The sequence below is a fragment of the Nuphar pumila genome, chromosome 5 (assembly GCF_984573655.1).
Source record: "Nuphar pumila chromosome 5, dmNupPumi1.hap1.1, whole genome shotgun sequence".
NCBI lineage: Eukaryota > Viridiplantae > Streptophyta > Magnoliopsida > Nymphaeales > Nymphaeaceae > Nuphar > Nuphar pumila.
In genome coordinates, this window is record NC_143253.1 from 44,957,276 (window position 1) to 45,101,454 (window position 144,179).

General features: G+C 37.2%; 1 protein-coding gene and 1 pseudogene across 3 annotated transcripts; one reads left to right on the forward strand and one right to left on the reverse strand.

Annotated features, from left to right (window-relative positions):
* The first annotated feature begins 7,125 nt into the window (after positions 1 to 7,125).
* Positions 7,126 to 95,636, forward strand: LOC149837485 (pyruvate dehydrogenase E1 component subunit alpha-1, mitochondrial-like). 2 transcript variants are annotated; one of them, XM_090006072.1, is made up of 8 exons: positions 7,126 to 8,013; positions 8,609 to 8,688; positions 79,254 to 79,331; positions 80,176 to 80,271; positions 80,368 to 80,439; positions 80,599 to 80,652; positions 80,771 to 80,836; positions 80,915 to 81,432. In XM_090006072.1, exons 1-8 carry the CDS (start codon positions 7,311 to 7,313, stop codon positions 80,957 to 80,959), a joined length of 1,194 nt encoding a protein of 397 aa, XP_089862198.1. In that variant the 5' UTR covers positions 7,126 to 7,310; the 3' UTR covers positions 80,960 to 81,432. The 2 variants fall into 2 exon arrangements, with proteins under 2 accessions (XP_089862198.1, XP_089862197.1); XM_090006071.1 differs by lacking the exon at positions 80,915 to 81,432 and adding an exon at positions 95,457 to 95,636 and having other exon boundaries at positions 7,188 to 8,013.
* On the reverse strand, positions 88,906 to 90,534 carry LOC149837486 (putative galacturonosyltransferase-like 7 pseudogene; annotated as a pseudogene). The gene has a single exon (XR_016432114.1). The product of XR_016432114.1 is annotated as a putative galacturonosyltransferase-like 7 pseudogene (transcript).
* Positions 95,637 to 144,179: the final 48,543 nt, after the last annotated feature.

The following is a 144,179-nucleotide window of genomic DNA, read 5'->3' on the forward strand; positions in this document are numbered from 1 at the left end:
AGATCATAATAAATGAGTAAAGAATGAAATTAGAGCATAAGCCTTATACTAAAGTAATAAAATGAAACTTTATTTTATTGCAGAACATTCAAATACAAACTTTTACTAAACCAGCATATCATTAAATAATATAACACTAATTCGAGCAGTATGCTTGTGAAAGACCTTGAGTGGTAAACCATTGGTAAGTGGATCCATAATTATAGAGCTTGTGTCAATATGTTCAATAGATATCTAACCATTTTGCACTCTTTCTTTAACAACAAGAAACTTGATGTCTATATATTTTGACTTTGACGAGCTCTTGTTATTGTTGAAAAATAGTACTACTGAATTATTGTCATAAAACAAATTTAACGATCTTTCAATATTATTTAAAATCTGTACCCAATGACAAAATTGTGTAACCATATTTTATAATGAATGCCTCATAACAGACTACAAACTATGCCGCCATAGTGGAAGATGCAATGAGTCCCTCCTTAGCACTCCTCCAAGAAATAGCTCATCTGGCTAACAGATAGACATAACTCGACGTAGATCTACGATTGTCTTGGCACCCGACAAAGTCAGAATCAGAATACCCAAGGATTTTTAACTGATTTGACTTCTTGTATATGAGCATATAATCTTTTGTTCTTTGTAAGTACTGCATAACTCATTTGGCTGTATTCGAATGATACATTCCTAGGTTACTCAGATATGTGCCTAACATCCCAATAATGTATGCTATATCTGGATGTGTACACACTTGAGCATGCATATAACTCTCTACAGTTGTTGCATAGAGAATCTTTTTCATATCCTTAAGTCTAAACTGGTGTTTAGGGCACTGAACGAGACTAAACTTGTCTCCCTTAGCAACAGAGATGTCACCTGATTTGCAATCCTTTATGCCAAATCTGTAAATAATTTGTTTGATATAGCACTTTTGTGATAATTCAAAAATACCTCAAGAACGATCTTGATGTATTTGAATTCCTAATATAAAAGAGGTGTCACCAAGATCTTTTATTTCAAAAATTTTTGTCAGAAATTTATTAGTTTCATGTAATATGCCTATATCATTACTGACAAGTAGTATGCCATCAACATATAAAACTAGGAAAATGTATTTACCCATACTGAATTTATGGTATATGTATTTATCAATCACATTCATCTCAAAACCAAATGAGAGGATAACTTGATGAAATTTATGATACCATTGACAAGAAGCCTACTTAAGTCTATTGATAGATATATTTAATTTGCAAACCATTTTCTTTACATTGCATGAGACAAAACATTCTGATTACACTATATATATTGTCTCATCAATGTCATCATTAAGGAATGCAGTCTTTATATCCATTTGATGTAGCTCTAAATCAAAATGAGCTACAAGTGCTATCATTATTATAAAACTATAAAACTAGGAAAATGTATTTACCCATACTGAATTTATGGTATATGTATTTATCAATCACATTCATCTCAAAACCAAATGAGAGGATAACTTGATGAAATTTATGATACCATTGACAAGAAGCCTACTTAAGTCTATTGATAGATATATTTAATTTGCAAACCATTTTCTTTACATTGCATGAGACAAAACATTCTGATTACACTATATATATTGTCTCATCAATGTCATCATTAAGGAATGCAGTCTTTATATCCATTTGATGTAGCTCTAAATCAAAATGAGCTACAAGTGCTATCATTATTATAAAAGAGTCTTTCATAGAAACTGGAGAGAAAGTCTTTGTATAGTCAATGCCTTCCCTTTGAGTAAACTCTTTTGCAACAATACGTGTTTTATATCTTTTCACATCACCATTTGAATCTCTCTTGGTTTTAAATATTCACTTGCAACTAATAGGTTTTACACCTTTAAGTAATGAGACAAGATCTCATCATTATCTTTCATGGATTTAAACTCTTAATGATTGACATCTACCCACATATGAGAGTTAGAACTCTATATAGCTTGATAAAAGTTGATTGAATCATCTTTCTTTAAGCCAATATCGGCCTCATGTTCCTTGAGAAAAATAATATAATCATATGGAATTGCTCTTCTCCTCTCTCTAGTGGATTTCCTTAATGGCATTTGTTCTTGAGTTACTTGAGGTTGTTGAGTTTGTACTCAAAGAGTAAAAACTTGATTTTGTACTCAAGGAGTAAAAACTTTATTTTGAATAGGGAGATCTTGAATATTGCCTTGTTTTGGATTTGTTTGAGCAATGTCAAAAATTGAAATCTGATTATTGTCAACAACTGTAGGAAGAGAAATAAATTATTCTTCAAAAGCAATATTTTTTTGCCTTATTACATCCTTCAAACTTAGCATCTTTAAAGAAATAAATGTTTGCTCTCTCAAAAAGACTTATTCACAGTGTCATAAAATTTATAACCCCTTGATTTTTTAGAATATCTAACAAAATTGCAGCTAAGCATTCTTGAGTCCAGTTTCCTTTCATATGGCCTAGCCTAAGTTGGACATCCCTAAATATGAAAATACTTCATACTAGGCTTATTGTTTGTCCATATTTCATATGGCTTTTTTATTACTACTTTAGTTGATACTCTATTCAGTACATAAGTTGCAGTCTTTAGATCATTTCCTAGAGGGATTCTAGTAAAGTAGAATGATAAATCATACTTCTTACCATATTCTTTAAGGTTATGCTTCGTCTCTCTGCAATACCATTCATACTAGAAGTGTCTGGCATAATGTACTATGGGACGATACCGTATTCCTCTAAGAATTTAGCAAATGATTCTAGACGTTGTTCACCTAATCCATCATATCTACCATAGTATTCACCACCACGGTCAGATCTGATAGTTTTAATCCTTTTGCCAAGTTGAGTTTCAATATCGACCTTAAATAATTTAAACACATCTAGTGACTGAAACTTTTCATGAATCAAATATAGGTATCCATAACGTGAATAATCGTCTATGAATGTAATAAAATATTATTGACCATTTCAATAAGTTACAAGGAATGCCCACAAATATCTGTATGAATAAGTTCTAAGACGTCTATTCTTCTGTTGACACTTATTTTCTTTATGTTTGTTTGTTTCTCTTTTATGCACCCAACACAAACCTGAAAGTCAGCGAAATCAAGAAAATCAAGAATTTCACTTGTCATAAGCTTTTCAATTCTTTGTTTAGAAATGTGACCTAAGCGCATGTGTTATAATAAAGCAGAATTCTTATTGGCTAATTTTTATTTTGTACCACCTGAACTTGAATGCAAGGTTTCATGATATGAGGCAACAATATTAAGTAAATATAGGTTATTAATTATAGCTAAAGAACCAGTTCCAATAAGATTTGAATTAAGAAACAACTTAAACTAACTATTTTCAAATAAACAAGAATAACCAAATTTGTCTAATGTATAAATAAAAACCAAATTTCGTCTAAATGACAGTATAATACATGTTTCTTTTAAATCTAAATAATAATCAATCTTTAATAATAACCTAAAAGTCCTTATTACCTCAACTTGAACTGATTTGTCATAGCCCACATAGATGAATCTTTCAATATCAATTGGCATTAGGCAACTTAGGCAACCTTGCATAGACACACTTATGCGAGTAGTAATACAAGAATTCATCCACTAAGTGTGTTTGGCTATAAAAATTAAATTAACCTTAGAACAAACCAAAGTAAGGAGGATACCTTTCTTTTCATGCCAAGCATGATATTTAGTACAATCATTCTTCATGTGACACTCACTCTTGCAAAAGAAATAACTAAACTTTGTATCCTAATATTTCTTTTGTTTTTTCTGCAATAGAAGGTTCACTACAATTTCCTTATCCTTTTTTATTTTCTTATATTTGTCTTTAGAAGTAACTGTCAAGTGAGCAATTTTTGTCTTTTCTTGTTTTATCATTTTTTCTTCTTGCACAAAATGTGAAATAAGCTCAATTAGAGTCAATTTATCCTTTTGACATTTATAACTGACCTTAAATTTACTGTATTATTCAGGAAGAGATATCAAAACTAAATGCATAAGTAAGTCCTCAGACAACTTTAACTTTAGTGTCTTTAGTTTTAAAGCAAGATGAAATATTTCTATAATGTACTTCCTTATAACCTCTTTACCCTTATACCTCATTGAAACAAGACTCAAAAGGAGAGTGCTTATCTCAATATTTTCATTTTTAGCAAAATATTTTTTGATTTCTTCAAGGAACTTCTTGTCATTAACCTCTTAAGACATAGCGCCCCTAAAGGTTTTCAAAATTGCACGTTTTATGATCATAAAACTCATGTGATTGGATTGATCCCACTTCTCATGGTTCTTTTTATCTTCAGTAGAACTCTTATTTGTGAGAGTAATGGGTTGATCCTCTCGAAATACAAGATTCAAATTCATACTCTTGAGAACAATCATAACATTCTCTTTTAAGTTTTTGAAGTTTGTGTCATTCAAAATAAGGATTAAATTGATATTTGCAGATATTGTACAAGCATAAAAATTTACCAAATCAAGAACAAAACAAAAAACAACAACCTCACAATTAATATACATATTCATATGCATTAATATTATTTGCTATATTTAAACTACGGTAAACACCATCACAAGATACTCAATACAACATTGACATTTAATCTTTTGGTAAAAATGTCAACTTGTAAGTGATACACTTATTATAGTAATCAAACATGGACAATTAATCATTTCAAACAACAACCCTTTCTTTGAACCATCTCATTGTTTATATAGAAAACTTGATAATCATTTCATATTTATTACTGAAAGTATATTTGAGCTCGGCCAAATAGTAATCTTCCTTTAGGCCGATCACTATTCACATGAATCTCAAATATATAAACATCTTAATATTCCAAACAAGTCAATCTTTACAAAAGAGGTTACTTTGATAACATGTTTTAATCAACTCATTTTAGAATATCATACCCTTATGCCAAAGAAGAATACCCAAGTTTGAATATAATATGTGATTACATGCATATGAATAAAAAAAATAAAGCCATAATCCAAATTGGGTCGAAGATATTTGAAGTTAACCCACTACAGAGACCCAAATGTCATACCTGATGGCATGTACTCAATAATAAAAAAATCTTAAGAAATTTTTTTATGAGTTCCAAAGCACATGCGAAGGGGTTTAGGGCCGGTAGGTCGGGTTAGACCAGACCCAACCCACAGGTCAGGTTAGACCTGACCCAGCCAGGGTCGGTCCTTGCAAAGACTGATGGCTTCGAACCCGTCCCCACCCACTGTCGGATACGGGTCACCCGATGGTGGCTGGGGTGCACAATTGGCCCTAGACCATCATCGTCGGACGCTGGTCACCCGACGGTGGATGGGGGTGAACAGATGGCCCCAGACTACCATCGCCGGCCATTGGCACGACGTTCGACAAGGGTGACTAGCTGAGGGCCAATTGATACCTTCAGGCGATCGAAAACCAAAGGGAAGGGCTAGATTGGCCCTTTCTCTGGTTGTCATAATCCTAACGAAAGGGCCAGATCGGCCCCTCCTTTCTCTGGTGTCGCCTGACGACAGGGGGAGGGCTGTTCGACCCTCCTCTCCCTGCGCCCTATCGCTGGATGAAGGAGGGAGCTATCCGGCTCCCTTTCATATTTGACGGGAAATCGGGGAGGCCCATCCATTCCTCCCTGTCTTCTTCTTTCCTGTGCAGGCACCCTACGATGTTTGCACAAAATCAGATGGCGTTTGGCAAGCCGTGCAACATTGTTCGGTGGCATGCGACCATCAAAAAAGGGCGAGCCACCCTTTATGATAGGTCATCGGTCCCATCAACCCTCCAACCATGTCGTCGATTACGATAATAATAATTTATTTTTTATTAACGACCCCTAATGCTAGTGATTAAAGGGAGAAACCGAATACGATGAAATTTCGATGACCCGATAAAAAATATAGAATGATAAAATCAAATATTTCAACGATTTAACAAGAACAAAATGCTCTGATACCAATTGTTGAGATTAATTTAGGAAAAACATATTTCTTGATCCCTAAATTGGTTCATGCTAAATCATTGAAAAGATAAGAAATAAATAAAGCATAATGCAGAAGCATACCCGAATCTATTATTGTACCGATAGATCTTGATGGGGTCTAATCTTCAAAAACCTTTATAAGTAACCTTTTATTTTTCTCTAAATCTAATGAGAGAGATAATTTTTTTCTTAATAAGAAGGCAAAATAGAACAACTACTATATATGGTCTTGAGGATCGTCACTTAATTGTAACCACCATATAGTCTTTTTTTCAATTTAATCTATCATAAAATAAAAAATTAACATATGAAAGCATATGTACACATTATTATAATCATACTTTATAAAAATGCCATGTGACTCAACAATCTAAAATCACTTTATATGAGCCTCCACCTTAAATAATTTACAATGAGTAATTAATTACACTAAGCCCCCATAAAATATCTAACAAAAACATCTCATAATTTCAACCCATCTTCCCCTATTCAATTCAACGGGCTTTGCCCAACAACCCCGGGTCACAATCAATGGGTATAAAATAAAAAACAAAAAGAAGAAAACAATGTTAATTTTCTGATTTACCTTGAATCTTACTGATAGAGGTGCCCCTCAATCTTGTAGTTGCTCTTTCAAATCAGTTGAGCTAGAGCCTAGGGTTGACTGACCAGGATATGCTCAGAAGACGTCTGAATTTACCCAGCCAAGGGTGACGCACCAGAATACATACGCATCGATCATCAGAATTTTCTCAGCCAGAGATCTCATTTGGGTTGAAGGACCAACGAAAGATCAAAAGTGAGAAAACGAGTGAACTAATGGTAAAACTGACTTTCTATGTTGTTAACGGCTATTTAACTACAGTTAATTTAACAAAGCTAGTGTGAGGTGCATGTTTGATATACAAAACTTAAAGTGAGGCGGTTAAATATAATTTAATAAAGGTTAATCATGTACTTATAAATATGCCAAAAGGTAGCATGTTTTTGTGAATTATTAAAAAAATAAATGTAGACCTTGTTTGGAAGTTTTCAGAAAAAATAGTGAAAATATTTAAACTTTCAGAAATGTGAGACAGATTTTAAAATTATGAACATACGGTTGGCCTAAATGAAATATTCGGAAAAAAACATTTCTTCATAATTTATTCCCGGCAACTCATTTGGTGTGCTTCGACTTTCTCCTTCGCGGAGATCTCTCCATACTCTCTGCAACTCCCACCCCCAAGATCCCAAACGAAGACGAAATCCAAACAGGAACTCTCAAGTAAAATCAGGACCAAAACCCACCCGAAAACATGAACTCCTTAGCCCGCGCCCGGTCCAAGCTCCTGAACCTCTCGCCGATCACCGCCACCGCCTCCCTCCTCCACCACCACCGCCGTGGGTTCTCCACCGACGGCGACTCCACGACGCTGACTATCGAGACGAGCGTTCCCTTCGTCGGGCACAAGATCGAGCCGCCCTCGCGCTCTGTGGAGACGACGCCAAAGGAGCTCCTTGGCTTCTTCCGCGACATGGCGGTGATGCGCCGGATGGAGATCGCCGCCGACTCGCTCTACAAGGCCAAGATGATCAGGGGGTTCTGCCACCTCTACGACGGACAGGAGGCGGTCGCCGTCGGCATGGAGGCCGCCACCACCCGCCGCGACTGCATCATCACCGCCTACCGCGACCACTGCATCTTCCTCGCCCGCGGTGGAACCCTCTTCGAGGCCTTTGCCGAGCTCATGGGCCGTCAAGCCGGCTGCTCCAGGGGCAAGGGCGGCTCGATGCACTTCTACAAGAAGGAGAACGGGTTCTATGGCGGGCACGGAATCGTCGGCGCCCAGGTTCCCCTCGGCTGCGGCCTCGCCTTCGCGCAGAGGTACGTGAAGGAGGAGGCGGTCACGTTCGCGCTCTACGGCGACGGGGCGGCGAACCAGGGGCAGCTGTTCGAGGCCCTCAACATCGCCGCTCTCTGGGACCTGCCCGCCATCCTTGTCTGCGAGAACAACCGCTGTGAGCGTCTCCCCACCCTCTCTCTCCCAATTGTTACAATTTCCCCTCTTTTCCTGTTATTTTTTTTTCATTTTCTTTCTTTCTTTCTTCATTTGGTATTTGAATCTTGGGGTGACTGTGGGGCTTGGTACTGAATGGTGCTTCATTGGTTGTTTGCGAATTGTTACTCGTTTTCGTGACTTGGGAGAATTGAACTCGTGGAGTGATGATTCTAAGGTTTTATATTGGTTTCTTTGGTGATTCTCGAAGGTGGAATTTTGAAGTATCTAGTGTTTTCAGGATTGTTCTAATACTTCGATTGATTAGTTTACGAATTGGTTTTTGTTTGGCCATCAAGAGTGACGGATTTGATTCGGTTGCATGAAATTCTTAGGTTTTTTGCGTTGGTTCTATTAATGTCTATTGATGGTTTCTGTTGGGAAGTCAATATCTCTAAGCCCTAAAGTGATCCTAAAAATTCATTTTGGCTTTTTTAGGATTTCTCTTTTTGTGTATTTCAGGTGAATATTGTCCAACTTTTGATAATGTAGGAGAATTATAGATAGGGTCTCTATTTGTTCCAGAGGTTTTGATTGCTGGATTTCTTTGGTTGTAGATGGAATGGGGACATCAGCTTCGAGGGCAGCAAAGAGTCCGGCTTACCACAAGCGTGGGGATTATGTTCCAGGGTTAAAGGTTAACTATATTCTTTATAAACTCGCCTCTCTCTTTTTTTTTTTTGGTGTAGACTGAAGTTACAGTCAACTAGTTGGTAACTACTACATCCTTGCCCTCTATGGTGTCATCTAACTTGTTAGATCTCAACATGTTTGTATGGCACTTCATGATAACTGATGTGCACATATAGTTTCCACTCATTTACGAGATACCAATATATGACACAGATTTGAGACATGTTTAATTAGTTAGAATGTTAATAATTGTAGATATCTCATATGATGAACTATTTGAATTGCAATACATGAACTATTTGAATACTGGTGCAATATTTGTGGTGGGAAATTTTCAAAGAATTTTCATATGAAACGTCCATGGAAGCGCCACGTGAGGTTTTGTGATGTTGGAAGAATTTAGTAGGTATTTCTCTGAACAAGTCATTATTTCTGGCGTTACATCAGGTTTTCAAATTTTGGTCATTGTGACGATGTTAGGTGCTAATGCTCTCTACTTGTTGTCATCAACAGAATTAAGGTTTTGAAAATAAAATTTGTTGTTCCGAATGTGACTGACTGTATATGCTTATTTTATAAATAAGGGATGTTACCCTGTCTTTTTCTTTCCTGTTTTGCAAGAGTGGCAAATCAATTAGCAACTTTGATACTTATCTTCTTTTATGTAGTCTATTGTGCGTGCTATCAGTCAGCTCAGCCATTTGCATTTGGGGCTTTAACCATCTTCATCTAGTTCGTTAACCACTTCTGGAAAATGGAGTCATTGAATCTAATTTTAGACTTTGTCTTTGTCGAGTTTCTTCCATTCCTAACTTATACATTTGCAGTACATAAATGGAAAATATTAGTCTTTGGGAGCAATATGGTTATCAAGCTTGGAGGAGCTGGCTGCTTCTCAATGAATCTAATGGGCTCAATGATAGTTGTAGTATTCAAGCCTTTGTTTTCAAATGAGCATGTTAATAGTGAGATCTCTAATGTTTTAGAAATGTGGTTTTGCCTATCGAATTCTTAATAATACTTTTCATTTTGGGCGCAAATGCTTAGCTCATTGATGGAAGGGAACTACAGATAAACAAAAGCATTGCTTTATCTCCCTTATTTACTAGTGACACATTCTCTTTATTTAGCAGTTATATTTGTTGTCCTACACAAATACACGTGGACATGATATAAATGCACTAATACACGTGGACATGATATAGGTTGACACTTCCTTTTCCTGTCAAAGGATACAAAAGGAGTTACATTGAGAATTTCATCCCTTTGTGAGTTTGAAACTTAACATGTACCCAACCAATGCAGTTAGCCAGGGTCACTAGTTATTGTAGGAATTGATTTAATGGATGAAGTTTTACTTGTGAAAATGTTGGATATTACAAGGTTGGATGATATAGCTGGAGCTGGATGTTTAGGTCACACTATTATCATAACTGAGTGCTCTTAGGTTCAAATCCCATAGGGGTTATTCCCCAGCTTGCCTATCACAAAAGAAAAATAAAGGTTGGTTGCTGCCCAATAAGTATAGCAACTGATGGGTGAGAATAATAAGGGCAGCATCTGGGATCTTATCCATTCTTTTGACATAGTTCAACTGCTTTAACAATGACAGTATAAGACTTATGAAAAGATGATAGAGCATCTAGAAATCTTTCTTGAGAATACTTTTGTTGGGTAATTACTGGAGATGATAGTAGATTTTTGAATAACATTGACCCTGTCAACTCTAGTTATGGAACTCATGGGGTTGGATTTTTTTTTAAATGGTGAAATATCTTTCACATGAACAGCGTTGATGTTAATGGATGCTATTTTGTCAAGGCTTCAAGAATAATTCATAGATTGAAATGAGTTTGTGAAATTTGTGGAGCACAAAAAACCATTTGTTGTTCGATGAAATTATCCTATGAGGAATTGAAGTATCTTTTGAGAAAGAACTTCACAGAGAAAGATGGACTATAGGGGACTTTTTGAGGTTATGAACCTTGTATGGTGATGTTCAAGAATCCTCTTAATACTGACAACTTCTAAGTAGGCTGTTAAATTGACAGACAAACTGCTATTTGTGGGCATCATTTGGGAGTTCATCCTTTATCTCAAAGAATTGTTAGTCTGTCCCTCTTGTTGTTTTAGCTGCCTTCTACTAATGAGCTGGGTATGGCAACAATTAGAAAAGGTGAATTGCACCATTTTGCAATGAGGAAGTACTTGGATGGAAATTCAATCACATGACACACCAATTGATATCTGTACCTGAACTGTCATTCACACAGTTCTGCCAACTAAATGTTGCGTTAGGTAAATCTTAAATCATGTTCCCTACATTAGTCCTTGCTGAAAAGATGTTATTGCTCGTTGCACTTTTCATATTTTGCCTTTTTTGATTTAACATGGAGAAACCACACTATGGTTCGGACAACCCGTTATGGGATGAGAGGTGTCACGGTGACTGTGGACCTGTATCATATCACGAAATGGTGCAGAACCCAAGACATTCTAAATCGTAATCCAAATGTCAAATCAAAATACATTTGAATACTAACAAGATACAAACTAATACAAATTTTGTGAATAAATGATTTCATTTATAATGATCATAAAAAATAAATACATAACTTCACTACAAAATGCACTCAAGAACACTAAAAAATATCTAGAACTACCCATCCTTCTCTCAAAAGTTACTCATGCACACACCCACTTATTTATAGAGAAGAAGGTAGAGAAGAGAGAAAAGGGAAGTACCTTTCTAGTTGTTGGAGAGGGTCCAACGGCTAGAAATTTAGCGGTTGGACCCTTTCCAAGATCTAGTTCTAGCCGTTGGACCCTTCCCAACATCTAGAAACAGTCAACCGCAGTTGACTTAGTCAACTTAAGTTGACTATAATATATATATATATGTATATATATATATACATACAAAAATACATCCATCTTAACACCTCCCTCAAACTTACATTGACTCATTGTAAGTTTGAAATTACAAAAGAAGAAACCCGTTACACAAAATGTCTTCGAAGACTTCATCAAGTTCTTTCATTTGGTGCCTCTTCAAGGATGCTCAATCATATGCTCCATTACATAAAAGATCTTCAATATCATCAATTCTTGATATTCTCGAAATGTCTTTAGAATCATTCATACCGCCATTATTTGGAGAACCTATAAAGAGGGCAAAACAAGAGCAATTTAATAAGAAATAACTATACTTATATACTAAGCATATAAATATAAAATATGAATAAAATATTTAATAAGTCAATTTAACATTTTCAAAATCATAAGAATTGATTTTGAACAGTCGTTAACTTCATACATGATAGTCATTGACAAACTCGACCATAATAGAATAATATTAAGGGATGCAAATAATTATAAAGTTATTTTATGAAAATCATGCACATATATATCTATCATAAAAAGGACATGATTATTAAAGAAAAACCTCACAAAAGAGTTAAAATCACAAGACAATTTTACATAGTAGAAGACATAAAAGACGAGTGTTAAAGAAATATTATTTTTTCAAAAGATAATACCAAATGTCAAATACACACAATAGCCACTATGGGCATACACATAAGAGATTTCACTAATAAAATGCTTAGAAAAACATGTAATGAAATATGCAGAATTGCAAAAACAAAGTGCAAAAGCACATTCAAGTCTAAGCATGGACAACATAAAGACACAATACAAAGACAAAAGTGCATAAGCATAAGTCTACTATGGGACAATACAAAGAGCCAACAAAGTGCAACACCAATAAATAAAAGAATATATATTTGTTTATGGAATATATGGTTGAAAAAACATAACCTTATGCAAATTATGCAAAACAATTAATCATGGAATAACTCATTCAACTAAAGCATATACAATGCAAAATGCATGAAAATATTTCAATCATTTCTCATAAAAGAGTAAATGAATTTAGAAAAATTATGAAGAGATTTTAAAAATCTCATACATCATAATGAATGAATTTTGCAAATTAAAATACTAGTTTGACCACCACAAACAATCACCTCGTAGGCATCCAAACCGCAAACATCAAGTGTATTACCGAATAGAGTAAGGACATAATCGTCATGCCACTAAAGGGCCAAAGACACACATGAAGATGTGTTTAAACATCTCTTGTCTACATATAATGATACTTAAAAACAAGTGTATCAACGACTAGAACAAGTGCATAATGCCAACGATGGGCTAAAATCACATACGAAGGAGTGCATAATGCCAACGATGGGCTAAAATCACATATGAAGGTGTGAATAAACATCTATTGTCTATATATAATGACACTAAAAAAATAAGTGTATTAGTGACTAGATCAAGAGTATAATGCCAACAATGGAATAAAATTACACACAAAGGTATAAATAAACATCTCTTGTCTACGTATAACGACACTAAAACAATCAAGTGTATCAGTGACTAGATCAAGAGTATAATCGTAACAATGAGCTAAAATCACACACGAAGGTGTGAATAAACATCTCTTGTTTACATATAATGACACTTAAAAAAGGAACTTAACAGGAGGAAACACAAAAGGTAAGAGAGCTTGTAATAAAAACACACTAATGTTATCAATAAAATTATCAATTTTAACCATCTTTCAAAACACTATGGTTTAAAAAATAGATAACCATCACAGATAAACAGAGTTATGATCATCTATAATAACAATAGCCCTACAACAAATTAGTGATACAACACACTCAGATGAAGAGATCAAACAATTGTCAGTTAGAGTCAAACCATAAGTTGACAATCTAAACTGACATAAAACGAAATGCACACAACTCACCCCAGCAACATTTTTGAATAAAAAATAATCAGGCCAAGAGAAATGAAGTATCATATAAAATTTTGTGATGGACACAACAAATGTCATAAGAAAACAATAAATACTCAAAAATTCATTTTTCAAATAGGTGAGTTCATAAAAGGAATCAATTTGAAAAGACTATTTTAAATAAAAAATCTAATAAAGAAGATGAAATCTTAAAATGAATGTAGTGTAATCATATGCCCAACAATATGTCCCATGACAATTTTTACAATCTTTAATAAGCAAACAAAGATCATGCTTAATTCTTTAAAAATGAATTCATAAATCCACCAATCAAGGAATAAGTGCACTAAGGCACATCGGATACAAAGGATCTAGTTACTCTCAAAGAGAAGACAAGAACAATATATATAATCTTAAAAAGAAGCCTTTTAGATTTAAACCATAAGTCTACTATGAAACAACAATGACATGTAACATTAAGGAAATAACACATATAAAGATTCTCGAGGAACTATTTATAAACCCAAAAGCATACATAATTATCACCAATCATGAATACCCAAAGCAATAAGATAATCTAATAACTTATAGCCACATAAGCTATACAAAAGCTATGAATTTTAATACTACATACTAAATATCACTCACAATGCATCAAATATCACCTTCTAAGGGGCATAAGCACAAGAACCCACTAGGAGGCAAAATACAATATATAAGGAGAAAACAAGTTAATATTATGACATACAAAATGCATTCAAGTATATGTTAACAAAGCATCCAATGCAAGTCATTTGTAATACGAATGACAAAGAAAAATGAATACAAGTCATATATAAAAATATATAAGATCATTATAATCAATTGAGGATGTTTTTTAAAGAATTAATTTTGCCCAGTGAGAGCAATATCTTAAAGTCAATCATTGAAGTCACATAAAAATATGGGACATGAGCATGTGGATATGAGAGCATACAAAATATCCATGGTATTACCAAAGAATTAAAATTATAAGACATACATTATATAAGAATTTAAATTTCTTAACACATTTTTAACATAAAATTCACATAATATACATAATAATCATACATTGATACATGCTTAGGGGCACCAATGATCGTTATGATAAAACAAAATACATACAACAAAAAATTAGTATTTTGCAAACAACATGAAAAACATATAAGCATAATATTTAAGATTTTAAAGAAAACCACATACTCTTGTAAGATATAATTTTCATGATGATATTTTTCAAAAAAATATACGTATTAATAATCAAAACATATATTTCATGTAAACATACAAACAACAACAACAACAACTACGCCTTCATCCCAAAACAATTGGGGTCGGCGATATGAACCAAAAAAGAAAATCATTCTGGGTCTTCCACATGAATCCTTCTCCTCTAATCATTTCTATCCAATGCCATGTCCTCGGTGAGGTTTAAAGCATTCATATCCTTTCCTATCACCTCCATCCATGTCATCCTAGGCCTACCTCGATCTCTTTTAACTAATATATTTTCCCATTTCTCCATCCTTCTAACTAGAGCATCATTAGGCCTTCGCCGAATATGTCCAAACCACCGTAAACGATTCTCTCTCATCTTATTTTCAATGGGTGCAATGCCTACCTTCTTACGTATCTCCTCGTTCCGAATCTTATCTTTTATTGTATTTCCACACATCCATCTCAACATACGCATCTCAACTACACTCATTTTTTGAATATGATGTCTCTTGGCAGCCCAACATTCCATACCATATAGTAAAGCGGGCCTAATAGTTGTCCTATAAAACTTTCCCTTCAACCGCAATGGCATTCTACGATCGCACAACACTCCAGTTGCACTTTTCCATTTCATCCACCCAACCTTTATCCTATGATTTACATCTCTATCAATTTCTCCATACTTTTGAATGATAGATCCCAAATATTTGAAAGAATCATCCACCGGTATTTCTTGCTCACCAAGCTTCACTACACTCCCATCACTACTTCGTTGCTTACTAAACCGACATTCCATGTATTCTGTCTTACTCTTACTCAACTTAAAACCTCTTGCTTCTAATGTCTGTCTCCATAATTCTAACTTAGCATTAACCCCAGCTCTAGACTCATCAATCAAAACAATATCATCAACAAACAACATACATCACGACACATTTTCTTGAATTGATCTCGTAAGCTCATCCATTACTATAGCAAATAGGAAAGGGCTTAAAGTAGATCCTTGATGTAACCCAACCGTTATAGGAAAATTGGTTGTCACCCCTCCACAAGTGCGGACATTGGTTACTACTCCTTCATACATATCCTTAATTATACTAATGTACTTGAGAGAAACACCTTTCTTCATCATTGTCCACCAGAGAACATCCCTAGGTACTCTATCGTATGCCTTCTCCAAATCAATAAAAACCATATGCAAATCTTTGTTCCTCTCTCTATTTCTCTCAATAAGTTATCTAAGATGTATAGCTTCCATAGTTGATCTTCCAGGCATAAAACCAAATTGATTCTCCGATATCATGACAACCTTCCTCAACCTAGACTCAATCACCCTCTCCCAAAGTTTCATAGTATGACTCATGAGTTTTATACCACGATAGTTTGTGCGATCTTATATATCACCCTTATTCTTATATAGCGGCACCAAAGTACTCTTCCTCCACTCATTAGGCATCTTATTTGTCAGCCAAATCTTGTTAAAAAGATTTGTCAACCATTCTAAACCTTTCTCTCCCAAGCATTTCCAAGCCTCGATAGGTATACCATCTGGGCCAACTGCCCTTCTTGATTTCATTTTCTTCAAAGCCTCTGCAATTTCTTTCTTTTGAGTTTTGCCCATGAAGTCACGATTCATCTCATGAAAAGGAATGAAGAAGTCTCCAAGATCTTGAGCATGACTTTCATTAAATAGCTTATCAAAATAATCTTTCCATCTCTCCTTAATCTCTTTATCTTTGACTAAAACCCTTTGCATCTCATCTTTGATACATCTAACCATACCCAGATCCTTTAATTTCCTATCTCTCATCTTTGATAAATATCCTTCTTGCCCTCTTTGGTATCCAACTTGTCATAAACCTCCTTATATACCTTATCCCTTGCGTTCCGAACTACTTTTTTAGCTTCCTTCTTTGCTATCATATACTTCTCCAAATTCTCATTATCACGACTCTTACTTATGTAAACATGTTTACACAAAAATATATATTAAAAGTCAATAAATTTTCATAAGTTCTAATTTTAATTAACTTAAAAACATATTCATTTTTAACATATTAATAAATAGCTACTATATTTCAAGTACTTCTTTTTAATATATACTATAAATATTTAAAGTAAAGAATCCAAAGAAAATACATACCAGAATATGAGAGCCTTAACTCTAAGCCGATTATCAATTCAAATCTTTCTTTTAAAGCACACACACTAACAAGATACCGAGACCCGGACACCTTGCTCTGATACCATGTCACGAAATGGCGTTGAACCTAAGTCACAGGGATTCGGCCAACCAAGTGTCACACTCGCGTCGACGCGACGCGGGTGCAGGTGCGGCACCCGGTGCGGTCAACACACCCAAGGTCATTTTTGTCCAGGTTTTAGACTTAAAAAAAATTTGCCTGATGAAAAGGGTTTTGAAGAGGAGGATTAGGGCAATTTTTTTGCCCTAATCCTCCCTTCCTCTCCTTCTGAAGCCGAAGCCGATCGTCCTTCACCGTACCCCACCGCCGTCGCCGACCGCTTCGCCGTACCCCACCGCCGTCGCCGACCGCTTCGCCAGACCTCTCTTACTCAGGTACACTCTCTCACTCGACTCCCTCTGCTCTCCTCCTCTCCTCTTTGACTTCCCCCTGCTCTCCTCCTCTCCTCTCTGACTTCCCTCTGCTCTCCTCCTCTCCTCTCCGTCATTTGCTAATGTTGTGATTTGATTTTTTTATGGCTGATTTATGTGATTTTGTTGTTGGCTATCGGGTTGTTAACATTGATCGTTAAGTAGAAAACAAATTATGTATACACAATCTGTTTAAACGTTTCCTTTGAAATAAAATATTTTTTATTAGATTCCTGTAAATGTTATCGTTTTCCTAGTACTTGGCGTCAAACTGATTCTCTGTGGAGTTCAGTTTTGACGTCCTCTAATGTTTGACATTAATCCTATGTCCTTCCTAGTGAATGGTTTGATTTAAAAAAATAGTTTTTTTTTGCAAATATGATTATTGTTCTTTCAATCCTGTTGAGATAAATATCTAAAATTTTGTTCGTCCATTCTCTGTCATTTGAATGCAATATTGAAAGTTTGTTTATTGTGAATATGCTTAGAAGATACTGCAATAGTGCATGCTTCATTCTATGTTTTTATATTATTGTTGCAGACTTGCAGTCTTGAATGTGCATTGAAAATTCAGAATAAATGTGAATTTGTCCAACTGATTCACATTTTTTGATATTAGCCTGTCTGTCCAACTAAAATTTTGGTAATGCCTATTAAAATTGACTTTTATTGCTTTGAAGTTTGCACTTAATGTGGTTTTTACTCTTTTCTATTTCTCACATATCTTTGTTTTCAGTTGTCGTATATCGATTCCTGCTTTGCACTCAATATTATAAAATCTTGATTGTGTGCATAATTGATTGATTTTAATATACGTTATAACTTTTTTTGTGTTTTTAGGACAAAAATGATGGATAAAGGGAAACGACTTGCATCATCCTCATCCTCACATGTGACTTATGCTGCTAGTGTTGCTAATAGTTGCAGTGAGAGTGATGATGCGGGGCCACTATGGGTACATGTAGATAAGCTTGCAAAAACTGGAGGAGGAGGTTGTGGAAACAAGAGATTTCAATGCAAGCTATGTGAAAGGGATTTTGTTGGGTCTTACACAAGAGTTAAGGCTCATTTATTGAAGATACTAGGACATGACATTTCAGGATACAGAAGAGTTGATGAGGCAATGCGAAAACAATACAAAAAAATACAAGAAAAATATGAGAAGAGGAAGACAATGACTGATTCTTGTGCAATTAGTGTGCCATTTTTAAGCCACCAAGAAGATGCTCAAAACAAAAGAAAAGTGAATGTAGGAGGTAGAGGAAGATGAACGATACAAACATCATTCAATACATATGGAAGGGAGGAGATAAATAAAAAAGTAGCGAGGTATTTTTATTCTAGTTTACTCCCATTTTGCATCTTTGAGATTACATGGACAAACGTTACTCACGAAAGAGGAGGATAATATAGATCCTATTACATGATGGTCAACATTTAGATCAGAAACACTTCTTATCCAACGTCTTGCATTGAGATTGATATCCTAGCCTGGTAGTTCATTATATTATGAAAGAAATTGAAGCACATATTCTCAAATCCACAATATGAAAAGAAACAAATTCACCAGCAAGCGTGCAAAAGATTTAATATATATTCATTCAAATCTTCGACTAATTTCGCGAACCAATGATGAATACAAGTACTAATTTGCTCTGTTAGTTATTTAACTATTTCTTAGCTTTTCATTTAAATATACTTGTATTTAACATTTTCAAATTGGGTTTGTAATGCAGACAAAGATGATCCAAATTTTAGGATGTAAACCCAGAAGTGTGTGTCTTAGAGGGAGAGCATGATTTCAACATTACAAACATGGATTTATCTGAGCTCAGCCTTCCTTCTTACGATGCATTTGATGATGAAGAAAAAAATTATTAGGATCCATTACCTCATCATATATGTTGTGTAGGATATACTTTTGGTATGTAATTATACATTTTTTGTTTCTTTTGTTAGTATACTATATAATTTACTTCTTTTTTGCTTTACTTGTTTGATTGTTTTTATAATTGTGGTGGTTTTTATGTAGAATAAAATTGTAGATTGTTAATTTGATTTATTACATGCATGATGATGAATTGATTTGATGATATTGTGATAATTGCTTTTATTTCATTAGTGTCAATGTTGTTAACTGTTAAAACATAAAAAGTCTATATATATATGCCTCACCCACACCCAAGTTTTTTGAAAGTGCCCCACCCCCGCACCCGCACCTGCACCTGCACCCATGTGACATAGCATGAAACCCAAGACATTCCAAATCGTAATCCAAATGCCAAATCGAAATACATTTGAATATACTAATAAGATACAAACTAATACAAATTTTGTGAATAAATGATTTCATTCTTAATGAACAATAAAATACATAAAATATAAATACTTAAAAATCTCATTACAAAATGCACTCAAGAACATTAAAAAATATCTAGAATTACCCATCACTCTTTCAAAGCTCACTCATGCACACACTCACTTATTTATAGAGAAGGTAGAGAAGAGAGAACTGTTTTTAGCTGTTGAAGAGGGTCCGACGGCTAGAAATCTAGCTGTTGGACCCTTTCCAACAGCTAGAAACAGTCAACCTCAGTTGACTTAGTCAACCTAAGTTGACTATAGTATATATTTTATATATACAACTATATATATATATTATATATTATATTAAACAAGGGAATTGTTTCCCGTTTGGCTTTCACCTTGCGGCAAAGGACACACCCTGGGTATATATATTTCCCGTCTGTTCCTCTTGTTAATTTGTATTAGTCCTTGTCACAATTCCTAATGGAGAAATGGACTTCAGAAAATATCTCAGCCTGTATCATAAGTTGGGCAAGTGTGACAATAAACTTGCAAAGTACAAGTGGGCATATAAAACTGTGATTCTGATAGTTCTGGCTGGTGAGAACCTTTTGGATGCAACATGTCAATGCTTTCTATCTATGTCACATGGGTGCGGGGATTCGGCACTTCCAAAAAACCCGGGTGCGGGGGTGCGGCAGGGGAAAAAATGTGTATATATATATATATATATATATATATATATATATATATATATATATATATATATATATATATATAAGGGGGTCCGGGGGTTCCCGCGGCGCGGGTCGGGGGTCCAGTTTTTTTTGCTGGTGTGTTTGTTTGAAGACTTGTTACCCACGTTCTGCTTGTTGTGTACATTGGCGCAACGGGACAAAATTGATGAACCGAAAGGATTGGCAATCTGATCGGCCCAACCTGCTGCGTTCTGCTGACTGTCATGATTCAATCATGTCTGAAACTCCCTGGTCTTCACGAAAAAAAATATAAGCGAAAGGTTTGATGTGGTTTGTTGGAGAGAGAGTCTTCACAAGGCCTACGACTCCACCGCCACTGCCACGCCACTGCCTAGGGTTCTTCAAATTTCATTTTATATACAATTGCACACAGATGACAACTAAAAGAAATTTATTGGATTTGACATGTGGAAAAGAGAGGTCTACACAAGGCTACGGCTAGTGCACCCGCACCTGCACCCATGTGACATAGCATGAAACCCAAGACATTCCAAATCGTAATCCAAATGCCAAATCGAAATACATTTGAATATACTAATAAGATACAAACTAATACAAATTTTATGAATAAATGATTTCATTCTTAATGAACAATAAAATACATAAAATATAAATACTTAAAAATCTCATTACAAAATGCACTCAAGAACATTAAAAAATATCTAGAATTACCCATCACTCTTTCAAAACTCACTCATGCACACACTCACTTATTTATAGAGAAGGTAGAGAAGAGAGAACTGTTTTTAGCTGTTGAAGAGTGTCCGACGGCTAGAAATCTAGCTGTTGGACCCTTTCCAACAGCTAGAAACAGTCAACCTCAGTTGACTTAGTCAACCTAAGTTGACTATAGTATATATTTTATATATACAACTATATATATATATTATATATTATATTAAACAAGGGAATTGTTTCCCGTTTGGCTTTCACCTTGCGGCAAAGGACACACCCTGGGTATATATATTTCCCGTCTGTTCCTCTTGTTAATTTGTATTAGTCCTTGTCACAATTCCTAATGGAGAAATGGACTTTCAGAAAATATCTCAGCCTGTATCATAAGTTGGGCAAGTGTGACAATAAACTTGCAAAGTACAAGTGGGCATATAAAACTGTGATTCTGATAGTTCTAGCTGGTGAGAACCTTTTGGATGCAACATGTCAATGCTTTCTATCTATGTCATATGGGTGCGGGTGCGGGGATTCGGCACTTCCAAAAAACCCGGGTGCGGGGGTGCGGCAGGGGAAAAAAATGTATATATATATATATATATATATAGAAGGGGGTCCGGGGGTTCCTCCGACACGGGTCGGGGGTCCAGTTTTTTTTGTTGGTGTGTTTGTTTGAAGACTTGTTACCCACGTTCTGCTTGTTGTGTACATTGGCGCAACGGGACAAAATTGATGAACCAAAAGGATTGGCAATCTGATCGACCCAGCCTGCTACGTTCTGCTGACTGTCATGATTCAATCATGTCTGAAACTCCCTGGTCTTCACGAAAAAAAATATAAGCGAAAGGTTTGATGTGGTTTGTTGGAGAGAGAGTCTTCACGAGGCCTACGGCTCCACCGCCATTGCCACTGCCACTGCCACTGCCACTGCCACTGCCACGCCACTGCCACGCCACTGCCTAGGGTTCTTCAAATTTCATTTTATATACAGTTGCACACAGATGACAACTAAAAGAAATTTATTGGATTTGACATGTAGAAAAAAGAGGTCTACACAAGGCTACAACTAGTGCACCCATCTCGTGAGGAGAAAAGTGAATACTAATAGCCACCACGGCTACCACCACCATTATCATTTATTATGGAGAAAGAAAATCCTTGACGAAGAAGGATCTGTATGGTTGAAGGATAAAGACTTCAAAAGGCTCTTGAATTTTGGTTTTAATTTTTGAGGAAGATGGATCATCGTTTCCAAGTTAACATGTTTTCCAACTCTGCGAATTAATTGTTTGGAGGCAGGAATAGCATGGGATGCCAACAAAGCTCGTCAGATATTGTGGACACAAGTGCCCCTTTATTAAACAAGAGCAGCAACAAGCAGCTGTCAACAGATTTTTTTTTTTTTAAATTCCGCAGCCCATTTCATAGGGCAATTTAAAAAAAAAAATCCCAAAAAAATGGACCGAAATGACCCTGGGTGCGGTCAACGAACCCAAGACCGGGTTGACCGCTCTCGGTGCCGCACCCGCATCGAGTCGCGTCGACGCGGGTGCGGCACCCTGCTAGCCGAATCCTTGTGACATAGCTTTTTATCTATGAAAAGGACCAGACCCCAGGAAATGTTGCGTGAGAATAGCTACATATGTAAAGAAAACAGTTGCATATGCAGTTGATTTGGCAAGAAATTAATTTAAATATAGATCACAAATGAGGTAGAAAAGTAAATGCGAGAAATAAGAAGACAAAAGATTTGTTCAAATCTCCATTGAGGAGCAGAAGGCAATGGCACTTTCTTCAGTATATAAAATCGACATAGCAAATCTACAAATGTGCAACTCACCAGCTTTTGACGTCCAATAACCTGCATCTTTGGCAATTTTCACCAGCTCCTCGAACTTCACAAAAATAACCACAAGAGAAACCCCTTTCCTCTCTGTTGCGTGTTTGTTCTCAACCTCACAAGAAGGCCTGATTTGAAATTCCACTAGAGGGGGGGTGAATAGTGAAAAGATCGATAAAATAAAATAATCAGGCAATAAGGCACAACACATAAAACACAAAATTTATACTGGTTCGGTCAGTACCCAGACCTACATCCAGTCCCCAAGCAAACCACTTGAGCTTTCCACTATAACATCCGAGTCACCGGATAAATAGTACAACACCCTCTTCCTCAGAGGTCTTCTTCTCTCAACAGAGAAGGACAACACCCTCTTTCACAGAGGTCTTCTTCTCTCAACAGAGAAGGGCAACACCCTCTTTCACAGAGGTCTACTTCTTTCAACAAAGAAGGAAAACAGTGAATAACAGAGTTACAATACTTCCTATAGAACCTTCAGAATGATATGAATGCACGAATGAAGGATTCTCAGAATGTTCTGTTTGTCACTCAGAGGATGCTCTTTGTCAAAGAGCTGGACTTGACTTTTTCTCTTTTTCTTTCTTTTCTTTTTCTCTTTCTTTTTCAAGGCTCTTTTTTCAAATATCGAATATGAATTTTTCTCGTTGTAAGCTCACACGTCTATTCCATTCCGTTGTTGAATAGTTTATTTGAGTGTGTTTATATAGCTTATGAAAAAGTAGTCGTTACATTTTGAAATCGTAGCCTTTTTGAAATGTGAAATGTTATGTCATTTCAAAAAATATCTTTTAGAGAAATTCGAGAATGCCTTTTTCCATAAAGGTAAAATATAGGGTACACTAGTCGTTGTAATATTTTAGGTAATACATATTTTATGTAAAAAGTCTATTTCTTACAATAGTACATTGAACGTTGGGTTGTAGTTTTGTCTTTATTCTAATTAATGATTTGAGGTACATAAGTACTTCTTTACTTTAAATGAGTGTAAGTACAATGAGTGCTTTGAGATATTTATTTGTACATAGTCATGTCAAGTGTTTTCTTTATGTTGTGTTTTTCAAAGTCTTCAGAGAGAATGAGGACTAAAAGAAGGTCGACATTCTTTGAGAAGGATATTAACAAGGATTTGTTACAGGAGGTATTTAATGCTTTGTACAAAAGAGAATGATGACTTCAAGTAGGTCGACATTCTATGGTTTTGTAAAAAGGTAACTAGAGTCCTTTCAAAAACATATTATATTTGTTTTTCTTTTGTGTAGCCGATTTTATGTTTTTGTAAAAAACATTTCTTTAAAGAAGGTAACTAGAGTCTTTTCAAAAACATATTATATTTGTTTTTCTATGTAGTCGAAAAAATATTTCTTTAAAGAAGGTAACTAGAGTCTTTTCAAAAACATATTATATTTGTTTTTCCCTATGTAGCCGATTTTATGTTTTTGTCTTTTTCCTACATTTCTTTTTCATGTTGTCTTGTATATAGTGTAAGGTACAATTATTACATGACAAAAATATCTTTTTCATAAAGGGTTGTAAGAAGGTACAATTATTGGTTTTCAAAAAGGAGCTTTTTGAAACTATCGTATACTTTTTATGATATAGTTTTTATGAATGAGTATGTAATATGCAATATGCAAGTTCCTGAAGGTTCTGTTACATATGACTCTAAAGAAGAAAAGTCTTCATTTTGAGGTAGCCGATCTCTTCATTTGAACTTTAGGAATGCATGGCTCATCAAGCTTTTTCTTCAAGGAGTATGATTGCACCATAGTTGTACTTGAATCAGGAAGTCTCCATCCTTATTGGGTGAGATATCCTTGCATCAAATACTCGTTAGATTTATGGCAAAACATATTCAGTCATAATATAACATTTTTCAAGAGGACATATTATCATATCATATAAAATCAAATACGACAGTGTATCATATTATGTGACATCAAAACAGAGTTTCTCAACATTCTCCCCCTTTTTGATGATGACAAAATATGCTCCCCCTGTTAAAAAGACATTATGCATAGAAATAATAATATGATAAAATATTGAAAAAAAGTTTAAAGAGAGTATTTCTCCAATAATGGAGACAGTTTTTTTCCCCCTTTGTCATGGAGAAAAAGGAAGGGATCAGAGTAAAAGAGTTATTACAGACCAAAAGGAATTAAAGGTTATTACAGATCGAAAAAAAGAAAAGAAATAAGTTTATCCCGAAGGAGGAGGTTGATGTGTTCGGTCGGTACGATTCCGCTTGTGAGCTTGACGAGTCTGCTGCAACAGGGCTTGATTGCGAAGGATACGATCCTGAGAGCGCTCGATATCCATCAGAGCAGGAAAGTAATTGAAGGTGGATGTTGGATCTTCTTCATCAGAGCCGGGCATGTGCAGGGACCTTAGATTGAAGGTGGTATCATCGAGGACCTGAGAGGGACGGAGGATGACTTCGTTGTGAAGGGGTACTTTGAAGTATTTGAGAATGGGAGTTATGAAACACCAAAAAAGAAGAGGCTCGAATTTTTGATAACGAATAAAAATGTCGAAAAGAATGGAGGACCAGTTTATCGGAGTAGAGGAAAGAATTGCGTAGATAAGAAGAGAGATTTTTCGAGGAACTAATCCCTTGCGGGGAAGCTTGGGATAGATGTTGTGGAGAAGAATCTGGGCAAGTAATTGAGCATGAGGTTGGAGATTCCTTATGTGCCAGGGTAGTTGGTAGCAGTTGGTACAGAGAAGAATTTTTCGAAGTACCGATCGTTCGATTGGTACTATGGTGTTAAGGTCGGTACCGGTGGAAGGTAGGTTTAGAATTCTACCTAGGTCGGAAGCATCGAAAATCATCAGCTTGCCTCGGACTTTGCTGGTGATTGTGGTTTGTTCATGATCAGTAGAGAAGTTGGTATAGAATAGTCGAACTAGTTCGGGATAATAGGCAGCTTGGGATGAAGATCCTAGTAGAGGTTTGAGTGCAGGAAGATAGTTGTCTAAGTCAAATAGCATGAAGTCGTCGAAGTTAACCAATTTACCTTCATGAATGGGGCGAGAGCATAGTAAGTTGTAATTGTGAAACAGATCTGGATACCTTAGATCTTCTGCCGTAATCACATTGTTGGAGGAGGAAGAGGCCATTGCAAGAGTTTGTAAGGAAAAACAAAGGAGGACTAAGAAGGGCGAGTTTGAAGTGGGTAATAGTTTGTAGGATGATAGAGAGATACGAGTGAAATTGGTGTGTGATGAACCAATCCATTAAATAGAGGAATGAAAATAATTTTGATAAGATTTGAATGACATTGGAAGTGAGTGATTTTTAGAATTTAGTCAAATAAGGAAATCCGTGAGTAGTAAGTTAAGAGACTTGTGAATGACAAATCAAATCAATGTTTGAAGATAGTGTATTATATTGGGTTGAGAATGACATAGTTTTGAAATATATAGATTTTACTATGGGTGAGTTTATCGACTAGTGAGAGAAGCCATTAGACTATGGAGTGTCATGTTGAATTATAAAGAGTGAATGATTTTAAAAAAATGGCCTAATAAAACAAACAACTTTTTACTTTATGTGGAAGTATTCTTAATTCGTGAATAGAGAGTTTAGAATAGGACAACCCATGGGGTATGAGTGAGAGGCAATAATTTGCTATATATTTCGATATGTGTGAAAAAAAGAATGAATAGACATAAAGAAGGGTGATACGAATATGTGGTTTGAAAGATATGACATTTTGGAAAGAAAAGAATGCCTTAAAAAAATGTGTCATGATTAATGTGTCTTCACATTTGTGATTTCTATGAGTATACGTAAATATGAGAGGGACATATTTTGACTATGAATAGTGGTGAGAGAGATGATGAGACAAAAAGATATTCATGAGTGAAGAGTAATAATTGCTTACATAAGAATTATTTTTGTGGATATGCGTGGAAGGAGTGTGAGTAGTCATAGAGAGAAGTGAGATGACATATATGGATTTTTGAGTAGGATAAGAAGTAATAAAAAAATTCATGATTGATATGAGATGAAATACATGAGATAAAGTTATGATTGACATGAATCAATGTTTATTTGATAAACATATTTTTAAAGAAACTCGATTTGAGGAAGTTTATAAAGGACGATAATCACTTGATTTAGATATGACATAAAAAGTAGAGTTGGAATAAATAAAGTTTTGCTTGGTAGACAAGACTTTAATGAGTCTCGATTTTAGGGAGATATACAATAAGAGAGAGTCATGGTCACGGATGGAAAGTTACTTCATATGAGATAAAGAGAGAAAGAGGAAATAAAAAGGTGGTACTAGTAGTATTAAAAACAATAGAGGACAAGTTGTTTAGAATATGATTTCATAAAAGATGTGAAGGATGACCGGATGATAATAGATTATACTTAAGCCATGAAATAACCGATGATATAGTAAAAGTTTACGTGAAATATAATCACTTAAGAGGTGATACAAAGATAATAATCACTTTGAATTTTTCATAAGAGGTCTTAAGATTTTAGATACGTACATTGATAAGAGGTCATAAAAAAGAAAATATATCACATGAATATAATTTATTAAGAATAATAATGAGGAGTCATGTTTGGAGGTCGGCTAGCTTTTTGTATGAGAGGTTGTCACAAAAAGACAAAAGATATAAAAGGTGTAATGAAATGAGTGATGTGATCTAAGTCATGATAACTTTTTACTTAAAGTAAATGGTTCTTATGGATATGTGTAAAAGGAGATAGGACAAGAAGACATTATGAGAGTGTACTTGAAAGATGACATGTTGAAAGACATAAAGAATGTGTTATGATGAATGAATTTTTATAAGTATTGTGAGTATACGAAAATATGAAGACATAGTTTGACTTTGAATAGTAAAACAAACACAAAAAAATCGATAATAAGAAACTTTTAAAATAAGATTTTATCAAAAGCAATACTCTTAATAAGTGTGATTAATTTATAAGTCATTTAGTTTGCATATTCCTAGTTCTCTTCTAATACGTGTGAAGTCTTCATGTTTCAATGGTTTAGTGAATATGTCTGCTAACTGTTGATTAGTGGGTATGAATTCTAGTTTATTTATGTTGTTTAAGACTTGTTCTCTTAAGAAGTGGTGTCTTATTTGAATGTGCTTAGTTCGTGAGTGTAAAATAGGATTCTTAGATAAGTTTATAGCACTCGTATTATCACAGAAAATAGTTGTATTTTCAAAATTTAAACCAAAATCTTTTAAGGTTTGTTTCATCCAGATAACTTGTGTACAGGCTAGGCTAGCAGCAATGTATTCGGCTTCAGTAGTTGATAAGGATACACAGTTTTGTTTCTTACTGAACCATGATACTAGTGAGTGCCCTAGCATATGACATGTTCCACTTGTGCTTTTTCTGTCAGATTTACTTCCAGCAAAGTCAGCATCGCTGTATGAGATTAGATCAAATGTAGAGGATTTTGAATAGAATAATCCAAAATCAACTGTCTTTTAAATATCTCATTATTCTTTTTACAGCTTTAAGATGTGATTCTTTTGGATTTGACTGAAATCTAGCACACAAGCAAACACTGAACATAATATCTGGACGGCTAGCAGTTAGATAAAGAAGTGATCCTATCATACCTCGGTATACCTTTGTATCAACAGACTTACCATCTTCATCTTTGTCCAAAACAGTAGTAGTGCTCATAGGAGTAGATTTTGAAGCAGTTGAATTCATGTTGAACCTCTTTAGAAGTTCACGAGCATACTTAGACTGATTGATGAAAACTCCATCCTTGGTTTGCTTGATATGCAATCCAAGAAAGTAGGTGAGTTCTCCCATCATACTCATTTCAAACTCTTTCTGCATGGACTTAGAAAATTCTTCACAAAGAGTGCTGTTAGATGATCCAAAGATGATATCGTCTACATATATCTGAACAATTCACTATTTTTACAAATAATGTAGAGTCTGCTTTGCCTATAGAAAAACCAGTTTTTAACAAGAAGGTTTTAAGTCTATCATACTAAGCACGAGGTGCTTGTTTTAAACCATACAAAGCACGTTTGAGTTTGAAGACATGATCTGGATATTGTTCATTTTCAAATCCTGGAGGTTGTTTTACATAAACTTCTTCATTTATAAAACCATTTAAAAAGGCACTTTTAACATCCATTTGATATAATTTGAAATCCATATAGCTTGCATATGCTAAAAACATTCTAATAGATTCAAGTCTAGCAACAGGAGCAAATGTTTCATCAAAATCAATACCTTCCTCCTGGTTGTATCCTTGAGCTACTAGTCTGGCCTTGTTTCTTATAACATTACCTGTTTCATCTAGCTTGTTTCTGAAGATCCATCTTGTCCCAATGATTGGATGATCCTTTGGTCTAGGTACAAGATCCCAAACTTCATTCCTTTGGAATTGATTCAGTTCTTCAGTCATGGCTAGCATCCAGAACTCATCGATGATGGCTTCATCAATCTTCTTTGGTTCAAGTTGAGAAATGAATGCCATATTTGCAACTCGTTCTAGCTGAGCTCTAGTTTGAACCCCCTTTGTCAGGTCTCCCAAAATCTGCTTTTGAGGATGATCTTTGATATCGACAAATGTTCTTTGATGATCATCTTCATTAGACTTAGCTGTGTTATCTAAAAATAAATCTGTACTTTCAATATCATCATCGTTAGTTTGCTTATGAACAGATTGATCAATAGATTCACAGAAACTAACATGCATAGATTCTTCAATAGACTTAGAATGCTTATTGAAAACCCTGTATGCTTTACTATGACTTGAATATCCTAAAAATATGCCTTCAATAGATTTAGCATCAAATTTATCTAGGCTATCTTTTGTGTTTAAGATAAAGCATTTACAACCAAAGACTTTGAAATAGTCTATTCTTGGAGTTCTGTCATAGAATAGTTCATATAGAGTTTTATTTAATAAAGGTCTAATGAGAACTCTATTTGTTATGTAGCATGCAGTATTAACAGCTTCTGCCCAAAAAGATTTAGCAAGATTATTGTGTTGGAGCATAGTCCTGGCAGATTCCTGAAGGGTTCTATTCTTCCTTTCTACTACACCATTTTGAGGTGCAGCTCTAGGAAAGGCAAAGTTACGAGAAATACCATGCAAGTTACAAAAGTTTTCAAAAAGTTCATTTTCAAATTCTCCTCCATGGTCACTACAGATTTTAACAATAGAACAAGATTTTTCATTTTGTAACTTTTTACATAAGATTTCAAATTGACAAAACGTGTCACTTTTGTTTTTCAAAAATATTACCCAAGTAAATCTTGAGTAGTCATTTACAATGACAAAAGCATATCTGTTATGATTAAGGCTAGCTACCCTAGAAGGACCAAACAAATCCAGGTGGAGAAGCTCTAAAGGTCTTTTACTTGAAATGACATTTTTTGATTTGAAAGATGATTTTGACAATTTTCCTAATTGACATGCATCACAAAAATAATCCTTTTTAAAAGAAATTTTGGGTAACCCACGTACTAACTTATCTTTAGCTAATTTAGACATGTATTTAGAATTGACATGACCCATTCTCATGTGCCATAGATGTTGAGTGTCATTATTAGCTATGAGGCAATGTTCTGTGATGTTTTCTAGGTATAGTTCATATATGTTATTCTTTCTTATACCTTTTAAGATGATGTTTCCATTAGTGTCAGTTATGAGGCATGCATCATGATTAAAGTTAACATTATAACCTGTGTCACACATTTGACTGATACTTAGTAGGTTATGTTTTAATCCTTTAACAAGGAGAACGTCTTTGATAAGAGGTTTATCTATGTTACCAATATTACAAATACCAATTATCAAACCTTTGTTGTTATCTCCAAAGGTGACAGTTCCTCCTTCTTTATGATGAAGAACAGCAAAAAGGTCTGGATGTCCTGTCATGTGCTTTGAACATCCACTATCTAGTATCCATCTGTTCTTCTTCTTTGGAGCCTGCAAAACATTAAGTAAATCTCTTTTTTGGTACCCGATCGGGCCCTTTTTTGTTAGACTTAGGAACCCATATCCATTTGGATTTGGGTTTGTCTATATCTTTAGAGGAGTTAAAAAAATTATCATTAGAATACTCCTTATTTGGTTCAGATGAACCTTTCACAAACATGGTCTTTTGATTGATACAAGAAGGTTTGTTGAAATGAGTATAGCCAATACCATTCTTGTAGAAAGAGACTTTCTGAGAGGATAAGAGTTTATCCAAGTTCTCTTTACCTTTAGTAAACTTGAAAACCGTTTTCATGAGGTTCTCAGTTTTATTTTTTAGTTCTGAAATTTCTACTTGCAGATTTTTAGTTTTGGAGCTAGTAGAAGAGATTTCAGACATAAGCATTAAGTTTTTCTTTTTCAACTCAGAGTTTTCACTACTGAGTTTTTCATTTTTCTGAGAAAGCTCTAGATTTTCAGATTTAAGGGCTTTATTTTTGAAACTTAATTTTCTAGATTCTTCAAATAATTCTTGAAAAGCATCTAGAAGTTCTTCAAAGGAAAAATCAGAAATTTCACTTACAGAGCTTTCGTTTGCCATGAAGCACATGTTTGCAGTTTCTGCTTCATCATCACTTGACTCTTCACTGGTGGATGGTTCTGAATCATCCCATTGAGCATGCAGAGCCTTTTTCTTGAAGAACCTCTTCTTTGGTTCCTCAGTCTTGGATTTTCTTTTGAGAAGGGGACAGTCACGTCTCAAGTGACCTGGCTTATTGCATTGATAGCACATGGGATCTTCTTTAGGATCTTTTCTATCCTTGTGCCTATTTGGAAGCCGGTTCCTTCTCATGAAGCGCTGGAATTTTCTGGTAAGTAGCGCAATTTCGGATTCTTTATCTGAGTCTTCATTCTCAGATAGAGCTGGGAAAGCTAGAGTTTTCTTTACTGGTTGCTCTTCTTCCCTTCTTTCTTTCATGTGGACTTCATAGGCCATGAGATTGCCTATTAAGTCGTCCAAAGTAAGCTTAGATAAATCTTGAGCTTCTTCAATAGCTGTAGTCTTTTTCTCCCAATCAGTTGTGAGAGATCTCAAGATTTTCTTCACCTTTTCTGTCTGGGAATATGTTACACCCAGAGATTTCAGATCGTTGGTGATGTTGGTGAATCTGGTGAACATCTCTGTGATGGGTTCATCTTTGTTCATTTTGAACAACTCATATTTTCTAACAAAAGATGAGATTTTGGCTTCTTTTACTTTGTTGGTTCCTTCATGAATAACCTCCAAAGAATGCCAAATGTCATATGCAGATTCACATATAGATATTCTGTTGAATTCATTCTGATCAATGGCACAATATAAGACATTCATAGCCTTTGCATCTAGGTTTGCCATTTTCTTTTCTTCATCAGACCATAAGTTATAGTCTGCGGATTGTTAAATATGTATATGTAAATGAATATATTTCTGTACTGTATTGTACCACTTGTACAACATACTGTACTGTATTGTACTACTGTACTGTATTGTACAGCATACTGTACTGTATTGTACTATTGTACTGTATTGTACCACTCGTACAACATATAAATATCAATGGAAAGGGGAGAAGACATTATTGCCGCCCAACATTTTTTCCTCTCTTCCCTCTTACCTCTCTCTCTATCTCTTGCTACGATAGTAAGGTGACTCCCACATCTGATTTCTCACATGGTATCAGAGCCAAGGGCGTGGTAATCACGATCATCTGGAAGGCCCCTAAGGACCTTGACGTGCATTTTTGGGCGTTCTCAATGGAAGTGTTTTTTTTCATCTTTTCTCTGTTGTTTCTCCGTTGAATCACTATATTTCGACGTCGTTTCTTCATTTCCTCATATCGTGCATCTTTTCCTTCTTACATATTCTGTTATCCCCAATTTTATCAACCCTAATTTCTGTTTTCCCCAAATTTGGGAACCCTCATTTCTCAAAAGTGCCTCTTTTCTCAAACTTCTTGTGATTTCTTATCCATTTCTTGCAATATAGTTGATAAATCGTACATTCTGCACGATTAACTAAAAAATCGTGATTTCCAAAACTAAAAAATTTCTGTCCGTACGGTTCTGTCCGTACAACCTACGAATTTCTGTCGTGCTGTTTGATTCATCTTTGATCTTCTTCCTTATGGATTCTAAAATCAGCCCCGGATTTCTTTCTCAACTTGTTTCTCACAAATTAACTCATGATAACTACTTACTTTGGAAACGCCAAATTCTGCCGTTTATCCGAAGTCATGGTCTTTCCGGGCATCTGGATGGGGGATCACCCGCCCCACCTATGACTATTACGCAAGAGGTAACTGGTAATGATGGGAAGGTGAGTTGCATTGCTATTCCAAATCCTGCGTATGATGTTTGGTTTCAGAAGGACCAATCTGTGGTTGCCTATTTGACTGCCACGTTATCTGATCGTATATTACAAACTATCTCTGACCATTTTACTGCTGCAGAACTATGGAGACATCTTGCTCACTCTTATTCACAGGTTTCTGAATCACGTGCACTTCAACTGAAATGGCAGTTCCAATCTATGCGAAAGGGAACTAAGACCATTACTGAATTTCTAGGGGATATCAAAATTATCATTGATCAGTTGGCCGCTATTGGATATCCTGTTTCTGACAGAGATGTTGTTCAACGGGTATTGGGAAGCCTTGGGCCCCAATATCGTATGTTTTGCACTGCATTACAGGTTGCCTCTACACTTCCATGCTTTGAGGATTTACAGGCCAAACTCCTACAGTATGAAGTTAGTTTGACTCAAGATCATCTTATTGATGATCCTCATCCTGTCATGTTTACATCTGGGTCTACCTCATTTCGTCCACCTGCTGCTCATATGGGTCGTGGAGGACTCCTTCCTACTCCTACTGCTCCACCTACCACTAGAGGTACCCGTGTCCCTACTTGCTTCCATTGCAACAAGCATGGCCATGTGAAAGCAGATTGTTGGCACAACCCACAGAATCGCAACAAGGCAGGAAGGCCAGGACCAAGAGCTGGACAGATGAATGTTAGACAGTTTCAGGGGCAGCCGCAGGGAAATTTTCGAGCACATCAGGGTACTGATCAGGGACAGAGTGCAGGGTTGCCACATGATGTGCAACAAATTCTGATGACTGCATTTAACAACATGAATTTGCGTCAGAATGATGATGGAGTTTGGTATATTGATTCTGGAGCAGCCGCACATGTTACTTCTGATGCAGGTAAACTTTCCAACATGGTTCCTTATATTGGCACTGGCACTATTGTCACGGGAGATGGTTCCCACCACCCTATTTCTCATACTGGAAATGCATCTCTCTCTTTGTCACAATCTACACTACCATTGAAAAATGTCTTACTCACTCCTGCCATTGAGAAAAACATTTTATCTGTTTCTAAATTGGTTGATGAAACAAATTCATCCATGGAATTTACTCCGTCTTCTGTTTGTCTTAAGGACCTTCGAACCAAGATGATGCTCGCTAAGGGTGAACGACGCGGAAACATGTACGTCTTCGAAGCAGCCCCCGGGACTTTGAAGACGTCATCTACCGTGTCTCCATCTTTTCCTGCTTATTTGAGTCAGTCTTCTTCTGTTATGCAATGTAATAAGCCAGTTTCTTGGCATCGTCGGTTAGGTCATTGTAGTCAAGGGTTCCTTGACAAATTGTCTTCTCAGGGTTTTATTCCCAAAGTCAAATTAGATCATAAGTGTCCTAGTTGTAATGTCTGCAAGAGTCATGTACTTCCCTTTCAAAGTATCAATAAAAGAGCTTCCAAGCCATTTGAAATTATTCACTTTGATGTTTGGGGCCCAGCTCCTGTTTCATCTCTATCTGGCTCTCGTTATTATGTGTTATTTCTTGACTCTTTCACTCGTTACACTTGGATTTACTTTATGAAATCTAAATCTGAAGTGTTCAAACTTTTCAAACAATTCCATGCTCTTGTTCAGAACCTTTTCAATTCAAATATCACTTATTTCCAGTGTGATGGTGGTGGAGAATACATATCTCATGATTTTAGTGAATATTTAAAGGACCATGGCATCACACGTAACTCCTCTTGTCCTTACACTCCACAACAGAATGAAGTAGCAGAACGTAAGCATCGGCATATTGTTGAAACCGCGTTAAGTATGATGCACAATATTGATATTTCTTTCTCTCTTTGGACTGAGGCCTTTCACACTGCAGTGCATATCATTAACAGGTTGCCTATGGAATTATTAGGAGATCAGTCTCCTTATTATTTGCTTCACGGTTCTCACCCTTCTTATGATGATTTGCATGCTTTCGGATGCATTTGTTATGTCCATGTGGATTATTCTTTACGTAACAAGTTTCAGGACAGAGCAGTTCAGTGCAGATTTCTGGGATATGCCGATGGGTATAAAGGATATAGATGTTATGATCCTATTTTGGGTAAGATTAAGGTGTCTAGAAATGTTGTTTTTGATGATGACCATTTCAGCACTTGTGATACTTCTCAGGTATATGAGCAAACTACTTATGATCCATGGCTTTGTGATACTTTGCTATATGACTCTATCAGAGATCCCGTTGTTGATGAACCAATTCAGTTTGAAGCAGACAACTCCATCATCCAGGATGCACCTTCACGGTTTTCAGGTTTGGTTTATGCCCGTCGAGGAGCCCCTTCAACTCCATCTCACGAGGCTCCCCCTCTTCGACGATCCACACGTGAAAGGCATCCTATCCATCGTTGGGTTAGTTACAACAATTTTTCTCTTGACTTTCAGTTGTTTCTAACCAATGTGGCCAAAGAGAAAGAGCCGTCTACTTTCCATCAGGCAGCCCATTCTCGAGCTTGGGTTGAAGCTATGAACGAAGAAATGGCAGCACTTCATGAATGTCATACATGGGATATTGTTCCTCGACCTGTTGATAGAAATGTTGTTGGTTCCAAATGGGTTTACAAGATCAAGCGTAAACCAGATGGTAGCATTGAAAGATATAAAGCTCGCCTTGTTGCACGCGGATTCACACAACAATATGGGCAAGATTATGAGGAAACTTTTAGCCCTGTTGTCAAAATTGGCACCATTCGTGTGATCCTCACTTTGACACTTCAGCATAGTTGGTCTCTTAGCCAGTTGGATGTCAAGAATGCGTTCCTACATGGGGACTTGAAGGAAGAGGTGTATATGGAGCAACCTCCTGGATATAGTGAACATGATGCGGCTACATGAGTTTGTAAATTGAGAAGGTCTCTTTATGGTTTAAAACAAGCATCTCGGTCTTGGTTTGAGAGTTTCTCCATGGAAATTCAGCAGCATGGCTTTTCTAAGAGTATACTTGATCATTCCTTATTTATGTATAAGAATGATCATGTTACTACTTGGGTTCTTATATATGTTGATGACATCATTATCACTGGGAGTGATGATGCACATATTGCCTTGGTCAAGTCTTTACTCATGGCCAAATTCAAGATGAAGGACTTAGGCCCATTGCGATACTTCTTGGGAGTTGAAGTCGATAGACAAGATGATCGACTCACTCTAAGTCAACACAAGTATACTCTTGACATTCTTCACACCACTGGTATGATTAATTGTAAACCTCTCAGCACCCCATCTGTCTTAAATCATAAGTTTAGTGCAAAAGAAGGCCAATTATATCATGATTCCACTTTATATCGCCGCATTGTTGATATGTTGCAATATCTTACATTTACAAGACCTGACATTGCTTATGCTGTAAATCAAGCATCTCAGTATATGCATGCTCCCACTGATTGTCATATGGAATGTATTAAGCGTATTCTCAGATATCTGAAAGGGACTATTGGAGATGGATTGCTCTATCACAAAGATGAAAGCTTCACTACAGGACACCATTTACTTACATATTGTGATGCAGATTGGGGTGGGGACCCTGATGAGCGTAGGTCGGTTTCAGGATATTGTGTTTTTATTGGCCCAAATATTGTCACTTGGAGTAGTAAGAAACAAAAGGCCATTGCTAAATCCAGCACTGAGGCAGAGTACAGGGCAATGGCAGCAGGGACAGCTGATGTCACTTGGGTACGACATCTTCTTCAAGAGTTGAATGAACCTATCTCTTCCTCTCTGCTTTTATGTGATAATCAAAGTGCCATTAATATTTCTTTTAACCCTATTCATCATTGTCGCACGAAGCACATTGAGATTGATCAGCATTTTGTTAGACAAAAGATTGAAACAGAAGAAATTGAGGCTTCGTATGTCAGATCAGAAGACCAAGTAGCAGACATCTTCACCAAAGGATTGGTTAGTCATCAATTTTGGTTACTTAAGGGCAAGTTGAGCATGATTGAAGATCATCCTCAACTTGAGGGAGGCTGTTAAATATGTATATGTAAATGAATATATTTCTGTACTGTATTGTACCACTTGTACAGCATACTGTACTGTATTGTACTACTGTACTGTATTGTACTGTATTGTACAGCATACTGTACTGTATTGTACAACATACTGTACTGTATTGTACTATTGTACTGTATTGTACCACTCGTACAACATATAAATATCAATGGAAAGGGGAGAAGACATTATTGCCGCCCAACATTTTTTCCTCTCTTCCCTCTTACCTCTCTCTCTATCTCTTGCTACGATAGTAAGGTGACTCCCACATCTGATTTCTCACACGGATGGAGATGTGTATGGATGCTCAACAATTTTCCATACAACAAAGTCTATGGATTTGAGAAAGATAGCCATTCTGCACTTCCAATATCCATAGTTGGAGCCATTGAAGAAAGGAGGACGAGATGCGTGTTGACCTTCAATATCACGAGCATAAGAGGTAGATGCCATCTGTGCTGCAAGACTAGTTATGTCGAAACCAGCAAACCTGCTCTGATACCAAATGAAATTCCACTAGAGGGGGGGTGAATAGTGAAAACATCGATAAAATAAAATAATCAGGCAATAAGGCACAACACATAAAACACAAAATTTATACTGGTTCGGTCAGTACCCAGACCTACATCCAGTCCCCAAGCAAACCACTTGAGCTTTCCACTATAACATCCGAGTCACCGGATAAATAGTACAACACCCTCTTCCTCAGAGGTCTTCTTCTCTCAACAGAGAAGGACAACACCCTCTTTCACAGAGGTCTTCTTCTCTCAACAGAGAAGGGCAACACCCTCTTTCACAGAGGTCTACTTCTTTCAACAAAGAAGGAAAACAGTGAATAACAGAGTTACAATACTTCCTATAGAACCTTCAGAATGATATGAATGCACGAATGAAGGATTCTCAGAATGTTCTGTTTGTCACTCAGAGGATGCTCTTTGTCAAAGAGCTGGACTTGACTTTTTCTCTTTTTCTTTCTTTTCTTTTTCTCTTTCTTTTTCAAGGCTCTTTTTTCAAATATCGAATATGAATTTTTCTCGTTGTAAGCTCACACGTCTATTCCATTCCGTTGTTGAATAGTTTATTTGAGTGTGTTTATATAGCTTATGAAAAAGTAGTCGTTACATTTTGAAATCGTAGCCTTTTTGAAATGTGAAATGTTATGTCATTTCAAAAAATATCTTTTAGAGAAATTCGAGAATGCCTTTTTCCATAAAGGTAAAATATAGGGTACACTAGTCGTTGTAATATTTTAGGTAATACATATTTTATGTAAAAAGTCTATTTCTTACAATAGTACATTGAACGTTGGGTTGTAGTTTTGTCTTTATTCTAATTAATGATTTGAGGTACATAAGTACTTCTTTACTTTAAATGAGTGTAAGTACAATGAGTGCTTTGAGATATTTATTTGTACATAGTCATGTCAAGTGTTTTCTTTATGTTGTGTTTTTCAAAGTCTTCAGAGAGAATGAGGACTAAAAGAAGGTCGACATTCTTTGAGAAGGATATTAACAAGGATTTGTTACAGGAGGTATTTAATGCTTTGTACAAAAGAGAATGATGACTTCAAGTAGGTCGACATTCTATGGTTTTGTAAAAAGGTAACTAGAGTCCTTTCAAAAACATATTATATTTGTTTTTCTTTTGTGTAGCCGATTTTATGTTTTTGTAAAAAACATTTCTTTAAAGAAGGTAACTAGAGTCTTTTCAAAAACATATTATATTTGTTTTTCTATGTAGTCGAAAAAATATTTCTTTAAAGAAGGTAACTAGAGTCTTTTCAAAAACATATTATATTTGTTTTTTCCTATGTAGCCGATTTTATGTTTTTGTCTTTTTCCTACATTTCTTTTTCATGTTGTCTTGTATATAGTGTAAGGTACAATTATTACATGACAAAAATATCTTTTTCATAAAGGGTTGTAAGAAGGTACAATTATTGGTTTTCAAAAAAGAGCTTTTTGAAACTATCGTATACTTTTTATGATATAGTTTTTATGAATGAGTATGTAATATGCAATATGCAAGTTCCTGAAGGTTCTGTTACATATGACTCTAAAGAAGAAAAGTCTTCATTTTGAGGTAGCCGATCTCTTCATTTGAACTTTAGGAATGCATGGCTCATCAAGCTTTTTCTTCAAGGAGTATGATTGCACCATAGTTGTACTTGAATCATGAAGTCTCCATCCTTATTGGGTGAGATATCCTTGCATCAAATACTCGTTAGATTTATGACAAAACATATTCAGTCATAATATAACATTTTTCAAGAGGACATATTATCATATCATATAAAATCAAATACGACAGTGTATCATATTATGTGACATCAAAACAGAGTTTCTCAACATGATTCACAGAATATCAATCTTTTGCAAGTATTTTCCTCATTGAACCTCATCCTTCCTGTTTAACCTTTGATCCAAATCTGTTAGTTGTCTTTACGTCTACTTTTTACAAGGTCAAGTTTTTTTTTTGTCTTCTGAAATTTAGGTTCGTTAAGATTGCAAATGCTGGAGGACATCAAAGCATTGCGCATATAGGGTTTTGCTTAGGCCCTACCCAATTGAGAGCGGAGGCACTAAGTGTTGACTTGGAATCAACTTGAATCATCATTATGAACAGAGCTCGTAACATGTTGGTGTCAGAAATCACGCACCGGTGTTTCCGGTTCAAATTGCAGAAAGGGAGAGAAGAAAAGGAAACAACAATGAGTAGCACGATTCTCAATAAGAGATCGTGCCCTATATTCCTTGTTATATACTTAATACATATTGGATCGGGTCTGTGATTCTTCAGTCCAGACCCAATATTATCTATCATGTAAGAGTACAAAGATACAGGCCCAGAGTAAGACCCGTATGTAGGACCCTTATGTATATATACAGTCTCAATAGTCTCCCTCAAGTTGTGCATGGTTTTGTACTATGGACTATGTCACAAGGACTCGGCAAACCGGGTTTCGCACCCGCGTCGACGCGACATGGGTGCGCGTGTGGGTGTGGCACCCAGTGCGGTCAACCTGACCCTGGGTGCGTTGACTGCACCCAAGGTCATTCGTGTCTAATTTTTATATTAATTTTTTTTTCTGCCCGATAAAATATGTTGCAGAGGGGAGGATTAGGGCATTTTTTTTTGCCATAATGCTCCCTTCCTCTCCTCCCGACCTCTCCTTCTGAAGTCGACGCCGATCGACCTCCGCCAGACCGCTCTGTCGTCGCCGACCGCTCCGTCGTCGCCGACCACTCCTCAGGTACACTCTCTCCTCTCCGACTCCTTCTGCTCTCCTCCTCTCCTCTTCGACCCCTCCCCTGCACAAAGAGGGTGCAGGCGGCCCCTCCCCTGCCAACAAAGAGTGCAGGGAGGGGGCTCGGCCCCACCCCTGCACAAAGAGGGAGTGCAAGGAGTGGGCTTGACCCCTCCCATGCACAACACAGAGAGCGCAGGGAGGGGCTCAACCCCTCCCCTGCCAATAGGGAGCGCTGGGAGGGGGCTCGAGCCCTCCCCTGCATAAATTATATATATAAATATATATAATTAATTAATTAAATAAATAATATATATAAATAAATAAATAAATAAATTTTTTTGCCGCACCCCCGCACCGAAGTTTTTTGAAAGTGCCGCACCCGCACCCATGTGACATAGACCATGGACAACTTGTTCTTCAAAAACCAAAAGTGAATGTTGGTAAGGCCCTTAATAAACAAATCTGCCACTTGATCAGTCGTGGGAACATAGGTTGGTTCAACTTCTCTATCTTTGATCTTTTGCCGAATTAAGTGTTGATCAATCTCTATATGCTTGGTACGACTGTGATGAATGGGGTTGAAGGCAATTTGTATGGCACTCTGATTATCACAGAAGAGATTGGTGGGCATAATAGATTCTCTGATCTCAGTCAAAAGATGTCTCAGCCATGTAGCCTCTGTTGTAGCAGCTGCTATAGATCGGTACTCAGCTTCTGTACTGGATCGTGCAATTGCACGTTTCTTGCTACTCCATGCTATCAAGTTTCCGTAAAGAAAAACACAATATCCAGAAACTGATCGTCTGTCATCTGGATCTCCAGCCCAATCTGCATCTATGTATACATCCAATCGATGTCGCTCCCCTTTGGACTTGAACCGATGATAAACTAGACTGTCTCCAAATGTTCCTTTTAAATATCGAAGGATTCTCTTAACATCATTCATATGCTCTGTTCGTGGGTTGTGCATGAATTGTGACACTTGATTCATTGCATACACAATGTCTGGTTTGGTGAAGGTGAGGTATTGAAGCATACCCACGAGACTACAATATTGCCTGGAGTCTTTGTATTATTCTCCATCCTGAGCACTGAGCTTATGATTTAATACACTAGGAGTTGATAGTGGTTTACAATCTATCATGCCTGCCTTATCCAATAAATCTAAGGTATATTTGTGTCAAGTTAATGAAAGAGTTCCATTCTGTCTATCCACTTCAACTCCAAAGAGATAACGCAAAACTCTCAAATCTTTCATCTTAAACTGTCAACTCAGTAAGGCCTTGGTAGCTTCTATGTGTTCATCGGAGTTCCTAGTAATAATAATATCATCCACATATATAAGAATCAAGGTACGTACCTGATAATTGCAGAAAATAAACAATGAATGATCGAGATGAGAACGAATGAAACCATATCACTGAACTTCAAGGGAAAAACTGTCAAACCATGAACGAGAAGCCTGCTTTAACCTATAGATGAATCTTCATAGTGAAAAGACATGTTTGGATCACGGGTCGGGGTCCAGACCCGTGATCATGCATCCTTTCATTAATGGCACATATGTAATTTTTCCTCATTGTAAAAAGGTATTTTAGTACCCTAAATTTGTATTAGTAATAGCATATAATGACAGGATTAGAAGCAGCCGATTCCTGTATTGGGAATCAGGGTTTTCTCTGCAACTCCTCTCTTCCTCTGCTCCTTATCATTCACGCATGGTAAAACTTTGGATTTATAAAATCTAACATGGTATCAGAGCCACACTAGAGCTGGATCTGGGATTGCTTCCAAAGGTATGTCTAGAAAGATTGTTCATTCTTCCAAGTCAGAAAATCGATTTCCAATGTTTTTTTCTATTTCTCAATCTTGATCAGACCTGATCAAAATCAGATTTGATCACGTTTTTCATTAACCTATTCTGTCTCCCTCTTAATTGCCAAAACCTTTTCTGCATTACCTTATTGATCAGATCTTATTCTGATAAGATCTGATCACATTTTTCTGAATACCATCAGGTTCTAAGTCATTTCTGTCTCTCGCTTCTTAAACCTAATTTTTTTCTGCATCGTCTTCTTGATCAGAATCCGATCTGATCACGTTTCTCTGTTATAAATAGACTCTATGTCAATTCTGTCTCGGCTCCTAAACCCTAATTTTTCTTCTACATCATCTTCTTGATAAGATCTGATTAGAATCAGACCTGATCACGTTTCTCTGTTATTATAGATTCTATGCTGCCCTCTTAATTCTTAACCTTGTTCTAAATTCTCTTGTTGATCAGAATTGGTTCTGATCACGTAATCGGTTTCCTATCAGCCATCACATAGCCTGATATTGTCTTTTCTGCAAAAAAAAAAGGGGGAGAGGAGGGAAATAGCGAGTTTCCCATTTTTCTTTTGTCACTTGTATAACTATCCTGCCAGCAAGCAAAAAAAAGAGGATGCAGGAATTTCTTTGAGGTTGAAAGTTGCCTTTCGGTATCCTCATTCTTTTAGTTATTATCGGGCTGTGTGCTGGACATATTATTCTTATTGTGAAACATGGATTCATTTCCTTCTCATTCTGGTCTTTCATCAAGCTTTCTTAGTCAACTCGTATAAGAAAAATTAAACAATTCCGATTTCCTGACTTGAAAGAGGCAGATCATTCCTTTTATTAGGAGTTACGATCTTTCTGAACATCTGGATGGATCTGTTCCAGTCCTTCCAGAGTTTATATCACGTGAAGAAACAACGGACAATAAAGGAGCATCTACCACAATATATGTTAGAAATTCAGAATTCGTAACTTGGATGAAAAGAGACCAGACGCTGGTGGCTTATATTACTTTCACGTTGTCACAAGAGTTGCTTGTGGCAATTCCAGATGACTGTACAACCATGCAACTTTGGGACAGATTAGTTCAGACATATTCACAAGTTTCTCAGGCCAGGGTTATGTTTCTTAAAAGAGAATTTCAGATGTTAAGAAAAGAGTCCATGACTATCATAGAGTACTTGAACAAATTAAAGATCATCACAGATCAACTAGCAGTTGTTGGGTGTGCAGTGAGTGATAAAGATATGGTACAACAAACTCTGAGTGGATTGAGGTCTGAATATGATATGATTGTTACTTATTGTGTTTACCTGATCTGGCCAAATTTGAAGACCTGCGTGCAAAATTACTTCAATATGAGATGAACTTAAAAGGGTTCTCTGAAGAACCATATATTGCATACAGACACACAAGATGTTCTTGCCACAAGGGTAGCTTATGGACGAAGACGAGAAAGTTATGATGTTAAGGGAAGAGGAGGACAAGGAAGAAGTGGACAAGGAAACCGTGGAATATTACCTACACCCAACATAGCTCTCAACTCACAACGACAGAGGCGAATTCCTACTCGTTTTTTGTGTAATAAAAAGGGGCACATTAAGGCTAACTGTTGGTTTAATCCCCTGAATAAAGGAAAATCAACACAGACTGAAGCCAAAAGAGGAACTGATAGCTCAAAAGTCAGTGGAGAAGTAAAAGAGTTGCTATTGTCAGCCTTAACAGGATTAAATCTGAAACAGAATGAGCAGGGTACTTGGTATGTGGACTCTAGAGCAACGACTCATGTTACTGGTGATGCTGGTAAGCTCTTAAACCTTGTTCCTTATATTGGTAGAAATAATATAGTCACTGGGGATGAATCCCACCACTCTATCTCTCATATTAGAAATTCCGTTATACCTATGTCAAAGTCCTCTCTCAGTCTTTCAAAGGTTCTTTATGCTCCTAACATTAAGAAAAACATTGTCTCTGTTTCTAAGCTTGTCGATGATATCAATACTTGAATTTACTCCCTCTTCTGTTCTTGTCAAGGATCTCTGCACGAGGGAGACGTTCGCTAAAGGAAAACGATAAGGCAATATGTATGTTTTCCAAGAAAATCCTGCTACTCGTGTTCGCCCTGTTGATTCCAACTTGAAGCTCTCCTTATCGTCACCTTCAGTGATTCCTTTATGTGTTTTTAGTGTGTCTGAGTCCAATAAGCCAAATCTTTGGCATGGTTGTTTAGGTCACTGCAGTAGTAGTTTCATTTAGAAGCTTGTCTCAAATAACCTCATTCTCAACTCTAGTTTAGGAATGAATGTCAATGACAATAAATGTTCTAGTTGTCTCTTGTGCAAGAGTCATGTTTTACCTTTTCATTCTATCAATAAAAGAGCTTCAAGACCTTTTGAGATTATATGTTCTGACGTTTGGGGGCCAGCCCCAGTTGCCTCTATATCTGAAACTAGATATTACCTTATATTTGTTGACAATTGTTCTCGTTATACTTGGATTTTCTTTATGAAACACAAGTTTGAGACCTTCAAGTTCTAAAATTTTCACTCCTTTGTCAAGAATCAATTTTTTGAAAATATTCTTTGCTTCCAATGTGATGGAGGAGGTGAATTCTCTTCAAGTGACTATTAATTTTCTTCAAAGTAATGGAATAAGGAGAAGGGTATCTTGCCCTCATACACCTCAACATAATAGAATTGCCGAAAGGAAGCATCACCATATTGTTGAGAGTGCAATGAGTATGATGCATGATAGTAATCTTCCGATTACTCTATGGACGAAAACATTTCATTCAGCAGTCCATGTGATAAATCGATTGCCCATGGATATTTTGGAAAACAAGTTTCCTTACTTTTCTCTATTTGAAGTTCATCCCAACTATCATGATTTGCACATGTTTGGTTGTGTAATGTTCATATTGACAGTTCAATGAGACATAAGTTTCAGGACAAGGCTTTGAAGTGCAGGTTTGTGGGTTATGGAGATAAGTATAAAGGATATAGGTGCTATGATCCTATAAGCAAGCACATCAAAATATCAAGAAATGTTATCTTCGACGAATTGAACTTTGATCATCATCACATCAATTCTTCTTAATCAAATTCCAAAGTCGAAGTCTATTATCCTTGGTTGAACTCTGAACTTTTTTCCAGTACTAACGATATCTGTTGTTCTTCAGATTGTGATCAGAAGGATAAAGAAACTATGCCTGCTGATAGGTTGATTGCACAAGAGAGCACAAAGCCATCTTTGAATACAGAAAGGTATAAAGGTTTTGTTTATAACCAACGAGGAAGAGAGGCGCCTATTATTTTTAATCAGGAAATGGATACACCCTCTGCATCTACTTCTACTTTAGATGTTAGAAGATCCACCCACTCTCGTCACCCGATCGAAAGATGAGAATTTTCCACTAGACTTTCAACTGTTTCTAACTGCTTTGGGCAAGGAAGATGAGCCCACAACATTTTCTCAAGCAACAAATTCCAAAAGATGGATTGAAGCAATGAATGAAGAGATGGAGGCTCTACATGAGTGTGGTACCTGGGATGTTGTTCCCAGACCACCTGACAAAAATGTAGTTGGGTCAAAATGGGTGTACAAAATAAAGTACAAACCGGATGACACTATAGAAAGTTACAAGGCGAGACTTGTCGCCAAAGGATTTACACAGGAGCAGGGACAAGATTATGATGAGACCTTTAGTCCAGTTATGAAAATGGGAACAATCAGAGTCATATTATCTTTAGCTATTGAACATCAGTGGACAATCAGTCAGCTTGATGTCAAAAATGCTTTTCTACATGAAAATTTGAAAGAGGAAGTATACATGGAACAATCCATTGGATATGCAGAAGGTAATCCTACAAAATACGTTTGCAAATTAAAAAGGGCAATATATGGGTTGAAGCAGGCTTCTCGTTCTTGGTTTGATAGTTTCTCTCCGGAAATACAAAAATATGGTTTTAGGCGCTCTCATTGACCATTCTTTGTTTATATTCAAGAACCAAGGCACAATTACTCTCCTATTGATATACGTAGACGATATTATCATCACAGGGAACTTTAAAGTTCATATTGAGGAGGTTAAGCATCTCTTGAATCAGAGATTCAAAATGAAGGATCTTGGTAAACTGCGATACTTCCTTGGGGTTGAAGTTGACAGTACTTCTGAAGGAATGACTCTCACCCAACATAAGTACACTATTGATGTTCTCAACAAGGCAGGTATGAAGGATTGCAAACCTTTGAGAACTCTTAGTGTCCATCATAAAAAACTCAGTTCTCAAGATGGAGATTTGTATGGGGATCCTACAAGATACCGCAGCATAATCGACATGTTGCAATATCTCACTTTGACTAGACCTAATATCGTTTACTCAGTAAATCAAGTATCTCAGTTTATGCATGAGCCACGTGAATGGCATATGGTGGCGGTTAGCAGATACTTCGGTACTTGAAAGGAACTGTTGGGGATGGTCTTTTGTATAGAAAAAGGACGAATGGGCAAAATGCACATGAAATTATTGTCTATATCGATGCATACTGGGTGGGAGATTCAGACGAACGCAGATCCCTATCAGGCCATTGTGTGTTTGTTGGGATGAATTTGGTATCCTGGAGCAGTAAGAAACAAAAGGTTGTTGCTGGATCTAGTACAAAAGCTGAATATAGGTCAATGACAGCTGCTACTACTGAAGCTACATGGATTAGGCACTTACTGACAGAAGTGGGAGCATCAATCTCTCGATCCCTTCTTTTATGTGATAATCAAAGTGCCATAAATATATCCTTCAATCCCATTTATCACAGTCGTGCCAAAAACAACGAAATAGATCAACATTTTGTGAGACAAAAGGTAAAAGAAAAGGAGATTAAACCTAAATTTGTACGAACCACCGATCAAGTGACTGATATATTCACAAATGGTTTGACTAAAGACAGGTTTTGGATGTTAAAAGGCAAGTTATTCATGGTTCAAAACTATGCACAACGTGAGGGAGGGTGAAAAGACGTGTTTGGATCACGGGTCGGGGTCCAGACCCGTGATCATGCATCCTTTCATTAATAGCACATATGTAATTTCTCCTTATTGTAAAAGGGTATTTTAGTACCCTAAATTTGTATTAGTAACAACATATAATGACAAGATTAGAAGCAACCGATTCCTGTATTGGGAATTAGGGTTTTCTCTGCAGCTCTTTCTCTCTTCCTCTGCCCCTCATCATTCACGCATGGTAAAACTTTGGATTTATAAAATCTAACACGTAGTTTGCAAACATGTGTGCTGGGGCTATATTTTGCATAACCTATGGGCTGCTACATATACACCTCTTCTTTCATACTACCATGCAAAAAAATATTTTTGACATCAAGCTGACTGAGAGTCCATCCATACTGAACTGACAAAGACAAAATTAATCGAATAGTTTCCATATTGACCACAAGACTAAAGGTTTCATCATAATCTTGCCCATATTCTTGAGTGAAACCTTTTGCCACCAACCTCGCCTTGTAGCGTTCAATAGATCCATTAGGTTTATACTTTTTTTTATAGACCCATTTAGACCCTACAACATTTTTGTATGATGGTCTAGGAAAGTTCTATACTCATGTAAGGCTTTCATTTCCCCATTTATGGCTTCAATTCATTTGAGTGGTACAGATGCTTGTGAAAAACTAATAGGTTCATCATGCTTTTCAATCTGGGAGATGGACAGCTAGAAGTCTGTAGAGAAGTTGTTATAACTAACCCATCTTTCAATAGGATGATGAATCCTCTCAGGCCTTTTGGGCTGCACATCAGTTCGCTGAGCATTGTCTTTATTTTACCGTATATAGACAACCCCTTGGAACTTTGTAATATCTGAAACGGTAGGCATAGTATCATGCGTATTTGGCAACTCTTCCCTTTGTGGGTGCACATCGGGTTTATTTCGTTCAGTCGATAGTGTGTGACATGAGGAAGCATCGTGCGTAGCCATTTGATCGAACACCTCAGCAGCGAGCCACAATTGATATCCTACATCATTCACACTGTGTTCTTCTACCCTTCCTGAGTTCTCAATATGAGTTTCATCAACCACAACATTTCGTGAAACTCTGATGCGATTAGTAGTGGAGTCGTAGCAGCGATAACCTCTGTATTGATCAGCATATCCAACGAACTTACACTTTCATGCCTTGTTTTGGAATTTGTCACATTGAGAACTGTCAATATGAAGATAGCATATATATCCAAACACCCCAATTCATTATAATCAGGGTGAGTCCTTAAAAGTTTAAAATAAGGAGATTGATTTGCAAGCAATTTCATTGGTAGTTGATTTATGACGTACATGGAAGAATGAAAAGCTTTCGTTCACAAGCTTAAAGAAACATGAGTGTCGTGTATCATGCTCAATGCACTTTCTACAATGTGCTAGTGTTTTCTTTCTGCCACACCATTTTGTTGCGGCCTAAGTCATAGGGACTCGGCAAAGCAGGTGCCGCACCTGCGTCGATGCGACACGGGTGCGCGTGCAGCACCGGGTGTTGTCAACACGACCCTGGGTGCAGTCAACGCACCTAGGGTCATTTTCGTCCATGTTTCAGACGTTAAAAAAAACCCCGATGAAAAGGAGGATTAGGGCAAAAATTTTTTTTGCCCTAATCTCTCCTCTCCTCTCCCGCGCAGCTCAACTCGAGCTCTCTCTTCTCGACACCCCGACGCCACCTCTTAGGCTCCTCCTCTCCCTCGTCGCAGGTACGTACCCTCTGGCTCCCTCTCACTCTCTTCTTGTGTCGGCAGGGGAGGGACCGAGCCCCCCCCGCGCCCTCTCGCTCTCTTGTTGGGTCGGCAGGGGAGGGGCCGAGCCCCGCCTCTTGCTCTCTTGTTGGGTCGGCAGGGGAGGGGCCGAGCCCCCCCCTTCCCTTCTCGCTCTCTTGTTGGGTCGACAAGGGAGGGGTTGAGCCCCCCCTGCTCCCTCTGTTTTCGGTAGGGGAGGGGTCGAGCCCCCACCTCTCTCTCTCTTGTTGGGTCGGCAGGGGAGGGGCTGAGCCCCCCACCCTGCTCCCTTTGATTTCAAGGGAGGGGTCGAGCCCCCCCTCTCGCTCTATTGTTGGGTCGACAGGGGAGGGGCTGAGCCCCCCTGCTCCCTCTGTTTTCGGTAGGGGAGGGGCTTGAGCCTCCATCCCTGCTCCTTCTTATTTCAGGGAAGGGGCTGAGTCCCTCCTTGTTTTTGGCAGGGGAGGGGCACATCCCCCCTCCTTGCTCCTGATTTTATATATATTTTTATATCAAGATAATGTCTATACTATGTCACAGGGATTCGGCTAGCAGGGTGCCGGATCCGCGTCAAGGCGACTCGACGCGGGTGCGACACTGGGTGCGGTCAACCCAACCCTAGGTGCCTTGACCGCACCCAGGGCCATTTTTGTCCATTTTTTTTGGATTTTTTTTTGCCCTATGAAATGGGCTGCGGAGTTAAAAAAAAAATCTTTGGTCCTGTTGCCCCCCTATAACCCCCCGCCAGGGGCGGCCCTCCCTGGACCCCCGCCCGCTGACCGCGCAGCTGGACCCGCGCCGGGGGGAGCCCCCGGGCCCCCTTCCTGTAAGGGCAAAAACAATGAATCAGTCTAGAAAGTTAATAAGTGTGTTGACTTCCATAGCCATCTGGAGGTGTTAACACATGACCATAAAATACACCCTTGAAGTTTAAAAATGACTTGGCGGTTCCATGCATTAATGGACACCAGTAGCTATTTTTGCAATTTTGTGTAAAAATAAGTTACACACTTATTAGCTGTGCATTCAAAATGCATAATTATTAATATGTTTTCCTAATAAAAATTACTAAAATGTCCATAATTGTGACAATTAATACACCTAATCACCATATCAATTTTTAAATTTGTTAAGGGCATAAAATTGTGGTGAACGTGCTAACATGCATAAATGTCATGGACGTTAACAACTACCATACATTCATACATATACACTATACATGATATATATATATATATATATATATATATATATATATATATATATATATATATATATATATATATATATATATATATATATATATATATATTACATTTTTGCCCCTGCTGCACCCCTGCACCCGGGTTTTTTGGAAGTGTCGAATCCCCGCACCCGCAACCATGTGACATAGTGTCTATATAATTGATTTGAAATTTTGAATGTAATTTTTTTTGTGTTTTCAGGATAAAAACGACGGATAAAGGAAAAGGACTTGCGTAATCCTCATCCCAACATGTGAGTTTTGCTGCTAGTTTTGGTGATAGTTGTAGTGGGATTGATGATGTGAGGCCATTATGGGTACATGTAGATAAACTTGCAAAAACTAGAGAAGGAGGTGGTAGAAACAAGAGATTTCGATGCAAGCTTTGCGAAAAAGATTTTCTTGGGTCTTACACAAGAGTGAAGACTCATTTGTTGAAGATACCAGGACATGACATTTCAGGATGCAAAAAAGTTGATAAGGCAATGCGAAGACAATACAAGAAGAATATGAAAAGAGAAAGACAATGGCCGATTCTTGTGCAGTTAGCTTGCCATTTGCAAGCCACTAAGAAGATGCTGAAAAAAAAAGAAAAGTCAATGTAGGAGGTAGAGGAAAGATATAAGCAACATTCAATACATATGGAAGAGAAGAATTGGATAGAAAAGTTGAGAGGTATTTTTATTCTAGTTCACTCTCATTTAATGCGGCTAGAAATCCTTATTGGAAGGATTTAGTAACATCCTTGACAAATTGTAATTCGAGCGACTATATGCCTTCCAAGTTAAAAAAAAATATGAACCACACTTCTTGCAGAAGAGAGGGCAAATGTGGAGAGGTTGCTGGAGATTAAAAAATATTCATGGGAGCAAAATTGAGTTTCTATTGTGTCTGATGGATGAACAACTATTCAAATGCGTCCACTGGTCAATTTTATTGTTTGTTCGCTTAGTGATCCAATATTCTTGAAAGCAGTTGATGCATCTGGGAAATATAAAAATGCAGAGTATTTGAAGGGATTATTTATAGAAGTCATAAAAGAAGTGGGTTGTCTGTAATGATACAAATCATTACAGACAATGCTCCAGTTTGTAAAGTGTAACGACCCCAATCCAGACCCTTTAAAAATGCGGAATATATTTTTTTTTCTAAGAGTTGCGGAAAACTTCCCAGAGATCTTGGGTCCATCACAGTTCCACTTTTCATTGGATAGCCCAATCACCACAAACGAAGTTGCAATCATCATCCATATCAACCAACTAAAACTCTTTTATTAATGAGTAAGAAAATTTCAAAGACAAGATTTTCTTTAACTGAAAGTAAAGTAACAATTGCAGAAATCAAAAGAACTAAAAGAAGCAACAATAGAGCCACTCTGTCCTCTGCTGAAGCCGTCAAGCTCAAGTATGACTCTTATTCATCCCCAGATGCATGTCCAACTTCACTGTTCACCATTTCCTGTGAAAAACCAACAAAGTAGGGTGTCAGAACCGAAATTCTGAGCATAGCTACTTCTAAAGAAACCAGGTGAGAGAAAGAACATGGATAAGATTTCATGCAGTGATTTGAGTGAGTGCAGATATAAAGTTTGCAACATTCAAATATCTATAACTACCAACAATTGCATATACTCACCAGTCAATAACAGTAAAGCAGTGTCATATATCAAGAACTAAATAATCAAATCTTGCAGCATGATTTCACAAAGTAAATCATATGCTACTACCAAATCATGTCATGATATCAAGAATGATTCAAACATGCATGATCTAATGCATAACAGAAAAATGCATGATGATGTGCAATGCATGATTTCTTCTGTTATCTTTCATTTATTTTTCATCTTTCCATATGCATGCACTATTAAATGCACACATCCTTAAGTTCCTCTTTTTAATTACCGTGGCCCGCGGATACACCAAACGGGTACAAACCCCGAGGTCAAGTAGGTTCCCACGGTAGCTTAACACACAATTTGTATTTTATTATTGGGTTCCAACTTAGCCCTCGACCGATATCAGAAAACATCACCATCCATCGCAACATTAGACTTTCACATCTAATGTCGGGGACACAAGGGACACCCCAAGCCCACAAGTGCCACTTTCTTGGTACCATAAACTCACAGCTGTGACTAACACACCACTCCCGGGTAAAGTGGCGGGCTCTCCCTAAAACCATGGCCAGGAGAAGAACCTCAATATCGGGTTCAGGGGCAACAACGCACACGGAGTTTTTGTATCCTCACAGTCTCCCCAAGACCGGATATCTAAGATTCTCATACTCCAGATGAGATATCACAGAATGTATATTACACTGTTCTTATTCATTATATTTATTATTAAGTCTATTTCTTTAAGTTTGCAACACATATGCAAAAGTAAAGTGAAAACCCCACATCCTCCCGTGTAGGGACCCATTCGGGACTCCAGCCCGTATAAACCACTAGAACAGTGTAGTAAAGTGCCAAACCATCTTATGTGGTTCAAGTGATGCAATTAAAACATATGTGAAAGCAAACCAAACCCACGGCTCTCCAGGCCGATGATGGTCCAATTAGGCCATCGATGCATCTCATAACAAAACCCAAAATAGTGTTTCATTTATAACACTAAGCCAAAATGCCAAAAGCATATATATTCATGCAAATATAAACCCAAACATATGCATATCATAATTCATTCATATGCATTTTCAATATGTGTGTGTTACCTACATCACATATGGGTATTAACCAATCCATGGTTTCTTTAAGTGTGTGAGTGTACATGTACCATTTCACATATAAATCAAGCATACATGTTCAAGAAGAATTACTAATAACTGGATCATGCTCACACTCCTGATTACCATAATCATAACAGTCAAGTGAAAGCATAAACCTCCACGACAAGTGTTTCCAAATGCACATCCATATATGCCAATATAACCATGGTCATGAAACAACAACACTCACAAGCATGGTTTCAAGGATTCATGCGCAAGGATTCACATATTTATACCAAATGTATGTTGACATTCCTTGATGAATTTTATTATATCATGTGAACACCCATGCATGTAAACTCAAGCAATAAAGCATTAGTTTCATGATTTCTCATGCCCATGAAAACAACTAGACAACGATATCCAAATCAAGCATAACAATTAAGTCTAAGCATATTAGCATTTTCATTCACATGTGTATTTAACTGCAAAGAGCCAGGTCTAACACGATTAGCTAGCATTCTGAAAAATTAAAGTGCTAGGCTAAGCTTCCATATGAGCCATACTATGCATGAACAAGGATTCAATCGACCTGTCATTTGTCCACAAGCATGGACAATATTAATAACCCTCGGGCCTGAGCAGGTAAAGCAAGCATATCAAACATAAAATTTGCATGGTACATAGGACTGACCCTTTTCGAACATAATTAATCTAATGCAGGTATACCAGCAACCATTCAAGCTGTTCATATCCCCATTGCCGCATTCGTACAACTCCCTGTTTTACAACAAAATTTTTATTCCTATATGGCAGTAACACAACCCAAAGATAAGTGGGTTCCTAAGTAGTCCATTCCCAGCAAAATTTTTATTAAAGCTATTCAGTAAGGAAAAATAGTTTTGTTTTTAAAAAGATACACAAGTTCAATCCTAGCCTTAATGTCAATTACTATTAACTTCAAAATCAGTCAAGTTGGATGAGATTTAAAAGCTTTGAGACTACTCATTCATATCGATTATTCTGTCTAAGTTGACAGAAGTATTGGATGCTAATATTAGGCTCAGAAATTTTAGTTCAAAAACAGTAACTATAAGACCACTCCTTCAGGATTCCTTACATATAGATAAACCCTTAACAGGAAAACAAACCCACCTAAAAGATAATGGATCAAAATCTCTGAAATGTATGCAAGGACGCTGTTCCACATGGGTGAAGTATAAAGCACTCTTATTAAAATCAGGGTTGCCGTTCCACCCTAATCAAGCTTCACTCAACCAGAAACTTCATTCCAGCAAAGACACAGACTATAATTATCCGTTCTGTATGCTCTCAACCCGAGATTCAAGCTTAATATAACAGATGATAATTTAACTTCATGTAAAGGTAAACCCTGAATGTAGCTGATGTGGATAAGAAATCACAAAAAGTACTTTGTACACAAGCAACCATCTAAAGTCTGAAATCATTAATTGACTAAAAAGAATATCCAACTCAAGATTAAAGCTATGTACAGTTTTACTCATGATGATTGCTAAAGCAGTTCATGCCTGAAAGAACAAGTAAAGTGCACAGTGCCATACGGACACACTTTAATTAATAGGACAGCCGATGCATTAAATTTTCATATAGTTGGCTCCAAGCCATTATCTAATACAGCAAAAATCCAGGATAATCAAACAAATCACCACATTAATATATGCTAAGTATTACAATTTCAGAACTTACACTAAATCAAGAATCAATTAGGGAAATAAAATTGGGGTCACGGTTATCAGGGTATATGCCTTTAACAGAAAGCTGAAAAACCCCTCTCTATTATTCGAACACCCTTGTAGCATCTAGATTTTTCACGCATCAAAGGTATTCTCCCCAGTAGTAAAAAAAACTGAAAACCCCCAAATCCACTGATTTGGGGTTTCGGATAACCCGCACCCCTCATTAGGAAAAATCCCCAACCCCCAAATCATAGATTTGGGGTTTTAGGTTTATGGTTGATATAAACCCCAAGTCCTACCCTCAAATCCCCACATGGAATCGAACCCATGTTCGATTCCTCACCCCGATTCCAAGGAGCACCGTACCTTTTTGAAGATTTCCCCGACGATCGAAGGCTGGAAACGCGAAGGTCGAGCTGCTGGTGTCGCTCCACGCAGCTGCCGTGACAGAGGTGCTTGCCGTGGTCTGTGGTGGCCAAAACTTGCCGGCGACTTCCAAATCCACCGGCGCGCGCACCGACTGAGAGAGAGAGAGAGACGAGGGACAAGAGAGAGACCCGAGTGAAGAGGGCCCCCTCTCCACTCCCTTTTATTGGCCCAAACCCCCTCCTCTGCCGAGATGGGGGGAGGTCGGTTACGCCCTGCGTAACCCCCCCTTCCCCCCCTTTCCTGTTCTGTTAGCACAATATCGGGCAACCCTTATCGGGTTGCCCTTTCTTTCTTTAAAGAGCATGTTACGCAGGGTGGGGGCTCGGGTCCGGACCCGAGACCCGTAACTAGACTCCAAACCATATGGATCCACAAGTTGGATCCGAATGGATCCAACTGTGGATCCTCGGATAAGTTAAAAAAAAACAAATTTAAATATTATTTATTTATAATTATACATATATATATACAAATATATTAATATATATATATATATATATATATATATATATATATGTATATGGATCCGGTATATGGATCCCATACCCATCTACGCACCCCTATTAAATAATTATTCTCCGAATTATTTAATTAATTAAAAATTTATTGTACTTATATGTACATATCAAATTTACGAGATAAATTTATTCGGAAAACCCCTTTATGGGTCCTGGATCTGCAATTTGGATCTAGGCCCAATTTGCATATTTTAAAATATTTTGTAACAAAAATTTTGGGTTTTACATAAAGTGCATCATTGAGTTTGGAGAGTTAGTACCCTCATATTTTTTGGACTCCCTGTGTAGCACACAGCTTAAATCTGGCTCTAAAGAGCATCTGCAACCCCAAAGAAGAAGAAAATTCACACGCATATGCTTTATGTTCATGGATTGAAGATTTAAAAAGAAATGTCAAAAGCATTAAGAATTTTGTTGTTAACCACCATCGTGCTAATGCTATATTTAATAGGCATTCTGACATGAAATTGTTGAAGGTCGCTGAAACACGTTTTGCGTCCATCATTGTGATGGTGAAGAAGATTAAAAGAGTGAAAAATGCTTTGATTAACATGGTGACCAATGAAAATTGGACATTCTATCGTGCTGATGATGATATCAAGGCTCAAGAAATTAAAAAATTCATTCTTGATGATGAGTTTTGGGATAAAGTGGTATACTTCCTTTAATTTACGCAACCTATTTGGAAAATGTTAAGAGAAGTTGATAAGGATGAGCCCATGCTTCACAGAGTTTATGAAATGTGGGATAATATGATTGAAAAAATACAAGCTATAGTTTTCAAGCATGAAGAAAAAAATCCTGCATTGGATGATTCAAATTTTTTTAATCATATTCATTCAATTTTTAATCATATTCATTCAATTTGTATTGCATAGCACATTCTCTTAATCAAAAATATTATGCAAATAAGTGACGGTTTGGTGGTATTGGTTGTGTTTCTCCAAATTTAGACCTAGAGCTATCAAGACATAAAAATATGTGTATGACAAGACTTTTTTCAGAAGCATATCTTCTATATCAAGTCACACAAGAGTTTAGAAAATTTTCATCTTCAAGATTATATGAACCGTCATTATTCGCGAGAGAAGAGGATAATATAGATCCTATCACATGGTGGTCAACATTTGGATAAAAAACACCTCTTCTCTAACGTCTTGCATTAAGATTGCTATCGCAGCCTGCTAGTTCATCTTGTTGTGAAAGAAATTGGAGCACATATTCTCAAATCCACAACATGAAGAAAAACAAACTCACCAGCAAGCGTGCAGAGGATTTAGTATATGTTCATTCAAATCTTCGATTATTTTTGCGAACCAATGATGAATACAGGTACTAATTTGCTCTCTTAGTTATTTGATTATTTCTTAGTTTTTCAATTAAATATACTTGTATTGTATTTAACATTTTCAAATTGGGTTTGTAACGCAGACAAGGAACATCCAAATTTTGAGATGTAAACCCAGAAGAGTGTGACTTCGAGGGAGAGCATAATTTCAATATAACAAACATGGATTTAGCTGAGCCCAATATTCCTTCTAATGATGCATTTGATGATGAAGAAAAAAATTATTAAGATCCATTACTTCATCAGGATATACTTTGGTATGTAATTTAGTTTTTTTTTGCTTTACTTATTTGATTGATATTTAGGTTGATTTATGTAATTGCTTTACTTATTTGATTGATATTTAGGTTGATATATTGCATGCAAGATGAATGATATTATGACAATGTTAACTGTTAAAACTTTAAAATTATATATATATATATATATATATATATATATATATATATATATATATATATATATATACATTTTTGCCCCTGCCGCACCCCCGCACCCAAGGTTTTTGAAAGTGCCACACCCCCGCATCCGCACCCGCACCCGCACCCATGTGGCATAGGTTGCGGTGTGTGTGAACAAAATATTCAACGAATTATTCCATTATCTTGGAGAAATTCAGTAAATTTCTTTGATAGATCTTCCCCATCGTCATATTAAAAATGTTGAATTTGAGATGAGAATTGATTACAAACTAAGGCACAAAATATGCGAAAAACCTTGAACACTTTAGATTTGTATTTTATAAAGTAGATCAAAGTATATCTGGAATAACTATCGATAAAAGTGACATAATAACGGCTGCCTGATAAAGAAGATTGCGGGGCAGGTCTCCAAACATCAGAATAAACAATTTCAAAAGGCACATAAGCTTTTTGATTTATCGAGTGAAATGGAAGAATATGACTCTTACATAAATGACAACTATGACAAAGAGAAATATCAGACTCAATACTCAAACTAGACTGTGGAACAAGTCCACTAGACACAAGTCTCTCAATGAATAAACGATTACAATGACCCAAACAACGATGTCAGATTTCTGGCTTATTACACTGAGACAGACTAAAACAATATTTGAATAACACTATTTAAACTGACTGTGGATTTATTGGAGCAGCACAAATAGAAGTAAGACTCCTTGAGGACATACATATTTCCTTGTCGTTCTCTTTCAACAAGCATCTTCTTTGTGAGAAAATCCTTGATACATATAGGAGTAAATTCGACGAAAGAATTAGTATCATCGGCAAGTTTAGAAACATAAACAATATTTTTAATAATACTAGGTGAGTGATAAACATCAAATAAATGAAGTGAAGAATTGGGGAGTGAAAGAGAAATATTTTCAACATGAGAGATAAGGTGGAGGGCACCATCTTCAGTTTTAATACTAGATTTACCACGATAAGGGATGGGTTGTGAAATCTTACCATCACCTGTTACATGTGCTGCAACCCCAGAGTCAATGTACCAAGTCCCCTGCGCAGTCTGCAGGAAGCTCAACTCGGAAAGCGCAGAAATCAAGAGATTCTTCACATTCTCCTTTTTATCCCTTGATTGTCTTCTAGTGGAATGCCCATCACCATTAAATTTGTCTTTGTTTTGCCGATTATGACAACAATTTGCCTTAATGTGCCTCTTTTTATTGCACTGAAAACATGTTGGTATATGTCTAGAAGATTGGTTCCCTGAGAATGAGTTTGGTGACTCGTTGGGCGTGGAAAGTAATCCACGATCTTCTTGATTACCTCTTTCTTGTCCACGCCCACCTCGAAAGCCTCTACGTCCTCGTCCTGCCACCATGCCTGTGACAAGAACCTCATGATTGCTGGAATTTAGAGCCAACTCCTCACCTCTAATAGTGACTTCATACTTCAGTAGTTTCACACGCATATCATCAAAGTTAGGCAACGAAAGAAGGCATAGAAGAGAGGTGACCAACATGTGATAGTCAGATCCAAGACCTGTAACGCCCCAAAATTTTAACCCAAATTTAAGATATATATATATATATATATATATATATATATATATATATATATATATATATATATATATATATAACAACGAAAACAAGAAATACTATAGGGTTAAGTATTTCGGAACATTACAGTGGAGATAAAACCCAAAGCATTTGCTTTATTTCAATATAAATGAAAATTAACATTAGAGTTTTAAATGATATGAACAGTTAAAAATTACAATAAACCCAAGCGATCCCTGGAACAATAAATCCAAAAATCTCGATCTGATGCTTCATCCCGCAGCCACTCATAAAGGTTTTTTTTAAAGGCAAGCTGGGTTAGGCAGACCCCTACCAGTTACACAACTATACCATTGGGTTTTGAACCTGCAATTTCCCAACACAAGGTGATGTGCACTAGCTGTTCTTACCAACAGGGGCTCCCCGCTTGTTTGGTAAGAACAACTAGTGCACATCACCTTGTGTTGGGAAATTGCAGGTTCAAAACCCAATGGTATAGTTGTGTAACTGGTAGGGGTCTGCCTAACCCAGCTTGCCTTTAACAACGCCTGTTGAACTTTCTCTTTGTCGGGAATTACACAACCCACCATGGCCAGTTGGTCTATGGTGCACTTGACTTTGTTCATGTATTCTGTAACCGATAAATTCTCTTTCTTCAAGAGCTGAAACTCTCTTTAAATGCAGAATCCTAGTTTTTGATATCTGTGAATAGGTCTGCGCTAGTATCTGCCACGGTTCTTTAACTGAACATTCATCTGGAATGACCACTAATACCTCTTAAGAGAGTGTAGAGGTAATGTAAGCTACACCAACCTGATCTTTTCAATTTTGCCATGTTGTAAACTCTGGATTGCGAACGAGTTTGTTAGAAACTTTCTCTTTATCGTCTCACTTTTCCTGCAGGATGAACTCGGATGGTGCATGAATCGTTTCATCGAGGTGACCAGAGAGGTCCAAACTACGAATAAAAGGCAAAATTTGCCTGTTCCAGGTCAAGTAATTGAAGTTATTCAATTTCTCAGATATGAGTTGACCAATAAAACTGGACGGAAGTGATGGGGAATCCATGAGAAGGATGACTAAAGAGAATGATGAGAAACCTTTGTTCGGTTGTTCAACAATTCAATGACCCAACAACAAAGATTTGTCCGACCTTTTTTTTTGCGCGGACAGTCTTGTTACAGTTAGTCAAAAATACTTTGCAGAAACGTGATTTGGAACGATTGCAGATCTGATCTGAAAACTTGCTGGAAATATCATATATCTAAAACGAGAGCAGAAGAGTGATCAAGATTTAAGAAATGCAAAAACTGATCTGATATGATCAGATTCAATTTTGACGTTAAAAGAATTTCAGGAAATGAGATGGATAAAAATCTGATTTAGAACAAAAATCACGTTGAGAAGGAAATGAGAGGGAAGAGAAACTCGACCTGATCGTTAGACCTCAACCTACTCTGATACCATGTCAGAAATCATGCACCTGTGTGTCCGGTTCAGATTGCAGAAAGGGAGAGAAGAAAAGGAGGCAGCAATGAGTAGCACGATTCTCAATAAGAGATCGTGCCCTATATTCCTTGTTATATACTTAATACAGATTGGATCGGGTCTGTGATTCTTCAGTCCAGACCCGATATTATCTATCATGTAAGAGTACAAAGATACGGGTATCTGGACCCGTATGTACATATACAGTCTCAATAGTTGGAGTCTTGCAAAAGATGCATGTTTAGCTCCAAGGGAGTGGTACTAGAGCATATGGTAAGTGGCCGTAAGTGGGTCTGCAGAGTGCTCAAAATATAGAAAGCTTCAAAGTCCAAGATTGGATTGTGTGAATGGCAGTTAGTCTGAAGTTCACAAAATGCAGAATAGTGGCATTCCGTCAGGCAGATGAGTAGGTTCTATGATGAGTCAGCTGGTGGCTGCAGGAGTCTGCCTTGTGGGCTTTTGGGTGTCATACACAAAAGTAGTTCTTTGTTTAGAGTCTTTTACCTGGCCTCATACATACTGAAGTGCTATTCTTATTAGTAAGAAGTGTTCTAGGGCAAGTCATGTAGGTCATAGTTATGCAACTCCACTCTAACTTATGGCTTCTTAATTCTTATGACCTGGTCCCCTGGCAGCAGTGTCTCTGCCTATTTAAATTTGTTCTGCTTTGTCGCTTTATGAAAGTTTTGGTTGCAAGATGCTGGTAATTGAACAATTTTAAGACTCAGGCCTAGCCTGTGGTTAACCACATAGAAAAGGTGTAGATCTTTGGTGGTCAAGTTTGTGTGTGATCAAGCACGGAGACGGAGCCAAATGGTGGTAATATTTGTAATGCTGCAGAGAACTAATGCACATACTCCCAACTAGAATCTGGTATGGTACTTTAGCTGGATTAACTATGAGCTAACATATGCAGTATCCTTTGTCATTCTATTGTGTAAAATCTCAAGCTAGATGGCCAATCATGTTCTGCTTCTGTCAATTTATTGTTTTGTAACATTTTCTTATTATAAGCAAAAAAATGCTTTGATGATTGAGTGAGCATAATGTTTGTTGGTAAAACTTGAGATGGTGACATTAGTTTGATGGGGATATGGTGCCTGGAAGTGATTTCATAAGAAACTGGGCTTTAACTGATAGTGCAAAATTCAAAGACTGGCTTTTCTTTTCCTCTTTGTGTTGAAATCAGGAATTAGTTTGGGTTAATTGATGAGCCTTGTATGTCTGTCTTAACATGTGCCAGTTTTGCTCTTAAAATTAGATCTTGTTTATGTTAAAATCAGAGTTGTCAGTTGAGGAAGTGAGACACTTCTAAAATTTTAGGAAGTGGAAAGCGCAAAATGACTTGGAAGCAAACAAGAATCGTTTTGGAAGCGAACCAGAAGACTTAGGAATCAAACCGAAAGCGAACCAGGATTCGAAGGGGAAACAAAGAGGGAAGCGACCTAGGATTCGACTGGGAAGCAAATAGAAATCAAAAGGAAAGTGAAAATGTAATTATATATTTTTTTAATTTACCAAAATATAAGATTTATGTTATCATTGACCTAACAAAACATGAGTAGATACCATTATAGTTGATCTATTAATCTCAAAACTGAATCTTATCTGCAAGTACACCCATTTAATAAATAAATCTTGTTGCAAGCATTTAATAAATAATACATTAAGAAAAATTCATAATTCATATTCTTGTTGCAACCATTTAACAAATGTATCCTATTGCAAGCATTTAATAAATAATACATCAAGAAAAAATCATAATTCATATTCCAATTGCAAGTTGCAATCATTTAACAATGACATCATGTTGCAAGCATTTAATAAATAATACATCAAGAAAAGCCCATAATTCATATTCCTGTTGCATCAATTTAACAAATGCATCATGATGCAAACATTTAATAAATAATAAATCTAGAAAACTAATAAATTTGATTAAGAAGCGTACATTTTTCAAGAAATGAATCAAATTGTTATTTGAGGTTGTGATCTCTGCAAGATAGAAAAATCAATAAACCAAAAGATTACATGGAGATATGGTTAAATTTTTAAATGCACAAAACAAATTATGCATTTAAGCGCTAAAAACATAATTTAATTTCAAGCATTTCAAAGTTTAAAGTACAAACTTTAAACTTTTAAATTAACATAATTCACTACTTTACTTCAACATTCAAACTTCAAACCAACCAAATATTACAAGTCCATTTCAGGGATCACTAATAGGGGTTTGCATAGAGTAAACACTATGCCTGGCGAGTCAGTAAATGTTGTCAGGGTTACCCATGGTGCAACCAAAATTAGCATGATCTAAAACTAAGATAAAAGAAGACAAATTAATATACATCCATACACACCAATTGACACCTTTAGCACATGTATCTTCAACATACTTAAAATGCTATCTAATATGCCCATCCTGACAGAGATAGCAAGAGAGACAAAGCGAGCGATAGAGGAAGAGAGTGAGACAAACTCTCAAAGAGAGCAAGAGAGAGTCAAAGCGAGAGAGGGAGAGACAGAGAACGAGAAACAAAGAGAGAGTGAGTGAGTGAGAGCGGAGAGCAGAGTTATCGGAAGCGCCTAGGCATATGGGGAAGCGCGTTTTGGAAGCGTGAAACGTCGTGCTTCCGAAACGGGAAGGGAAGCGTTTCCCTTTTTTGGGAAGTGCGCTTCTCCCACGCTTTCCCCTTTTTTCATTTTTTTATTCTTTTTATTTTCCCCTCTTTTTTCGCTTCCCCCTCGCTTCCTAGGTCGCTTCTGAGACGGTTCGTGAATCGCTTCTAAGTCGTCCCACGCTTCTCGCTTTCTAAAATTTTGAAAGTGCCTCGCTTTCGGCTCCCACTTCCGCTTTCTCGACTGAAAACCATGGAGGAGAGTAAGAGGAGAGAGAGAGAGAGAGTTACAAATGAAACACAACACAAACCGCACTTGATTTGGGGCATTTTTTCATGAAATTTTGAAATGACCATTTTTCCTTTTAAAAAAACACTTTCTTTTTTTGGTAAAAAAAATTATAAGGGATAAACTGTCCAATCCCAAAAATATTAGGAAACATGATTCCCATTTTTGGAAATCGTGATTCCCTTAAACGGGAAGCTCGCTTCCCAACCCATTTTAAAGTTGCGCTTCCCCGAGCATTTCAGAAATGCCGCATTTTGCGCTTCTTAAACATGTTTTGGCCGGGAAGTGCACTTCCCGGACGCTAGTAGTTTTTCCGGTAACCCTGGTTAAAACATGGGCTTATGCTTGAAAGACATGTATTGGACAAGGGTTTGGTGTGTTGTACAATTTTTTCTTGATAGGCCCAGATTTTGCCCATTATGCATTGTTTCAGGTTTATGGTTTTTGCCTTGAACTCAATCATATGTATCTATACTAGAGAATGGCTTAGTATTCAAAATTGGCCTTATGACTGGTCTTCTGTAGGTCATATGCACTCTTGAATTTCCAAGGCATGCCTGAATGTCCATCGATTTATCCCTCACAATCGGTTTGAATCCAAGAGTTGTTTCAGTTACGGGGGCTTGATTTAACATTAGAAATTTCATGGGATTGGCAGAACATCTAATAGAACAATAAAAATGAAAATGAGGAAGGAGATATGGGTGTAAACATCGAGCCCGTTGTTTGCCAACCAAGCTATTTGGACCCTACTAATGTTGGGTGTTTTGAGTGTATTGTTGCATAAACTTGGATATTCAGACTTTTGTGGGGTTTGGCTGAGACGCAACTCATCCTACCAGTCTTTTTCCATGAAAACCATGTAAAAGAAGAGGAAAAAAAAGGAACCCATACAAAACTTATGGCTTGTTTAGCTTTGTTAAATTGGTTCAATTGACAATTTATCTTGGAAAAAATTGCATTTTTTAATATAATAAATAGCAATGAGCAAAGATCTCACGTCAATTTTGTTTTTGTTCAATCTTATAATTGTATGAAAATAATCCAAACATCCTTACAGATGCCATGGTATTCATGACTGTTGAGAATAGGTGGTTTTAAGTAAAGTTATTTTACATTAAGATGCTTTTTGTAATTTAGTTCTTTATAATGGGGCTGTATTGTAATTAGGTCTTTAAGCCTCTCTCTATTTAACATAGAGAGGGGCCCTAATATCGATGAAGGTTCTGAGGTTTTTCTTTGCAGCCGCTCTCTAGGGCCCAGTTCATCTTCTACATGGTATCAGAGCCATACCGACCGTGGGAGCGTGATCGACTGTGACGTGGGAGCGTGATCGACCGTGACGAGGGAGCGTGATCGAGTCTGATCAAGGCTCGATCGATCGTGGAGGCCATCGTGATCGTGATTCAATACCTAATCAGATCGTGATCAAGGCCACCAGATCTGTCAACAGATCCAATGAGTAAAAGAAATAAATACCTAATCAGGTCAGCGATGTAAAATGTTTTTTTTTGGATCTGTTGACAGATCTGATCACGCTGCTGGTCGTGGATGCTTGCTGTGAGTTCGCAGCTTCTTGTTTTTATCGTTTCATGACTACCTACTGTCTCGGTGGTATTTCCTTCCGTCAGTTTCGTGGCTACCTGTTGGGAGTTGATTGCTGTTGGTATAGTTTGCACTGAACATGTCGTGAGATATTGATATAGTTGCTGTTGGGAGTCTGATTACTGTTGGTGATTCTACATATGGTTGGGGCCCTGTTTTGTGTATCTTGATATCGTGGTTGTGGGGAGTTTGATTGGTGTTGGTACTATTTGCACTGAAAATGTCGTGATTTCAGGTCGTGACTTCCTGTTTATTTTTTTTTACAGCAATCCAACACTTAGTGGTGTTGCTCGTGAAAAAAAAAAAATGAATGACTTATTGTCAAACTGTATATGTCTGGGGAGCTTTCCCTGTTATAAAAAAAAAAAAATATTGCTGCATATGCAGAAGTCGTGTTAGTTGTGATTCACTGAAGTGCTGAATTATCTTTCTGTTTGTGGGCTGCTGCTCACTACTGTAGTGGGGTTTTTTGTTGTTCGTGAGTGAACAACTGCTGATTGGAATATCAGTTGGCGTGTGGGTGTTGTAGAATGAGAAGAGATGTACAGCCACCTGTGTGTAGAGAGAGAGAGAGAGAGAGAGAGAGAGAGAGAGAGAGAGAGGAAGAGAAAAACTGCACAATAGAACTCGTTAACCACGATTAGGGCTTCTCTCTATATTAAATAGAGAGAGAGGCAAAAACTGAGAAATTACATCTAAGTCCTTATGAAAAAAGTATTTCAGAAAACCTCTAATAAAGAATAACTTAACCTAAAAAACCACCTATTCTCAACACTCCCCCTCAAGCTGGAGCATAGATATCTATCATGCTCAGCTTGTCACAGCATCTGGAGAAATTAGGCCTAGCAAGAGGCTTTGTAAACATATCTGCAACTTGGTCTTCAGACTTTAGGTATTTTGTAGTGATATGACCAGCTTGAATCATATCTCTTACATAGTGACAATCAACCTCAATGTGTTTTGTTCTCTCATGAAAGACATAATTGTTTGCTATATATGTTGCCGCTTTGTTATCACACATCATGGTCATTGGAGAGGAAACCTTCACCTGGAGATCATTAAGAACAGTGCGAACCCATATCAATTCAGCAGCTGTTTGGGCCATAGCCCGATATTCTGATTCTGCACTCGACCTGGAAACCACATTTTGTTTCTTACTTCTCCATGAAATCAAGTTGTCTCCCAGAAACACACAGAATCCTGTGGTAGACTTTCTATCTACTACAGATCCAGCATAGTCAGCATCAGAATAAGCTACTATCTCCAGTGTTCCACCTTTCTTGAACAGTAACCCCTTTCCAGGAGAGGACTTTAGATATCTGAGAATCATTATGGCTGCATTCCAGTGTACCTCAGTTGGTTTGTCCATGAACTGGCTAACTTTGCTTACTGCTAAAGCAATATCTGGTCTGGTCACAGTTACATATAGTAACTTCCCTACTAGTGAGCGATAGCGTTTGCTATCAACAGGTTTTGACCCTTCTTCAACCAACTGAACTTTATGGTCCATGGGAATATTTGCTGGTTTAGCTTCCAACATGCCTGTTTCCTTTAATAAGTCAAGAACATACTTTCGTTGAGACAAAACCATCCCTTCACGGCTTCTAGCAACTTCTATACCCAGAAAATACTTGAGTGAACCAAGGTCTTTTGTAACAAAGTGTTTGTGAAGATGAGCTTTTGTGGCTTCAATAGCTTTCACATCATCTCCTGTAAGAATGATGTCATCCACATATACTACCATAACAACTATGCCAGAGCTAGTTTTCTTTATAAAAAGAGTATGATCTGCTGCTGATCTGTTAAAACCAAAGCTTGACATCACTTCAAACAACTTTTGAAACCATGCACGAGGACTTTGTTTCAAGCCATAAATCGCCTTTCTCAATTTGCACACCTTATGACACTCCCCCTCAACCTCAAAACCTGGAGGTTGTTGCATGTAAACAGTCTCAGAGAGATCCCCATAAAGAAATGCATTTTTCACATCTAATTGACACAAGTTCCAGCCATGCTGAACAGCTACTGAGAGAACAAGACGGATGATACCCATCCGTGCAACAGGAGAAAACGTTTCAAAGAAGTCAATTCCATATGTCTGGGTATATCCTTTCGCAACTAATCTGGCCTTGTACCTTTCAATAGAACCATCAAATTTGTACTTTATTGTATATACCCATTTACAACCAACAATGTCAGCATCTGCTGGGGAATCAACTAGATCCCAGGTATGCTGAGATACCAAAGCTGTCATTTCTTCTTGCATAGCCATCTTCCAGCGATTATCAAGTGCTGCCTGCTGATAGTTCAGAGGAATGGTTTCAGCAGACAAGGCTGAAATAAAAGACTTCATCTTATGTCCAATTTTGGCATGGGCGACAAAATGAGCTATGGGATATAAGGTGCATTGTCTTGTCCCTTTTCGTAGAGCAATAGGCCTGTTATCATCATCCTGAAGAACACTATTGTCAGTAGAACTTACCTCAGGAGAAGAAGAAGATGAAGGCTCTTGCGGAAGTGGAGCTCTACGCACATATACCAATGGAGATTATTAAATTTTGAAGAGGATGAAGTTTGGTTCGGTAAGGAGGGCACAAATTCCAAAGGAAAAGGAGGTATAGGTAATGGAAAAGACTCAGCTGGATCAACCTGCAGTGGAGAACCGGAACTAGAGTAATATGGAGAGGATTCCAGGAAAGATACGTCCGCACTGACATACTCTCGGCGAGAAATAGGATCATAACATCGATAGCCCTTCTGATTTTTCGGATAACCAATAAATATGCATTTTGTAGCTTGAGCTGCTAATTTATCACGGTCAGGGCCAAGTTTATGAACAAAACAGACACATCCAAATATTTTTGGTGAGAAAGAAAAAAGTGGGGCATTAGGTTTTAGGATATGTAATGGAATTTGATCACCCACAGAAGACGAAGGCATGCGGTTGATCAGATAGCAAGAAGTGGTAATCGCATCACCCCAGTATGATGCAGGAACATTGGATTGAATCATAATGGTCCTTGCAACATCAAGGAGGTGTCGATGTTTTCGCTCAGCCACCCCATTTTGTTGAGATGAATAGGCACAGGAAGTTTGTGGTTGGATGCTATGATCTTGGTAAAATTGTAACAAATCTTTTGATTTAAACTCAAGAGCATTATCAGTGCGAACAATCTTGACAATAGATTCAAACTGAGTTTTTATTTCAAGAATTAGGGATTTGATAAGACTTGAAACTTCAGATCGTTCTTTTATTAAAAATACCCATGATAACTTAGAGAAATCATCAACAATAACAAGATAATACCGACACTGAGTCCTAGTAGGAATCTTACTAGGACCCCATACATCTGCATGAAGAAGTTCAAAAACTTTATTACTAGACTGACTCTGACTCAAAGGGAACGAACTTCGATGATGCTTGCCCAACTGACATGCTTCACACTGAAATGATGTGGTGGAAGAAATCTGAGGAAAGACCGACCGAAGCTTTGACAATGAAGGATGACCAAGACGACGATGCCACTGAACAGGGCTGAATGAATGGTCCACTGCAGCATGAACAGAACCCATTGGATGATGTAGGTAGTAAATTTCATTTTCTTCATAGCCTCCACCAATCTTCTTCCCCGTCAGCAAATCCTGAAAATGACAACCCATTGGATCAAATATTACTCTACAATTTTGTTCTTTTATAAGGCAACTAACAGAAAGTAAACTTTGAGGAAAGTTTGGAGCATGAAGAGCATTTTTCAACTGTAATGAGGAGGATATAGAAATATTTCCCTGACCAACAACCGGGGAGGAGCTCCCATCGGCTAATGAGACTCCAAGTTGAGCCTTAATGACCTTTAGATCTGAAAAAACACGAGAGTTTCCACACAAATGTCTGGATGCACCAGAGTCAATAACCCACTTACTATCATTCGGATGGAGATGATTCCCGGTGGAATAGGCAATACCAGCTATAGGAGAACTGGAACTCAAAGGTCGGAGAGCAATCAACTCATCATATTCCGCACGACTAAGGGTGATACTACTTTCATTTGTAGTGAGATTCTCTTGTGCATTAGTTGCCTCAATAGTAGTAACATGAGCTTTAGGATTATATGACTTTGATGCAGAAGAGATTGGCCGACTATGCTTATCCCAACAACGATCTTCTAAATGTCCAGACTTTCCACAGAACGTACATTGAAGCTTTCCTCTGCCTCCCATACCACGTCCACGTCCTCGTCCTCTGATATTCTGAATATTTCCACGGCCATAACTAGATGGGGCAACAAGAGCAGATGTCTGAGTCACAGGCTGAGATTGTGGCAGAGATATCGCAAGTCTACTCAGACGATTGTAAGCGTCAGCAAGAGTCGGAACATCTGAACCAGTCAACATTTGAACTTTTGCAACAGAAAAATCTGAAGAGAGACCTGTAAGAAAACGAGCAACCATGGTTTGTTCTTGATGATCCTTTTGCTTCGAGCAACATAGAGGCCGGTGAGCATTAAGTCTTTCAAACGCAGCTTTGACAGATGCATAGTACTGGGCCAAGGTCTGATCTCCCTGTTGCAAGTTATATATTTCCTGTTCGACTTGCAAGATACGACTAACATTCGTTTCTTGTGAGTATGTATCACGGAGATTGTCCCACATCAGTTTGGCTGTATTATAGTAGATCAATCCATCTGCAATATGGGGTTCGACACTATTCATGATCCAAGACATAACTATGTCATTATCTTCATCCCAAGTAGCATATTTTCCCAATTTCTCAGTGGGTTCGACTTCCAACAAAATATGTTTTCGACGATGTCCAGATACTGACATCATAAAAGTTCTGGACCACCTGGCATAGTTGGTTTCATTCAACCTTACGGAAGAGCCATACGAGAAGGGGTTGGCAAAAGCCTTATACTCCCCAATGTGTTCCATTTTGGAATCACATTTCGAAGTTTCAGCCATATTGAATATGTGAACCAAAAAAGAATAATTACCTCACTTGAACAACAAGTGTTCAAGAGGAATTTTCCAACTCAGCAGAAAATCACACCTGCTGTTTCCACAACAACCAGCAGCCCACACATAAAACAAAAAATCAACACAGCAGGATATCACACCTGCTATTTTCCATGACAGAAGAGTACCTTAAGCTACCATGCTTCCAAAAAAAAATTCAGTTGTTGTTGATACCACAGGAATCACGAACACTGCTGCACCCAACCACATCACGACAAATGATAGAATGCAGTCGCAAAAAACTAATATTCACTACACCTGTTGTTCTCCAACATGTAAGGCACGACATCCAGTAAATCTTCAGGGCACAGTTAGACAGATCAAGTATATTTCGATCACAAGTAATCAGCACAGGATTCTGATTTCCCGCAATCAGCACAGGGAAGAACTCACCAATCACGGCAACACAGAAAATGAAGATTTTTGTTGTTCCCAAACAGCAGGAACACCCTTCGACCAGAAGAGAACTCAGCAATCACGGATCTGTATTCACGGCAACACAAAAAATGAAGATTTTTTGCTGTTCCCAAACAGCAGGAACACCCTTCGACCAGGAGAGAACTCAGCAATCACGGCAACACAGAAAATGAAGATTTGTGCTGCTCCCAAACAACAGGAACACCCTTCGACCACTCACGAACCCCAAAAAAAAAATTCACGTCATAGCAGGAACTGGACTCGGCAACACTAGGTCGCAGCAGGAGATCCCGACGAGGAGAACAGATCTAGATCTTCTCCTTAGATCTGACGACAGATCTGGGTAACATCCCAGATCTGTTATCAGATCTTCCCCCAATCAACCAGATTCAAACCTGATTTTTAAGAAGTCGTAGGAAGATTTTTCTGTTGATCACGCTCCCACGATCACGATTCCACGATCTCGATCACGATCCACGCGCCCAATCAACCAGTTCCTGTTGATCACGCTCCCACGATCACAATCACGATCCCACGATCGGTAGCTTTGATACCATGTAGAATGAGAAGAGATGTACAGCCACCTGTGTAGAGATAGAGAGAGAGAGAGAGAGAGAGAGAGGAAGAGAAAAACTGCACAATAGAACTCGTTAACCACGATTAGGGCTTCTCTCTATATTAAATAGAGAGAGAGGCAAAAACTGAGAAATTGAGAAATTACATCTAAGTCCTTATGAAAAAAGTATTTCAGAAAACCTCTAATAAAGAATAACTTAACCTAAAAAACCACCTATTCTCAACAGGTGTAACACGCGGGTTTTTTTTTTTTTGGTTAGTGTGGAGACTATCCAGTTTTTTTAACCTGCAGTATGGCTGAAACTTCGAAAGGTGATTCAAAATTGGAACATATTGGAGAATATAAGGCATTTGCCAATCCCTTTTCGTACGGCTCGTCTGTAAGGTTAAATGAAACTAACTATGCCAGGTGGTCCAGAACATTTATGATGTCGGTATCTGGACATCGTAGAAAACATATCTTGTTGGAAGATGAACCCACTGAAAAGGTGGGAAAATATGTTACCTGGGATGAAGATAATGACATAGTCATGTCGTGGATTATGAATAGTGTCGAACCCCATATTGCAGATGGTTTAATTTATTATAATACAACCAAACAGATGTGGGACAATCTTCGAGATACATACTCACAAGAAACTAATGTGAGTCGTATCCTACAAGTCGAACAGGAAATATACAATTTACAGCAGGGAGATCAAACCTTGGCCCAGTACTATGCCTCCGTAAAAGCTGCTTTTGAAAGACTTAATGCTCACAGACCTCTCTGTTGTTCGAAACAAAGGGATCATCAAGAACAAACTATGGTTGCTAGGTTTCTTACAGGTTTATCTTCAGAATTTTCTGTTGCAAAAGTCCAAATGTTGACTGGTTCGGATGTACCTACTCTGGCTGAGGCATATAACCGTCTAAGCAGACTTGCTATATCTCTTCCACATTCTCAGCCTGTGACTCAGTCTTCTGCCTTAGTTGTCTCATCTGGTTATGGACGTGGAAATCTTCAGAACATCAGAGGACGAGGTCGCGGCCGAGGTGTGAGAGGCAGAGGAAAGCTTCAATGTACATTCTGTGGAAAATCTGGACATTTAGAAGATCGTTGTTGGGATAAGCATGGCCGACCAACCTCATCTTCATCAAAGTCATATGCTCCTAGAGCTAATACTACTTCTCTCAAGGCAACAAAGGCACAAGACAATATTTCTGCAAGTGACAGTAGTATAACCCTCAGTCGTGCTGAATATGATGAGCTGATAGCTCTTCGTCCTTTGAGCTCTACCTCTCCTGTTGCTGGTGTTGCCTATTCAACCGAAAATCTTCTTCATCCGACTGACAGTAAGTGGATTATTGATTCTGGTGCATCCAGACATTTGTGTGGAAATTCACTTGTTTTTTCAGATCTAAAGGATATTAAGGCTCAGCTTGGAGTCTCATTAGCCGATGGGAGTACCTCCCCGGTTGTTGGTCAGGGAAATATTTCTATATCCTCCTCATTACAGTTGAAAAATGCTCTTCATGCTCCAAAATTTCCTCAAAGTTTACTTTTTGTGAGTTGTCTTGTAAAAGAACAAAACTGTAGAGTAATATTTGATCCAATGGGTTGTCATTTTCAGGATTTGCTGACGGGAAAGAAGATTGGTGGAGGCTATGAAGAAAATGGAATCTACTACTTACATCATCCAATGGGTACTGTTCATGCTGCAGTGGACCATTCATTTAGTCCTGTTCAGTGGCATCGTCGTCTTGGTCATCCTTCATTGTCAAAGCTTCGTTCGGTCTTTCCTCAGATTCCCTCCACCACATCATTTCAGTGTGAAGCATGTCAGTTGGGCAAGCATCATCGAAGTTCGTTTCCTTCGAGTCAAAGTCAGTCTAGTAATAAAGTCTTTGAACTTCTTCATGCAGATGTATGGGGTCCTAGTAAGATTCCTACTAGGACTCACTGTCGATACTATCTAGTTATTGTTGATGATTTCTCTAAGTTATCATGGGTGTTTTTAATAAAGGAACGATCTGATGTTCCAAATATTATCAAATCTTTAATTCTTGAAATAAAAACTCAGTTTGAATCGAGTGTCAAGATTGTTCGCACTGATAATGCTCTCGAGTTTAAATAAAAAAGTCTCTTGCAATTTTACCATGATAGTGGCATCCAACCCCAAACATCCTGTGCCTATTCATCTCAACAAAATGGGGTGGCTGAGCGAAAACATCGTCACCTACTTGATATTGCCAGGACCATTATGATCCAATCAAATGTTCCTGCGTTATACTGGGGAGATGCAATTACAACTGCTTGCTATCTGATCAACCGCATGCCTTCCTCTTCTATGGGTGATCAAATTCCAATTCATATCCTAAAACCAAATACCCCTCTCTTCTCCCTCTCGCCCAAAGTGTTTGGATGTGTTTGTTTTGTACACAAACTTGGCCCTGACCGTGATAAATTAGCTGCTCAAGCTATAAAGTGCATATTTATAGGTTATCCCAAAAATCAAAAGGGATATCGATGTTATGATCCTACTTCTCGCCGAGAGTATGTCAGTGCGGATGTGTCTTTCTTGGAATCCACTCCATATTACTCTAATACTGGTTCCCCGCTGCAGGCTGATCCAGCTGAGTCTTGTCCATTACCTATACCTCCTTTTCCCTTGGAATCCGTGCCCTCATTCCCGAACCACACTTCATCCTCTTCCAGATTTCATAATCCTCCATTGGTATATGTGCGTAGAGATCCACCTCCGTAAGTGCCTCCATCTTCTTCTTCCCCTGAGGTAAGTTCTACTGACAATAATGATCTTCATGATGATGATAACAGGCCGATTGCTCTACGAAAGGGGACACGACAATGTACTTTATATCCCATGTCTCGTTTTGTCTCCGAAGCCAGAATTGGAAATCAGATGAAATCTTTTATTTCAGCTTTATCTGCTGAAGTTATTCCTCTGAACTATCAGCAGGCCGAGCTTCATACTCGCTGGAAGAGGGCTATGCAAGAAGAAATGGATGCCTTAATATCTCAGCATACTTGGGATCTAGTTGATTCCCCTGCAGATGCTGACATTGTTGGATGCAAATGGGTATATACGATAAAGTACAAATCTGATGGTTCAATTGAACGGTACAAGGCCAGATTAGTAGCCAAAGGGTATACTCAGACATATGGTATTGATTTCTTTGAAACTTTTTCTCCTGTTGCACGAATGGGTACCATTCGTCTTGTTCTCTCAGTAGCTGTGCAGCATGGTTGGAGCCTGTCCCAATTAGATGTGAAAAATGCATTTCTATATGGGGACCTATCTGAAACTGTTTACATGCAACAACCTCCAGGATTCGAGGTTGAGGGGAAGTGTCAGAAGGTGTGTAGATTGAAAAAGGCAATTTATGGCTTGAAACAAAGTCCTCGTGCATGGTTTCAGAAGTTGTTTGAAGTAATGTCAGGTTTTGGCTTTAATAGGTCAGCAGCATATCATACACTATTCATAAAGAAAACTAGCTCTGGCATAGTTGTTATGGTGGTATATGTGGATGACATCATTCTTACAGGTGATGATGTGAAAGCTATTGAAGCCACAAAGGCTCATCTTCAAAAACACTTTGTTACAAAAGACCTTGGTTCACTCAGGTATTTTCTGGGTATAGAAGTTGCCAGGAGCCGTGAAGGGATGGTTTTGTCTCAACGGAAGTATGTTCTTGACTTATTAAAGGAAACAGGAATGTTGGGAGCTAAACCAGCAAATATTCCCATGGACCATAAAGTTCAGTTGTTTGAAGAAGGGTCAAAACTGGTTGATAGCAAAAGCTATCGCTCCCTAGTTGGGAAACTACTGTATGTAACTGTGACCAGGCCGGATATTGCTTTAGCAGTGAGTAAAGTCAGTCAGTTTATGGACAAACCAACTGAGGTACACTGGAATGCAACTATTATGATTCTCAGATATCTAAAATCTTCTCCTGGAAAGGGGTTATTGTTCAAGAAAGGTGGAACTCTGGATATAGTGGCCTATTCTGATGCTGACTATGAAGGATCTGTAGTAGATAGAAAATCTACCACAGGATTTTGTGTGTTCCTGGGAGACAACTTGATCTCTTGGAGAAGTAAGAAGCAAAATGTGGTTTCTAGGTCGAGTGCAAAATCAGAATATCAGGCTATGGCCCAAACAGCTGCTGAATTGATGTGGGTTCGTACTGTTCTTCTTGATCTCCAGGTGAAGGTTTCTTCTCCCATGACCATGATGTGCGATAACAAAGCTGCAACATATATAGCGAACAATCCTATATTTCATGAGAGAACAAAGCACATTGAGGTTGATTGCCACTATGTAAGGGATATGGTTCAAGCGGGTCATATCACTACCCAATATCTAAAGTCGGAAGACCAAGTTGCAGATATGTTCACAAAACCTCTTGCCAGACCAAATTTTTCAAAATGTTGTGACAAGCTGAGCATGATCGATATCTATGCTCCAGCTTGAGGGGGAGTGTTGAGAATAGGTGGTTTTACAACAACAAACAACAACAACTACGCCTTCATCCCAAAACAATTGGGGTCAGCGATATGAACCAAAAAAGAAATTCATTTTGGGTCTTCCACATGAATCCTTTTCCTCCAATCATTTCTATCCAACGCCATGTCCTCGGTGAGGTTCAAAGCATTCATATCCTTTCCTATCATCTCCATCCAAGTCTTCCTAGGCCTACCCCGACCTCTTTTAACTAATATATTTTCCCATTTCTCCAACCTTCTAACTGGAGCATCATTAGGCCTTCGCCGAATATGTCCAAACCACCGTAAACGATTCTCTCGCATCTTATTTTCAATGGGTGCAACACCTACCTTCTTACGTATCTCTTCGTTCCGAATCTTATCTTTTATTGTATTTCCACACATCCATCTAAGCATCCGCATCTCAGCTACACTCATTTTTTGAATATGATGTCTCTTGGCAGCCCAACATTCCGTACCATATAGTAAAGCGGGTCTAATAGTCGTCCTATAAAACTTTCCCTTCAACCGCAATGGCATTCTACGATCGCACAGCACTCCAGTAGCACTTTTCCATTTCATCCACCCAACCTTTATCCTATGATTTACATCTCCATCAATTTCTCCATACTTTTGAATGATGGATCCCAAATATTTGAAATAATCATTCACCGGTATATCTTGCTCACCAAGCTTCACTACACTCCCATCACTACTTCGTTGCTTACTAAACCGACATTCCATATATTCAGTCTTACTCTTACTCAACTTAAAACCTCTAGCTTCCAATGTCTGTCTCCATAATTCTAACTTAGCATTAACCCCAGCTTTAGACTCATCAATCAAAACAATATCATCAGCAAACAACATACACCACGGTACATTTTCTTGAATTGATCTCGTAAGCTCATCCATCACTATCGCAAATAGGAAAGGGCTTAAAGCAGATCCTTGATGTAACCCAACCGTTATCGGGAAATTGGTTGTCACCCCTCCACAAGTGCGGACATTGGTTACTACTCCTTCATACATATCTTTAATTATACTAATGTACTTGAGAGAAACACCTTTCTTCATCATTGTCCACCAGAGAACGTCCCTAGGTACTCTATCGTATGCTTTCTCTAAATCAATAAAAACCATATGCAAATCTTTGTTCCTCTCTCTATATCTTTCAATAAGTTGTCTAAGAAGATGTATAGCTTCCATAGTTGATCTTCCAGGCATAAAACCAAATTGATTCTCCGATATCATGACAACCTTCCTCAACCTAGACTCAATCACCCTCTCCCAAAGTTTCATAGTGTGACTCATGAGTTTTATACCACGATAGTTTGTGCAATCTTGTATATCACCCTTATTCTTATATAAAGGCACCAAAGTACTCTTCCTCCACTCATTAGGCATCTTATTTGTTCGCCAAATCAAGTTAAAAAGATTTGTCAACCATTCTAAACCTTTCTCTCCCAAGCATTTCCAAGCCTCGATAGGTATACCATCTGGGCCAACTGCCCTTCTTGATTTCATTTTCTTCAAAGCCTCTGTAATTTCTTTCTTTTGAATCTTGCGCATGAAGTCACGATGCTTTTTGTAATTTAGTTCTTTATAATGGGGCTGTATTGTAATTAGGTCTTTAAGCCTCTCTCTATTTAACATAGAGAGAGGCCCTAATATCGATGAAGGTTCTGAGGTTTTTCTTTGCAGCCGTCTCTCTCTCTCTCTTCTCTCTCTCTCTCTCTCTCTTCTCTCTCTCTCTCTTCTCTCTCTCTAGGGCCCAGTTCATCTTCTACAATGACTATGGTTATACCATTTGCTTTCTACTTAGGTTTTTGACAATTTGATGGAAATCTGTCTTCTAGAAGTCTTAGGCAGCGGAGTGCCGTGGTGGTAGGTCAGTCTATCTCCAGCCCCCATGTCTTAGAAAAGAGTTCTTTCTCACTCTCATAACAGTGCCAGTCCTGCATTTCTGGGATTGGAGAAAGTGAGAGCGAGGGGCTTGGACTTTCAAGAAGCCCAAGCTACAATCCTCACTTGCTTGGTTGGTGTCAGTCTGGGACCATATGTCCGTATGTATGGGGGAGCCGCACATACTCATCCAGATAGGCGGAATGAGAGGGGGGCAGGGCAGGAATAACACCCACGATTGCCTATTCCTTGGATGGAATGGTCATTGTCAACAGAGTCATCAATGCGGTCAAAAGGGTTAGAGGCCATTGGTCTGTAGCTGACTTTAATTCAAAACTATATACATCAATTACATTCTTCAGACGATCTAAAGGTCAAGTCTGCCCTTGTCGAGCTCTAGCTGCTGCTGATATTCTGCTACTTGCTGCAGAAATTGTTGAAGCTTGGAGCTATCCGAGCTCAAGAGACAACTTTTAGTCTCTCCCCTGGGTTCTGAGAAGAGATGGTTTATGGGGAACTGGACTAGCTTGCAAAGAGAAGTGAAAGAGAAGTTGGCTCATAAAGATCGACACTGCATTGATTGGGCTCCGCTAGCTGCCAAAAAGACTTTTCTATTATGCACGTCTCCGGGTGAGCATGTGGAATCCACTCACCATCTTTTTCCAGCCGTGAAATGTGCTATGATGTGCTATGTCAAAAGCAACGGTTGCTTTCGACGTGTTGGTTGCATGAAAACCGTAGTGTTGGATGATCTGACATGTCATCGTTAGATCTATTGGGGGCAACAATGGGGGCGGCTTGATTAGAAGGTTCTAAGGATCAGAACATCTGAGCATGTTCCCCACTGACTTGTTCACAACTTCCGTTTGGAAATAGAGGGGTGATACATGCTGCTAAAGAGAAACCTCCTCTTTGTCTCCAGTAGGCTTGCTTGCTTGGGAGAGAGCATTTAGCAACTTGTTGATAGGGAGAGAGCAGTTCTCTATTGCTAAATATCTCGGTTTCTCACATTTATTCATTCAAAGATAACAATCACAACCTAATGAATGAAACCAATTGGGAGAGATAAGTATTTGGTTCCTCTACCAATACTGGAAGGTGCTTGGCAAGACCTTTCTGTGGATTTCATAGAATCTTTGCCACCTTTCAGAGTGCAGACTTTCCTCCTTTCCTAACAAATAAAAAACTGAACTAAAACTAATAGAACCAGAAGCAAGACCAAACTGATAGTCAGGAGTCCCGTAGACGGAATGTTGCTATTTGGAAAGGATTAATATGCTGCCATTCCTTTCTAAGAGGGACTTCTACTCCAACCGATGGAAAAGGTTAAGGATTTGGTGTAAGAGGGGCTTTTTGAGAAAGGCAAGAGAGGGCATAGCTCTAGTAGAGCTAATATTTTTGAGGAACCCCGAGCCAAGCAAGGAATTCTGAAAATAAAAATTCGTTCTGCTGCCCTGGAACCAGGGGTAAGGAAAGATCCACAGCTCACAAAAGAGAGACCGGGTCCACACAATGTCTTTCAGTTCAAGGCTTCTATTATATCAATTTTGTTGTCATGTTTAAAACCCTTGGTTATGCACCTTTTTAATGATATGAGTGAACCAGACGCTCTTTTAAATTGAATAGCCGCAGATCAAAAGCACAGGAACTAACTGTGCAACAGGCTGTTGCTTTACATGAAATGTTTGGTAAATGACATTGATTACGCTAAGTTGGATTGACACATTTCAAATACCTTTTGATTCTGGTTTAGCATTAGTTGGTTGTTTATTGATGGTATCATTTCACCTCTATTTGATTTTCTTGCAACAGGTGGATGGGATGGATCCTCTTGCAGTCAAAGAGGGATGCAGATTTGCTAAAGAGCATGCTATGAAGAATGGGCCGATAGTGAGTATTTACGACACTATGTTTCAATTCTTTCCTCATTAAATCCAGTCCTCTTACACAATCATGGAGGAACTTTATACTAGTTGGTTCCTGATATTGACATTGCACTTCATGTTTGTAATGTAGATGACTTGTGGATTTTATCCTTCATTTTTAACCTGTTTGGCATTACGCATGTGATTATTGCTCCTATGTCATTCTCTTTGTTTAGTTCCAATTGAGCATGAAAGGACTAGACCTTTCATTTCTTTGAAAGCACACATGTAATGTACAATGATCCATCCATCACAGATGGACCATTGACTGTTTTAGCATTTGCTATACAATGTATCATTATTATCTTCTTGCCTATTATAGTTTGTGTCTGGCCATTATCTTTGCCCTTTCTTTGTTATCCTTCTTCTCTTGCTCTTAAACCTTTATACCTATTTTATCAAACTTGTTGCATCCCATCAAATGCCCATGTTCCTTTAATGTGAAACAGCATATTGATGTTCTCCACTTTGTTATTTATCTCTTTCTCTGCCAATCATCAATAAATGTATTAGAAAATTCTGTTTACAGTATAGAATTTTGTGGATGCTCTGAGAGGTTTGTGAGTGTAAGCATGTAATCAAGCTTCAGTTGCATCTTGTGTACCACCCGGCAATGTCTCTGAGAGAGCACTAAGTGTTGGATCGTTATAGTGTCTCTCCTTTATCTTTGTACTTAATCTCTATGATTCTCTAAGAGGAGATAACTGTAATGTTGCACAACCTATGTGATTCTTGCAACTTCTGAAATACTTTATCATATAGACTCAAAGATGGGTATTTGATTATTGCCTAATCTGGAAAACTTCCAGGTCCTTGAAATGGATACCTACAGGTATCATGGTCACTCCATGTCAGATCCTGGAAGCACTTACCGCTCACGCGATGAAATTTCTGGTGTGAGACAGGTATTGCATAGATTTAGGGCAAATTAATTTTCCTGAGGTGCATGGTTTGTATTTCCATAAGTTTGACTGCTATTTTTCAATTGTTCTGGTTGATAGGAGCGTGACCCAATTGAACGAGTCAGAAAGCTGTTAACATCTCTTGATATCGCTAGTGCAGCTGAGCTCAAGGTAATTCCCTTTTTTTGTCCTATTTGCTGGTTGTGTATGGTTCTAAATTTGAAAACGGGTGATCCATATGCAAAAATTTCAGAAAATAACAATTGCACCATGAACATATACAGATTTTTGTTGTTTTAGCTTTGAGAAAGCTTGTGCATGCTCTTGCAGGACATTGAGAAAGTGGTTAGAAAAGAAGTTGATGATGCCATTGCAGAAGCTAAGGTTAGCACTGCATAGTTTGATGTTTCAATATGATACCTGGAACTATTTTCTTACTGTAACTAGGCTTTCTAGTTTACCTATTAAGGTAACTCTATGACTGCCACCTTTGCTTTAACAGGAGAGCCCAATGCCCGATCCGTCTGCGCTGTTCGAGCATGTCTATGCCAAGGGACTTGGAGCTCAGGTACATTGAGAGTTATTGTTTATGCAAAGTTTTTATCTTCCTCATTATCTGTGCTAAGTTGTAATCAATAAGTTGCAGTCATTTGGAGCTGATAGGCAAGAGGTCAGAGCTGTTCTAGCATGAGTCAAGCCGCACGTGCTTTTTTTCCATCTGATTCAAAATTAAAATAATAAAATTGGCAGGAAATTTTTGGACTCTGCAATTGCTTGCTATAAAGTCCTGTATAAAGAAACACCATTTGTTTGCAGTCTTCTGTTTCCACTTTCTGCATCGACTGGAATTTTTTGTTGGACACAAGTTGCATCTCTGTGTCCTCTTTTTTCTCCCTTCAAAATTCAAGGGGCTGGATTTGTATTTGCATGTATTAATCATTGGTTTGCATCAGGGTTGTTGACCATATGGTGCATATTTTACTTCTGGAAGAAGTGAATGATTGTTTTGAGCTAAAGTGTATCTGGTGAGGGCATTTCTCTTTCCCGATCATTCACTTTGCTCTCTTGGATTGGCACATGCTGGAAAGGGGCTGCCTGCATATTGTATCATGTAAACAAAAAAAAGTAAAGCAAACATGCACTGGATACATTGTGGACTGCCCATCTGTTTTGTTTGTTTTCATGACAAATCTCCAAATCTGTATGGGCGGTTCTCTTGTTAATTTCAAAGCGCGTAGTGAAAGCAAGCTCTAGGATGCTTTCTTATCTGTGGGTGCGAGCCCATGCATGTGTTGACTCTTAGGCCTCCAACATCTATGAGGTTCAAAATTTGAAAATGTTGACCATGTAGCTGTACTGAGCTGTCTCTCATGTTAGGAAGATGGATATTGTTGGTCTGATGCCAAGTTTCTATTCCCGGTAAAGGAAATTTAGATACTATATACATCTGACAAAATGTTCAAATTGATAAACTATGCGTTAAAAATCAACTCATTGGTACTTTGTTGAAAGCTGTTATTATTGAAACCATGGTATTTAATAGACCAGTATGTCTGTATTTTGAGAGAGAAGGTTCTAAATAGTCTTTATCTTTTTAAATCGTCCTAAATGTGACTTGAAACGATATAGTTTTGTGTGTTTGCTTAATCTATAATTGCATTAGTATTTTCCATAGCTTGCTTATTATAAGATATCTATTGGTTTAGGTATTCTTTTCATATTTAGATGTGTTTTTAGAATGATAAAAAACCAAAGGCTTGTATTGCACTAAAAACTAACTTGAATAAAGATTAAATTTTATCCATTCTTTGAACCAATAAATTTTAATATATTATATTTAGAACAAGGATAAAAGAGGTTCATATTTCCCCACAACATAGCGATGAAAAGAGATTGTCACATTGAAATTACTAGGTAAAAACATGATTTGTACTAAATAAGCATTCTAAATTCATTCCTACCGGCCGGTCTACTTGAAAATGCATGAGTAGGTGGGATAGACTCGTTGATATCTTATCCCCACCTGCACCAAAGTGACTCCCCCCCCCCCCCCCCCCCCCCCACCCCACACACACACACACCCCGCGGGGCCATCTGTCCTATGGGTGATTGAATTCTTTCTGATGGCTCCACAGCTTAAGTTTGCCTCGCCATTTTTTTTAGATAGTCCAGAAAAACTCCTGATCACCAACTGCACATTGGCTGCCCTTGAGGTCCATCCTGCCCACCGGGGAGTACACTCAACTTTGACCGCAAGGGATGTCACCTGTGAGTTTCAAACATGTGATGTTCGGTCAACTTGGTGACATTCACAAGTCACCCTTACCAGACGTGTTTGTCTCACCACTTAGAAACTATGGGGGGTCTGCATTTCCGATTCTACTTGGGTGTTTGTAGAGGTCCAGACATGCCGTTAGACCCCTGCACGTCTAGTTGACTTGCCCATGACATTGACTCTGTCGGCTGCCGATGTCAATTGGGTAGAAGTCCACTGAGGCTTCTGTTTGTGACCATTGAAAACGTCAGTCAACTTTGTGCCTGAACCTAGCTGGTTAATCAGGATTCTGCCCTATGTTTGGTGTTCCCAACCGCCCAGTTAGGGCTTTTGAATACTTGTACCTGAAACTCACTGAGCACGGGCCCCCACGTGCACCCACACAAATGCTGAACATGCGGACGCTGCTTTGGTGCATCTTGTGGACGTGGAAACAGCATCCACCATTGTTCCATGCCCCCCACCCCCCTCCCCCGTGGAACACTGGAGGGCGGATGGACAAGCACACACCAAAAAACAAAATTTTCTATGGCATGTGGACAGGGCAGGACAACAATCCTGTCCTGTTGGCAGACGGTTGGGACATCCCGCACTGTCCTGTTCGCGTGCGATTCAAATGCCCCTTAAGGCAGATTATTGGAACTCTTTGGAAATTGACCAACTATAGTTGGACCTGAATGCTTACATAATTGCTTTGGTGAGAAAATCTGGGTGCCTGATAACCTTTGGCCTTTAGGCATGTGGAGGCTTGGAGCTGTCTCCACCACCAGCATCAAGTACAACTTGGCAACCTGGAGATTGGCTTATCATGTACTGACACAACTGGTCCAGCCTTTCTAACCTATTAAGAAGACATTGATAATGACCCAAATGAAATGCATGATCACAAATCATTCACCGCACCTTGGTCTTCGCAACCTACGAATCAAAGAGTTGCGACTTGGGAATGCGACCAAGAGCTCAAACTGCCCAACTGTTTTCTTTAAAGGCAAGCTGGGTTTAAGCGGAACCCACCGGTTACTATTCAATGAGAGGGTGGTGTATGTCCCCCCCCCCCCCCCCCGATGATTCACTGAATCCCATGTCTGTGTTCGGGGCTTTGAATGAGCACCACGTATACAAGCACATGGGGCTCGTATTCCCGTGTATGTTGACATAACTTTGCATCGGACTCTGGTGTTGTTGCAAAGACTTAAGTACCCTTTCTTGCTATTCTTCTCATAAAGTGATGGTTTGAGAAAATGACAAAAATGTCTTTCATTCAAAAAAGAAAAAACAAACAGTTCAAAAAAAGAACAAACATGTCCTCCATCCAGAAAGTCGAGGATGATGTTGACTCTTCAAAGTCTTCTTCTTCTTTCTCCGTAAAACACTGTAAAACCCTCTCTCTCTAGAGAAGAAATCAAGGGAGGATTCTTGAAAAGACTTAAGTGCCCCAAAGATGATTATTTAAGACTCAGTCTTTGCACTGCAGGATTATCCGAGAAAGAAATCTCCCCTGGAGGAGGCCATGAACATCAACCATCCCACTCTCTCTCTCCCTTCTCTTTCTGCTTCTGTGCACATCCAGTAGAAGATCTTACATTGCTCCATCAAGCACCGACTGACTTGCACATCGACTGTTGTGAAGCCTGATTCAGAGTTTTTACCCTTACAGGAGGAGGGGTTGAGGGCTCCTCCCAGTGTGGGTAGCATCATTCAACTAAATGAGTTGTAGATCCTGATTCAGAGTTTTTACCCTTACAGGAGAGGGGTAAAACCTCATCTCACTCTCTCTCCCTTCTCTCTCTACTTCTGTGCACATCCAACAAACGATCCAACATTTCTCCATCAAACACCAACTGACCTGCACACTAACTGTAGCATCGTTCAACTTGATGAGTTATGGAGCCTGATTTAGAGTTTTTGCCCTTACAGGAGGGGGGTTTGGGGGCTCCTCCCAGTGTGGGTAGCATCATTCAACTTGAAGAGTTGTGGAGTCTGATTCAAAGTTTTTACTCATTCATATTTTAAGGCATTAGATCTCATGTTTGAACATCCATGCATGTGCAGTTTGCTTTCATCATGTTCAGTTGCTTTCTAGATTATACTTTGAATTCTGGTGCATTTTAGATCTATCGATTTATATGTAACCAGAGCACATTTTAATCTGAAATTTTTACTGCAACTTCATGCATATGTCTTCATGCTCTCCACCAAAAATCAGATCATTCTGAGTTTGTTTGACCTACTTTAAAAATCGAGATTCAGAACATGTTATTTTGCACCGTTAGGATTTTAGCATAATCAGGACCAACTTGCGGGAGTGATTTCTCCCTAGCCAGAGATGATCTTTCCGATCCGTAAAAAAAGGTTGTTTTCTAAATTGAATCTAGTTTGTTCATACCAAAATTCAGCGATTTCTATGGTGTTTTCATACCAGTTTTGGGTCAAAAACCATAACCCTGTCACCCTGTGTCATTTTAACGGCTCAGATTTTGATCCATTTTGTTTGAATTTTATTTCCCTAATGGGAGATCATTTTTCAATTCTGTAAAACGGGTTCTCTTCTTTTATGTGTCTAGTTCATCTTTGTAAATTTTCAGAATTTTTCATGGTCAATTACTATTTTATTTTGATTAAGTACCAGAACCTTGTATCCAAATTTTATAAATGTTCTGATTTTGGCCCCCATATCATGACTGTTGTAGCACTTCTTCAACAAATCGCTATTTGATTGACAATATTCTTCAGCAAATCGTTATTATGATTTTTTTGGGTCTCTAATGAGTCCCTACTATGATTTATAGTATTTTTGGGTCTCCAACGAGCCTCACAATGATTTATAGTGTTGTCCGGTCTTTTAACTATGATTTATAGTGCTTTGGGGTCTTCAACGAGCCCCACAACGATTTGTAGTATTTTTCGATCTTTTAACTATGATTTATAGTGTTTTCGGGTCTCTAACGAGACCCACAATGATTTATAGTGTTGCTGGACCTCGCTATAGCGATTTGTAGTGTTTCTCGCTAAACACTATAGCGATTTGTGATACAAATCGCTATCCGAATCAGGACCAACTTGTCAGGGCCATATCTCCCTAACCAGAGATCGGATTTCAAATCCGTAAAAAGTGGTGTCTTCGTTATATAGTCTAGTTTATTCCTGTAAATTTTCAGCAATTTCTATGGCCATTTGATACCCCATTTGGATCTAAAACCAGACCCCTATCAGTCTGCCTTATTTGAGTGACATAGATTTTTAGTTCATTTTGTAAGAGTCATATCTCCCCAACGGAAGATCATTTTCCAAATCTGTAAAAAGGGTTTTCTTTATCTATGTGTCTAATTTATATTTGAAAAGTTTTATAACTTTCTATGCTCATTTGATATTTCTAACCTGTTAAAAACCGAGACATGTTATTATTCCCTTTTAACTAAGTGGATGGAAGTTAATTATAATTTGTTGGAGACATGTCTCAGTTTTTAATAGGTTTAAAATATCAAATGAGCATAGAAAGTTATAAAACTTTCCAGATATAAACTAGACACATAGAGGAAGAAAACCCTTTTTACAGATTTGGAAAATGATCTTCCGTTGGGGAGATATGACTTTTACAAAATGAAATAAAAACATATGTCACTCAAATAAGGCAGACTGATAGGGGTCTGATTTTAGATCCAAATGGGGTATCAATTGACCATATAAATCGCTGAAAATTTACATGAATAAACTAGACTTCATAACGAAGACACCACTTTTTACGGATTTGAAATCCGATTTCTGGTTAGGGAGATATGACCATGACAAGTTGGTCCTGATTCGGATAGCGATTTGTATCATAAATCGCTGTAGTGTTTAGCGAGAAACACTACAAATCGCTATAGCGAGGTCCAACAACACTATAAATCGTTGTTGGTCTCGTTAGAGACTCGAAAACACTATAAATCATAGTTAAAAGACCGAAAAACATTACAAATCGCTGTGGGGCTCGTTTGAGACCCCAAAACACTATAAATCATAGTTAAAAAAGACCGGACAACACTATAAATCATTGTGAGGCTTGTTGGAGACCCAAAAATACTACAAATCATAATAGGGACTCATTAGAGACAAAAAAAATCATAACAACGATTTGCTGAAGAATATTGCCAATCAAATAGCGATTTGTTGAAGAAGTGCTACAACAATCATGATATGGGGGCCAAAATCAGAACATTTATAAAATCTGGATACAAGGTTCTAGTATTTAATCAAAATAAAATAGTAATTGACTATGAAAAATTCTGAAAATGTACAAGGATGAACTAGACACATAAATGAAGATAACCCATTTTACAAAATTGAAAAATGATCTCTCATTAGGGAAATAAAATTCAAACAAAATGGATCAAAATCTGAGCCGTTAAAATGACACAGGGTGACAGGGTTATGGTTTTCGACCCAAAACGGGTATGAAAACACCATAGAAATCACTGAAATTTAGTATGAACAAACTAGATTCAATTTAAAAAACAACCTTTTTTACGGATCGGAAAGATCATCTTTGGTTAGGGAGAAATCACTCCCGCAAGTTGGTCCTGATTCTGCTAAAATCCTGACGGTGCAAAATAACAGGTTATGAATCTTGATTTTTAAAGTGAGTCAAACAAACTCAAAATGATCTGATTTTTGGTGGAGAGCATGAAGACATATGCATAAAGTTGCAGTAAAACATTCAGATTAAAATGAGCTCTGGTTACATACAAATCGATAGATCTAAAATGCACCAGAATTCAAAGTATAATCTAAAAAGCAACTGAACATGATGAAAGCAAACTGCACATGCGTGGATGTTCAAACATGAGACCTAATGCCTCAAAACATGAATGGGTAAAAACTTTGAATCAGACTCCACAACTCTTCAAGTTGAATGATGCTACCCACGCTGGGAGGAGCCCCCAAACCCCCCTTCTGTATGGGCAAAAACTCTAAATCAAGCTCCACAACTCATCAAGTTGAACGATGCTATAGTCCGTGTGCAGGTCAGTCGGTGTTTGATGGAGAAATGTAGGATCGTTTGTTGGATATGCACAGAAGTAGAGAGAGAAGGGGGAGAGAGTGAGATGGTTGATGTTCATGGCCTTCTACAGGGGGAACTCTTTGCCTCCCTTGATTTCTTCTTTAAAGAGAAAGAGGGTTTTAGAGTGTTTTACGGAGAAAGAAGAAGAAGAAGATGACGATGAAAAGTTCAAACGGACATTTTTGATGGCTCAGGTTTGTTTCGTCGGATGACCCACACTGGGAGGAGCCCCCAAACCCTCCTCCTATAAGGGCAAAAACTCTAAATCAAGCTCCACAATGAATCAAGTTGAACGATGCTATCCAGGCTGGGAGGAGCCCTCAAACCCTCCTCCTATAAGGGTAAAAACTCTGAATCAGACTCCACAACTCATCAAGTTGAATGATGCTACCCACGCTGGGAGGAGCCCTCAGACCCCCCTTTCTGTAAGGGTAAAAACTCTGAACGAGACTCCACAACTCTTTAAGTTGAATAATGCTACTCACGTTGGGAGGAGCCCCCAGACTCCTCTCCTGTAAGGGCAAAAACTCTGAATCAGGCTCCACAACGAATCAAGTTGAATGATGCTACTCATGCCGGGAGGAGCCCCCAAACCCTCCTCCTGTAAGGGTAAAAACTCTGAATCAAGATCTACAACTCATTTAGTTGAATGATGCTACCCACGCTGGGAGGAGCCCCCAAACCCTACTCATGTAAGGGTAAAAACTCTGAATCAGGCTCCACAACAGTCAATGTGCAGGTCAGCCTGTGTTTAATGGAGCAATGTAAGATCTTCTGTTGGATGTGCATAGAAGCAGAAAGAGAAAGGAGAGAGAGAGTGAAAGGGTTGATGTTCATGGCCTCCTTCAGGGGAGATTTCTTTCTCAGATAATCCTGCAGTGTAGAGACTAGGTCTTAAATAATCATCTTTGGAGCACTTAAGTCTTTACAACCACTCATTTTCAAGAATCGTAATTTTTTTTGCACTAATGGAGGAGAGGGTACTTAAGTCTTTGCAATCACATCAAACTCCAATGCTATGAACCTACAACGTCCCACCACAAGGGAGACGTGCACTGACTAAAAAAACATAGAAAATGATACACCAAGATGAGTCAGCCAAGTTGAACTAAACTGGATTGCACTGACCCCGCTCTCCAATTGTGTATGCAGATCAAAACTGGAGTCATAACCCCCGTTTTGCTCCATATTCTGGAATCTGGAGAGAGAGAGAGAGAGAGAGAGAGAGAGAGAGAGAGAGAGAGAGGTGCCAAACAGACAAGAAAGACCAGCAACGCAGGAAGAACTTGGAGGTGCCAAGCAACAGAAATCACAACACAGAAAAAGAATCAAACTTTTTTCTCATTATCATTCATTCATCTATAATAGTTCCTTGTATACATCCAGCAAATTATCATCTTGACACAGATTACATCCTGTATCATCTCATCCTCCTCACCAACGCCACCACCTATCCGAAGCGAGGGAATCAAAAGAATTCCCCCAACCCCATCATGCTAACCCTACAGCAATAGCACAACCAATTTGCTCTCTCATCTAAAATCATAATCCTTATAAACGAATCAAATTAAAAAGAACCTAAAATCAATACAAACAACAAAGAAGAAAACCAAAAGAAAGAGTAACGGAAAATACAAGAAAAAGAAGCGCCTTTCCTTCTGTACAACCCTCTCTCTCTCTCTCAAGAATCAATTCAACGACGGACATTGCACCTTCCAATCAAAGCACAACCCAAGGGCCAAGACCCACCCTCTTCTGCCCACCACCTACAAAATTTCCATGTGCGTTCTCTCTCTCTCCCCTCTCCACCTTCACTCCACCGCCGAAATCCCCTTCACTGCCACCACCCTCGCACCACCCCCATCCACATAGAGATCGTACGGGCTCCACAAACTATCTAACGGGCACGGCTCCCGGGCGTCGATCCTCGCCCAGGGCTTCCCCTTTCCGCTCCAATGCAGCAGACTCACGGGCCCAGGATGCAACCCCCTGCAGCTCCCTACCACGTTGTCTCCGCCCAATCCGTGCTGGTTCCACCGGTGGTCCAAGGCCTCGACCTCCCCGGCGAACACCAACAAGAAGGGAGGCAGCGACCCCAATTCGTAGATCCTCCTCTCCTTCTGCACCTCCATCCACCCTTCGATACTCTCCCTGTGCCCCTCCCTCCTCCACGAACCCAATTCCATCACCATTACCCCGGTGTTGAAGTAGCACGGCTCCCGGTTCCGGCCGGCGAACGCCGAGGCCGTCGCCGGATCCCCCCAGAAACTCGTCGTGAAATACTTCGTGAAATTCGCGTGGCAGTACTCGGGCGCGGCGACGGGCTTGCTGGCGGACGCCGAGCCCCAGAGCGTCGCGATGTCGTCGTCGACGACGAGGTCCGAGTCGAGGTAGATGACGCAGCCGATGCAGGGCTCGAGAAGGTCGTCGAGGTAGGTCCGGGCGTAGTTCAGCGGCCGCTCCAGCGCCTCCCGGACCGACGGCGAGACGAGCAACCTGACCCGGTTCTCCTGCCGGAACCGGTACATTCTGAATCCGAGCGACGGGAACACCGACCGGACGACGATTTTCAGGCGATTGCCGTCGCAGTAGAACATGAAGGGGAAGAAGACGTTATCCGGGCAGGACGCGTGCATCAGCACCGAATGGACGGCAGCGATCGACCCACGGAGGTAACCGTCGTCAAGCGTCATCGCGATGTGCACGCGCGAGGGATCGCACGGCCCGGACCCAGGCGACGGGCATCCCTCGCCGTTCCGGTTCTCCGGAGCCTCAACGTACGCCGGAAAACCGCCATCCGGATGGGTTCCGTCAGCGGCGGGGCACAGAACGCGAGGATCAGAAGGAGCAGCACGCACGGAGAACGGAACATCTCTCTCCCTCCGCCGTTAGAGTGACGAAAAACCGGAATCGGTTAAGAAACGCGGTTTTCCGTCGGACTCAGCGGCGGAGGAGCGCGAGGGCCGGTGCGCTTGCATGCAGATATATAATAATACCGGACGCCGGACAATAGATTGGGTGGCCGCACAGATGGAGATGGAGGCATCCAGCTGTGCTTGACGGCGAGGGCACGTGCTCGTTGTTTGCTGCCCGGCGACCAGCGTTCGATTCTGGTTGGGTATCCGATCCATCAGAATGTACCCAAACCCGTCCAGAAAACTGCTTGTCGGATTTGGGTTCTGCTTCGGGTTTTGTCAGGTCAAGAAAATGAGACGTCAAACCCGGACACACATAATTTGAGAAGCTCAATATACAGGTCAATCCTCATTGGGTCAAATATCTGAACAAAATCATTGGCAGCCACTGGTTCCACTTGGACGAGGTGGTCTGGCTACGTTAAGAAAATGGTAAAACCGGGAATGTATTGAGGGTAGGTTCGGTATTTTCGCTTTTAATCCCCGTTTATCCTGGCATTAATTGGCGAACACTGTGCTGAAGATCTGCTGCGCCGTACCGTTGTGCAGTTGTATAGTACAGACGGAGAGCTGCGCCATATGGTGCTCCAGTACGGTCTGCACTGCAGCACAACTTAAGCGGCTCGGATTTTTGAAAATAACGGGTTAAAACACATAAATAAAGAAGAAAGGACAGGAGTCTAAAATCAATTTTAACAAGCGTGACATATCTTGGTAAATTGAAAATATCGCAATGTTTGTTTTTCTCCATACAAGTGGAGGAGAAATCGCACGATCATCACCAAGGGTCTCGGGTTGGAGCGCAACGGTTGAGATGCAGGCAACGGTTCAGGTCCGTGTCCTATAGGAAATCAAGAACCACGTTGAAAATTCATTTTTTTCTTACTTATGTTGAAAACATAACCAAAAATATTGTTTTGAAATTAGTCCAACATTCATGATTTTTTGTTAAACCTCCTGAACACATTAAGTTTTTAAGCAACACATATTTGATTATTTATAAAAAAAATTATTTGAAATATTAAACAGTTTATCTAATTAGCAACCCATTCATTCATCTATCCAAATATTGATAATTAAAATAATTAAATAATATTTAATTAAAGTTTGAGAGATAGCTCTCAAGATCTCAAAATTATCAGCCTCACACAACACTCTCGCAATAACATGTATCCACTTCATCAGATCCTATGTTATCCGAAAAATATTTTATTTTAAAAGCATAAGACTTTGAAGAGTCTCAATAAAATTCACATAATCCAAATATAAATACACTAAGCTTGTATAACATGTATCATTCACATTATACCAAATTCATCATTAATTATGCAACTGAAACGCTAAGCCGTAAAGTTCAAGAATTTATATTTTTAAGATATTTGCAATCATCATATCTCATTTCAAGCATATATAACAATAATATATTTTAAATTCAAGATATTTAAGGTAATAACCACAAAATTTTCAAGGAATTTTCATATTTTTTTATAATTTCCTTCATATGTGATAAATTAAAAATGATAATTTGTACTAAGTGTCATACCACAAGTTATGCAAGACTTAAAAACAAATAAATGTATGAATACACTCACACGCTCAAGGGTTTCCATCGACCCTAGTGATTTTTTTTTTAATTATTTCTGAGGAATTCAAAATTTGCTAGAAGAAAAATATATAATAAATAACTAATATAACAAACAATTAGTAAAGACATTCACCTATATTTTGAACCCAATTTAAGTTGCATTTAAAATCATTTCACTTAAATCTAAATTCTAGTTTTGAAAGAATTGAAATCCAAAATATTTAATTTAGTTAATGAGAAAATAATTAAATAAAATAAAAATTATAATTTAACCAAAGTTAATAAAATTGTAGGAGTCCATAGGTGGGTTGTCCCATCCTTTGTGGCATTCATTTTCAAATTTAAAAAGATAAAATAAAATTAAAACTTAAAAATTCTAAGATTTGTAAAACTTACTAAAAACCAAGGGATGAAATAAAAAGTCAAACTTACCATAATTCAAGGGAAGCCTCCTAAGAGGGTGTGTGTGCATCCCATCCTAGATGCTTTTAGGATGGGAAGGTTGGAACAAAGAGGAAGAAGGAAGGTGCTTTGGAAAAAGGAAAGAAAGAAAGAAAAAAAAGACTTCTTGACTAGTCAAACTTGCTTTCCAAGTAAGCAAATTTGAACTTGAGAGATGAAAAGGTTCAACCCCATGGGGGTTGACCAACCCACATTCCCCCTTTCTTTAATATTGTATACTATATGTAATGTAACATATATACATGTAATATTCTAGCCTAAACTAAATATGATATTAATAAAAAAAGAGAGAAATTGAAAAAAAGGAAAGGAAATAGAAGAGGTAGGAGACAAGGAAAGAGAGTAGGGGTTAGATCAAGGGCTGAGATCTAACCCATCCCTTGACCTAATCCCCGATATCTATAAAAGCATAGAAGGGGCTCACACCCCCTATTTGCCTCTTGCTCCCTTGTTCCCTCTTGATTCTCCTCCTTTCTCCCCTCATTTCCCTACATTCCCCTTGTGCTTTCCCTCTTGACTCAACTAAGAGGGCATCCACGTAAATGTTTGGAGCGTGAGGAGTATGTTGGTGCGGTCTCCATACGTAGTGGGTAGCTTCTGTACGTAGTTCATTTTTGTAAGCTAAGAAAGCATTTTTGCGAAAGAGGTCGGGGGTTCTATTCTTTACACGTAAATTGAAACTAGTAGGCATAAATTCTTTCAATTTTTTATAGGGACAAACCCTATACCACACCTTCCATATGTGTGATTGGCATGGGGTTTGTCAAAAAATTTAATAGGAAAACCCTCTCTTAAAATCATTTTAGTAAAATCATGTTCTTGAACCCAATCCAAACTATTGTTAAAGAGGGAATCCTTATAAAAATTTGAATTTGGTTTGATGAAAGGGGGTTGATTTTGGTTTCCCCTAGAAGAAATTGATTCATCCCCTAAATTAGTCAAATTATTGAAATTTAAAATAAGCAAAAAAGAATAAAGACTATGGGATGCATGCTATTGCTTTTCTCAAAAATAAAAATTATAACTTCTCGACATACATGCAATGCTTATTTGTTTTCTTGCAAATTTTTAGTTAGAAATTGTTGTTAATATTCTTGTCCATGTACAGTGATGCTTAGCATGCTTTTCCTTATTCTTGTTATAAAAAAATACGTGTTATTATGTGTTTCGTTGTAAAAATACTAAAACTATTTATGAGGAAATAGGGTTTAGAGAGAGAGATCAATTTTCTGGCCTAACAACTACAAAAATGAGATTTGTCTATAGTAGAATAGCTAAAATTAATGTGATAAGGTTTTTGAAGTTTTATTTGAAATATTCATGTGAAAAAAATTTAGAAATATGAATTTGAGTGCTCTGTTTTGGCCCACCTGAATGCATATTTCCCGTTAAAATGTATTTCTGGCATAACACCCGACCGATAAATCATTCGTATCTTCCTCATTCAGAAGGTTTTTTATAAACAATTTATTATGTTGGAAAGCTAACAAAATTTTACACTATGAAATTTTGGACTCTATTTATGGACTGAGTACTAAACTATGATAGTCAGAACAAAAAGGTATAAACATGCACTAAATCATTTGTATCTTCTTCGTTTGAAAGAATTTTTATGAACGGTTTGTGGCATAAAAAAGTTGATGAAATTCTCTGAAAATTATAAAAATTTTAACTTTGTTCAACGACTGTAAAATTTTTTGTAACTTCTATAACATTCAAATATAATGAAGTTTTTGCAAGTCTGAAAATGGTTCAAAACCCGACTAGCGAATACTTGTGAACTCTATGCAATTTTGTGTGTGCTTTTGTGAATGATTACCATACTGTTTATGGATTGTTAAAATTCAGTTTTTTTCAGAGAACTAAGTGTCAATTATAAGGCACGAATGGAATGATGTGCTAATGCACTAGCTTGCCTTAGTGGCCTCTCAATAGTGAATAAGACAAGAGAGTCCACCTTGTGAATCAAATGCGAATGTTTAATGAACCATGCATGCTATTTTTATATAGCTGACATGTACATGATGATGTGAATGATTGGATGCATTTAGTGTAAAATAAAATTCATTGCTTTATTTGTGTATATACACGTAAGTTTGAAATGAAAGAAGCATGAGCAATGATACCAAATTCAATGTTTTAAAATGTGCATCCATAGGCCCTGAAGTAGCCGAATCCCTTTAGTGAATTTCTATGTGTGTGTTGCATGTAAAGTAATTAATTTAAAATTGTAAACATATAACACTAAATATCGATGCTTGCAATGAGAGGGCAAGCAATACTTTCGGTTTTGTGGAAAATGTTTTGAGTATAGAAGGTTTCTCCTCTCCAACCATGGATGTAAGACCTCTGCATTAGACTACAACACAGAGAATAAAAACTCATGAGTAAAAAGATGATGCATCGGGATGACACTGTTGGGAGCGCTCTCTCGATACGCTCGTCCCTTAACCGTAGGACTGGTGAAAGGTGCCTGGATAGGCCAAAGTCACCTTTGTTTGAAAATACTGCCTATGCCATGGCCCTGATCTACGTTTAAGCTTGTGTTAATACCCACAGGGCTAAGAACTGAAACCTAACTGATTGCGCATTAGATAGGCATGATGTGCATCATATAAGAAAGTAACCTAATTAAAGATAATAACTGACTAATGCATACCAGCAACTTTTGCAATGGTAAATGCATGCATTTTTAACTGTTTATGCATCTTTACTTGTTCGTAGTTAAGTGCATGATTGATTGAAAGATATTTCTTGAATGTATGCTTGAATGACATGTTAGATAATAATACATGTAATTTTGTTGTATTAATATTATTGCAAAGGTATGAAAAATTGAATAAATTCCTGTCTACTTGTTTCAATTTATGTGTTCTGAATAACTCAGCTATTGAATTTAATGGTTTTCAGGTAGCGAGTAAGTTCACAAGTGATGGCAGGAGGTTGCAACGGAGATCAATCCAAGCCTTTTCTATCCCTTCGACTGTTTTGGATTGCGGGCATTCTTTAATGCTTGAGACTCTGATTCATAGCATTTAATTTTAAATGGACTGCTAATATTTTAATTTGAGATATAATAGACATTAATTCGATTATAAATGTTAATTTTTAAATTTATTGCATGTATGGTAAAAGAATGTGATCGTTAAGTAACACACCAAGTTTTTGTTTTATTTGAATTTTCACTGCAGTTTTTATAAAATCGTATAAAAAAAATTTTTACACGATTTTTCGGATATAAAATTTGGGGTGTCACAACTTGGTATCAGAGCAGAAGGGAAGAATTAGCTCAAAACTCATCCAACTGACCGACATCACTGTGAGTATGTTTCTTTTTAATGTTTTATGCATTGATATGAAAATAAATTCTTGAATTATGTAAATTTTATAGTTGTTGCAAATCAAGAACATAGATGCCTAGTAGGGACATCAGAAATGACATTTTTATTTATGCAAAACTTACAAATTTAATTCGAATTAAATTTATTGTAGATGGTCGTACGATAGCCCACAAGATAGACTGCCTAGAGAGACTTCCTCCTGAAACTAGTCTTACAAACACTTTATAGAACTGAGTCCTCCAGCCTTCACTAGGAAGAAGGACCTAGACGCAGCTGAGGAGTGGGTCCGTTCCATCAACGAGATCTTCAATATCCTCGAGGTTTCCACGGAGTGGCAAGTCACCTTTGCCACCTACCAACTCCAGGGCAACACCAAGAGTTGGCAGGAGACTGTTCGAGAGGTGCACTTCACACCAAAGAAGCGATAGGCGCTTACATGGGTGAAGTTTTTTGAGGTGTTTCTAGACACCTACTTTCCACAATATGCTAGAGATCGCAAGATGCAGGAGTTTTTGAATCTTCAACAGGGCAACTTAAAGGTGGCTGAGTACACCACTCGCTTTAGACACCTTGAGAAGTACTACCCAAACACCTACATGACAGATGAGGCACATGCAAAGAAGTACGCACATGGGCTATGAGATCGGTTGAGGTCCTGAGTACTGACGAGTCAACTCCAGAACCTCAGCTAGGCTATCGAGATGGCTACCATGCTTCAGGTGAGAAAACATAATTTAATTTTTTTTAACCCAAAGATAACCCCAAACAAATAGTAACAACTATTCTCATATCGTAGGATGATTGAGAGTCTTCTAGGAAGACACAACCTAAGTGGTTTGATAGGTCGAAGGGTAATGAAAACAAGACCCCAAGGCCCTCAGCCAAGTCGAGTAGAGCACCTTATGTGAAGAAAGCCAAGGTGCAATAGGGTGGTACTAGCAGACCATAACAGACCACCACAGTGTGTTCTTTCTGTAAGAAGATACATGCAGGAGTTTGCCACAAGGCATCAGAAGCATGGCTGATGTGCAGAAAGATGAGACTTTTCATCAAGAATTGTTCAAAGTGGTTGACTCAAGACATAGCAAACACCACACCTCGAGGGAAACAATATCAACAATGACCCCAACAGCAGTCCCAAGCATAAGGACAAAGGAGAGCGATCAACATAGTGTACACGACTTTGGCAGAGGAGTTGTAAGATGATGAAAATGTTATCAAAGGTACTATCTCCATCGCAAAATTTGATGCTAAAGTCTTATTTGATACGGGTGCTGCACATTCTTTTGTGTCTACACGGTTTGCAAAATTAGTTGATATAACACTGATCACTTTCGGCTATATTTTGGAAATTATCACACCATCAAGCAATAGATCTATCTTTCGTACCTATTTACCCAATATAGAAGTGATTATCTCATGGAAGAACCTTTATGCCAATTTGATCTTACTGGACATGGTGGGTTATGATGTGATTCTCGACATAGATTGGATGTACAAGCACTATGCTTGTATGATATGTCATGAGTGACATATACCGTTTAATCGTCTAAATGAGCCTGTACTTGAGTACAAGGCAAGCAAGAAGGAAAGCAAAAGAAGGATAATATCAATGACCCAATGCTGTGTAGATAAGGGTTGTGAGGCTTTCTTGGCCAGTGTTTCTTTGGTGAAACCCAATACGACCCTGATGAAGGTCTTGGACATGGTTTGGGAGTTTGTAGATGTATTCTCAGATGACTTTCAAGGTGCACCGCCTACAAGAGGTTGATTTCGCTATAGAGTTGGTGCCTGGTATGACTCCAATATCTAGAGCTCCTTATCACATGACCCCTATAAAATTAAAGGAATTGAAGAAGCAACTGCAAGAATTGATGGACAAGAGATTTATTCGGCCAAGAGTTTTGTCGTGGGGTATTACAGTGTTGTTCGTCAAGAAGAATGATGGGTTAATGTGCTTGTATATTGACTATCGCATGTTGAACTAGGTGACGATCAAGAATAAATACCCTCTTCCATGAATCAATGACTTGTTTGATCAACTTCAAGATGCTAAGGTATTCTCTAAGATAGATCTTAGATTGGATTATCACCAATTGAGGATCAAAGAGTCAGATGTGCAGAAGACAACCTTTAGGATGCAGTGTGGTCACTATGAGTTTTTGGTGATGCATTTTGAGCTAACCAATGCTCCGATGACATTCATGGGTCTGATGAACTAGATCTTTCAGACCTATCTAGATTTGTTCATGATAGTGTTCATTGATGACATATTGATCTATTCAGAGAGCGAAGAAGATCACAAAGAGCACTTGAGGATCATTCTTGAGACACTTAAACAATATCAGTTGTATGCAAAGTTTTCTAAGAGCAAATTCTGGTTGGAGCAGGTCATGTTTTTGGGATACGTGATTTCCAAAGATGGTGTTAGTGGACCCTGTTAAGGTAAGGTACCTCGATGATTATGTTTTGAGAATTTTTTTTGTGGATCTCTATCTTAACTTATTTGAATCTTGTATTTTGAAATTTTATTAGGTGAAATCAGTCCTAGACTGGAAAAAACCTAAAATGAATTGGCATAGTTTTCTTGGTTTTGCAGGATACTACTAAAGGTTTATTCAGGACTTCTCGAAGATCATGACACTGATAACCAAGCTACCTCGCAAGGAAATAAAGTTCGTATGTATGCAACAATACGAAGAAAGCTTTTAGTGGTCAAAGAAGAGGCTTACTACAACCCCAGTGCTCACTTTACCCTTCAGACAAGGAGGATTTGTAGTCTACAGTAATGCATTGGGTACAAAACTTGGATGCGTATTAATGCAGCATGGCAAGGTCATAGCATATGCTTTGCACAAACTAAAAGTGCACAAGCAAAATTATCCTACACACAATCTGGAGCTATAGACAGTAGTCTTTGCACATAAAGTTTGGCGACACTACTTATATGGAGAGTAGTTTGAGGTTTTATCCAATCATAAGAGCCTCAAATACATTTTCTCGTAGAAGGATCTTAACATGAGGCAAATGCAGTATTTAGAGTTTTTGAAGAACTATGACTTCTCTATATCCTACCACCCATAGAAAGCCAATGTAGTGGCCGATGCATTGAGTAAAAAAGTAGGAAGTCTTGCGAGCTTGATCAGTAGCTAGTGGAGACTACTTAAGGATCCGATTGACTGGAGTTCATTTGCCACAGGCGTAGCTCACATTCAGATCACAAGCTTAGCCGTGAGAACTAAACTTATGAACTGGATCATTGTTCAACAGAAGGATGACCCGAGCTTCACAAAGATGGTTGCAACATGCAAACATGATGAGACAACCCTACATATGGAAGAAGATAGAACCATCTGGTATAATAAGAGGCTATGGGTACCAGCGAATCAACAGTTGAGGAAAGAGCTATTTGACAAGGTGCATTGGACCAGGTTCACTATACATCGAGGTAGCACTAAAATGTATAAGGACCTTAAAAGGAACTATTGGTGGAACAACATGAAGAGAGACATTGTCGAGTATGTATTAAGATGCTTAGTTTGCCAGTAGGTCAAGATAGAACATCAAAGACCTGAAGAAACCTTGCAGACGATAGAAATACTGTAGTGAAAGTGAAGAGACATTACCATAGACTTTTTGGTAGGTCTGCCTAGGACACAACACCAGTACGACATGATATGAGTCATAGTGGACCGCCTTACAAAGTCAACACACTTTCTATCGACCAAGGTGAATCAACCATTAGAGAGTCTAGCAGATTTATATGTTGATGAGATTGTTAGGTTACATGAAGTACCTGTCTTGATAATTTCAGACAAAGATCCAAGGTTTACGTCCACATTTTGGGGGCAACTTCTGAAAACTTTAGGGGACAAAGCTTAAGTTTAGCACGACATTTCACCCACAGATGGATGGACAGTCAGAAAGGACAATCCAGACCCTAGAGGATATGTTGCATTCTTGTGTATTGCAGTAAACATTTAAAGCTAGTTGAGTTTGCCTACAATAACAATTACCACTCGAGTATCGACATGACTCCATATCAGGCATTGTACGGATGACCCTGTAGATTTCTGATATATTGGACTAAGGTTGGTGATCGAGCTATCGAGTCACCAATAGTTCTGCAACACTATACAGATAAGGTACAGTTAATTCAAAAGAGACTTCTGACCGCTCAAAGCTTTCAAAAAAGCTATGCAGATCCGAAGCACCGCAAAGTCACATTTGAAGTTGGAGATCATGTATTTATTAAGGTATTACCAACCAAGAGTATGTTTCGGTTTGACAAGAAGAGAAAGTTGAGTATGAGGTATGTAGGACCTTTCCTCATCCTCGAGAAGATTAGAGGCACAACTTATAGACTACCACTCCCATCGTAGTTTTTGAACATCCACGATGTCTTCCACGTGTCGATGTTGAGGAGATATGTGCCAGACCCGACACATATTATTCAGTACGATGAGATATAGATAGTAGATCAACGACAATAAGTGCTACGACATAAGATGATTCCTATAGTGAAGGTATGATGACAACACCATGGACTCGAGAAATATATAAGGGAGCCAGATACAGAGATGAAAGTGAAACATCCACACCTATTCAGTATGTAATCTTAACCAAATTTCGAAGACAATTTTTTTTAAGGGGGGTTGGATGTAATAACCCTAATTTTTTAAAGGAATTTTCATAATTTTCTTTATATGTGATAAATTTAAAATAATAATTTATACTAAGTGTCATACCATAGGTTATGCAAGACTTAGAAAAAAAATAAACGTATGAAATATACTCACACACCCAAGGGTTTCCATCAACCCTAGTGAAATTAATTTTCCTCAAAAATTATTTTTGAGGAATTTGAATTTTGCTAGAAGAAAAATATATAATAATAACTAATATAGCCAAAAATTGGTAGAGACATTCACCTACATTTGAACCTAATTTAAGTTACATTTAGAGTTATTTCACTTCAATCTAAATTATAGTTTTGAAAGAAATGAAATCCAAAATACCTAATTTAGTTAATTAGAAAATAATTAAGTAAAATAAAAATTATAATTTAACCAAAGTTAATAAAATTGTAGAAGTCCATAGGTAGGCCGTCCCATCCTATGTGGCATCCCTTTTTAACTTTAAAAAGATAAAATGACATTAAAACTTGAAAATTATAAGGTTTGTAAAACTTACTAAAAACTAAGACATGAAATAAAAAAGTCAAACTTACCATAATTCAAGGGAGGCCTCCCAAGAGAGAGGGGGGGGGGGTCCCATCCTAGATTCTTCTAAGATGGGATGGCTAGAATAAAGGAGAAGAAAGAAGGTGCCTTGGGAAAAGGAAAGAAAGAAAGAACAAAAAAAAATAAAATAGACTTCTTGACTAGTTAAACTTGCTTGCCAAACAAACAAGTTTGAACTTGGAAAGTGGAAAGGTCAAACCCCATGGGGGTCGACCAGCCCATATTCCCCCCTTTCTTTAATATGGTATACTATATGTAATGTAACATATATACATGTAATATTCTAACCTAAACTAAATAAGATATTAATAAAAAAAAGAGAAAAATTTGAAAAGAGGAAAGGAAATAGAAGAGGTAGGAGAAAAGGAAATGGAGTATGGGTTAGATCAAGGGATGAGATCTAACCCAGCCCTTGACCTAATCTCAAATATCTATAAAAGCATAGGAGGGGCTCACACCCCCTCCTATTTGCCTCTTTTGAGATTTTTGCCTCTTGCTCCCTTGTCCCCTCCTGATTCCCCTCCTTTCTCTTCTCTTTTCCCTACATTTCTATTCTGCTTCTCCTCTTGACTCAACTAAGAGGGCATCCATGTGCATGTTTAGAGTGGGAGGAGTACATTGGCATGGTTGCCATACGTAATGGGCAGTCGGTTCATGGACAAAGTTCATTTTCACAAGCTAAGGAAGCATTTTCATGAGATAGGTAGGGATTTTATTCTCTACACGTAAATCAAAACTTGTAAGCACAAATTCTTCTGATTTTTCATAGGGATAAACCCTATACCATGCTCCACATACGTGGGATTGGCATAGGGTTTGTCAAAAAATTTAACAAAAACCTTATCAAAATCATTTTAGTAAAATCAAGTTCTTAAACCCAATCCAAACTATTGTTAAAGAGAGAATTCTTGTAAAAATTTAAATTTGGTTTGATGAAGGGGGGTTGATTTTGGTTTTCCATAGAAGAAATTGATTCATCCCATAAATTAGTTGAATTATTGAAATTTAAAAGAAACAAAAAAGAATAAAGACTATTGGATGCATGCTATCGATTTTCTTAGAAATTAAAATTGTAACTTCTCAAAATACATGTAATGCTTATTTTTTTTTCTTGCAATTTTTTTGTTATAAAGTATTGTTAATATTCTTGTCCATGTATAGTGGTGCTTAGCATGATTTTCCTTGTTTTTTTTTATGAAAAAATACGTGTTGTTATTTGTTTTATTACAAAAATAATGAAACTATTTATAAGGAAATAGGGTTCGAAGAGACAGATCAGTGTTTTGGCCAAACAACTGCAAAAATATGATTTGTTCATGGTAGAATAGCTTAAGTTAATGCGATGAGTTTTTTAAAGTTTTATTTGATATGTTTATGAAAAAAATTTTCAAAAATATGAATTCAGGTAGCCTGTTCTGGTCCACTCAAATGCATATTTCCCGTTAACACGTATTTCTAGCCTGCCACTTAACTGTTAAATCATTCATATCTCCCTCATCCGAAAGAGTTTCTATGAATGGTTTATTGCGTTGAAAAGCTAACAAAATTTTACAGTTTATGTAAAATTTTGAGCTCTATTCATAAACTATGATAGTTAAAACAAAAATGTATAGGCATGCACTAAATCATTTGTATCTCCCTTGTCTGGAGAAATTTTTACAAACAATTTGTGGCATTAAAAAGCTAACAAAATTATCTAAAGATTTTTTAAATTTTAGCTATGTCTGATGATTATAAATTTTTTTGTAACTTTTGTAACAGTTAGATAAAATTGAGTTTTTGCAAGTCTAAAATAGATTCGAGACCCACCTAGCGAATACTTGCAAACTCTATGCAATTTTGTGTGTGCTTTTGTAAATGATTATTGTACTATTTATGGACTATTAAAAATAATTTTTTATAGATAACTAAGTGCCTGTTATAAGACACAATTTGAATGATGTGCTAATGCACTAGCTTGCCTTTGTGGCCTCTGGCTAGTGAATGTGACAACAAAGTCCGCCTTGCGAATCAAATGCGAATGTTTTATGAACCATGCATGCTATTTTTATATGATTTCATGTACATGATGATGGTGTGAATGATTGAATGCATTTAGTGTAAAATAAAATTCATTGCTTTATTTGTGCATATGAGCGTAAGTTTAAAATGAAAGATGAGCAATGATACAAAATTCAATATTTCAAAATGTGCATCCACAAACCCTGAAGTGGCCGAATCCTTGTAGTAGATTCCTATGTATGTTGCATGTAAAGTAATTAATTTAAAAGTGTAAACATGTAACACTAAAGATTGATGCTTGCAAGGAGAAGGCAAGCGATACTTTGGGCTTTGTAAAAAATATCTTGAGCACGAAAGATTGCTCTTCCCCAACCATGGAGATAGGAGAAACCTCTGCATTAGATTGCAACATAGAAGATAGAAACTCATGAGCGAAAAACCGATGCATCAGGATGATAGTGTTGGGAGCGCTCTCTCGATATGCTCGCCCCTTACCCACAGGACTGGTAAAAGGTGTTTAGCCATGCCAAAGACACCCTTATTTAAAAATACTGCCTGTGCCATGACCTTGATCTAGGTTTAAGCCTGTGTTAGTACCCATAAGTCTAAGAACTAAAACCTAAGTGATTGCACATTAGATAGGCATATCATGCATCATATAAGAAAAAGAACCTAATTAAAGATAATAAATGACAAATGCATACCATCGACTTCTGTAATGGTAAACACATGTATTTTTAACTGTTTATGAATCTTTACTTGTTCATAGTTAAGTGCATGATTGATTAAAAGATATTTCCTGAATGGGTGCTTGAATGACATGTTAGATAATCATACATGTAATTTTGTTGTATTTAATATTGTTATGAAGGTGTAAAAAATTAATAGATTCCTGTCTACTTGTTTTAATTTATGTGTTCTAAATAGCTCTATCCTACTGAGACTTAATTGTCTGACCCTATTGAATTTAATGATTTTCATGTAGTAAGTTCACAAGGGATGGTGGGAGGTTGCGACGGGGACCGAGCCAAACCTTTTTCATCCCTTCGACTATTTTGGATTGCAGACATTCTTTAGCAGTGTTGTGAGAGGCTTACGCCTCAGTACTTGAAGCGTACGCCTCACAGGCGAGGCGCACACTCAAGGTACTGAGGCGCACACTCAGTACCTGAAGCGTCGGTGCCTCCTCCGATCTGTGGCTAAAATTGAAAACAATTACACAATGAGCAGAGAAGGATATTCCGGCGAGATTTACGGTGGAATTTCTTCTCTTCGTAGCCTGAAATTGGATTTACTCGTCGGGAAAAAAGCAAAAGCTTCCAGTGAGTTTAACAGACTGAGTTCTTTCGACCGTTGCCGTAACCTGCACAAAGTCACAGACCCGTCGGGAAGCAGAGCTGATACCCTCTGACGAGGTTTCCGGCGAGGGGCAGGGGGACTTCTTCTCTCCGCGACCGGAATTGAGACCTACTTTCTTGATCATGAAGCTTACACTTCAACACCTCGAGGCTTACGCCTCGCTTCATAACATGTTCAACGCCTCGCTTCACCTCATCGCATTTAACAACCTTGTTCTTTAGTACTCGAGAATCTGATTCATAGCATTTAATTTTAAATAATCTGTTATTAATTTAATTTGAGATGTAATGGACATTAATTCAATTATTATTGTTAATTTTTGAATTTATTGTATGTATGGTAAAAGAATGTGATTGTTAAGTAACATGCTAAGTTTTTGTCCCATTTGGATTTCTGTTGTAATTTTTATAAAACCGTTAAAAAAATTTTACACAATTTTTGGGATACAAAATTTGGGGTGTTACATTTAATCACATGAATGTATTCATGCAATCATATGAATAGATATAAAATTACAGAAAAGTAAAGTGAGTAGTTATTTTAAATTTCCACTTGATTACCAAAAGCCTATCGGGTATGCATAGTCGATTTACAGAATAGGCTAGACTACTCGGGTATTTATTAAGCTATGTATCTTAATTTTCTGAGTAGATGACTGAGTCATTCCTAGGAGTGGCGTTACGTCAAGAGACACAGTCTAAGGCATAACATCCAGTCATATTGAATCGATCACTACTTTTGCAAATGAGCCAAGGACATGCTGACCTATGACAAAATTTGATAGTCTTGGCCTCCTAAATTCTCTAGACCAGGGACCACTAACACATTGTCCCTTAAAGCATAAAAAGAAAGGGCCCAGAGAGTTTCATATTACCTACTCTCTCTAAGGTAGACTAAGGACCATTTCAGTTAAGTACACCTTAGTGAAGGCATACCTAGAATCCTGCTCAGGGTTATCTTATTAGTTAGGCCATGGGTAAATGCAACTACTATTTATGTTAGTGCATTGTCATCACATGGTTCTCATTCTAGAATCTTAATTCAACATTTTATTAAGCACCCATATGCCCATACTACCCGGTGAGATTTCTGTCACCCAGCATACATTTCACAAATATTGCATCACATAACACCATATGCATTCTCATAATAAATGAATCATGTAAACATGTCATTTAATATTGATTTATGCAGTATCACATAATTTTAATAAATAGAAATCAACATGTATCATCATCACAAATATATATCATTCTATGAATCATAATTTAAATCATTGTTAAGTTGTTCAGGTCCCGCGGCTAGAGTAGCCCAAAACCGCAACAACTGAAACATGTTTTACTAATAACATTGCATTCTAATATGCCTAGATTTATATTTACATTCATTATAGTTAAAATCATAATCATGCTCAATTTATCATGAAAATAAATACAATCAAGCTGTTATGAGTGGATTAAATCATTAATATCAATTACAATTTGCATATGAGCCTATTTCTCTTAAACATGACATCCATACACCAAAATTATAACTTACCGATCATGATTTAACTTATCTTCATCTCAATCATAAATATTTACATTACATCTGATATAATCCAAAACTGAATTTATGAAAAATTTGAAGAAAATATCAAAACATAATTAAAGTCAAGAAACTGACTTTCTCGATAAGATCTCCTACAAATCCTTATCGAGCAAATCTACACGACTCCGATTAATGAATTGATTTTTAGTACCTCAAATTATATTAGACCTAATTAAAACATTAACGATAACAAATTGAATCAATGAGTTTATTACAACTAACCCATAACAAAAAACACACAAGCTATTTTTTCGGTCAAGGCTCCCATAAGCCTAAATTGGAAGACTATTATGTTTTTAATTATGTCCAGTTGTAACAAAGCTTATCCAAAGTAAATCCATATAATTTAATTCAGTTCATGGTGAAAATGACTTAAAAAGATCAAACCCCAACAACATATGAATTTATAGGAATTAAATTCCAAGAAAAGAGCCCCAAACCCTAAATTAATTTATAAGAAATTAGGGTTTTGGTTCTCACAATACAAACCATTCCATTTCCATCCAATCAAGCAAGATTTTCTGTTATTTAGCAAGCTACACATGATGAGCACCATCATACACACGAAAATACAATTTTTTGGAATCAACCAAAAGATTTAAGTCGCATAACAACCAAACTTTTACAGTGTTTTTCAAACACACCCTGCATAAATTCAGATTCAAATCTTCCCAGTGTTTGGGTCTATGTTAATGATTCAATAAGATATCTTAATGTTGATAACATGCAGGACATAATAAAAAAATAATGAAACAACAAAATCTATACACGTTACTACCTAAACACATATACAAGTCATTAGGGAAATTCGAATCCCTAATAATCTATTTATACAAAAGCCACCAAAAATTGTAGATAGCATATGTAACCATCATATCTTTATTGGTGCTGCTCTTAAGGAACACAACCCAAAAAACTGAGCTCTATTGAACCCTATTATGACAGACCAGATTTTGTAAACTACAGAAATTTTCTCAAAATTAAAGATTTTTTTGGGATTTATAGAAAATGTTTTTGATAGAACCCTTTATACAGTCTTGTATTATGTGTTGGACTTTACCAAAAATTTTCATAATTTATTCAGAGTGGTTTTCCTTAGGTTTCTATGCTTTTTAAAAATTTAGGTCAAAACAATCCTGTAACCAGAGCCTAAACTAGAGCTATGTTAAGATGGATGTTTATTCCTCAAAACTGATCCAAATTAGAAAAAACAAGATGATAAAATTAAGACTTGGATGTGTAGATTATCTCAGTAATTTTATTTAAATTTTCAAACTAATATTATTGAAGATACAAAATTATTTTCAAAACTGGTCGGAAAAATATAACAGTTATCTCAAACAAGATTGTTCTAGAAAATTTTGTTTATCAATACTAACCTTGCATAATAAGAATATCTGAATTAAGATTTTTAATAAATAAAGTGGAGTCTATCCGATCAATGGAAAAAACAGATTATTCTAGAAAATTTTGTAGTCTTTCATACAACGCTCTTGGTGCTTGTTTGAGTCCGTACATAGCTCTTTTTAATTTGTAGACTTTTTCTGGATATTTCTTATTTTTAATGCTTAGAGGTTGTTCTACATAAACTTCTTCATTGATGTATCCATTAAAAAATGCACTCTTAACATCAATTTGGTGTAACTTAAAATTCATGTAGCTAGCAAAAGCAAGCATCATTCGAATTGACTCCAATCGAGCCACTGGTGCAAAGGTGTCATCAAAATCTATGCCTTCTTGGTTATAGCCTTGTGCTACTAGTCTTGCTTTGTTTCGAATGACTTTGTCATTTTTGTCCAACTTATTTCGGAAGACCCATCTTATTCCAATTACCGAATGATTCTTTGGTCTATCAACTAGATCCCATACATCATTCCTAGTAAATTGGTTAAGTTCTTCAGACATGGCCAAAAGCCAAAATTCATTATCACAAGCCTCATTGATATTCTTTGGTTCTATTTTAGATATGAAAGTAATATTTGCAATATATTGCAATTGCTTTTTAGTTTGGAGACCACTCTTTATTTCTCCAATAATCTGCTCATGTGGATGATTGGAAACTTCTTTCCAAACCAGTGGAAGAGGAATATTTTCTTGAGAAGTGCTCTCTATCAAAGGTTTTTCTTGAAGTATGACTTCTTCTCCTTCGCTTAGAGATATAACCTGCTCACAATTCTTATCAAATGAAACATGTAAAGATTCTTCAATGCAAGATGTTCTTTTATTAAAAACACGATAAGCTTTGCTTCTAAAAGAATATCCAAGAAATATTGCTTTGTCTGATTTTGAATCAAACTTATCAAGATTATCTTTGGTATTTGACAAGAAGCATTTACTATCAAATTTTTTGAAATAAGAGATCTTTGGTATACAATCATAATATAATTCAAAACATGTTTTATGTAAAAATGGTCGAATGAGAACACGATTTAGAACATAACATGCTGTATTTATTGCTTCAGCCCAAAAATATTTTGGTACTTTTTTTATCTTGAATCATAGTTCTAGCACATTCTTGCAAAGTTCTATTCTTTCTTTCAACAACTCCATTTTGTGGAGCCGCTCTAGGAAAAACAAAGTTGTGAGATATACCATGTAAATCATAAAACTTTAGAAAATATTTATTTTTAAATTCACCACCATGATCACTAGGAATTGTAATAATAGATGTAGATTTTTCATTTGTAATTATTCTACAAACTTTAGAAAATTCAGAAAAAGCATCATTTTTGCTTTTTAGAAAATTTACCCAAGTAAATAGAGAATAATCATCTACTATAACAAAAGCATACTTGCTACCATTCAAACTTTGAATTCTAGATGGTCCAAATAGATCTAAATGTAAAAGTTCAAGAGGACGCTTTGTTGAAATTATATCTTTTGCTTTGAAAGAACTCTTGATTTGCTTACCCATTTGGCAAACATCACATAAGTGATCCTTCTTATATGGTATTCTAGGTAGGCCTCTAACAAGATCATTCTTGGATAACTTAGAAATTAATTTAAAGTTAACATGTTCAAGTCTCTTATGCCATAACCATTGAATTTCATTTGAAGCGATAAAACATTTTTCATTAAAAGTGGGTAACTCATTTAGATAAAGTTCATATACATTAGTCATTATTTTACCTTTAAAAATGATCTTTTTAGATTGAAAATCAGAAATTAAGTATAAATCATGTTCAAAAGAAATGAAAAAACCTTTATCACATAATTAACTAATGGATAATAAATTATGCATTAAACCATCTACTAAAAGAATATTTTCTATCAAGAAATTTTTTGGATTACCAGTGTTACCAATATCGATTACTTTTCCCTTGTTATTGTCATCAAAGGTGATGGTTCATCCATCCTTACTTTGGAGGGTGAAAAATAACTCCGGCCTTTCAGTCATATGTTTGAAACAACTACTATCCAAGATCCATTTGCTCCTTATTTTGTGTACCTACAACAAAATTAGAAGACAAAGCATTTGACCCCTTTTTATTTTCGGGTCTATGAGCGTTAGCCTTAGGAACCTATATCCATTTGGATTTTGGTTTCCTTTGAGAATAAATATTCTTTCTATAAAAAGATTTAGCATTTCTAGAATAATCATGTCTAGGCTTATAAGCTTTATAAGTCCCATGATTAAATACATTTTAATTATGACTAGAAAATTGAGTTCTTTAAATCAATGATTGAGAATTTTGTCTTTAATTCTTCACCACATAGTTTGGTCTATTTTGAGTATCAAAGAAGCTATATCCCAATCCGGTTTTGTTAACCAAGCATCTTTGAGAATCAATAAGTCTTTCTAAATTTTCTTAGCCATTAGTGAACTTGGTCACTATAGAAAGAAGATCATTTGATTTTTCTTTCTGACTTGATATTTCTTTTTGTAAGATATTGGTTCTAATTCCAATTTCTTTTATCTCAGATGCTTGACAAAAGTTTTCTTTCTTGAGATATTCTATCTCTTGAAGTAAAACTTTGTTTTGAGAGTCAAGAGTTGAATTTTCAGTTTTTAACTCTTTATTTTTAGAACTTAGACTCTTAAATTTAGCATATAAATTATTAAATGCTTCTAATAAATCATCATACTCATATTGACTTACCGAGTCTTCTTGTGCTACAAAGCACATATTGGCGATTTTTTTATTTGATTCTTCATCAAAAGAGGAGTTACTATCATACCAACTTGCTTGAAATGTCTTTTTCTTCTTGAATTGATCCTTCGGCTTGATTTTGAGAAGAGGACAATCTTTCTTGACGTGTCCTGCCTTTTTGCAGTTAAAGTACTTGACTTCATTAGGATTGAAAGAATCAGTTTTCTTTACCTTTCTTTGAAATCTTTCATTTTTGATGAATCTTTTGAATTGCCTTGTGATGAGGACAATATCTTCATCTTCTTCTAAATCTTCAGAGTCAGAAATGGCCTTGAAAGCAATAAATTTCTTCTTGGGTTCTTCTTCTTGTCTATCATGAAGTTGGACTTCATATGCCATTAAGTTACCAACCAAATCTTTAAGAGAAAAGGTGTTTAAATCATTTGCTTCCTCTATTGCTGTGTTTTTTCTCTCCCATTCAGGAGTTAAATACCTTAGGATTTTTCTAACTAAATCCACTTGTGAATATTCTTTTCCAAGGAATTTTAGAGTGTTAGTAATATCGGTCATTCTTGTTACCATGTCCGATATAAACTCATTTTGCTTCATTTTAAACAATTCAAATTTAGAAACTAAAGAAACAATCTTAGATTCATTTACCTTTGATGTACCTTCATGAGTAACGAGAAAAGTATGCTAAATTTTATTTGCTGTGGAATATTGAGAGATGCGATTGAACTCTACCGTGTCAATGGCACAATATAGCGCATATGCCAGTTGCTACATATTAGCATGTGACTTGCTTTATCCCTTGGTCGAACTGTTTGATGCTTATTGTCGCGTAACACTTGTTGTCTTACATCTCTTATGAATGATGTGATTGCATACAACTCGTAATCTACGAACTGATGACAACTAGGATTGATGTGACCGCTTGTCTTATAAGCTGCTTATATATTGTGATATAACTGCTTTCGTATGATTGCTTATGAATGGCTTATGATGCAATGGTTTATGCCTTACGATTAATTTAATTACTTGTTGATGGACTGAGCCATTTGATGGTAATTGTATGTTTTACGAGCATTGTTATGAGTGCTTGTCTTATTCAGTTGTTTTGTTTGGCTGACGGGTAGAATTAGTTACTCTTCGCCTATAGAATCAACTGGATTGCCATATCTGCGCGTTCTCATATGTCATTTACGCATGCTTTGAGAGCCTATTTGAGGATTGCGATATTCCTTGTGGCAATAACATGATGCGTAGGATTATATGTTTATGTATGGAGTGATACGATGCATATTGCTGATATACATGCTTGTGCTCATATTGTGGCTACCGACCCAAAGAGTGGTCAACTGTTCGGAGCAGTCGATTTTATAGATGCATGCATCACCGAGTAGGGTGTCTGTCGAGGACCTGATCTTCAAAGGATTATCTGCAGGGACATGTATGATCAAGACTAGGTACCCGGCTAGAGTGGTAGATTCTCTGTGAGGATGTACAATGTCCACGAACGGGTAGCTGCAAAGACGGTGAACTCCATGTGAGGTTATACATTTCTCAGACTAGGTGATCCAACATTGATCTTGTTGATTGTAATGGTGGATATCGACCCTAAGAGCGGTCATTTGTGTTGATGCGTGTATCCAATGATTTACATTGGATATGATATTTGTTGGGGGATCGACTTCCCAAAGGTTTCAATGTGGGGGTATGTATGATCAAGATCAGGTGATCCGGCTAAAGTGGTAGAATCTATGTGAGGATGTACACTGTCTACGAACGGGTAGCCGCGAAGACGGTGAACTCCTGTGAGGAAGTGTATGGTCCAAGACCAGGTATACCCTCTAGGGCAGAAATTCCTTGTTATGTCATATATCTCTCAGACCGAGCAATTCGACGTGGATCTTGTGTTTTTACTTACCATAAAAAGTTATGGTGAGCTATGATGATCTTCTGAGATTGTTTGTGCTAGCCAACTATGAATTCATAGTTTCAGCTTTCTGTTTTAGCATGATTACATGCAGGACTCAGATGTGAGAATCAGATCGATAGCGATTTGAGTTAGTGATCATGTTTTGGACCTTCTACGAAAGAGTGGGTTTTTTTGAGGAAGTATGACGCCTTTGTGAGTCATAACAGGTGATAGTTGGCCGCGTAAGGCCTTGAGAGATGAGAATAGATTAAGGTTGTTTAGGACAAAGCGTTTGTTAGAAGTAGTGAGCGACAAACGATGTCCTGATGGTGATTAGATAGAGAAACCCCGTTCTAGGAAAGAGAACAAGCTTGTTGTGTAGTAGTTCACAACTTACGGTCAAATGGATCGTATGCTGCGTTTGTCAGTTGCACTGTTTCCTTGCTTTGAACTACTTACTTGTTTGCACTGCTTACTCGCTTGCACTACTTACGCGTTTGCACTGCTTACTCGCTTGCACTACTTACATGTTTGCACTGCTTACCTTGTTGTATTGCTTACCTGTTTAACTGCATATCTGCTTTAAACTGCGTAACCTGCTAAATTAAATTCACTTAATTCAGTTTCCTGTAGTCTCTCTTGTGCACCTACTAGTTTTTCATGAAACTAACCCATTCTATGGGTACAAGTGATGATTAGGTACACTACGGGCGATGGCGCGATTGCAAGATGGCTTCAAGACTTCATCTTCCTGCTCTTAGCTCACGTTCTGGACGCTATGGGTTTGTATCAAATTTTCTTTAGGATACCCGAATTTTGTGAGTTTTGGTTCTTTTAGCTAACATGCCCAAAGTTATCATCTTGCCTTTTGATTTAACAAAAGAAAAATCTTCCGCTGATTTCATAAACAAACTTTGAAGGAAAGAGATATTTGTAGTCTCTTGCCTGTTTTTCTGAAAAGGTTCGCAAGTTTGAAATTTGGGGCATTACAGCTGGTGCAAAAAAAAGCTGAGAAAGAGATAAATTTGTTATTGATCTAATTAGGCTTTGCATCAAATATGGCCAGTAGAAGGACATAGGAAAAATATCGATCCCTCTAGGTGGGTTGCTGCTGGAGGTAGATCAAAATTTTTGAATTAGTGTGTGCACAAATGTATGTGTCTATGTGCGTGCATGCATTCATCTGTCTATGTGTCTGTTATATATATATATATATATATATATATATATATATATATATATATATATATATATATATATATATATATATATATATATATATATATATATATATATATATATATATATATATATATATATAGAGAGAGAGAGAGAGAGAGAGAGAGAGAGAGAGAGAGAGAGATTCGGGTTAGGGTTAGCACTATGCACCCTAACCCAAGCCCTCTTACTGGGGATTTTAGGGTCAGGGTGACACTTGCCCACCAATATGTGGCTCCGCCACTAGCCACTATTGATGAAGATGTTGGAGAGAGAGAAAATACATTTTCTTTAGGACTAGAGCCCAAAGAATAGGGCCAGCAAAAGAAAAAGAATCAATCCACTAATTTCATTCGTAATTAATCAAGAATAATAACACTTATTTATAGAGTTTACTAAAGAGTCCTAAAAAAGTAAAAGAACAAAAATAAGAATCCAATTAGGAAAGGGCATCATTCAGTCGCTGTCGGTCTGAGTCTTCTGGGCGGATCTAGGTCCAAAACAACTTCTTGGGGTCAGTTATGAGATGATCTGTAACAATCCATCTCTCTCAAATTCACCTTGTTCTCAAGGCAAGGGCTCTTCGAAAACTGCATCAGTAATCGATCCTTATCCCCTTTGGGGTCAAACACTAGGCACATGGTTTTTCCACGTGCCCTGATGAGATTGGGTATTAAGACAAGTGAAGTTTGGGTCCGATCTTGGTTTAGATATGCACTAGGTGGAATTAAGGTTTGGGTTAGGCTTAAATTTGGATCATAGGTTGAGTTTTGGTTTATAGGTTTTTTGGATTGGGTCCAATTATAATGGAGCTGGATTTGGATTAAAGTCTAGTGGGTTGGGTCTAAGGTTAGGAGTTTGAGATAATTCAGGCTGATTTGGATAGGGTTTAGGGTTAAAATGCGTCAAAATGAGGTGTATTTGGGTTAGATCCTGGTCTAGGACCAGTGATAACAGATTCAAAACTTGAGACTTAGCGAAAACTTTGTTAAAACAAGTGTAATCATTGCAAAATTTTACTTTTGCAAGTCAAACTGACCTTTGAATTTTTTTTTGAAAATAACTCGCCTCCATTTTAAAATGCAAGATAATTTTGAAGACTGGGACTCGCCTGTCGGTACGAGGTTCAACCGTTCCTGGCACCTTTACCAGGGGTAATTGAACCAAGGATCAATCCGGTGCTTTGCTTTGCTCAACTTGTCTAAATCATATTTTTATTTCTTAAATGCACAAAGAATCAGGCAAGTGCTATGAGTTTCAGAAAATACAGGTTTGAAAACATGATGTTTGTCTTAAAGACTTGAGATACTTGTAAAATTCTTGAAAAATATAATACTTTGAAAATCATGAGCCTTGTTGAGAGAATATTTCTAAAGAAAAAGAAGACCGATTTCTGAAGAAATCTTAGAGTTTTAAGGAAATCAATTCCTGATAAAACTCAAAATGACTTAGAGAAAGTTGATTTCTCTCAATTTGAACTTTGAAATTGAGAATATAACTTGGAAAATTGTGAATTGAGCTTGGGAAATCCAAAGGTTTTTGAGAAAATCGATTTTGAGAAAAATATGGGCAAGTTTAAGGAAAATCGATTTTCTGAAATGAGGTTGGGAAATAAATCAAAAGAAAGGGGCATGTGTCCCTGTGAAATATTTTCATAATTCCATCTAAACTTAGATGTCACATGAATGCAATTTGTCAAAGATATTTTCTGAAGAAATTTTGAGAAATCATTGATAAAAGAATTTTTGTGCCTTATAGAATTTAGATGAAATACATTATACACATATCCCTGACCATGACCATGAATATGTATTAAATATATCTCATTTGATTCTAAAAGGAAAAAATATTTAGAAAACTTTGAAATATGCAATGTTTTTGAAGATATCCTAAGAGTGTAGGCTGATTGTGGCTTAAAAGAAGATGACAAATCTGGATTTTGTTCGTATTCTGACTATGGCCATAAATACAAACTCAATTCAGTTTAACAACTCTCTAGAAGCTAGTGCATGTGCCATTCATGTAGACCATGGCAGAATTGAAATATGTGCATGAATGACAAACATAACAGTTATATATCAAAGTTTAAACTATATACAATGCAAACCCTAATTATAAGCAGAAATTTAAATTCTTATTCCAAATTTATTTACAATTTACATCACTAATTGAATTTAAATAAAGGAAAAAAAATACAACCTTGAATATTCCTGCAAAACTAGAAAACTTGTTAGTGAAGATATGTCGGCTTTTTCTAGATTTAGCCAGTAATATCTGAAAATTACTGGATTTATCTAGATATAAGCCTTTTTCCATGTTTCTCTAAGATAAACATAATGAAATATGAAATAAAATTAAAGAAATAATAAATATAAATAACTTTGAAATTTGGAGTTTGAGAAAAAAATGATAAAAATACCCCTGAAAACAAGACTATGGCCTTGAAATCAGGGGTTTCAAAAAATATTTTAGTAAAATTTTGGATTTTAGGTTCAAAAAGATTCAAATCAAAGCCAAATCGAATATGAGATGTCCTAGCATGATTCTAAACATTAAAAAACCCTAAAAATATGATCCTTTATGAAAAAAAATGAAAAATATCATAAAATCATGATTTTTGCTTGAATCGAGAACTCAACGAGCATCTTGTTTTTATATTTTCATCAAATGACATACCAAATGGATTAAAAAATGAGCAAAAATCGGCATGGTTAGTCATGATAACTCTAAAATCAAAATAAAATAAAAAAGATCAAATGTTGACATTATTTCAATATGAAAATTGCACAATAACCCTAAAATATGTGATTTTTACTCGTGGGCATGTACTTATCACAGTGTCAGACCCAGATCATGAATCAAATCACCATAGAAATTCATAAAATTTTACAGAGGAATACTAGACAGAAAAACATAGATTTTTCTATTTACAGATCAAAAAAATCATCTCCGGTTAGGGAGATATCATTCCGGCAATTTATGCTTGAATTTAACGAATATAAAATATATAAAAATAGATACTTCCAGTTTTGGGTACAAATAAAATTAGCAAACCATATTAAAAAATTATAAAAATTTAGCAGTAAATAGAGGACAAACAAAGAAAGGTTTCCCTATTTACAGATTGTCAATCAGATCTCTGGTTAGGGAGATACAGTTGACACAAATCGACTAAGGATTTAAATGAAGCATAACGAGTTCTGAGAATTTGATCTTACTTTCTAACAGAGGAAAAATAGTAGAAAAAATGAGAAAATTACAAAAAATAATAGACACCAATACAAAGCTATTGTAGTTTACAGATTATGAATTGGATCTTGGATGGCAGAAATATCGCATCTGCAGGTTATACTTGAATCTCAATAGCGATTACAAGGGTCAGAAATCACGGTTCGACTTTTTATTTTTTTGACAGAGTTTCCGAACCCAAAACCATCTGATTTTTTTATAGAGAGTTACTGACAAGTATGTGAACCTATCGTAAAAAAATCAGAATTTCCAACGAATATTTAAGCATGAAATAACATGATCTTTATGGCTCTAAGATCAAAACATATGAATATCCATTAAAACACTAAAAACTATGATTTAAACATGAAAAATAATAGAAAAAATATGTAAACAGCATAAAAAAATTTGATTTGATGCTGGAACATGTTAAATAGATACTAATATGATAAGAAAATAGAAAAAATCTAGGGAATCCATAGTTGAATTTGATTTACCCTTTGAAAAGATGGATTTAGCCCATTTAACGGGCAAATCTCATCTTTCATTGGTTAAGAACATAAAAAATAGATTTCTAAACAGTTCTACTGGATTAGAATCCTATAAAACACTATCAAACAGGGTTAGATCATCTTCTTGAACCGATTTTGAGGTTCCCGAATGAAAATCCAACTTAAAATCCATGAACAAGGGGGCGACAATGATGGAACACATGAAATACAATAAAAAAATTAATAAAAACTATGAAATAATGTTAAAGGAATTTACCTTGGAGGCTGCCGCTGCAATGAAGAAAGGAGAGGGTGCTGGGAAGAGAGAGAAGCTCCAAGAAATCCAAGAGGAGAAGAATAGGGTTCAACCCCCCTACGAGTCTCTATTTATAGAAATAAATTAAGTTTAGTTAAAGAGTTTTGAAAAATCCAAAACTCTTTCTTAATTGGACTTCTTAAGGGGGGGGGGGGGGGATTTTTATGGAGGATTACTAAACTACCCTAACCCTAACTACCAAATATGAGTCCTAATAAAACCCTAAAAGGTCCAAATGTGGCGCCACCTAGTGTGGGCCCACATTGGATTTTTAAAACTCTAATTTAAATCTTTTAAAAACCAATGGTTAAAAACCTAAATAAAAATGGATTTTCAAAATTAGTTTTGACTCTTCTAAACCTTTAATCTAACTAGGACACTGACTAATCCTAGTCTAACCATGACTTCTGCAAATGTGGTGCCACCCCAAGTGGACCCCGTTTGATTTTTCAAAAACGATTTTAAAACTTAAAAAGGAGAGGTTTTTCAAGAGATTCAAAAGTAGACTTGAAATTAAAAGTTTTGAAATGACACAGAGTCCTGGATGGGTCAGAACTCCTCTAGATACGGTGCCAACTGAGTGGGTCCCATATCAGGGTTTTGAAAAATTTAAAATAAAGACTGAAAATGGCTTTGAAAAGGAGTTAAAATCAACAAATGAAATTCAAAGGTTTTGAAAATAGAGTTCTAAGTGAACTGAAACTCTAGACCAGAGTTCTAAACCATTTAAGACTTTGAGATTTTAAATTTTTGAAAGCCAAATGAAGAAGTTTTTAAAAGATTTTATCAAAACTGGTAAAAATAAGTCGGAAAATGCAGTTAGGGTTAGAGTCCTAACTCAACCGAAACTCTGAAATAGAGTCTTAAATCAACTGGGACTCTGCAAAATGATCTAATTTTTGAAAACAAATGAAGAAAATAAAAATGGAGGTGAAAACAATAATCAAGATAGAGTCCTAACTGGATTAGGATTCTGAGACAGTCCTGATCAGACTAAAACTCTAGATGTTTGGTATTTTCTGAAAAATAGATGAAAGAATTTTTGACAAACCACTGAAAATGACAACAAACAGTGAAATCAGAACAAAGTTCTGATCCAACTGGGACTCTGAGGACAGAGTCCTAATTTGACCAGAACTCTTAAAATTTTGGAATTTTGAGAAAACAAACGAGAGAATTTTGAAAAATAGGTGAAAATAAAGCAGAAATTGAAGTCCGGTTCAGAGTCCTGATCTGACTAGGACTTTGAAAAAGAGTCCTAACTTGACTAGGACTCTGAGAAATTTTGATTTTTTGGAAAGCAATTGATGAGATTTTTAAAAGAACTTTTGAAAACCAGTGAAAATGAAGTGAGAAAATAAAATCAGGGCAAAGTCCTGATTCGATTAGGACTCTGGGATAGAGTCCAAGAATTTTGAAACTCTATGATAAAAGTGTAACAATTCTGGTTTCTGAAGAGATAAATGAAGAGATTTTTGAAAGTTTCTCTCAAAATTGAAATCAGATTCAGAGTCCTGATTCGACTAAGACTCTTTGAATAGAGTCCTGGTTCAACTAAAACTTTGAGTTTTTGACTTTTTTTTGAAAGATTTTGAAAGATTTGGTTGAAAATAGGTAAAAATGGCAACAAAAGACAGAGTCTTAATCCCACTGAAACTCTGAAGAAGAGTCCTAATCTGACTGAAACTCTGAATTTTTGAGCCAAAATAAAAGAATTTAAAAAAGTTTTATCAAAACAGATAGAAATGACAGTAAAACATAGAGTCCTGATCTCAGTGAGATTCTAAAAGAGTCCTAATCCAACTAGAACTCTAGGATTTTGGGCTAAAAAAAAAGATTTTGAAAGGTTTTCTCAAAAAGCAGGTAAAAATGGTGGTAAAAGGTAGAGTCTTGATCCGACTGGAACTCCATAAAAAGAATCCTGATCCAACTAGGACTTTAAAATTTTGGCCAAAACGACAGAAATAGACAGAGAATAAGACCACATCTGGTTTAAAATCAAAATGGAGTTTTGAAAAGGTTTTAAAAGATAAAAAGACAGAGTCTTGATCCAACCAGGACTCTAAAATTTTTGAAAATTTTGATAAATGAAGGAATCCAGAAGTGACACCACCTAGTTGGGTCTCATCTGAGAATTGAAATGAGTTAAAAATTGACTTTAAAAACAAATCTATATTGTTTTTCTAAAGAAAATAAGATTCTGAGGGTTAACAAATGAAAAATGTTGATTCAAAACCCAGGTTTGTGAAATTGATCTTGAAAGAAAAGTTTTAAAATCGAATTTGGATTGAAATATTTTGAAAACAGGAGTGCTGGATCTCGACAATGAGATGTAATGACATGCAATGCCATGCAATGCAATAAAATGTCATGCCAAATACATGCAGTGATATGCAATGACATATAAAGTGTAAACCCTGGATGAGGGACTTGAAATCCCAGACTCTCGGCAGAGACAAAGAATTTGAAGATTCTCATCTAAGGATGAGAATTGAAAATTGAAATATAGACAAAACAAGGATTGAATCTTGATTGCAGGATGGAGTATTGGAATTTTTATAAAATTTGGGCTATGAATAGCCCTGACTCAAATATCGACCAGTTGGTTCCCTGAAGACTACAAAGAGTGGGTCCCAGTGGCAGGAAGTAGGTGTTTTGTGAACGAGGGTGAAAATTTGGGGTGTTTACAACTAGCCTGGGCCAGCCCCGAACAAGTGTCACGTTGGTGAAAACTGGTTAGTGTGAACTGGTTCGGTTTTGAACCAGTTGCCACCCACCCATTTGTGAGTGGGTCTCTCACAATGGGAAAGGGCACAGGGTGAAGTTAGGGTTAGAAAACACTTCTCCACCTCCTATGGTAGGCCTCCATCGAAGGTAGTATCCAACGACCACGACTATCATCGATGGCTCATCGGCTATTCCCCAGTAAATGTATAGGCTACAAAATAGGTGCTGGACAGTCTGCTCAAAAGAGAGAGGGCCGGTGGTTCTTGTCCTTGCCATCATGTTATGGGTGTTAAGTGGCTCTCGTCGGTGGACAGGGGTCACCCTCATCGACCATTCCCAGTCAACCAACTACAAGAATCTCTGGTAGGGCTGATCAGCTATAGGGAGCGATGATAGGTCGATGGTGGGCGACTACAAGGAGCGACAATGGGCAGCTACAACAATTAGTGTTGTTGTGGGTAGCGTCACATGGAGAGAGAGAGAGAGAGAGAGAGAGAGAGAGAGAGAGAGAGAGAGAGAGAGAGAGAGAGAGAGAGAGAGAGAGAGAGAGAGAGAGAGGAAACATCAAAATAAAAACAAAGTTGAGCCCGTGAAAACAAAAACAACAACAACAACTATAGACCCAAAACAAAGGGTCGAAAGCACGAAGGCAAAACATAAAAATAGAAGAACACAGAGATAAGCCAGGGTCTTGAAGAAAAGAAGGTGGCTGAAGGGGGTGGATAACATGGGAAGAGAGGCGTAGAATTGCATGCACATCAGCCAAGATGCAATGGACGAGTTTATTGAAGGCAACCAAAATTTGACGAAAGATCGTAATGTTGCGAGTCATCCACACAGCCCACCAGGAAGTAAGAAGCCAAGTTCTCCATATCAGCCTCCACCACTTGCAATTGCGAACCCACGGTGGACCCCACAGAAGGTTGAATACGAAGGATTCCTGTCTCACGATAACTTTAGGCCGATTCCACGTACTTTTAAAGAGATCCACAAAGATTGGGCAGGCCCAAAACAAATGGTAGGTGTATTCTTCCGCCGCTTGACAAAGAACACACCTACTCAGATACTAAAAACCCACTTTCTTAAGGAAGTTGTCCGTCTGTATCCTATCGTGTAGAATTAACCAGGCTAAGAACCGAGAGCGGGGAGTTAGGCCATTAGCCCATAAAAGATGCTCAGGAAGCTAGTCAACCCCAGGCGGAAGAAGAGACTGATACAGAGTTTTGGTGCAAAAATGCCGCTAGGTGCAATTTCCCATTACAAAAACTGCGCGTCAGGACCAGGATCACCATCTTGCATGAAGACGAAAGACATGACCTTAAGCCACATGCGACGAAAGTGCGAGATATGAAGCCTGTGAGGACGATGACTATAACGGATAGCCTCAAAGGAACCGTACTTAGCATGGAGCAGAGAAGCACACATATTGCTTGAACGGTGTGCCATCCAACATTGCTTCACGATGAGAACAATACTCCTTAGTCTGGGAGCAAAGATCCCCAGACCAACCATACGCCTTGGTAACACCAATGAGCTCCATCCAACTAGGTGACACTTAGTCCAATGTTGGCAACCAGACCAAAGAAAATCCGCCATCAAACTGAAGAACTTCTTCTCCACACCCTTGGGCATCAGAAACATGGACATAAAAAAATCTGAGATAGAGGACAAGACATGCCTAATAAGGGTAAGTCGACCGACGATGGAAAGGTAAGAAGCCTGCCAAAAAGAAATTTTGGTTTGGACTTTTTGGATAGTGGCAGTGCAAGCGATTGAGGGGATGCACTTTATTTGTAAAGGGAGACCCAGATAAGAAATAGGTAAATCCGAAGTTGCATAGCTAAAAATCTGCTGATCAACGACCAGCAAGGAAGGTGGGGCAATGAACATGGACAAGCAACATTTACTGTCATTAAGGGATAAACCCAAAAGAGAGAGGAAAAATTGAAGGATGAGCTTGAATCTCAAAATCTGTTGCATGGAAGCATGACAAAAAATGATCATGTCGTCAGCATAGGTGAGAATATGATGGGGGAATTTCTGGATGCCGATGGGAACAATTATGCCTTTATCTGTTACCCTCTTGAAAAACACCATGAGACCCTCGACGATGGCGTTAAATAACAAAGGGAAGAGAGGGAAGCCTTGCTGAATACTGCTTCAAAGCTTGAACTGCCTACCTCTTGCTCCATTAAGCTTAATCAAAGAGTGAGCATTTAATACTAGCTCGTGCACCCATCAAAAGGAACGACGATCGATATCAAAGTTGGCAAGCATGTAGAATAAGAAAGGCCAATGGACCGAGTTGAAGGCTTTATGTAACTCGAGTTTAAGAAAGAAGAAATGCTGGCTGCTGATATGAAAAGAGTGAAGAACTTCCAATGCCAAGATGAAGGAATGATGAATTCGCCTATGGGGGATAAAAGCAAACTGGGAGTCCGAGAAGATTTGAGCAGCTACGGCTCTAAGCCTATTAGCCAAAACCTTAGCAATAATGCGGTAGACTGCACTCATAACCGAAATCGAACGGAATCTCAAGATATCATAGGCCGCCACGTCATTTGGGATGAGAGAGACAATGACTGAGTGCATGCGAACCGATAGTCAACATTTGTGATAGAACTCAGCAAAGACATTGATAACGTCATGCTTAATGCAAGACCAAAAGATACACAAGAAATCCATGGGAAAGCCATCATAGCCAGAAGCTTTCCATCCTAAAAAACCGTTGATAGCCGAAATGATTTCAGCGTCAGTGAACTTAGATTGCATAGCTTTGGCTTGAGATTGATCAATAGCCCATACTAGAAGAGGGCCAATAGTGCCATCGATGGAGGTCTGGGCAGCATAAAGGGTCTTGAAATAGTGAGAAACCACAGGAAGGACATTGTTGGTGGAGTAGCTGACTCCCTCAATAGAGATAGAGGGAATAATGTTCCTCCTGTGGTGGTGCAAAGCGTATGAGTGGAAGAAGCTAGTATTGCCGTTACCAGCCGCAAGCCAATGCACCCTCGCCCGTTGTTTCCATCGAATTTCATCCTTGATCTGCCATGTTTGCAGAAGCAAAGAAAGCTCAGTGGATTTGGCCTTTAAGTTTTGAAGAGTCTAATTAGAAAGGGAGTCTGGAAAAAACATAGAATAATGAATGGTCGACAACTCTTGCTCCTAGGCATCCATTTGCTAGAATTTACTGATATTATGATTCAAAACTCAAGCTTTGATGTTGCGGTTGAGGCAAAAAAGCTTCTCATGGCACCAGACGGTGGTCCTGACCGCAGTAGAAGGCTTGCTCCATGAACGATAGACCACAGATTCGACGTCCGGCTCCTTCAGCCACCACTTTTCAAAGACGAAAGTCCTTATAGAGGTAAAACTTTCCCCCCAACGAGTGACAACCTAGCTATGGTCTGAGACAGAAGGAGGAAGCAAGAAGCAAGTGATGTCGGGGAGGATCTCCAGCAGATTGGGGGAGATGAGCATTCCATCTAGCAGCCTGTAGCACGGGCAAAACCTTCTATTTGACCATGAGAAAGGCTCGTCGGTAGGAGGAACATGATAAAACTGTTGTTGTTGGACAAAATCTTGGAAACCTCACGTAGAGGCAGTCAGAGAAATTAGAGGGTTTGAGTCAAGAATAGACAACAAGCAGTTAAAGTCCCTCATAAGAAGGTGCAACTCCCCAAAAGAACCAATAATCCTACTCAAATTGGACCATAACGCTGGTCGAAGGGGAGGACGGTTCGGGCTATAGACAATAGTGACCACCGCGGGAGAGCCCCCCGCTTTCAAGGAAAGGGCAATCGAAAGAGAGAACATGCCATCGTCGACTTGGAAGATACCCAGAGAATGCTTTCTGAGAATAAGAATAGCACCAACGTAGTGGACCGTAGGCTTAAAGAAGAAGTCTGCCCCTCTCCAAATTTCAGAAACGATAAAGCGTGAGACATCTTCTATTTTTTGTTTCGCATAGGGTAATGAGATATGAATTTTCCTAGCAAATCCAGTTTTCCAGAAACAGATGCTTGTCAGGAGAGTTAAGTCCTCTGATATTCCAGCATAGAGCCTTCATAACTGAGAGTCAGCAAAACTTTAAGGGGTGTACACCGAGGAGAACCACCAACATGGGAGGCCGAGGGGTGTGGGTTACAACAATGCCCTCGGCAGGTAGAAAAGGCCTCAACACCTGATTGAGGAAACGAGGAGGGAGTCAACATATGAAGAACGACTCCAGATTGGGGTGCCGCAGAAGAAGGGAGATGGTCGAAAACCACAACAATAGATGCGAGCATGACATCTGAGATATAAAGCATCTGTTGTGAGGAAATAGAAACATCGAGAAGCCGGACGACTTCATCAACTTCGATACCCAACGTAGAAGAGAGAGAGAGAGAGAGAGAGAGAGAGAGAGAGAGAGAGAGAGAGAGAGAGAGAGAGAGAGAGAGAGAGAGAGAGAGAGAGAGAGAGAGTTGCTCGGTGTCGCATTGGAGCAAGCACAAACAATCACCCATGCTTGTGTGAGAGGAATCCATCTGATAAAGGAACCCTATGCTGTAGATCACCCTGCATGAAAGAGAGACCCACGATTGCAGATCGACCTGCACGTGAGAGAGGCCGATGATGGACAACTACTGCAGATGAAAGAAGATGCTGGAGATAGTCATGAATGATGCCGATGATAGTCGATGCAGTGCCAAGAACAATGCTATGATACCAATGTTAAAAATCTGACCTTAGGGAGAAACATTTTTTATAAATATGGCCTAAGGAAGGCTCTGATGCCAGAAAAATAAAAAAAAAAGAAAAATTTGTTCTCAATCTTGTTAGGCTGTGCATTAGATAGTAGGACAAAGAAAGAATATCAATCCTCCTGAGTGTGTTGTTGTTGAGTAAGACGTGGAAGAGGAGAGAGAGAAAATGTGTTCCCTTTGGGCATGTTTGATACGCCGTTCCCAGCAGGATTCAGACGAAAATCTCGCTGGGAACAGTGAAATTTGACAAACGTTGGACACTACAGACGACGTGCCGCTCATCCGCCACATCCATAAATGTCTGTAATTTTTGATCCACCTCCCCCCTGTTACAAAAAGAATAGGAACAAAGGGGACAAAAAAATGCATCGATGGGCGCACCACACCTGTCGATGTGTGTCTCTTGACGAGCATGTCTTGACCCCTCCTCTTTCATCGCCCACGAGCTCTTCATTCCTATCGGATCTCAAGTTCTCCTTTTCCATCGACCCCTCCTCTTCCATTGCCCTACCACCACCGTTCATGATAGCTAGAGTGAGACAGCAGAGCTCCAACGACCAAACAGAAGGGGGAGAGTCTGCCGTCGCCGCCACCGTTTTTTTCTCGCCCCTGATGACGATGCTTCACCGGAGGAGCCTGCGAGCTCCATCTCCGACACCACGTTGGAGGAGAACGTCTCCATCTCCCTCATGCTCCTCTCACGCGATGTTTGCCCCCAGTCGGATTCCTCCATCGCCGTCTCCTCCTCTGTGGTGCTTATCCGTCGTTGAAAGTTTTAGTGCAACACCTGTCGGAAGATCTTCTCCTCCTACTAGGCCCTTGGCTGCCACCGCGTCGACCATAAGAAGTCCAAGGGGAGCTGAGCTTCAGCCGGACTCGATGACCTTCCTGACCTCTTCGGCAAAGGGAAAATCCATGAGTGCCCTGTTTGTTTCAGGATCTTCGGGTCTGGGCATGCGCTCGGTGGCCACAAGAGGGAAGACACCATACTCTATCTGAACCTTCCGGTTGGAGTTGACGATTTGACCTGAGTCATCTTCGATGGGGAGTTTATCAATCCGGAGAACCCAAATTAAGCTTTTGAAGTGGGATTTTCCGATCATTTCTTGGTTGCCCATATGGAATTTGCATCAAAAAATCAGATTTTCTGCTAGCTCTGTATCACCAGCCATTCTGATCAATTCGTTCGGTTGATCAATGAGGGATCGATCATGATGGTTAACCAATGGGGTTCAAATTCATTTTCCCGAAAAATTCGGTAGGAAACTTGCCTGCGGATCGTGTTTCCGGCAAGCTCATCAAGATTCCTGCATTACCCACAAGAGTTCTGGTGGACATTCTGTGTGATTTGAGGCAAACAAATAAATTGGAGGAATTCAACCCATTATCCATGATTGTCCAAGTTGTCTGCACATCATCATCAAACAATGAACATTTGAAACATAGCATTTGAGTACGGTCCAAACAAACTTTGGACTTGGAACAATTGTTACAGAACAAACAAAACCAATATTTTGTTCCGTTCTTTTTGTTCATTTCGTCCAACTCTGGACAAGACATCAAACATACCCTTTAGGACTAGGATATCAAGAACATGGTGAACAAAAAAAGAATCAATTCACTAATTTTATTATTAATTAATTAAGAATAACAATACTTATTTATATAATCTACCAAAGAGTCTTAAAAAAGTAAAATACCGAAAATAAGAATCCAAATAAGAAACCACATTCTTCAGTCTCTGTCAGATTGGGTCTCTTGGATGGATTTTCGTCCAAAATAGCTTTTTGGGGTTAGATTTGTGATGGTTCATAACAAAATCTAATCCTATGGATAAGTTCATATGATCAAAATAGTATAAATCAACTTTTGGATTGTATTTTTGTAATGTAAAAATTATAATTTTATGATAATTAAAAATTTAGTACACTACGTCATTGATTTTAAAACCCCTACAAAATCTTACATACATGTCAAAGAAACATGATCCAAGCACTGATTTCTATTAGCCTAAACAGATCACATCTTGTCTGTCATATGCGAACTAGGGTGGGCACATATGCACAATAATGTTTGTAGCAAATATGTCTGTCGATGTGAATCTAAATCTGGTAAAGAGAGAAACATCATATTAATACTATGATTCAGATTCAATTTGAAGTTTCACATCTGAATCCAAATATATGGAGAAAATGTATCTGGTTAGCTACCTTATGCTAACTGGATCAAGATCCAGTACTATCCTTTTTTTTATATGAATTTGAAATTTGATTGTGAATTCCAAGTCAGATTCAATAAAGGCTACATCCAAACTGACTCTTCTACTTTTAGATCTGTATGTATGTGAAAATTTGTAGCATAAGCTTGTAAACAGGCTAGGTCTGGGCTGATCCAGTGATTACTCCAATTTTCAATAAGTGGATATAATTTTGGATGTAGATCTTACTCCAAACACATGTTAGAGTTATGGATCCAGATGTGATCTAACCCCCCCTTGACATTGGATTTGCAAAAAAAAGGGTCCATTGTATTGGCTTTTTCATAGAATATGTAAAATGGATTGAATCAGGCTGAGTTCTGAACATATTTATCTCCCTGTTTTTAACTCAGATATGAGTAAATCACACACTACTCAATCTGATTCAGTCCCATTTGATAAACAAGCCTGATTTTAATGGAAATCTGTCCAAATTTCTTCATGCTTTGGGTTCACGAGGTCCTAACAGGCTCAGAATCAGGCCTGGAAGGCACGTGTTTTGGATCAGGGTGGGCACTACCCACCTTGGCCCAAACCCTCCTGTGAGAGAATTTTGGGTCAGGGTGGGCACGTGCTTACCCTGGCCTCTATAAAAAACCAACAAAAGATAAAAAAATATTATAGTTTTTTAATAGGGGTCTCTTTCTTAAATTCAAAGGAAGTAGTAGGGATATCAATGGGTTGGAATTAGTCTGATATCTGACTGAGTCAGAATTGGTGAAGCAAGTCAGATTCAATTAACAGTCGGATTGAGACTATGCAGATTTACATAAAAAACCAAATGCTGTTCAAAACAAATACGAATCCCTTAGATTATCTGACCCAATCATGCATATAATACACCCGATTAGCTGGTCAGATTGGATTGAGTATTGCCTTTTTCCCATCTGACTTCAAATCTGATTAGGTTAGATATGACCCGTTCACATGACTAGGAAGAAGGAAAAACAGTGGGGCCCATACCCTTATATCTTTATAAACTTTTGCATAAAGGCAGTAAAGAAACAGGAAATCTTTTCCCAAACCCGACCAAGCTGGTGTATATGTTTCGTACTATATAATGTTAACATATGGTAATTTTTCTGGCACATTATGGAGCCGGTCAGTTCAAGCCTACAAGTTTCGGGCTACCAACGGTTGTGATAAGACTAGGCTGTCTAAGACAAGCATACTTGACCATTTTTTTTGTTTCTAGAACACATTGAGACAAGTGAAGAGAATACCCTCTTGATTGAGATCCTCTTCCAACTTATACATGACATTTTCCATCTAATAAGAGAAGCCTGCATCTCATCATGTCATGACTCATTTAAACATCACCCACTACTAAAAAAAACGAAAAAGACATAATCTATAATAGATTAGACCATGGCCTCAGTCCACCTTCGCAAAACTGGACCTGGATTTGTGTGTGTGGTCTCAGAAAACCTTGTTGGGATATGCAAAGTATGTTTGGACTACGAACAAGTTCTGGTGCTGAATAAGAATTCTGGTTGAAGCTGAAACACCATCCAAGTAGGCTTCCATAAGTCCAGATGCATACTCTGGTCACATTGTGCAATGATCCAAACTGAGGCTTCTCGAGCTTGGGTTCATGGATGTTAGTTTTTAAAGAAAAATTACAAAAATAACCTTGAAACCAAGCCATTTTTTTTTTATATAACAAGGTCTCAATATCACTATAAAAAATATTCATCACATGCCAAACCATCCATGTTCATTATCTGAAAGTTCAAATACATGCTTATAATAAAAAGAAATGAATAAATAAAACCAAGTACTTTATAGTACTTCAGGTCTTTGGTAGCTGAGTCTTAGTCATTGAGTCACGTTCTCCTCACAACAACGTTTTTCGATCCTACAATTGTAACCAAGAGGGGTGGTCTAAAACTCAATAAGTTTTCATTTACAAATATAAGGCATGACTGTTACAACTATAGTGATCTTTAAGCTCCTACTTTTAGTTTAGTTTTCTAATTAAGCACATATGTTGTTTACACATTTTATTCTCCTTTTTAACCATTTTCTTATCCTTCCTGAAATAATTCTTCATCTCAAGAGTATACATTCTCAATGTCGTACTTTACACTAATTTGGCTATTTCAGAAATATCCTCATGGGATGTAGCAACCCATTTTAACAACTTCAGAGTCTATGATTGTTGGTCAAACAAATGAACCACCCACATACAACATAGTCCAAACCGATCCAGATTATGGACTTCTAATTGCTGTAGATTAGCTCATCGATTGTAAGCTAGAGAGCCCAATATGAACATCAATAGCTAGCTGAAAAGCCCAAGAAGTTGTACCTGACCCCAAGGTGCTTGAGAAGCTATACATGCTCTAAAGGTTTGTGGTTCATGCTACTTCCTACACATGTCTAACAAGCAATGTTTTTTAACCATTAAGGGTTACTCTAGAGTTCTTCAAAATTTTTAGGCACAAACAAAGAATACCTACCTCTAACAAAGCCCTAAATCATGTCCTTCATAGTAGAGTTCTTTTTAATCTCTGTGTTATTACCTTAGGTGCATCATTCATTTTCTTTCTCTATGTTAGTGTATTATAAGTATCAAATGTATGCTCATTAACTAATATTCATTATGTAATCACATATACACGCCATAGTTCTAGAAATAACAATCCATCACAGAGATACATTTTTAATTAAACATGTCACAACACTTATAATACCCTTCCCAAGGTATAATCATGACATTTTTAGAATAAATTATTTTTCTGAGAACCCTAAAACTCTACTTTCTTTTCTCAAAACCTAGCATTCCTTTTCACTTTTCACAACATATCACATGTATTGAACTATTATCCTCATTTTCATCATAAGTAGAAATATGACATAAGTCATATCATCTATTAGCATTTACATGACATGATTAAGTACTAAAAATAAATATATAATATGTACCACAATCCTCATGCATTTTATTGAAAACATAAAAAATATAGATTCCTAAGCATGTAATTCAGGCTATCTATTCATATACATGAAATAATCAACATACTTATAAAATACATGAAATCACATAATAAGATGCATTTACGAACAAGCATGTATCTTATTTATCTAGGAGGTTATTTACAAATATTCACTTACCTCGAAATGTCCAAATCTCTAACTAAGGATCAACCTTAGTCCTTTTGCAAATCCTGATCTAAAATGAGCAAAAATCCCAACAATCACTATCATTAAACTCCCTGCTTGTGTAAAATATGAAAACACTCCTAAGCCTCTTTGCCAAACTCTGATCTCAAACTCTCAGAGTTTGCCATCTTGCCTTATGCTAATGGATCCCTCCCAATAAGAGAAGTTCAAAGATCCAAAAATCATCCGCATATAACAAGGTGAAGAGTTATGCCCGATTTATTGATTAGGTATAACAAGGAAAAAACAATATTTTCACTTCTTATCGGGTCTAGATTCATTGAACCCAACCTTTCACCTAATCCATGCCCATTCTAAGCTGGGTTTAGTCCTATCCTTACTTTAAATCTAGACCAGAACCTGACCCAGCACTAGCCTGGTCTAGGTTGAATCTAAATTGGACCTTCTTGGTTTAGTTCCGGATTCCCCAACTCAGATCCATATCCAAATCTAGTCTAATGTGGATCCCAAACTAGACAAAAATCTAGTCTTTGTTTCTTATATTGGATCCAGATCTGATATGACTGATCCAAACTCAGTTTATTTCGTATTTGGTACAAAATGGAGCCAGACTGATCCAATTCAGGTTTGGGTCTTGACTGGAACAAAACCTAATCCATTCTGTCTTGGTCCTATTGGATCCAAACCTGATCCAATATGGTTTTAGATCCGAACTGTATTCAAACCCAGATCTCATTCATGATAGAAAACCAAGACAATGTCCATCTCAATTTTTCACCTATATATATATATATATATATATATATATATATATATATATATATATATATATATATATATATATATATATATATATATATATATATATATATATATATATGTGTGTGTGTGTGTGTGTGTGTGTGTGTGTGTGAAATGAAAACCTACAAAATACAAAACCTACTAAATGAAACATGCTATTGAATTTTCATAAATTTTTGATATTTTTTTGAAATTATGAACCCATAGATGTGTTTAGCTCGATTGATTTACTAGAAATCGATACTTGGATCATGCTTTTTTGATGAAAAATTGGTATTTGAAGCCTAAAAAATTTATGAAAATTTGATAAAAGTCGAATCCTCGATTTGCAAAAAAACTCTACGTTATGCTACTCCTATGCATGAGAATCGAAAAAAAAGAAAGTATAAAGAAATTGCATAAAATTTAGGAAAATAACAAGTTTAATCATCCAACTCTCCCAATTGTTTATCTATAGAGACCCCTCATCTATAAATATATGAGAGTTTACCTAATTCTAATTTAAGTAAACTATCTATCCTGATAACCGTCTTAAAAGATAAACTTATCCTAATCTAATGAAACCTTGATAATGGATCTAATGCATAATTCCAATATCCTTTATAAACAACCAAAAAAGCAAAAATGATCCAAATACAAAAGGCTCAAATGATAAAAATACAAAATATAAATTGGATTCAAATGGATCCTTATGAGCCCAGGTCTTCTGCTCCGCTCCTGCATAATTCTCCTTGAGTTGGAGAAGACTTGCTCTCAAGTCTTGGTCTCTCTTGTGTCTCTTCCAATTTTGCTCCGCCTTATGGGTTATGGGCCACAGTATGAAAGTGGATATTGTTGTTGGTCCACAAACTGAGTAGACTGACTATTCTAGTATGTGTCTGGAAGCCTAAAATATTCTTCTCAAACCATCTGTAGTCATATGGATCTCGATACTAATCTCAATCAAATGACTTTAGGGCTGGTTTAATCCAATTTGAAGAAGTCCATGAACAAACATGCAACCCCCTATTTTTTTTAAATATCACTTTCCTTTGAAACACAATGAAAGATTTTCAAATCATATAAATAGATAATTCCCATAACAAGTTATTTAGGTCCCAAAAACCCGATCTAAGGCATAGAGAAATTTTATATATGCAAAATATCATGTCATTGAAATCTTACAAAATTTCACATATCACCACTAAGAGCAATTCATACACAAAAAAAAAAAAATACAACATAAGAGTCCCAGATCTATCCTTGTAGGTTTCGAGTCTTGCATGTTTGCCTCCACTTGCCTGCCTACTGTTGGGCACATAAAAACCAATCAAAATAGTAGGGTGAGACAACAACAATCTCTGTAGGTCTTTCCTACTCAACACGCCCCCGAAGTAGTACAATAATATAGCATAGCTAAGACAAAAAATTTCTCAATCAAAACATGAGTCAAATACGAACCATCAACCCACCCCTCTAAGGTGGCAAACGACTCTACATATCCAAACTACACAAAGGGAGACACTAACCAAGGTGTCGATAAGATCAACACAGACTAAAAATGCAATGCTCTCGTCAATGCATGCATATATCTTATTTCTTTATATTTTAATCTTTGTTGCACTTACACGATGCTTACACACACCATTATTGTTTTGATCCTGTTACATTATCGAGGGCACAACTCCTCGATGTCATTATATGCTCTTCGATCTACAAAGGGGTGTATACTCAAACATGTATTTTAGTTTATTTTAAACCCTGATAGGATACATAGTCACATGCACCAGAAACTGAGCCTGAATATAGTGTTACACACCACTGCAGACAATAAAATTTTCTAATTCACGTGTCGGGGGATAGGTCCTGAATCCACGGGAGAATGTGCTGATGATACATGAAATGCACATCATTTTTATATAATATTTATGATTTTTTACGTGTTTTGAAAGTTTAGAACCCATGTATTGATGTATTTAGGTATAAAGAAGCCACAATTCAAATTTCACTCAAATTAGAGTTAAATTGAGGAAAATAGAACACTTTTTAGGTTTTAGAGCAATTTTCGAGGCCATTTGGATCCAGATCCAACCCAAGAGCTCAAGTTTGGATTTTGGACTGGACCCAAACCTTGTAGATCTATAAACCTACGTGATCCAAAGTTTTTTAATGAGATTTTACCAAAACCCCCTTCTTTGTAATGAATTTAGGTACCTAGTTGCAAATAACATAGAGTTTAGCACTTAGTTAGATTTAGTTTAATCTTTAGGTAGTTTTTAGAATTAGATAAGAGTATATAGTATAAATAGTTTAAAAAAATAGGGGTTCACGTTTTTGGGTTTTGGAAACTTTCCCCCCTCTCTCTTCTCTCCTCTCTCCTTCACAAGCCTCCCTTGCGTGTCCTCTTCCTCTTTTCTTTTCTTTTCCATATTTCTTCACTTTATGTTTGTTTTATTCTTTGTTGTCTACTGTGTTTTATTTGTAGGTGCTGCAGATCGGAAAAGGAGCTTCCCCTCGGTGGTGTGTCATCTATATCAACGAGAGGTAGCCATGCTCTTCTCCCCATCATGGCTTTCTTTCTCGCTTCTTCAACCTCTTCTTCCAATCGGCTCCCGGACAAGTGCAATAGTGTAACAGAAGGTGACAGACCTTCAAAGAACGTGCTGGGTGTGCCTTCCAACCCCACTAACCGCTCTCTCTTCCCCCTCCATCATCGGACATCCCTTGAGGTTTGTCTTTCTTATCCTTCTCTTTTAGACTAGATCAAGTCAACCATTGTGTGTCGAGTCATGTCGTGTGTATGTCCAGTTGTGGGTTAACCCTTTAGGTGTTGTGTCAGACCAAAGTTCAATTTGTTTTTATTGAAAAATGCTGTGAGAATCAAGTTCTTGCTTAATCAAGAACTGGTTTGGCATTTTGTAAATCAACCGATTGAATTCATTCCAATTGATTAAGTCCTTATGCATCAATTGACTGATTATAGTAAACATAGTGTATAGAGTTTTAAATCTTTATCCTTATTTTTTTTTACATTAACTTTAACTTTGATCATTAACAGTATGTTAAACATAGCTATTAGGTTTTATTTATTGTTTGCATAATTAAATTAATATAATTAATGTGTTAGGCGTGTAGATAGAACTTTTATGTAAAAGTTTTGGTAATCAATTGTTAGTTAATTTACTTAGGTTAGGTTATTTTAATTTAGAGTTAGGTCACATATTTTTCAGCAATAGAGTCATTAAGTTAGTATACATATTTTGATATTTTCATTTAGTGAGTTTGACTTTTACTTAGGTTTTAAAATTTGTGTAGTGTGGCCCTTTAAGAAAGTAGCATCATTTTGTTTCTCTAAAGTTTTTATTGCCTTCTTAATTTGAATTGTTAGGTGTATTACTATACATTAGTATCTTATTTTAGTTTCTGGTAAGTAGGCAATTTGGTAAGTCTAATATAACAATTTGACTTCTGTATAGGGCTTTCAAAATTGTGAATTGTATTTTAGTTAAGTTCATTGATTGCTTTGTTTAGTTTAGGTAAATTCCATATTTGAATTGTTATGTATTTATTAGATGTTGCCTTTTAGGGTTGATTTTGGTAAATAGGATTTTTTGGTAGGTTTTTATTGATAAGTAGGGGTGTCTTTACATAATTTAAGTAAGTGTTGACTTTTAGTTAATGTTTTTGAAAAAAAATTCGTGTGGTAGGTTAAGTTAGTCAAGTAATTGATTTTGTTTTTTTTAGTCCTAGGCTACTTTCCATTTCTAATTCATAGGGTCGATTTTTGTTTTGACTTAGCATAATTTCCATAGTTTCTTGATTTATTGCATTTAAGGTTTGTATTTCATAAAATCAGCTAGAGTGATAATTTAGGTAAGCAATTTGTCTTTCTTTTTTTTTGTTTTAATTTAGTTTCCATTTTTTGTCTTAGGATAGATTCTTTTTGAATTGCTTAGCATTAATTCCAGATTTTATGTGCTTGACTTTCGATTAGAGTTTAGGGATTAGGTTAAAGACTGTGATCATGCAAAATTTTTCCTCTTGTTCCTCTTTTCTTTCTCTTTTCCTTTCTAGCCTCTATTTCCCTTTTTAAAGGGGAAATAAAAGACAGAAAAGAAAAGAGAAAAGAAAAGAAAGAAGTGAGAGGAACCCTTTTGCAAGGTATCATTTGACCAAAGAAATGTTTTGAAAAATCACTTGCCTCCGTTTTGAAAAATTTGCGGGAAAATGGAGAGACAGGATTCGCTCGTCGGTATAAGGTTCAACCGTTCATGGCGCCTTTACTAGGGGTAATCAAACCAAGGATCGAGTTCATACCTTTTTGCTTTGCTAAAATATTATCTAAGTATTTATTCCAAGTCCTAAATGCACATTGAATCATGCTTGTGCTATGATTTTGAACTCGAAAAAAATGCATATTTTTAGAAATGCTTCAGAAAATTTGAGATTTTCCAAGTGATTTTGGGAATGAATTTTGAAAACATCCTTTGAGAAATGGCCCGAAAGTTCAGAAATTGGTTTAAAATTTATTGAGGAATACTGTAAATCGCAATAATGATTTTCTGAAAGACGCGATAAATCGCAATACCGTAAATCGCAGAATGATTTGCTAAAAGTCATTGTAAATCGCACAATGATTTATGGAAAGATACGGTAAATCGCAATAGCGATTTACTAAAAGATGTCACCAATCAGATGACGATTTTGAAATCCAAGAATTTGAAATGAATTTAAAAGCATTGAAATCGAAGATCTAGAAATCGAATCCAAAGTCAATTTTTTTTTTGGAATTTGAGGTTTGAATTGAATTGAGAATCGAGATTGGGGGTTTTGAGAGAAATAAGGAATAAAATTCAAAGTTGGAATGTAAAATTCAAAGATAGAAATTAAAAAATAAAATTAAAAATTGGGAATTGAAAATAGGTATTTAAAATGGGATTTTAAGTTAAAGGGAATTGAAAATGAGATTGAATTTATGAAGTGTAATAAAATAATGACTTGTAATTTAGGAATGAAATTTTTTTTTTTGAAAATTATTTCAAAATTAACTTGGAAATTTGAAAATGGTTTCAAAGAGGTGGAAAATGCTGATGCAATTCTACCTTAAATGATGAATGCATTAAAAGAAATTTGAAATTAGGTTTTGAAAAGCATATTTCATTCTTTAAGTGAATTGAAATAAGATTGAAGATATAACATATTTCTGACTATGGCCATAAAATGTATTATATAATAATCATATTTAAATTTATTTGAAGAATAAAATACATTTTGGTGCCTTTATAGAATTTAAAGTAAAATGAACTCTCAATATATCCTGACTATGCCCATTGATATATGTTTTGAGTTAATTTTAAATTAAACTCTGATAAAGGAAGAAAATATTTAAAAAAACATGATGATTTTTTTGAAAGAGATCCAGTGTGGACCTAATGTTATTCCATAAAAGATGAAAACCCTAAGTTTTGTTCACATTTTGACTATGGCCATAAATGCAAATCGTCAACTTAGGATTTAATCACCTTTTATTAGAATGGTGCTTGTGCCATTTGTGTTTCACCATAGTGTTATTGAAAATGAAAATAACAATACAACATATTGATTATGAGAAATAAAAAGTTAAACTACATGCTCATTCATTCTAAGCTAAGCATAAAGTAAACTTCTCATTAATTGATTTATTACAACCTTTGAATTGATACAACAATTGAAAAAGAGATAACAAAAATAGAAAATCCTGCAAAATGAGTAAACTTGTTAGAGATAAGTGTAGGCTTATATGGATTTTCCCTCAATTATTGAAAAATTGAAAAATACATCCAAAATTAGCCTTTTATGCCTCAAAGATAAAGGAAATTAAACAAAATAAACACATATGATGCATGATTTTGTGAAAGCATTTGAAAATGCATTCTTGGAGTTTCAGATTTTAAAATTGGTGCTTAAAACATATAAATTCATTTTAAAATTTGAATTCAAAGTGAATTTAACCTTGAAATTGAGATTTTTATGAAAATCTATTGAAAATGATTGAAATGAAGACAAATAAACTCCAAAGCTTGTTTGAAATGAAGTCAAGGCATTCCAACTTGATAAAATTCATTTTTAATTTATGAAATACAGGAGTTATGTTTGAAAATTTGGATTTAAAAGTGATAAAATGCCCATTTTAACTTCATTTTAACAAAGCAATACTTCTTTATGAAATCAGTTTTTGAAAGATGCAATGAATGAATGGTCAATGACCTTAGAAATGTCTAAAATGATATGCAGATGCTTAACAATCTGATGAATGTTGTAGAATTAAAAATTTCAAGCAATCAACTGAGGAAAATCCAAATTTGGATTCTTTTATCTAGATAATATAGTATTTTGCAGAATCAGGATTTTGCAGGTGAACCTGTTAGAACATTCTGAGTGGACAAAAGTCTCAAACGATTTGATTTTAACTCAAAATAAACCCCTGGATTCACAACAAAGCAAGGAAGCATTCCCTTTTTACAGAATATCAAAATCACTTCTGAAACTAGAGTTATGATCAAAACATTAGAATGTCAATTTCAGAAACAAGAAATTAGATTTTAACAAACAGGTTTCAGTAAACTGGATGTTACACAAGCTAAACAGACCCTATTTCTCCCAAATTTAAAGAAACAATTGCTTAATTTAATCAAGAAACCAACCCAATTTACAGAATTAAAAAATTGATTTTGGTTTAAAAATAACGACTTCGAGAAGTCACCGTTTCCAAACAGGAAATGAACCTGTTACAAAATTTGAAATTCTGTAATTAGTCTTGATTTTTTAATACGTTTGAGATATCAAATAAGCATATAAAGTTATAAAATTTTTTAGATATAAACTAGACACATATAGGAAAAAAACCCTTTTTACGGATTTGGAAAATGATCTCCCGTTGGGAAGATATGACTCTTGCAAAATGAACTAAAAACTGTGTCACTCAAATAAGGCAAACTGATAGGGATCTGGTTTTAGATCTAAATGGGGCATCAAATGACCATAAAACTCTTTGAAAATTTACAGGAATAAATTAGACTTTATAACAAAGATACCACTTTTTACGGGTTTAAAATCCGATCTCTGGTTAGGGAGATATGGCCCTGACAAATTGGTCCTAATTCGGGTAGCGATTTACAGCGATTTGTATCACAAATCGCTGTAGTGTTTAGCAAAAAACACTACAAATCGCTATAGTGAAGTCCAATAACACTATAAATTGCTATGGGTCTCGTTGGAGACCCAAAAACACTAAAAATCGTAGTTAAAAGACCGGGCAATACTATAAATCATTGTAGGGGTCGTTGGAGACCTGAAAATACTACAAATCGTAGTTAAAAAACCAGACAATACTATAAATCATTGTAAGGGTCGTTGGAGACTCGAAAACACTACAAATCGTAGTAGGGATTCATTAAAGACCCAAAAAAAACATAACAATGATTTGCTGAAGAATGTTGTCAATCAGATGGCGATTTGTTGAAGGAATGCTACAATAGTTATGATATGGGGGCCAAAATCAGAACATTTACAAAATCTGGATACAGGGTTATAGTATTTAATCAAAATAAAATAACAATTGACCATAAAAAATTCTGAAAATTTACAAAGATGAACTAGACACATAAACTAAGATAGCCCGTTTTACAAAATTGAAAAGTGATCTCCCATTAGGGAAATCAAATTCTGACAAAATGGATCAAAATCTGTGCCATTAAAATGATACAGGATGACAGGGTTGTGTACCTCATATACATGCATTGCTGTCAAAATTTTGGGCACCCGTTAGCACCAACACCCAATAACGATGATGTGATAAAGTCTTCGCTGGATGCTACCTGGATAAGTATTTTTGATAGTGAGATCAGTTCAGGTTCAAGTTGTTAATGGCTTCCAAAATGACCTCATGGTGTGGCTGCATTTCACCTCGTTCCAGCTCCATCAGATGGAGCCATGCTATGGGTCTTTTACCATTTATTCACCTGAAGAAATGAGGTAATTCGGGTTTTTTTTGTTCTCATTACAGAGGTTCAATGTGATATTCTATCAGTGGTTTTGAAATTTTCTCCCTCCATATATGGTGCATTTCTTGACCTGCAAAACTGCCTTGGGATGTCACAACAAATTTATGAGTGGGTGAAGAAAGACAGGTCTGAGTTGCTTGACACTAGATAGTTGTTCTTGTCACCAGTTAGGTGTAATATTTTCCAGTCCCTCATCTCTGTTGAAGTGAAATGTGTCACTTTTCGTGTTGATCTGGAGGATGATAATGCAAAGAAAAATATGAAGTTGGCTCTTACTTCAAGGGATTTGGACTTTTTGAATGCACACCAAGCATTTGTTCAGAAGTTTGCACTTTCTGCAAAAGAGATGGATGTCAAAACATTTGAATCGAGAGACAAAACCTTTTGGTCCTTTAATTTGCTTAAACAGAGAGAGCTCCAGGTTCCATTCTGATATGAATGGCGTGGATTATGAACCTAATATGCCCTGTAATGAAAAGCTTAAATGCCCTTCAGCAGAGAAAACCTTCATTTTTCAGTTTCATATTGAAAGAAATATTGGTACCATGAAGTCATGATCTACGCAAATAATATTGATGCTCATTGCTTGTGGCCTATTGTTGAAGTTTTTTTGGTAGAATTGTTGAGCAAGACAGTTACTTACCAACTACTACAAGCTCTCATTCTTCAAAAATAGGTTTTCCAAAACCAAGGTTGGTATCCGGAGATGGACACCAAAGATTTGGCTTGTCAAAATTCTATGTGAATGGCTCCTCTGAAGCTGCATCTCTTCCTCTGGATCAGCTTCCATTTCTTACAAATCTCAAGTTCAGGTTCTCTTGACAGCTTAGAGAGCTCACCTTTTTTTGGTGTTGATGAATGGAGGGAGTGAAATTCCACTAGAGGGGGGGTGAATAGTGAAATATAATAATGATTGATCAAATAAAATAATTAAGCAATAAGGCACAACACATAAAACACATAATTTATACTGGTTCGGTCAGTATCCAGACCTACATCCAGTCCCCAAGCAAACCACTTGAGCTTTCCACTATAACATCCGAGTCACCGGATAAATAGTACAACACCCTCTTTCTCAGAGGTCTTCTTCTCTCAACAGAGAAGGGGCACACCCTCTTTCTCAGAGGTCTTCTTCTCTCAACAGAGAAGGAGAACACCCTCTTTCACAGAGGTCTTCTTCTCTCAACAGAGAAGGGCAACACCCTCTTTCACAGAGGTCTACTTCTTTCAACAAAGAAGGAATACAGTGAATAACAAAGTTACAATACTTCCTATAGAACCTTCAGAATGATATGAATGCACGAATGAAGGATTCTCAGAATGTTCTGTTTGTCACTCAGAGGATACTCTTTGTCAAAGAGCTGGACTTGACTTTTTCTCTTTTCTTTCTTTTCTTTTTCTCTTTCTTTTTCAAGGCTCTCTTTTCAAATATCGAATAGGAATTTTTCTCTTTGTAAGCTCAGACGTCTATTCCATTCCATTGTTTGAATAGTTTATTTGAGTGTGTTTATATAGCTTTTAAAAAGTAGTCGTTACATTTTAGAATTGTAACTTTTTGAAATGTGAAATGTTATGTCATTTCAAAAATATCTTTTAGAGAAGTTCGAGAATGCCTTTTTCCATAAAAGTGAAATAGAGGGTACACTAGTCGTTGTAATATTTTAGGCAATACATATTTTATGTAAAAAGTCTATTTCTTACAATAGTACATTGAACGTTGGGTTGTAGTTTTGTCTTTATTCTAATTAATGATTTGAGGTACATTAGTACTTCTTTGCTTTAAATGAGTGTAAGTACTATGAGTGCTTTGAGATATTTATTTGTACATAGTCATGTCAAGTGTTTTCTTTATGTTGTGTTTTTCAAAGTCTCCAGAGAGAATGAGGACCAAAAGAAGGTCGACATTCTTTGAGAAGGACATTAACAAGGATTTGTTATAGGAGGTATTTAATGCTTTGTAAAGAGAATGATGACTTCAAGTAAGTCGACATTCTATGGTTATAAAAAAGGTAACTAGAGTACTTTCAAAAACATATTTTATTTGTTTTTCTTTTGTGTAGCCGATTTGTGTTTTTGTCTTAAGAAGGTAACTAAAGTCTTTTCAAAAACATATTTTATTTGTTTTTCTTTTGTATAGCCGATTTATGTTTTTGTCTCCTTGTTATATTAAAAAACATTTCTTTAAAAAAGTCTTTTCAAAAACATATTTTATTTGTTTTTCTTTTGTAGCCGATTTTATGTTTTTGTCTTTTTCCTACATTTCTTTTTCATGTTGTCTTGTATATAGTGTAAGGTACAATTATTACATGACAAAATGTCTTTTTCATAAAAGGTTGTAAGAAGGTACAATTATTAGTTTTCAAAAAGGACCTTTTTGAAACTATCGTATACTTTTATGATATAGTGTTTATGAATGAGTATGTAATATGCAATATGCAAGTTCCTGAAGGTTCTGTTACATATGACTCTAAAGAAGAAAGAAGTCTTCATCTTGAGGTAGCCGATCTCTTCATTTGAACTTTAGGAATGCATGGCTCATCAAGCTTTTTCTTCAAGGAGTATGATTGCACCATATTTGTACTTGAACAGGAAGTCTCCATCCTTATTGGGTGAGATATCCTTGCATCAAATACTCATTAGATTCATGGCAAAACATATTCAGTCATAATATAACATTTTTCAAGAGGACATATTATCATATCATATAAAATCAAATGAGACAGTGTATCATATTATGTGACATCAAAACAGAGTTTCTCAACAGGGAGATCTTTAGTTTGAAAGAGTACAGGTCTATATAGTTCTCTTAGTCATGTTGAGTTAAGCTTTAGAAAGAATATATTAATGACTACCTCCTCAGGGACAAAAATAAATTGCAGTTTTGATGCCATGAGTGTTGTTCAGAATTCCCATGATGCTGACCAAACTGTTCTTGAATTGAATCTCAGTGGAATTAAGGTGCATTTTCATGATTCTTCCTCCATCTTAGCAACCATGACAGTACCGGCCCTCCCACATATCTCCATCGTGTCATAGTATATTACTATACACTATTCATTCCCTGCAGTACATCTATCTTAAGTTGCTTATACCCCTTTTATGTCATAACACCATGGCCCTCCATCCAGCACATTGTCCCAAGGCCACACAACCCTTATCATCTGTTGTACAACCTACAACAATGTTCCAGCCTAAACGCCTCCATGACACCCAACTGTACATGTTCCTTACACAACACGTGCATTTACCTTCACCACTTCCTGCTGTAAATCGTCCCATTTTATCTGCTACCTCCAGTACATAGTCCCCACCTTCACATCAGCCCAGCATCATCCATTTATACCTCAAAATCTGCATTGCTACAGCTCAACATCCAGTCCACCATCACGGTCATACCTTCCTGCTATATTATGCTTCTTCATAATCATATCACCCCTTTACATCTGTTTCACAACATCCATTACCTTCATCACTTCTTATTACACCATATTGCAAACAATACTGTTACAACACCAGCTCCGCATTCAATGCTACTCACCATGATACAACACCCATCACCCCCATTAGTTGTTGCTGCCATCTCTACTACCTACTACAACATATATCACCCAGCACATGTTTTACACTCCAGTTTCCCTTGCCTGTCATGCCATCACTTAGGCTACACCACTTTGCATACCACTGTTCTCCATTTCTACATAGGCTCCATGATCTTGCATTAGGAAAACCATGAAATAGGTAAATTGCCATCCTCATCCTCCAACTGGGCTTAAATCTGGCCCTGACAGAAGAATCATTGTAATCCAGTTGTTAGTAGAAGCCAGTGAAGGTATTTTACTGTGTGGCATTACCTGCAGACCACCTGTAAAATCATCTTAAAATGCTACGTGGAGTCACCTAGGCCGAAACCATTGTCACTGCATGAGGTACAACACATCTAGTTCAGGATCCAATCTCTGATTTAATATGGATCATCTGCTTATTAATTCAAAATTAAATTTCTGACTTGGTAAACTAAAGCCTGGAGTCCTGTTAATTTCAAAACCAGATATCGACATGCTGTGGAATCTCTGTTTTATAGTTTCTTAGTAAGTCAGACGGCTGGAATATACATTCCCTTAGAAAGTCAGTTGCATTGGAAAAGCCAGAAGAATCTAGAGCGTGATCTTCCTCGATGCCTTTAGATCATTACATTCATTTTTCCTGTAGTTAGTTCTTACTTTCAGCACCCACCTCCTTCACATTTTCAGCAGTTACTTACACTTTCATCATCCAGCTTATCACCATTGCTTCACTACACAGCATATTGCTTGAATCACCGACATTTTCCCTGCACATATCATCTTCAGCATGTTCACAACAATAGTCATGTACTACTACATACTCTACTTGCTGCACCTATTGTTTTCATAGTAACAACACCTTTCATTTCACCTATTACACAGCATGCAGTCACATCTTACCTATAACCACCCTGTAGCTATATCCCCTAGCTGCCTCCACATCCCACAACCCATCCTATATACATACAAGGAATCACTTACAGCCTTTGTAGCATTGCTAGCAGAGTATGGCCCCAACGTCATACATCCCATGTACATAGCATTTTCTTTATGCCAACCTCACTGCATATCAACAGTATCACTTACACTACACCCTTGATATCAGCCCACTGCACTTCACGGCATCAATGTGCCTATCCATCCTATCCCTTGTATGCCACCTGCTGCATATGATTTAACTCATAAAGCCAGTTTGCAAACATCATTTTCTTTTTAGTTTGCTATTTAAAATCAGATTTTAGATATCTACTGGAGTCAATTTGCCAACAACTTACCTGTATATGTTGGATACTGACCAATATTTGTTTGGTTAATATCCACTTTCTATATTGTCTCCTATTCACTGTATATTGTTCACTACATGTACACTAGTGAGTTTCCATTTGCAGCCTATACCTTTATCACATTATCACCCAATTCACAACACTTTACCTTCCGTTGCACCTACGTGGTCACTTCATCCAGTACATCTCACCCATCCTCACCAATGGATATATGTATGGCCTTGTATAAATATATTTAGACTTCTATGGCATGTATCTTTCCCCATATAGGTCCTCATTAGTTTTACCCAACTATATATATATATGGATTA

Bases quoted from the DNA above. Each gene is read 5' to 3' on its own strand.
- LOC149837485 (XM_090006071.1), top strand. From the start codon at position 7,311: ATGAACTCCTTAGCCCGCGCCCGGTCCAAGCTCCTGAACCTCTCGCCG. The intron at 8,014-8,608 runs GTGAGCGTCTCC...CTTTGGTTGTAG, and splicing joins TGTCTGCGAGAACAACCGCT to ATGGAATGGGGACATCAGCT. The intron at 79,332-80,175 runs GTGAGTATTTAC...GAAAACTTCCAG, and splicing joins CTATGAAGAATGGGCCGATA to GTCCTTGAAATGGATACCTA.